Source organism: Leuciscus leuciscus (assembly GCF_965113295.1).
Source record: "Leuciscus leuciscus genome assembly, chromosome: 17".
In the NCBI taxonomy this organism is placed as follows: domain Eukaryota; kingdom Metazoa; phylum Chordata; class Actinopteri; order Cypriniformes; family Leuciscidae; genus Leuciscus; species Leuciscus leuciscus.
Genome location: NC_138741.1, coordinates 739,560 through 883,738, shown reverse-complemented (window position 1 = coordinate 883,738; position 144,179 = coordinate 739,560). Strand labels below are relative to the sequence as shown.

The following is a 144,179-nucleotide window of genomic DNA, read 5'->3' as shown; positions in this document are numbered from 1 at the left end:
GGTGAGCTTGCTTTTTGAGCACAAGTCACTGATTTATTATGCACAGGATATGGAAATAAGTTTTTTTTACTGAAAACTGAAAACGTTCTGCTTACAGGAATAGGCGATATTAAATCAATAGAAAAGAGGAGAATTCGCGCTTTAATGGCAACAAACAATGGCTTATACAGAGCGCTGAAGGGAATGGTCGGAGGAAAAGGTCTTGTGAAACTTCTTCGTGACAATACACCGCTGGTCAAAGGTGAGACCAAAAACAAGAACGAAATGGAAATAGCATTGCTTGAAAACATGTAAAGCTCTTACACAAGTGACAGTAAAATTACCTTGATGACAAATAAGCAAAGTGTAAAACACAGCGGATTGACAGTGAATGTTTAGCCATGAATAAATGTTCATGGGCATCAAGAGAATGCCATAGTAACAGCAACATTACCTCACATAAACTACATTTCTCAAAATCAAGCAGGACGATTCAGCTTTCAACTGAACTCTTTTCTTGAATGCCTGAATCTACTTGATCTACTTCGGAAACTTCGTGACAGAAAGTCAGGGATCACCTTACAGAACATTTTAGATCATGACTGGCTTAAAGAAACACCAGAGCCAGATGCGATTGAGTCCGAGCCGACAGAAGGTGAGTCTCTAGTTATTACCTCTCTGATTCATGTCCGCTTCAGCCTGATGTTTCTGATGTTAGGCAACATGCAGAAAGTAAACATCATGCAACTTTCCCCGAAGGAATGGATCACAACTAGGACATGTTCGAATATGAGTATATCCCCGAAGGAATGGATCGCAGCAGCTCATCAGATGCGTCTGCGACAGGTAACATTAATACAAATCAATACTCACCTGTATGAAATAACTGTGGGACACGTGGGGGTGTGCGATATCACAATATTCGATCGTGGATGATTAAAATGTCTCCACGATCTGCTTTTGAAGAAATGTCTTAGTATCGTGTTACTGCGCACATTCTATCAGCTGCAGTTCTGTTACATTCACATCACATGCTGTATATACACTCACGGGACATAATATTTCATTCGCAAAGCCTGTCAAACAGCGCCTGGATACTGGACTAAGATATCTTTCTAGTCTTATTGTGCTAATACTGTCAAATACACACAAGCTTCACATAAACACAGTTGGTTATGTCTAAAGTGAAAGCAAATATTTGAGAGAAAATCGAGTGCGTGTCATATGCATGTATATTAGACGTGTACCGGTCTTAAAGTGACAGTAGCCCAATACTAAACACACTGCCGCTTGAGCAACCTTGCACAAAGAATGAGGAGATTTAAAAAAAGAATGGCTTTTAAATTGTTTGGATTTATTTACAACACAACATAATCCAAAGATACACAACAAATGACAAAAAAGCACATTATTGAAAACAATGATCCAAAGACAGAGACCTTTGTGCCATTCCTAAAAACATTGTACATACCTTTCATTTCCAAGGTGTTTGATTTTCACTTTACCATGTTCATGTACAGACACTCATGTGAATGTTGAAGTCAGCAGGACTCAGTTGCATCAGGGCCCTGTAAAAAAAAAACGATGCACATACTGATATCAAGAGAAACTATAGGGCTGCACGATTTTGGGAATAGATTTTAGATTTTTCTGGTTAAAATTTATTTTTAAAATTCACAGAATACACACACACACAAAAATGTTTCCAACAATATATAATGAACAGGTTTGTTGTGCCTTGTAGGCATAGGCTACGCGCAGTGCTGCATAAAATAATAACAATAAATTAAATCTTCCAAAAGATTTCAGTAACAACTACGCTAGAGAAAAATATATTGATTACAATATAAAAACATGAAGCCTATTGTTTGGTGCGTTTTGCTTTTCAAACGCACAGCGCGCTCCAAAATATGATACATTCAAACGCACAGCGCTCTCCAAAATATGATACATTCAAACGCACAGCGCGCTCCAAAATATGAAACATTATGGTTACCATATTATACATATCTACGTTTGAGCAGATATCCACAGTAACAGTTCAACTGCAATGTGAAGTTTATGCAACAATACCATAAACTAATAATTAAGAATTTCTTACCTTACATCTTTCTTGTCTTTAAATCGCGTTCTTCTTCTTCTGAGGTAAATCCAATGTAAGCTCACGGCATGTCTTCCAAACTCGACGAAAAGCAGAGACTTTGGTGAAGTTTGGTGCTTTGTTTTTGAGGTAACGAGGGTGTTCGCGTTCCATGTGGAGATTTGCATGTCAATCTCTTTTGCGCGCGTGGGCGTGGTCAAATTAAAAATAATGAGCAAGCGCTTGAGAAACTGGACATCTTGTTGGTTTTATACAAATGACTTAAAGAGGCTACATGCGATTTACTGAAATTTAAACTCGCGACTGACACCTGTGGCCAAAAAACGGAACTGCTCTTCCTTTCTGCTCGCTCTCGTACGTGCACACTTCACAAGTCATCCGCTGCAAAGAAGTCAACATTATGTTTACAGAGGTAAGAACACTCAAATACATATATTGTTTGAGAAACTAAGTTTGTTTGCTGACTAGCGGTGGTGGCAGAGTGATCTGAAACGTTTAACATGAACGCGCTTGACGTCACATCCGCAGACAGCGCGGGAAAAATCCGACCGGACAGAAAATAGGAAAAATAGGATACAGGCTTATAGGTGCACCCACTGTGAGCGGACAAGGTGTCAGTATGCTCATCAGGAGATGTTTGAGTCATAAATGGTAAAATAAAAAGGCTATTGTTACGTTTATTTTGGGGAAAAAGTTGCATATAGCCTCTTTAAGCTGAGAATATTTGTTTTCAGTTTGAATCCGATCATTTAAAAGTACACACTTAAATGATTATAAAGATATATGGCTCATAAATGTGTGACAAGTATTCACTGAGTTTTGTTTCAGTTTATAGACGTGCTCAAGAAAAAAAAGTTCAGTGAGACGGAGAGGCAGAACGCACACCCTGTTTATTTTCTTTATTTTAAAAAAGCACAATGTTTTAATTTGATTGTAAGTGGACACATACAAAAGTAGAAATATCACAGATTCTGTTTTTATATTTCTTTTTTATGTATAACCATAAATGACGGAGTAATTTAAGTTTATTGTGCTACAATGTGAAGAAAATCCAGCAAAACGCGGGGGCGTTATTTTCAATAATCACTGCCAACTTCGTTTGCTTGTGTTACTGCTCTTGTTTTCTGACCTGATATTAAGGATGAAAACATATCAAAATAACATTAAAGGTGCTCTAAGTGATGCCGGGAGTGTTGACATTCGAATTGTTGTCAAACAAAACGGAGGCTAGCTAGACCCTCCCTCCTCCTCATCCCGTCTCCTCCCTCCTCCCCTCCCTTCCGGCATAAAGGAAAGTCAAAGTAGTCACTAAAAACAAAGTTAAGTTTTATTCAATGTGTAATGTCACCAAGTTAGATAAATGCTTTTATATATTGCAGAACACAATGCAGAAAAAGAGAAACATTGTCTTAAAATCGTTTCGCCACCTGAGGTTATAACTATAGCTCCCATACAAGGACGCAATAATAGCAAGATAACGTTAGCTTCGCGTTTCCCAGTGAGCATAAACAACGGCGGCGTCGTAAACAAATTTAGTCAATAGCCTATAAATGAACATTCAAATCCATAACAAACAGTGGGTGAAAACAATAATTCACACAAATTGTCACCCTACTGTGAATTTGCTTGACCATTTACAATAGAGAATGATCGCTAGCTGAAACATATATGTTGTATTCACCAAAGCTAACGCTGTCTGCATAGTTCTAGCTAATTACATCCTTGTGTTGGTTTGGCGAACATGAACGTCAATTTAGAAAGAAAAATGGATTTACCTGTTCTGCAAAAACAGAGCAACTGAATGTCTGATTGGAAGCCCTTCTGCCGGCGGAGTTCTCGCCACATTTCGAGGGTTTTTCCGATGTAAATTCGGGACTTCGCGCGTTCCTTATCCTTGTCCCTCTTCTTTACAATTTGTTCATCGGAACGTCGTCTCTTTAGTCGTGTGTCGGCCATAATTCAAACTTCCCTCTTCATGCTTCTCTCTCGTCTCTCCTCCACACCCCCTTCATGTCCACGCGCACTAACCCCCAAACCACACCCCTCAAATACTTCTTGTCGGTGATTGGCTGGAGCACTGTTTGTTGTGTTTCGTGGTGCGGGTGAGCCCAGTTTGTTTTTGTTGCCGTTTGTAGAGCCTGTGGTGTCTAGAGAGACCGCGTTTTTTTACAGTGTGTTCAGGGGACAGGAAGCTAGCGGATAGTGAGGAGATGTTTGCTGTATGTGACAAAAAATGTTTTGGCCTAAAAAACGTGTGACATCACTTAGAGCACCTTTAAGCGAGTGACTACTTGTCGTGTGGCAGAGCAGTGTAGCGAAAGTATAATCATATTATCCTTACTTGTATTAACATACAAAAATAAAAAAAGGGAAAACTGCTCTCAGACGGGAACCGGCTCTCAGCGTTCTCTGAAAGCAGTCGCTCATTGAGTCGAACGACACGCATCACTACTGTTTCGCTGACGGCGTTTCATTTACCGTTGGTTACTAGGTTACCAATACCACGTCGTCCGCTCAAACAACCTGATGGAAATCTACCTAATTCACATTTTTTGTTTGAAAAAGATTTGCTTCACGTTTGGATGGAAACCCAGCTACAGGGAAAGTCTATAACCGATGCTTCTAGGCTTTGGCTGTGTAATTCAGTTATATCTCAATACTATCTACATACCCAATTTAACTTACCTTTCTTGCCAAACGTCTCTCCCATCTTTTTTCTATGACACTATAATCAGAGACAGTATCATCATCTCCCTGTTTCACCCAAGGACACAGCGTTTGGATGCTACGCTTTACAGCAGCCAAACAAGAACGGCCTTCCCTCCCTTGTGTGTGTTTTTCTAAAAGCAAAGAATATTGATTAGAAACATCTTTTTTATTAGCACAGATTACAGCTGAATGATTAACGTAAAACTGTCCTGCAGGTTTAACATTAAAGTTCGCGTGACTAGAAGAGGCACAGAGCTGATGCTGGGCTGCACAGAAGCCACAGTAATCGTGTCCCTAGCGGTGGGCCATATGGCAAAAATATCATATCACCATTTTTTTCAAGAAAATCATGATTCACGATTTAATCACGATTCTATTTTGCATGTTGGTTTTATTATTTTGCCAGTGACTGAGCAGCCAAACTAATGTCCCTATTTTAAAAACAGAGTCTTAAAAAGGTAACAACATATAAAATAAAGAACAGACTCAGACCTGCCAACCTGTACGCATTTTGAGCTCAAAGTACACTGGTATGATTTGTCACTCTAAACTACGCAAAAACCTGGTGCACGCACTGTACTCAAATCAGCTCGACCGATCATAGCGCTTACTCATTCCCCGAATAGCAAGCCAGGATGATTGACAAATGCGTAAGGCTCATGACTGAAAAGAGACAGCAATACAGAATCCGTCTCGATCCGCTTCCACTCCCGCCGTCTGACGGATTTCTGAAGCGAGGACAGGACCGTAGTCTTGGTGCTTCTGACTCCTTACGGTAAACAGGCTGAGGGAGATTTGTTGAAATATTGAATCGAGTTTACTTAATCCTCTGCTTGATCGCATGGATTGACTCCAAATTACGCTCTGTCATTCATAGTCACTTTGAACAATATAATCTAAATAAACTTGAAATTTGCTGTGGCTTTATGAAAGTGCTCTGACTTGTGGATGACTGACAACTGCAAGTCTGGAGAAACAAGCATTTATTTAAACATTCTCAGTGTTGAGAAATGTAGCATGAATGTGTAACGTCATGGTGATAAAAATAACTAAAGTACCTAATTTCATTACATATTCATTTAGTATGAAAACTAGCGTGTGTCACAGAGAGTGATGAAGCAGACAGGCGAGTATAAAGTAACTGAAGTTTATTATGAACAGAAGCACGGAAACCAGCAGATGTAAATGAGTTGAACACAATGAAGATAGTTGAATGGAACTTAGCTGATGAATAACAGTATTGTCCTTCACAGGTAGAGAACGGAACGAGGCTGATGGCAGACGTGGATGAGAGTCACTGACGATGATAGCAGGTTCGTGGAACGGGATCGGAAGACGAGGATAACAGGTAAGTATCGAGGTAGAGTCTGTGTGTCTATGGAAAGACGAGATCAGACAATGAAGAGTGGTGCAAGTGAATGTATATAGTGAACAGGTGACGAGGTACAGGTGTGGTGATTAGTAATCAGGGGAGAGTGAACAAGTGGGTGGAGTCTGTAGATCTGGGGTTAGGGTTAGGCCGTGACAGCGTGTTAATTACTTATGGATTTAAAAGTACCATTGTCTCAGTGCTGCGCAAGCTCTCTCTCACAAACGCGCACACAGAGAGAGAAGACGGGCAACTGGAAGTCTAAATTTTGTTCTTGCTTGTGTTTTTTTTCTGTCAAAATATTAGAAAGCATTTTGTATTATCCATCATTATCCATTTTTAAAAATCGTTAAAATACTGTTAACAAAACCCCTCATTATATAGGCCTACTAGATATTCTTTTTAGAATAAGTGATTCGTTTTGCTACTATTGGTCCTGTCTATTCATTGTCAACAGTTTTCTATAATATGCAACCCTCAACAAACCACCTGTCTGGTCTTAATTTTCACCGCTTCCGCATAGCCACGCGAACCGGAATTATCCCTACAATGTTTTATCTGTAGGGAGGTAAAGGGAAGGAGGCCTTCTCAGGGGAGAGACTAGTGACACTTCAGGACTGCGCTGTCGTCACGTCCAAGCGCAGGTCCTTCATCAGATCTGGATTGCGGTAAACCTCGGGATAAACAGAGAGACTAATATTAGCGTAGATGCCATTCTTCTTATGATGTAACGAGTACATCAGGATTTATGGGAAGTGTTCCCGGTTCCGGCTGACCTGATCTATGCAGCCTAACATTGAATTATAGAAGTCTATAATGTGTTATGTGTATGCTAGGTCAAAGAGATGTGTCTTTAATCTGGCTTTGAACTGACAGAGTGTGTCTGCTTCCCGGACAATGGTAGGAAGACTGTTCCAAAGTTTTGGCGCTAAATAGGAAAAGGATCTACCGCCAGCAGTCGATTTTTGATATTCTAGGTATTATCAACTAGCCGGAATTTTGAGATCGCAATAGACGTGAAGGACTATAATGCGTTAAGAGCTCGCTCAAGTACTGCGGAGCTAAACCATTTAGTGTTTTGTAAGTAATCAGCAATATTTTAAAATAAAAAATTTAAATTTAAAAATACGATGTTTAATAGGAAACCAATGCAGTGTTGACAGAACTGGGCTAATATGGTCATACTTCCTGGTTCTGGTAAGAACTCGAGCTGCTGCGTTTTGAACCAGCTGTAGTTTGTTTATTAAGCGTGCAGGGCAACCACCCAGTAGAGCATTACAATAATCTAGCCTTGAGGTCATGAACGCATGAACTAATTGTTCCGCATTTGTCAATGAGAGCATATGACGTAATTTAGATATATTTTTAAGATGGAAAAATGCGGTTTTACAGATACTAGACATGTGACTTTCAAATGAAAGATTGGTATCAAAGAGCACACCCAGGTTCCTAACCGACGACGACGACTTGACAGAGCAGCCATCAAGTGTTAGACAGTATTCTGGATTATTACTTGAGGACGTTTTTTTGTCCAATAATTAGAATCTCAGTTTTTTTCAGAGTAGACTAGACGGATTTCAGAAAAATGGCCTTCTATAAGAAGTGAGGAGCATTTATGGGTACAAGTCGGGAACCGGCCTACCTTACATATTTCAAGGGTGCTGAGTCCCAAAAAAATGGTACCCAAGCGAAATTTTGAGTTTTTTACCTTCTAATTTGCATATCAAAATGGCCGCCAAATTGCCTATCTTGCTCAGTCGTTGGACCATTTTCCCCTAGTTTTTTTGTAAGTAGGCAATCAAGATGAGGAAATTAAGTTTCTAGATCGATAGTCAAGGGTCAGAGCAAAGATATAATGGAGGCTCACTGCCTTTATGTATATTTATGCAAAATACCAACTTTTAAGGTGAAATTAAGCATTATTTGTGTCATTTTTTAAGGCCGACATACATATTCAATCAATATCACTCTTAAATGTTCCCAGTGTATATATGATATGTGATGTATTCCATATTACATAATAACTAAGAAAAACACCATTGCAAGTTGTCTGAGATTTCATTTTTTTATGCAAATTAAGCATTTGTTCTCTAAATTCTAAGACGGGAAAAACCCAGGTGAATAGGGGAAAAAACACCATGAAACTTCCCTTGAACAAATCTACAGATCACATCTTGTTTCTGTATATTTTCTTTCATGTTTGTAGCTTAATTGCTTTGCTTTTTTCTGTTAGATTTTTAGTTCTGTAGTTCACTCCCTCTGTAAATAGTTTTTGGTAAATTGTTTTTATACCTTTCTAGTTTGCTTGTGTGCCATTTGTCTTTGGAATTTCATTTTGATTAGTATTTCTTTCTGCAGTCCTTTTCCAAGTTCTTTGGTTACCCCTTGCTTTGGTATACTTGAGGACTACAACTCCACATTTAAACAAGGACATTGGTCATCACTCTGACATGCACACATTGCAGTGCATAACAGCCCTGATTTTCGGCATTTGCACTGGCGTGTTGTGCATTGTTTTTTACAGGTACACAGGATAATTTCCAGGCAACTTTCAGGTATTGGATTCTGTGACATAAGAATGGGCTGTAGTCCTGAACCGCCATGTTTCCATCCCATGTCCAAGGGTGAAGGAAGCTCAGGTGTGGCATAGTGAGCATTTCTCCAAACCATTGCCTGGTAGTGTACTCTCAGCAGATGGAAGTGGAGCGCATCGCTTGTCGCCGGCATTGCTTCTGGTTTACCTGTCCTTGTGAAAAGTATATGCCTTGCTGCATCAACAGAGTCTGTTTTATGCACATCATATATTCTGCAGACAAAAGCCTCTGAAGATCTTTGAGTCTCCTCCGTGAGATCACCAATTCCGAGGTTGCTGAGCAATTGATGGTGCATTTTCCAGACTTTCCACAATGTACTTTTGGTGTGACTTGCAATGTATGATGTGGTATCACAACCAGTTAGTGCATGAAATGCTACAAGGCTTGGTGCTGAATCCTTTGGCAGTTTGTTAAAAACAGCATCAATGGGTATATATTGTGGCTTCCTTGTGGTACCAGACAACAGCCAGAGTTTTTTACATGCTAGGTGCGGGAAATGGGAAACCAGAATCACATGCACATCAGTGTCTCTAGATGACACGACTACTGTGTCTGACTGGCAGTGCACTGCATGTAATACCAATCGGGTATCTGCCTCTTCGTGTGTGGCTCTCAGATGAGTCAGGTTGGTTGTTGCTTTCGATGACCTAACCTCCGTTTCTTTGTCTCTGAACCCACCAGCAACAACTATCTCTTTATCATCTGGTGTCTGAGCACCTAGTTCTTCAGAGAGTAGATTGGCAAGATCAGCTTTGTTGTCAGGGAGGGACAGGAAGTTGGTCCAGTTTTTCGGAAGATGCACATCACGACCCTCAACAAGTCGTCTGATTGGTTGAGCTGCTTTTGTGCGTCGTGTCCTGGTAGCACCCTTGATGGTCTCTTCTCTGTATCTGTCAAATACAACGTCTATCCGTTTATAGGAACATCCTGCTTTCAATACTGCTCTGACAAATGTGTCAGCCAAATCTCCAAATGTTACTGCTTTGTCTGGCTTTCCTAGGGCAACCACCAGTGCCTGTCCATCTATGATGAGGCAAGATGACATGTCGGGAAGTTCAATAGCCTCAGGACAGACTATGTCTTCTGTTAACTTATTTACCAATACAGACTTGTTTCCAGTGCGAAGGGTCCCATTCATTTCAGCAAGGGATATGGGAACTGGCTGAAGCTCGTATTTTAGGACAGCTGGTAAGTCAACTGGACGACCTGCCTCATAGGCCGTAACAAGGCGTTTGAGGACGTTTCGGTCAGCCTTTACGACGGTTCTGTTGTCTTTGATTTTAGGATTTTTGCCCACTTCATACAGAGATGCAAATGTTTTTGCTTTGCTCTTATGTAGGGTTGCATGGATTGGGACCTCTGGTTTATCTTTGTCCTCGGAACAATCATCCTTTTCTCAATGAATGAATTCACTTTTTCTTGTCCTTGGTCTTTGGCAGAAAGTAATGAGCTTTGGATAGCCTCTGTGGCAACGTCTTTCGTGGCGAGATTTGGCAATGAGCCTGGTGAGACTGAACCAAACACTTTGAATCCATTGAAGACTAAAACCAATGCCATTTCGTCTCTGTTGTCTCTCTTTTCACGGGATTTGGTAGCTTCATTGTGGACGTAAGCTCATTACTTAAGAGCAAAGCTAAAACATTTGCATCTCTGTATGAAGTGGCCAAAAATCCTAAAATCAAAGACAACACAACCGTCGTAAAGGCTGACCGAAACGTCCTCAAACGCCTTGTTACAGCCTATGAGGCAGGTCGTCCAGTTGACTTACCAGCTGTCCTAAAATACGAGCTTCTGCCAGTTCCCATATCCCTTGCTGAAATGAATGGGACCCTTCGCACTGGAAACAAGTCTGTATTGGTAAATAAGTTAACAGAAGACATAGTCTGTCCTGAGGCTATTGAACTTCCCGACATGTCATCTTACCTCATCATAGATGGACAGGCACTGGTGGTTGCCCTAGGAAAGCCAGACAAAGCAGTAACATTTGGAGATTTGGCTAACACATTTGTCAGAGCAGTATTGAAAGCAGGATGTTCCTATAAACGGATATACGTTGTGTTTGACAGATGCAGAGAAGAGACCATCAAGGGTGCTACCAGGACACGACGCACAAAAGCAGCTCAACCAATCAGACGACTTGTTGAGGGTCATGATGTGCATCTTCCGAAAAACTGGACCAACTTCCTGCCCCTCCCTGACAACAAAGCTGATCTCGCCAATCTACTCTCTGAAGAACTAGGTGCTCAGACACCAGATGATAAAGAGATAGTTGTTGCTGGTGGGTTCAGAGACAAAGAAACGGAGGTTAGGTCATCGAAAGCAACAACCAACCTGACTCATCTGAGAGCCACACACGAAGAGGCAGATACCCGATTGGTATTACATGCAGTGCACTGCCAGTCAGACACAGTAGTCGTGTCATCTAGAGACACTGATGTGCTTGTGATTCTGGTTTCCCATTTCCCGCACGTAGCATGTAAAAAACTCTGGCTGTTGTCTGGTACCACAAGGAAGCCACAATACATACCCATTGATGCTGTTTTTAACAAACTGCCAAATGATTCAGCACCAAGCCTTGTAGCATTTCATGCACTAACTGGTTGTGATACCACATCATACATTGCAAGTCACACCAAAAGTACATCGTGGAAAGTCTGGAAAATGCACCATCAATTGCTCAGCAACCTCGAAATTGGTGATCTCACGGAGGAGACTCAAAGATCTTCAGAGGCTTTTGTCTGCAGAATATATGATGTGCATAAAACAGACTCTGTTGATGCAGCAAGGCATATACTTTTCTCCAGGACAGGTAAACCAGAAGCAATGCCGGCGACAAGCGATGCGCTCCACTTCCATCTGCTGAGAGTACACTACCAGGCAATGGTTTGGAGAAATGCTCACTATGCCACACCTGAGCTTCCTTCACCCTTGGACATGGGATGGAAACATTGCGGTTCAGGACTACAGCCCATTCTTATGTCACAGAATCCAATACCTGAAAGTTGCCTGGAAATTATCCTGTGTACCTGTAAAAAACAATGCACAACACGCCAGTGCAAATGCCGAAAATCAGGGCTGTTATGCACTGCAATGTGTGCATGTCAGAGTGATGACCAATGTCCTTGTTTAAATGTGGAGTTGTAGTCCTCAAGTATACCAAGGCAAGGGGTATCCAAAGAACTTGGAAAAGGACTGCAGAAAGAAATACTAATCAAAATGAAATTCCAAAGACAAATGGCACACAAGCAAACTAGAAAGGTATAAAAACAATTTACCAAAAACAATTTACAGAGGGAGTGAACTACAGAACTAAAAATCTAACAGAAAAAAAGCAAAGCAATTAAGCTACAAACATGAAAGAAAATATACAGAAACAAGATGTGATCTGTAGATCTGTTCAAGGGAAGTTTCATGGTGTTTTTTTTTCCCTATTCACCTGGGTTTTTCCCGTCTTAGAATTTAGAGAACAAATGCTTAATTTGCATAAAAAAATGAAATCTCAGACAACTTGCAATGGTGTTTTTCTTAGTTATTATGTAATATGGAATACAACACATCATATATACACTGGGAACATTTAAGAGTGATATTGATTGAATATGTATGTCGGCCTTAAAAAATGACACAAATAATGCTTAATTTCACCTTAAAAGTTGGTATTTTGCGTATATATATATATATATATATACATAAAAAAGGCAGTGAGCCTCCATTATATCTTTGCTCTGACCCTTGACTATCGATCTAGAAACTTATTTTCCTCATCTTGATTGCCTACTTACAAAAAAAACTAGGGGAAAATGGTCCAACGACTGAGCAAGATAGGCAATTTGGCGGCCATTTTGATATGCAAATTAGAAGGTCAAAAACTCACAATTTCGCTTGGGTACCATTTTTTTGGGATTCAGCACCCTTGAAATATGTAAAGTAGGCCGGTTCCCGACTTGTACCCATAAATGCTCCTCACTTTCACTTTTTGGGTACATCCCATCTAGACTAGAGTTAAGTAGAAATTACTAGTCATCTAATTTTTTATATCAGCTATACATTCCGTTCATTTTGTGAATTGGTAAGTTTCGTCAGGGCGTAAAGAAATATAGAGCTGAGTATCATCAGCATAACAGTGAAAGCTAATTCCATGCTTCCTAATGATATCTCCCAAGGGTAGCATGTACAGAGTGAACAGCAATGGTCCTAGTACTGAGCCTTGTGGTACTCCATACTGAACTTGCAATCGATAAGACATCTCTTCATTTACTGCTACAAACTGATAACGGTCAGATAAGTATGATTTAAACCATGCTAATGCAATTCCACTAATGCCAACATAATTTTCGAGTCTATTTAAAAGAATGTTGTGGTCAATAGTATGAAATGCAGCACTAAGATCGAGTAACACTAATAGAGAGATACAACCACGATCGGATGATAAGAGCAAATCATTTGTAACTCTAATGAGAGCAGTCTCAGTACTATGGTACGGTCTAAATCCTGACTGGAAATCCTCGCAGATATCATTTCTTTCTAAAAGTTGGTATTACCTAGGCCAATTACCTTCCGGCCAGTTGATAATACCTAGAATATCAAAATCGACTGCTGGCGGTAGATCCTTTTCCTATTTAGCACCAAAACTTTGGAACAGTCTTCCTACCATTGTCCGGGAAGCAGACACACTCTGTCAGTTCAAAGCCAGATTAAAGACACATCTCTTTGACCTAGCATACACATACACATAACACATTATAGACTTCTATAATTCAATGTTAGACTGCATAGATCAGGTCAGCCGGAACCGGGAACACTTCCCATAAATCCTGATGTACTCGTTACATCATAAGAAGAATGGCATCTACGCTAATTTTAGTGTCTTTGTTTATCCCGAGGTCTTCCCGCAGCCTGCCGGATCCAGGCCGTATCCAGGTCTGATGAAGAGGACCTGCGCCTGGACCCGATGTCATAGCGGGGTGCTAAAGTGCCAACTAGTTTCTCCTTATGGAGGATCCCTTTACCACTCTACTGATAAAGCGTTGTCGGGAAAATTTGGTTCGCTTATCTACCCGGAAGTTATACAATTCTGTATCAGAATGTTAAGGCCAGACAAGTAGTTTTTAAGGCTTGGTTTGTAGGGAATTACAAACCTGCGCACATATATTCAAACGCGCATACCAATAGACTGAACACGTAATACGCATGTGCACGCCATCAGCGTTCTCACAGGTTTCGCGTTTAAAGTCTGTGTAGAGTTTCCTGTTAAAACAGTGTTGTGTTAGCGCCCCCCAAGTTAATAACTAATGATCGTTGCGGCCGAAGTGAATCAATCAAATTAACTTTAGCTGGAAAATAACTTTATTCAAGAACTGCTATAAAGCCAAAACAATCTCTGTTACTTTAAACTATCCTTGTATCTCTGTAAAGCCGCTTTGAACCAATCTACATTGTTAAAAGCGCTATATAAATGAAGATGACTTGACTTGACTGGACTAAAAAGGAACATAGTTGTGAGGATACTGCCTTTTCTAGTATCTTTGACAGAAAAGGAAGATTCGAGATCGGCCTGTAATTGACTAATTCTGTACAATCAAGTTGCGTTTTTTAACAAACGGTTTAATCATAGCCAACTAAAAAAGTTTTTGGTACGTATCCTAATGACAAAGATGAATTAATGATATTGAGAAGAGGATCTATGACCTCTGGATGCATCTCTTTCAGTAGCTTAGTCGGTATAGGGTCTAACATGCATGTTGTCGATTTAGATGATTTAACGAGTTTAACGAATTCTTCCTCTCCTATAGCAATGAATGAATCAAATTTTTCCTTAGGGACACTACAATGACGGTTGCATGGTTATAATTTTCTCCCTTATATTATCAATCTTATAAGTGAAGAAGTTCATAAAGTCATTACTGCTGTGCTGGTTGGAAACTTCTGGGCCTGAAGCTTTCTTTTTCGTTAGTTTAGCCACTGTTTCAAATAAATACCTAGGGTTGTGTTTATTTTCTTCTAATAGGTTTGAAAAATAAGCAGATCTAGCAGCTTTTAAGGCCTTTCTGTATGCAATCGGCCAGTTGATAATACCTAGAATATCAAAATCGACTGCTGGCGGTAGTTCCTTCTCCTATTTAGCACCAAAACTTTGGAACAGTCTTCCTACCATTGTCCGGGAAGCAGACACACTCTGTCAGTTCAAAGCCAGATTAACCCCCTGAGGTCTACGGTATCGCCGGCGATACCAGCTCGCTTTTTTTTTTTATCAATGTAAAAGAAACTCATAAATACTCTGTTGACTTTGATTTTCCATAGGAGTTTCATACATCAATCGATTCTGTTAAATGTGTATTATTTTTGTGTATACTCACAATAAAAACAAAGTGTTGTGCTTTTTGCCAAATAAAGAAAAATAAACACGAAGCGAGTTCTGCCTTCTCTCTGCCAGTGAAGTCCATTCTGAAACGCGTCCGAAAATGAACAATAACTGAGCGAATACTCAGTCAAAAAGGCATACAGACACACAGGCATGAAGCTTGAATTCTCTTCTTTTAAATGAAGTAATTTATATAAAAAACAAATATTCTCATCTTGTGAAATCTGTATTAAAAGAGAGCGATTCCAGTCGAGCTCATCTCATCTCATTACGTTATAATCGGCCCCGCCCACGGAGAGCGCGCGCTATTCAAACGCAAATGACTGAGACGATCCCATACAAACTGTGAACGCCCACATATCAGCTCGAGAAAACACATCAAGTTTATTCAGATAAGTGTAGTTGTCTACACTGTCTCGCAGCGCTGTGAGGAATAATAATAATGGAAAACTTACCTCAGAAGTGCTGGTATTTCGAGGAGCAACGGATGGAATAATGTAGTAAGTTTTTTTTTTCATTCTCAAGTAAATCGCGTTTCTGTGTGATTGAATAAACGCAGAGATGCGCTGTTTACCACAACTCGCAAAAAGACGGTTTAAATTTGAATTTCGTTTCTGTGTGTGAATAAATGATCTGCTTTTAGCAAACTATTTTGCTATACTGAGTAAAATCGATTGAAATATGTTGAAATAAAATGTATTTGTATAAGCAACGTATTAAACTGCAAATTAACATAAATATTCCTTATAATAAAAACGAAAGACCTATGTTACAGACATGATTAGTTTTGGATAGATTACACATTTTTACTGTAAAATATCTGCCACCTCAAATAAGCTTTTGTTTGCCAATTTTTGCTAATATGTTAAATATAGTATGTTTTGTCAATGTAGGCTATATTCGAAGTTTGAAATATGTATGATAAAATGTATACTTTAGTTTTTACAAAGAAAGATTACACTTCAATTGTTGTTGTAATTGTAACCTTTTTAATAAAAAAATATATATTTACAAGGTAGATGTAAACACATTTTAAAAGGTAAATATAAGCATTTTCTTTAAATAATTTTTATTGTGTTTTATTATTGACAAATTTGGGGAGAGGATACATATTCCAAAACTGAAAATACAGTATGAGAATTAACTGCACAATTAATAGACATGTTTTCCTTGGATATTATACAATTTGCAAGCAAAAAAAAAAAAAAAAAAAAAAAATTGACATGCTTCCAACTGTGAACCAATTTGGTAGAATATATATATATATATATATATTAGGGCTGGGGGAATTAACGCGTTAATCTTTGCGATTAATTTGAAATGTTTAACGCGTAAAAAAAAAATAATGCAATTGACGCAGCACTTTTTTTTTTTGCCTCGTTTTAATGATTTCCTGTTGCGTCTGCTATTAAAAAGGCCGAAATATGCCGTCCCGCCCCTCCATGTTCGGCGGTCAGGTTTCATTCTCGGGCAGCTTTCATGAGCGGGACTTTTCCGCTCGGTATGTGCGTCGCGCTCTTTAACGTGTGTGTGTGTGTGTGTGTGTGTGTGTGTGTGTGTGTGTGTGTGTCGGCGGCTCTGTCGTTAACGGCCCAAAGGCTTCAATCATGTACTAAGCACTGGAAAAGTAAAGTCCACTCAAGTAACGTGAAATTTCTCTGTTGACTTCTGTTTGCTGAGCTGGTATAGCCATGCTGGGCAACAATGGTAAAATGACCTGCTCTGATCACATGCTCTGGTAATAATAGCTTTGTAGGACTATATTTTGTTTTAATAATTAATAAAATAATAATAATAATAATAATCTGTTAAATTGATTATGTTGATTGATTATTGAAAAAGAATAATATATTGATATATTGATGTTTAATATTTTAATATAGGGCTATTTTCTGTTCCCTTTTTTTCCTGTGTTGTTTAATTAGGTGATTCTAAGTTTAAATATTGATGATTACAAGCTTGGGGGAAGCGCAATTAATTGCAATTAATTACAGAAATTGTGCAATTAATTAGTTAATTTTTTTTAATCGATTCCCAGCCCTAATATATATATATACTGTATATATATTGCTCTTGCATTCTTTCTTGTGGCTATAGGTGACACACCTGAATGAATGGCTCATTAAGTATGCGGGCCCCATTGTCTCCTCAGGTGTGAACCACTACATATGCATGATGCTGTTGAATCGTTGACGCCCCTTGCGCATATTGCCTTTACAAACAAAAAGTGTTTTACAAGATTTAAATCAATGTATTGTGTTATGTGAATGATAAGGGCAGGATGATTTTCACATCATTTTGAAGAAAAAACTCTAGGCAAAGACATCAATTAGTCAAAAGTCTTATTGACACGTATTTAGTATGTGTTTTGTGGCCTTATTTCAGAAACTTTAGTTTTTAGTTTTTTCAATAACCATGCATAAACATTATTCTCTCAAAAATACAAACATGTACATGCATGTTGCTCACATATTATGGTAGCCCTGTTTGTGCTAAATAGAGTGTAATTATACCTTTGCCATTAATATGTTTATAAGCAACTGAAAAAAGCACAAATGTCAGGGCATGTCAGAACATCTCAAGGACCCCAAAAACCCCTCAGACCTCAGAGGGTTAAAGACACATCTCTTTGACCTAGCATACACATAACACATTATAGACTTCTATAATTCAATGTTAGACTGCATAGATCAGGTCAGCCGGAACCGGGAACACTTCCCATAAATCCTGATGTACTCGTTACATCATAAGAATAGATAGATAGATGCGTCACGAATAAGCGTGTTGTTTGTGTTTGGAGCTCCGTCGAAATTGATTCATAATCCTTGATTTTATTCTTTCACATTTATTTACAAATGAAAATGTTCTATTTTTACAGCGTGAGGACATATCTCCGATACTATTCTTTATAAAAAACAATCCGATTGCTTTGATATCGCTACTTATATCCAATTTTCCGAACTTCCGCTACTAGCCTTAGCCCGCTAGCATTGCACGCGTGGTCTCGCCTATCGATCGTCTTATTTACACCCGTATCACTGAAAGGATACGGGTTCTATCCAGGATTTCAGTCATAAATTAGTAGTGATATTGGTAGTATTACTGCTAATTTATTGTTCATCTGCTATAATGGCGAATATATCGGATATGTGTCTAACGTTACCTTTGAGTGCAGGTGAGGACACGTTCGAGCTGCATTCGGTGCAGTTAGAGCTGGAGTCCGTGGAGAAGCAGATCCGTGACCTACTAGAGAGGCAAGCCGAGCTGCGAGATCGGCGATCAGCACTTGAAACATCACGCGCAGATGCTCACAAGTCAGTGGTTAGTAACTTTTTGACTCACCCAGAACGCGATCATCCCTGGTTTCATTCACTCCATCACCGACACAACACCACGGACCCTGGGTGATTCCACAGCGGAAGACGCAAGCCAGGACCAGAGCAAGGACCTCTCCGCCCCTCCCGGCCTTCGAGATCTCCACCTGGAACCGCTTCTCCCCTCTACGCGAGACGGAACGCGGCGCTGTGATCATCGGCACTTCCATTGTCCGGCATGTCCACGCTACCTCAGGCAAAGGTAAGGTGTGCACTCACTGCTTTCCTGGTGCTCGTGTTCTCGATGTAACTGCGCAGGTCCCCGAGATCCTAAACGGTGACGAGCGCGTTGGAGCTGTCGTGCTGCACGCGGGAACGAATGACATCAGGCTGCAGCAGACGGAGGTTCTGAAGAAGGACTACAGGAGCCTGATCGAGACGGTACGCAGCACATTGTCTTAAACAACGATCATCGTGTCCGGACCGCTTCCCACATACCGACTAGGACAAGAAAGGTTCAGTAGATTATTTGCTCTAAATGAATGGTTAATGTTATGGTGTAATGAACAGAGACTGCTCTTTGTAAACAATTGGAATCTGTTCTGGGAGCGACCTAGGCTCTTCCGTGCTGATGGCCTTCACCCCAGCAGAATCGGAGCGGCTCTTCTGTCGGACAACATCTCCAAGGCGTTACACACCATATGACTTGTAAGTCAAAGTCCAAATCACAGTCTTTGCTGTCCCAACTCAATTGATATAAGTACCAATGTAGAACATTATATTGAAACTGTGTCTATTCCTCGTTTAGTGAGGTCAAACATTAAATCTACTGTAGGATCTAGGAAAAATCTAATTGTGATTAAACCAGAAAATCTCAATATTAGTAAACAAAAACAATTTATAAAGCTAGGTCTTCTAAACATTAGATCGCTCACACCTAAGGCAGTTATTGTAAATGAAATGGTCTCTGTAGACTTTAAATTTAGTCTTTCCCCTTATTATTAGATTCACAGGACCGGACACCAGTTATCTTGCCAAGAAGAATCTTTTATTCTTATATGTCAGGAGAGAAACTCTGAGAAGATGTTACATTCATGCCAGGTCTATACGTTCTCGTATTTCTCTTCCCTCACATCTCTTAGTTTCTCTCTCCTCTCTTAGTTTCTCTGATGTGTACAGTAAGATTGAGCTTATATACATCACTGAGAGGCTTCCTTTTATGGTAACAAACTATATTGCTTGAGCTTTAAAAATGGAACGTATATGTCATGCGAACACATGGCACAATTCACTTCCATATTAAGAACATATCTTTGTTGCTTACATCTGCATCAGTTGGAAACATGTTACATTGTACACACCCTCTACAAAATATAGCTCATCCACCTGTCTCATGTGACATGACATGGTTCCATGCTATCTATAGTCTCCTCATGCACTCAACACAGACACATAACTCTGGCTTGACAAAATACATTATGAAATTATTATGAAAATGAATAAAGAAAAATAATACAAATACATAACATTAAACAGTACATTTTTAGTCTTCAGTCCCTCCACTGGAACTACGACAGTAAGTTCCACACGTCACTCCACCAGTGGCCATCTAATGAAGCAATAGTGAGAAAAGGAAAAGTAGACCAAAGAAAGACATGATAACAAAACAAAATAAAAATAAAATAGAAACATAAGGAAAACAAAAAAAAGGAAAACACAAAACAAACAAATAACCCCACCATGTTATGTCCCCGCATATGTGTATTTTAACGTCTATGTGTAAGCATTTAAAATGAACCCCAATCATCTAAGAAAAGGAAAAACTAATAATTCTTCTGCCGGTGCCTTGACTCGTTAAGTATTTAACTCCTCAAGTTCCCGGCCAAAACAACAAACCAAAACAAACGTTGATGTTAAAAAGATCCTATCCCTTGGGGTTGAAAATCAGTAAACGAGTGTTCATTGTTTGTGGAGTTGTGTTTTGTAAGTAATGTATAAAATCTCTTATTTCACTCCTTATGTCCTATTCTCAGTTATATCCATTTGTCATCAAAGGAGCATTTCTAAAGTTATCTTTAGTTTACTTAATCTTTAGCTTTATTAATTTATTTATTTATTCCCTGTTACCCAGACTTCTTTTGAATTAGCAAAACAAAGTCTTCATCTTTAAACACCACCATGTCTTGTAATTGTCCAATGCCATGTCTAATGATCTGAATTAGATAGAAATTAATTCAACATCATACAGCCATCACATATTCAAGATCTAAAACTTTTAGACAATTGTTATAAGGCAACTAACACCATATTTAAAAATAAATTGACAATCTTTGTTGTACTCTCCACATCATTAATGTCAATTACCCTCATGGTCTCAGCTAGTTCTTGAAAACTCTTCCCATCAGCTCTTTCGTATATATAATTTCCTTTCCTCTGGGTGTTGTCCCCTGGCATAGATATATCAAGTTATGACACTTGTCACAATGAAATACAAACCATTCAAGGAATGCGGTCTCTGGTGATCAGGCATTGGAGAGCTCACTTTTCTTGGAGGGCAGACTGCTGTAACCCTCAGTGATGCTGTTGGCCTAACAAACATCTGCTCAACCATACCCATCTCACATCTAACACCTCCCTTCAGAGCAGGTGCCCAGTGGCGGTGACCCCCTGCCTTAGGTTGTCCTCCGTTGGCCAAAAGAGGATCTTACCTGTCTTTGAGAAATCACCCCATTTACACTGGTAACCGCTCCTTCCCATTAGGACATTTTTAACAGGTATTTTCCAAAGCTCAGGAAAGTGCATTCAAGAGCCATCAGAGCCATTTGGAATGCCTAATAGTGCAAACATGGAGACAAATGAATGATATTATTTAATCACTAGAATCCATCAGACATCTTCAAACATCAACATAGCAATGCTGAGTTCATACTGAGTGAATTTAGTTATTACAACCGTTAATTCAGTGTAATGTTATGTTACATCAATAACCGGAACCAATCAATAACTGGAACCATCAGTCCTGTACATGGTGAAGACAAAGATGAGACAAAGAAGTTACTGGTCATGGAATAAAAATAGTCACTTCTATCATTCAAGGTAGAATATCATTAAAACATTTAACTCCCAATTGCATATATTATTATTTATTAAAAATCTTTGTCTATAATTTCCAACTGAGACGCTGTGCTCATTGTAAGTAGCTTGTTACTTATGACACAGGCTCAAATAACAAAATCTAAATGACTTTGAATAAGAGAACAACTCTGAGAGAATGTCAAGACTGCCTCAGAGTAATTCTGCATTTACAATACTTTTATAATTTCATTCTACTCACTTTTTACTCTGACTTAGTCAGAAATAATATGTATTCCAAATAAACATCTTTGTTTATATTTGTCATTTTTCCTTATATATTTTCCAACTCACATTCTTATGGAGTCATTATCTATAATTTTCATCAGCTTGTACTTGTCAATGTCACGGTTGGTAGATCCGCTGTCTCATTCTAGTCTGTGTGTTCATGTGTGTGTGTGAGTGTGTGGGTGTGTCTCAGTTCATTCATTGTTTCATGTGGGCGCTGTCACTGATCATCCTGATCAGCGGCAGCTGATTGTAATATTCACAGCCTATTTAATGCCCTGTCTTTCGTCTTATGTTTGTCAGATCGTTGTTTGATGAATCCCTGTCTGCGTGCCTGCTCCTGTTTATTCCCTCGTGTTTCGCCTGCACTGCACTGCACTGGACTGGATTCTTCACCGCCGATCTCACCACGGATTCTTCGCCTGCATTCTCACTGTGGATCGCCTGTCTCAGCCCCTGTGTCACGCTCTCCTGTTTGCTGTGTTCCTGGCGATCGCATCAAGAAGAATACGTTGTCTGTCATTAACCTTGAGTATTTGTTACCCAATAAATACATTGTGCACTCGCACTTGTTTCCTATCAGTTTGTCGTTACAGAACGATCTGACCCAACATGGAAGCAGCGAGTGCGGAGTCCTTCAAGGATTTTGTGGACCACAGTATCGCCAGGATGGATCAGCAGCAGGAGAGTATCTCTAACACCGGACGCGCGGTTCAAGCGCTCGTGACACAGGTGTCCGGGCTCACTCAGCAAATCCAACTGCTGAGCCCTCCCACTGTGCCGCCCACACCGCCTGTTCCCCCCGTCGTGCCAGACGTCAGAGATCGTCCAGAACCACGCCTACCTGTTCCTGAGAGCTATGCTGGTGAGCCGAACTTTTGCAGAGCATTTCTCACAAAGTGTTCTATGCATTTTGCTCTACAGCCGAAGACGTTTGAGACCGAGAAGTCCAAGGTGGCCTTCGTCCTTACATTGCTGAAGGGGAGAGCGGCGTTGTGGGGAACAGCGGTGTGGGAGAACCAAGACCAATGCTGCGCCTCGTTCCACGCACTCTCCGCGGAGATGAAGAGGGTCTTTGACCGTGCGGTGGCCGGCCGGGAGGCGGCCAGAAAACTAGCCGACCTGAAGCAGGGAAGCTCCTCGGTGGTGGATTACTCGATTGAGTTTCGGACCCTGGCGGCGGAGTGCAAGTGGAACGAGGAGGCACAGTGGGATATGTTCCTGCATGGGCTGTCCGACCGTGTGCAACGCGAGATCTACCTGCTGGACCTGCCTCCTCAGCTCAACGGGCTCATCGACCTGGCTCTGCGGGTGGATGCTCGCATCAACCAGCGGGACCAACACCTCCATCCCATCCGCATCCACGGCGGCGTTGGGCCGAGGGACAGCCTGGAGCAGAGCACGGTCGGACCCACCAACGATCCCGAGCCCATGCAGGTAGGGAGAGCCCGGCTTTCCCGGGAGGAGAGAGAAAGGCGGAGGTCCCAAGGACTCTGCCTTTACTGCGGCGGCCGTGGACACTTCCTACACTCGTGCCCGGTAAAAGAGCAAGCCCGATAGTAAGGTTGAGGCTACTATCGGGTGGGATCTCCGCCGGGAAGTCCTCATCATCCACTCTCCTTCCGGTAAGGCTGAGATGGGCCAACAGCACGCACACCTGCCAGGCACTTGTGGACTCCGGGGCCGAGGGAAACTTCATGGACATTCACTTAGCACACAAACTTCACCTTCCCATCTCGTCTCTTCCTCATCAGATCTCGGTCAGTGCTCTCAATGGTCAACAGCTCCCCAACATCTCCCTCTCCACTGGTCCCATAACCCTCATCACCTCTGGTCACCCTTGGCTCGTCAAACACAATCCTCGTGTGGACTGGGGCTCCAACACTATTTCCATGTGGAGCGTGTCCTGTCACGAGTCCTGTCTTGTTTCTGCCTGTCCGTCTGTGTCTGTTTCTGTGTTACAGGAGAAGGCGGCGGATGTATCAAACGTGCCTGCGGAGTATCTGGACCTGAAGGAAGTGTTCAGTAAGTCTCGGGCTGCTTCTCTCATCCGACCTTCCTCTTCTCCCACGGGGGCGGGATTCTTTTTTGTGGGTAAGAAGGATGGTTCTCTGCGACCTTGTATTGATTACCGGGAGCTGAACAACATCACGGTAAAGAACACCTACCCTTTGCCGTTGATGTCTTCAGCTTTCGAGAGGTTGCAGGGAGCATCCATTTTCACAAAACTGGATTTACGTAATGCCTATCATTTGGTTCGCATCAGGAAGGGGGATGAATGGAAAACCGCTTTCAATACCCCCAGGGGGCACTTTGAATATTTGGTTATGCCTTTTGGGCTTTCCAACTCCCCAGCGGTTTTTCAGGCACTCGTCAATGACGTGTTGAGAGACATGGTTGATCAGTTCATATATGTCTACCTGGATGACATATTGATTTTTTCTTCGTCTCTCCAGGAACACGTTCAGCACGTCAGACGAGTGCTTCAGAGGCTGCTAGAGAATGGGCTTTTTGTCAAGGCGGAGAAATGCGAATTTCATGCACAGTCTGTCTCTTTTTTAGGATACATCGTCTCTTCTGAGGGAATGCGCATGGATCCTGACAAGGTTAAGGCTGTGATGGATTGGCCAAGTCCAGATTCCCGTAAGGCCCTACAGCGGTTTCTGGGGTTCGCCAATTTCTATCGGCGGTTCATTCGCAATTTCAGCCAGCTAGCCGCACCTCTGACTGCCTTGACCTCCCCCAGAACGACGTTCAGGTGGTCGGACACAGCTGAGGCTGTGTTCTCCAACCTCAAGAGTCGCTTCGTTTCGGCTCCCATCCTTGTCGCCCCTGATTCCACACGTCAGTTCGTGGTGGAGGTCGACGCGTCAGAGGTGGGGGTAGGAGCAGTTCTATCCCAGCGCGCGTCCTCAGATGACAAGATGCATCCTTGCGCGTTTTTCTCCCATCGTTTATCACCTGCCGAACGAAACTATGACATTGGTAACAGAGAGTTGTTGGCCGTCAAGTTAGCGTTGGAGGAGTGGCGTCATTGGTTAGAAGGGTCGGGGGTACCTTTTATCGTTTGGACCGATCACAAGAACCTTGAATATATTAGATCTGCCAAAAGACTCAACTCCAGACAGGCTCGGTGGGCACTTTTTTTCGGACGTTTTGACTTTACTCTCTCGTACCGCCCGGGTTCCAAGAACATCAAACCCGATTCATTATCTCGTATTTTTGATCCATCCGAACGCCCGGTTACTCCCGAGTGTATTTTACCCGAGAAAGTAGTTATCTCTACACTCGTATGGGAGGTTGAGTCGAAGGTCAAGACGGCCTTAGAAGGGGTAACGCCTCCGCCCGGTTGCCCACCGAATCGTTTGTTTGTGCCGGAGGGGTCACGGTCCGACGTTATTCGATGGGGTCATTGCTCCAACGTGGCTTGTCATCCAGGAGTAAGTCGCACTAGCTACTTAATTAAGCAACGATTCTGGTGGCCATTAATGGCTCGCGACATTCACGATTTTGTTTTGGCTTGCTCAGTTTGTGCCACCGCTAAGACGTCTAACCGACCTCCTGATGGGTTACTTCGACCGCTGTCTGTCCCTTCAAGACCCTGGTCCCATATAGCGCTAGATTTTGTCACCGCCCTCCCGCCCTCTAATGGCATGACGGTTGTTTTAACCGTAGTGGACCGGTTCTCGAAGGCGGCACATTTCATCCCCTTGCCCAAACTACCCTCAGCCAAGGAGACAGCGGTCACGGTCATTGATCACGTCTTTCGGTTACATGGCCTCCCGATGGACGTGGTTTCTGACAGAGGTTCCCAGTTTGTGTCCAAATTCTGGAAAGAGTTTTGTAGATTATTAGGGGCCACAGTCAGTCTGTCTTCGGGTTATCATCCCCAGAGCAATGGTCAATCTGAGCGAGCCAACCAAGACCTGGAGAGAATGTTGCGATGTTTGGTCTATAAGAATCCTTCGTCCTGGAGTCAACAACTCTCTATGGTTGAGTACGCACATAACTCGTTGCCAGTGTCATCCACGGGCCTCTCTCCGTTTAAGTGTAGCTTAGGATACCAGCCTCCTATCTTTCCGAGTCTGGAACCCGAAGTCGCGGTCCCCTCCGCTCACGCCTTCGTCCAGAGGTGTCACCGCACATGGACTAGAGCCCGTGAGACTCTGCTCCAAGTGGGGGCGCGCACCAAGGCTAAAGCCGATCGCCACCGGTCTAGGCCACCCGTATACGTCGCTGGTCAAAAAGTGTGGCTTTCTACTAAGAACATTCCTCTCCGCTCCGTGTCTAATAAGCTTGCCCCTAAATTCATCGGCCCGTTCACTATCACCAAGATTATTAGTCCGGTGACAGTCCGCCTCAACCTTCCTCCAGCGTACAGGAGAATTCATCCCGCCTTTCATGTGTCCAAAATAAAACCCGTGTTTCATTCTCATCTTAATCCGCCTGCCCCGGTTCCTCCCCCGCCGCGACTCGTAGATGGGGAACCTACGTATTCGGTACATCGTATCCTGGACTCGAGACGGAGGGGACGCGGGTTCCAGTACTTGGTGGACTGGGAGGGTTACGGTCCGGAGGAGAGGAGTTGGGTACCTGCTCGAGACATCCTGGATCACTCGTTGATTCTCGTTGATTTCGCTGATCGATTGCTCCTGTCTGCCTCGTTGCCTTGCCTGCTGTGAGTGTGTTTGTTTGCTTCGGTGCTGTAAGCTCCGTCTTAGCCTTGTATTTCTTTGTTTTGAACCATCATTTACTACCATTTCTAGTTGTTTATACTACTACATTTTACCCAACATCTCAGATTAAACTGACATCGCTAGCTTTTGTTATTAGTACTACTAGCACAAAACGCTAGTAATTCGCTAGCCTGTTAACGCGCCACCCGTGCGCTCAGGTATTTTTATTTATTTATTTTTCTCTCGCGCGCCCGCGCCTTTGAGTTCATAAAAGCTCAGGTGAGTAAGAATCACTCAACAAACACGGTGAGTAATGTCTTGTCCTGTTATTGTCACCTGCACTTCATGTCACATGTTTAGCATAGCCTTCTCTGTCGACAATATAGGATTTATATGTGATAAATGTAAGGAGACAGTTAGGTTGACAGAGAAGATTTCAGAATTAGAAACACGCATCCAAACTTTAATTGAGGATAGTAAGAGTGCTAGAGCTTCAGATGTTTTGGATGTGCATAGCATAGTGAACACTTTACATGAGTCGGTTCCGGCTGAAGTAGAGCCTGTGCAGCCGGGCAAATGGGTGACAGTGAGGGATCGCTCTAGTCGCGGATCTAAAAACCACTCTTCCGTTCCGATTACCATAACAAATCGATTTGCCCCGCTCAGTGAAACACCCACTGAGAATGATTGTGCCCTAGTTATTGGCGATTCTATTACACGGAACGTGAAAATAGAGACACCAACCACCATAGTCACATGTTTGCCGGGAGCCAGAGCGCCTGACATCAAAGCAAATTTAAAAGTGCTGGCTAATGCTAATCGTAAATTCTCTAAGATCATTATTCATGTCGGCACTAATGATGTTCGACTCCGCCAGTCGGAGATCACCAAAATTAATATTAAAGAGGTGTGTGAACTTGCAAGTACGATGTCAAGGACTGTAATTTGCTCTGGCCCCCTTCCTGTTCGCAGGAGTGATGAGATAGTTAGTAGATTGTGTTCGCTTAACGGTTGGTTGTCTCGGTGGTGTCCGCAACATAATATAGAATTCATAGACAATTGGAAAAGCTTTTGGGGCAAACCTGACCTGTTGAAAAGAGATGGTATTCATCCCTCCTGGGATGGTGCTGCTCTTCTCTCTAGTAATATGGCTCATAGTCTTAGAGCTCAAACATGACAATCTGGGGCTCAGGTCAGGAAGCAGACAGACTGGCTAAACCGACCGTCTGCTAGCGGCCTCGCGTCACCCAGGTCAGATAAATCACATCACATAGAGCCTCTTTCACCTAGCTATCATCATATAGAGACTGTGTCTGTTCCCCGAATTTGGAAATCCAAAAAACGTTTTAACCCATCTAAGGTTAAAAATTTAATTGATGTTCAACAAATAAAAAACAGCTATAATACAGATGAGCAAATGCTAAAGCTTGGGTTGCTGAATATTCGATCGCTTACTTCAAAAGCACTCATTGTTAATGATATGATTTCAGATAATAACCTAGATGTGCTGTGTTTGACAGAAACCTGGCTAAAACCAAACGATTACATTACTTTAAATGAATCAACCCCGCAAGATTACTGTTATAAACATGAGCCTCGTCTGAAATGCAAAGGAGGAGGTGTTGCTGTAATTTATAGTAATAGCTTCAAAACCACTAAGAAATCAAGTTTTAAATATAATTCTTTTGAAGCATTGGTGCTTAATGTAAAAATATATAGTGTAAACGATAAATCACGTTTGAGATTTGTGCTGGCTACTGTATACAGGCCACCAGGGCACCATACAGACTTTATCAAAGAATTTGCTGACTTTCTATCAGAATTAATATTGACTGCAGATAAAGTACTAATTGTTGGTGATTTTAATATACACATCGATAATGAAAAAAATGGATTGGGATTGGCATTTAAAGACATTGTAAATTCAATTGGAGTTAGACAACACGTGTCAGGACCTACTCATCGTCGTAATCATACTCTAGATCTAATATTATCACACGGAATAAATGTTGATGCCGTTGAAATTCTGCAGCAGAGCGATGACATCTCAGATCATTATCTAGTCTCGTGTAAATTACATTTAGCCAAGGCTTCAAAGCCGACTCCGTGTTTCAAATATGTGAGACCTATCACTTCTGCTACTAAAGATTGCTTTATTAATAATCTTCCTGATCAGTTTCATCATCTCAGCATCCCGGATAGCTTAGAAGAACTTGATATTGCAACAGAAACTTTTAACTCTCTCTTTTCCAGCACTTTAGACACAGTTGCTCCGTTGCGCTTAAAGAAGATTAAAGAAAATAGTCCAACGCCGTGGTACAACGAGCACACTCGGGCCCTTAAGAGAGCAGCCAGAAAAATGGAGCGCAACTGGAAGAAAACGAAACTAGAGGTATTTCGCATTTCATGGAAAGAGAGCTCGATTACTTACAGAGAGGCTTTAAAAGCTGCTAGATCTGCTTATTTTTCAACCCTATTAGAAGAAAATAAACATAATCCTAGGTATTTATTTGAAACGGTGGCTAAACTAACGAAAAATAAATCTTCAAGCCCAGAAGTTTCCAAGCAACACAGCAGTAATGACTTTATGAACTTCTTCACTTATAAGATTGATAATATCAGGGACAAAATTATAACTATGCAACCGTCTACTACAGTATCGCATCAGGCAGTGCATTGTAGCCTCCCTGAGGAAAAATTTGATTCGTTCGTTGCTATAGGAGAGGAAGAATTTACTAAACTCATTAAATCATCTAAATCGACAACATGTATGTTAGACCCTATACCGACTAAGCTACTGAAAGAGATGCTTCCAGAGGTCATAGATCCTCTTCTTAATATCATTAATTCATCTTTGTCTCTAGGATACGTACCAAAAAACTTTAAGCTGGCTATGATTAAACCGCTTGTTAAAAAAACGCAACTTGATCCTACAGAATTAGTCAATTACAGGCCGATCTCTAATCTACCTTTTCTGTCAAAGATATTAGAAAAGGCAGTATCCTCACAACTGTGTTCCTTTCTTGAAAGAAATGATATCTGCGAGGATTTCCAGTCAGGATTTAGACCTTACCATAGTACCGAGACTGCTCTCGTTAGAGTCACAAATGATTTGCTCTTATCATCCGATCGTGGTTGTATCTCGCTATTAGTGTTACTCGATCTTAGTGCTGCATTTGACACCATTGACCACAACGTTCTTTTAAATAGATTAGAACATTATGTTGGCATTACGGGAAATGCACTAGCATGGTTTAAATCATACTTATCTGACCGTTATCAGTTTGTAGCAGTAAATGATGAGATGTCTCATCGATCACAAGTTCAGTATGGCGTACCACAAGGCTCAGTACTAGGACCGCTGCTGTTCACTCTGTACATGCTACCCTTAGGAGATATCATTAGGAAACATGGAATTAGTTTTCACTGTTATGCTGATGATACTCAGCTGTATATTTCTTCAAAACCTAACGAAACTAATCAATTCACAAAATTAACGGAATGCATAGCAGATATAAAAAATTGGATGACTCGTAATTTCCTACTTCTAAATTCTGAAAAAACAGAGTTTCTAATTATTGGACAAAAAACGTCCTCACGTAATAACCTAGAATACTGTCTAACACTCGATGGCTGCTCTGTTAAGTCTTCGTCGTCGGTTAGGAACCTGGGTGTGCTCTTTGATACCAATCTTTCATTTGAAAGTCACGTGTCTAGTATCTGTAAAACTGCATTTTTCCATCTTAAAAATATATCTAAATTACGCTATATGCTCTCATTGACAAATGCGGAACAATTAGTTCATGCGTTCATGACCTCAAGGCTAGATTATTGTAATGCTCTACTGGGTGGTTGCCCTGCACGTTTAATAAACAAACTACAGCTGGTTCAAAACGCAGCAGCTCGAGTTCTTACCAGAACCAGGAAGTATGACCATATTAGCCCAGTTCTGTCAAAACTGCATTGGCTCCCTATTAAACATCGCATAAATTTTAAAATATTGCTGATTACTTACAAAGCACTAAATGGTTTAGCTCCGCAGTACTTGAGCGAGCTCTTAACGCATTATAGTCCTTCACGTCTATTGCGATCTCAAAATTCCGGCCAGTTGATAATACCTAGAATATCAAAATCGACTGCTGGCGGTAGATCCTTTTCCTATTTAGCACCAAAACTCTGGAACAGTCTTCCTACCATTGTCAGGGAAGCAGACACACTCTGTCAGTTCAAAGCCAGATTAAAGACACATCTCTTTGACCTAGCATTCACATAATACATTATAGACTTCTATAATTTAATGTTAGGCTGCATAGATTAGGTCAGCCGGAACCGGGAACACTTCCCATAAATCCTGATGTACTCGTTACATCATGAGAAGAATGGCATCTACGCTAATTTTAGTGTCTGTGTTTATCCCGAGGTTTTCCTGCAGCCTGCCGGATCCGGGCCGTATCCAGATCTGACGATGGACCTTCGCCTGGACCCGATGACAACGCAGTGCTGAAGTTTCAACTAGTCTGTCCCTATGGAGGATCCCTCTACCACTCTACAGATAAGGCGTTGTCGGGAAAATTCGTTTCGCGTTCCTACCCCTAAGCGACAAAATAAAATAAAATTCTTTATCAAAATTTATAAGGAAAGACAAGTACTTTTACTTTGGCTTTTAGGCTTGGCTTGTAGGGAAAATCCAAACCTGCGTAATTTCAAATGCACATAACTATAGAACCCATTCTAAATGCGCATGTGAACGCCATCAGCGTTTCTCACAGGTTCGCGTTTAAAGTCTGTGTAGAGGGAATGGTGTCGTCTTAGCGGCCCCTAATTTAAAAACAAATGATCGTTGCGACGGAAGCAAATCAATCAAAACTAACTTTAGATGGAAAATAACTTAACTCTGCTATAAAGCCAAAACAATCTCTGTTACCTTAAATTATACGCTTATCTCTGTGAAGCTGCTTTGAAACAATCTACGTTGTTAAAAGCGCTATATAAATGAAGATGACTTGACTTGACTTGACTTGACTCCCTCATCGATGATTTCAATCGACAGGTAGGGTCGTCTGGGAACGCCAGGAGGCGTTCCTAGGGGGGAGGGTACTGTCACGGTTGGTAGATCCGCTGTCTCATTCTAGTCTGTGTGTTCATGTGTGTGTGAGAGTGTGTGGGTGTGTCTCAGTTCATCCATTGTTTCATGTGGGCGTTGTCACTGATCATCCTGATCAGCGGCAGCTGATTGTAATATTCACAGCCTATTTAATGCCCTGTCTTTCGTCTTATGTTTGTCAGATCGTTGTTTGATGAATCCCTGTCTGCGTGACTGCTCCTGTTTATTCCCTCGTGTTTCGCCTGCACTGCACTGCACTGGACTGGATTATTCACCGCCGATCTCACCACGGATTCTTCACCGCCGATCTCACCACGGATTCTTCGCCTGCATTCTCACTGTGGATCACCTGTCTCAGCCCCTGTGTCACGCTCTCCTGTTTGCTGTGTTCCTGGCGATCGCATCAAGAAGAATACGTTGTCTGTCATTAACCTTGAGTATTTGTTACCCAATAAATACATTGTGCACTCGCACTTGTTTCCTATCAGTTTGTCGTTACAGTCAATTAACTATAAAACTATTATCATAGATCTTTCCTCAAAGTAATTCCTTAACTTCAATCTTATGATGTTGTTTATCTCTTGTTCTTGTTAAATTTTCTAATGTTGAACAATGATCAACTTTCAAACTCACATTAACACCAGAAATCTGTTAAAAAGCTTTGCTTGTTTCTATGTTTCTCTTCAAATACCCAGAAGATAATGTTTTGCTATACAATTACCCTTTGTGTATTCTAGAGAAGCAACAGGCTTTCTATTTATATCTCTCTGTGTGTGTGTGTCTAAAGGAGGGTATAGATTCCAAAGGAAGGGCTGCTTCACTCTCCCTTTTCACTCGATGAACAAAATTAACCCTTATATTTTCATTTATCTTTTTTCTTCTTTTTTCAGTTTAACTCAGATCAGTTTCTTTTATTTTTTTAATTTTTTTTTTTTTATCTCAGATTAATTTCTTTGAATTTTCTTTATTTTTTTCCTTTAAGCTTGCTCAGAATAGTATCCTCAAATATTTGACCAGCTTTACGGTCAAAATCAGAAATGCCTGCGATCCTAACTAGTTACAACGGCACCTTCATACCTGTATGACTCCAGTGTGTTAATGCTTTAGAGCTTATTTTTTTTACCCCTTTCTCTGGGAACTCGCCACACTTAACCACTCCTGTCAATCAAGTATCGCTGCCTTTTTATACTTGTATTACTCCAGCGTTAATGTTTTAGAGTCTATTTTTTACCCCTTTCTCTGGGAACTCGCCACACTTAACCGCTCCTGTCTAACAAGTATCCTATCAAATGTCCTAGCTTAACCGTCTTACAGCTAATTTCCTGAATTTTTGACTAGATAGTCTTCTTTCTAAAAAAGATCTATCTCTATCCCAGCATATCAAATACTTTAGAGGTTTACTCTTCAGAGGAACTTAAATTAGCCAAATTAAATTGAATTACTTAACTGAATTCCATTTTTCCCTTTTATTATTATGTCTGACATATATTCATTGGCAACACAACTGGTAATTAAAATAGCACAGTTCTTTTAAGCAGTTTCAGTCTATGTTTAATCATCAGGCAGACTTATAATTATTTAGACTAAAATAAGGTCTTACCTGGAATGATCAAACAAAGGCCTGAAGACATCAATCCTGTTCGTGACGCCAATTGTAGACTTGGAATTTAGTCTTTCCCCTTATTATTAGATTCACAGGACCGGACACCAGTTATCTTGCCAAGAAGAATCTTTTATTCTTATATGTCAGGAGAGAAACTCTGAGAAGATGTTACATTCATGCCAGGTCTATACGTTCTCGTATTTCTCTTCCCTCACATCTCTTAGTTTCTCTCTCCTCTCTTAGTTTCTCTGATGTGTACAGTAAGATTGAGCTTATATACATCACTGAGAGGCTTCCTTTTATGGTAACAAACTATATTGCTTGAGCTTTAAAAATGGAACGTATATGTCATGCGAACACATGGCACAATTCACTTCCATATTAAGAACATATCTTTGTTGCTTACATCTGCATCAGTTGGAAACATGTTACATTGTACACACCCTCTACAAAATATAGCTCATCCACCTGTCTCATGTGACATGACATGGTTCCATGCTATCTATAGTCTCCTCATGCACTCAACACAGACACATAACTCTGGCTTGACAAAATACATTATGAAATTATTATGAAAATGAATAAAGAAAAATAATACAAATACATAACATTAAACAGTACATTTTTAGTCTTCAGTCTCAGATAATAGTTTCGATGTACTTTGCCTTACTGAAACCTGGCTTAAGGATTAAAAGAAGCTGTCATTCAGTGTTATTGCTTCCAACAATTTATATGTTGAGGTGAACTAACCCTTTCACCCACCAAATAGAAATTGTAGTAAATGTATGCATGCATTTTGTATTATAGTAATACCTTGATGAAATAAGCAGCTTTGAGTGTTTATGCCCGAGACCGTTTCAAAAAAAGCTTTACAAAAATCAATCACATTTATGCATTTGGCAGATGTTTTTATCCAAAGTGACAATGCATTTATTACAGGGATAATGACCCTGGACCAGCCTGGAGTAAAGAGCCTTGCTGATCGACCAGCAATCTTTCTGCTAACCAGTTCAGTGGTTTAGCCCACTACACCACAGAGGTAGTAAAGCTCTAACAAATATTTGCATGTAATTGTAAACCTATAAAATTACATTTGGCAAGAAATGGAATGCTGACAACATGAATTGTAAAACATTTGAATCTTCTTAAATGTTTTAAAGGTAGTCGTGCTCATGGAGAGCAGGCACAGGGATGTTTGGAGCAGACACAGTGGCAGCCAGATTGTCCCGCACATGTTCTCCCACTCTTGCTTCAAGGTTGTGGGGATCAGGGAGGCCGTCATCAAGGTCTTCCTCATCCTCTGGCTCAATGATGTCCCCATTGACTAGAGCGAGATTGTGAAGCACAGCGCAGCACGCAACAACCTCAGGCACGAAGGCAGGGCTCACCTCCAAGGCCTTGAAGAAAATACAGCGCCAGCGTGTCTTCAGCATCCCAAAAGCTCTCTCCACAATGTTGCGGGAACGGGAGTGGTTGCTGTTGAGACGAGCCTGCACAGGGTTCTGCACCGGCTCTCTGTACGGGGTGATGAGGCAGATGGGGGCACTCAGGCAAGGATAGCCTCCATCCCCGAGGATGCACTTGCCTGCAGGTGGATAAAGGCTGCCAGCATACACAGGGCTGTTCCTCAGCACCCTGGCATCGTGCACAGACCCAGGATATCCCACAAAGACATCAAAGAATTTCCCCCGGTGATCAGTGATGGCCTGGAGTTGGATGGAGTGAAACAGCTTCCTGTTGAAGTAACAGTGGGAGTTATTTGCTGGAGGTTTGATACGGATATGACAGCCGTCTATGGCACCAACTGCTCTGCTGAAAGCAGGTGACCCAGACAGCTGTGCAAATCCTGCTCCCACTGCCTCCAGGTCATCTCCGGTCGGAAAGCACATCACCCTCCTCAAAATTCCCATGATGGCCTTGCTCACTCTGTGCACAATGTCATGCACAGAGGTCTTTGGGATGTCGAAGGCCTGCGACACCACCCTGTAAGATGCTGCATGGGCCAGCCAGTGGAGGAACACAAGCACCTCAATCTCCCGTTCCCATCCATGGACAGATCCCAGTCTGACTGCAGCAATGAGGGACATGATGGACGGCAGAGACAGGAGAAGGTGGGCACGGTGGTCAGCCGCTTCATCAGAATAGAGCCGCAGAATGGGAACAGCTCTGTTGAGATGGCAGTATGATGTGGGGTTCACTGCCTGGAAATACATGATAGTTTGTTAGAACAAAAAGCTTGAATAAAGCGATGTTTCATGTGGTAATTGACTTGTATATTTATTTATTGTGATGATTTCTTTTCATTCATTTACTTTTTTATTAATGTTTCATATTGTTGTCAGTAAATACAATATATTTATTTCATGAATTCATGCATTAATCATTGCTTGAATAAAATTGTATGTATTCACATCAGCTGCATTTGTCTAGTGTGTATTCATGCACAGCTTTGTCAATACAACAGTTTGCTTGTTTTACCAAAATATATAATTTTCATTAAGAAAATGTTATATAATTAAGTGTTAGTCAGCATTTGTCATTATTATTGTGCATAAGTGTTGGGGTGGGCTAGTAATGCAATTCATTCTGGGGTAATCTTAATTTTTTAAGTAGTAATACTTGCTTTGTTTGAGTATGAAATCATCAGTCCTCTCCAAAGGCGAGATCTCCGAGCAGCTGCCCGACGTCTCCTTTCTGCACACATTCGTCTAACTATTGCAGACATGACAACCATTTCAGACGCTGATGAAAACCGTTCTAGTTAGGTTGTACTGATGCAGTCAGATGTCGGTGCACCTGTTGCTCATAACTTTTAAATTTTTGCGCTTGTGATAACGTCATAGGTCACATGATAACGTCAATATGGCGGATGATGTCCGGATCGCATCCATACTCAACGAGATTTGGCTATAAAGTACCTACTCTTTTAGCGCTCGTTAAGTAAGTAGCCTACTTATTGAAATTAAGTACCTACTCATTGAGTATGCGGTTTCGAACGCAGCTATTGGAGGAATCCTTGAGGTGTTGGAAAGTTTGGAATTGGATGTTGGAAATGCATGGACGCCAGCAGGAATATGGTTTTCAATTTATTTACTTTTCGGTTTATTTATCAGTTTAGTGACAGTTTATCGCATTGGAAGTATTGGATGGATTACGTCGTTCGTCATCCATATTTATGTTTTCGTTTTTACAAGTTTATTTATAGAGAGTAGGGATGGGGCCGATCCGATCCAGTATCGGTATCGGGACCGATACCAACGTAATTCACGTATCGGATTTTCCCGATCCAACCTGCGGAGATATCCGATATCCTTGAGTCATGTCTGCGCTTTAACGTTGTCTGCTGAAATGACTCCAAAAGTGATTCCCGCCGGCGAGTCTGCTAGCTGGCTGCAAACTGCGGAATGGATTTCCTGAACGGAGGCGCGGCTCAATGAGACACAGAGTTATGAGACACGCCACCGCTCAGGAAATCCATTCCGCAGTTTGCGGCCGCTGTGTGGAAATTCTTCACACTGGAAACACCGCAGAGCAAGACAGCAAAATGCAATGTTTGCAAAGCCGTAATTCAGAGCTCGTTGAAGCTCCCACGCGTCGTACAACACAACGAATGCAATCAAACATTTAAAAAAGCACCACGTTACTGTGCGTTCACACCAAACGCGAATAGCGCGTCAAATTCGCGTCTGCCGCGTCTAGTTGGACGCTTGAATATTTTGAATCCATTCGCGCGCCCAGAGCGAAATTGACGCTCGTAAAAAGCAAAAGTTTGAAGCAAATGTTTGAAGCGAAATTGACGCGCGTCTGAGGCGAAATCCGCTTGTCTGTTTGCACATGGCTGATGTTGATCGAGCATTCATCGAGAGAGTTACAGCATCGGAGCGAGGACCACCCTTTGTGTGTGTGTGTGTAAGATGTTTACACTTGCACTTTTCTTATATTTCAAGACTCAAGTATTTGACATTTTGGGAATGTAATAAATATTGACATGACCTACAGTTGCATATTTGTTTTCAGAATGGGATTTTTCCTGTTAACAGGATTTACTGTTTTTCTGACTTCCTTTTCTGACCTTATACTTACCATACATGCATAAATATGTAGGCCTACATATCATACTTGCCTGTTGAGAGGAGTTTATTTCAGCATCATATAAAATAAACAATAATGATAATAATATTAAAGCAAACACAGCTCTGGTATCGGAATAGTATCGGTATCGGCCGATATCCAAATTCAGGTATCGGGATCGGATCGGAAGTGAAAAAATGTGGATCGGTGCATCCCTAATAGAGAGAATCAAATGCTATACTGGAATAAAATACTATACTTTCTATTGAAACCCCTGAGGCGTCCAAAGTGACTTACTGGAAGGCACTACATCACGTTTTACATTTGGATGATTGAAATTGACAAACTTCCACAATATTCTAATTTGGTGAGACCTACCTGTATTTACTTCGTGCATGTTATGGTTTATGAGTTAGGAGATGCTTTTGTCCAAGTGGCTTACAAATAAAAACAATACAAAGGTTCGCAATTAATAGCCTAATGAAAATACAATAATATACAATCCATAACTCATAACTATTTTATTTATGCTGAAAAGATGTCTTTAGGCCCCTTTTGAAAGACCCAAAACATCTTATGTTGTAGTGTATGCGTGAAACGGATCGTGCAGGTGGGACGGATCGTGCAGGTGGGACGGATCGTGCATGGGACGAATCGTGTAGGTGGGACGGATCGTGCAGGTGGGACGGATCGTGCGTGGGACGGATCGTGCAGGTGGGACGGATCGTGCAGGTGGGACGGATCGTGCAGGTGGGACGGATCGTGCGTGGGACGGATCGTGCAGGTGGGACGGATCGTGCGTGGGACGGATCGTGCAGGTGGGACGGATCGTGCAGGTGGGACGGATCGTGCAGGTGGGACGGATCGTGCATGGGACGAATCGTGTAGGTGGGACGGATCGTGCAGGTGGGACGGATCGTGCAGGTGGGACGGATCGTGCATGGGACGGATCGTGCAGGTGGGACGGATCGTGCAGGTGGGACGGATCGTGCATGGGACGGATCGTGCAGGTGGGACGGATCGTGCATGGGACGGATCGTGCAGGTGGGACGGATCGTGCAGGTGGGACGGATCGTGCATGGGACGAATCGTGTAGGTGGGACGGATCGTGCAGGTGGGACGGATCGTGCATGGGACGGATCGTGCAGGTGGGACGGATCGTGCAGGTGGGACGGATCGTGCAGGTGGGACGGATCGTGCATGGGACGAATCGTGTAGGTGGGACGGATCGTGCAGGTGGGACGGATCGTGCAGGTGGGACGGATCGTGCAGGTGGGACGGATCGTGCAGGTGGGACGGATCGTGCAGGTGGGACGGATCGTGCATGGGACGAATCGTGTAGGTGGGACGGATCGTGCAGGTGGGACGGATCGTGCATGGGACGAATCGTGCAGGTGGGACGGATCGTGCAGGTGGGACGGATCGTGCATGGGACGAATCGTGCAGGTGGGACGGATCGTGCAGGTGGGACGGATCGTGCATGGGACGGATCGTGCAGGTGGGACGGATCGTGCATGGGACGGATCGTGCAGGTGGGACGGATCGTGTACGGACAACGTGGATACATTTATGTATTTACACATGGTCATGTAGCTGGTTTAAAAAAATTGTAAAATGTAATGAAGATTGTTAGTGAACTTCATCAAAACTTAATTATAATTTTTTTGTGTTTTTATATTCGTGTGCTGAGTTGTAATCCGGCACAATGTACATAATTCTAGTGGAAACCATTCATGCAGAATATTGTTTTATATGAGGCACATATTGGTGACGCAAATGATACCTCGTGCGATCAGGCGGGTAATCCATAGACATAATAAATACATAGACGCCCTATTGGCCGCTGGATCGTACGTCAACGGCGCCGCCATACTGCAGAGGGCAACTTTCCCATACCTCTCATAACGAGAATTGAGAAAAATGCCTCTTTCGTGCTGCTTGGGGCTTTACAGATCGCCACACAATTGAAAACAGGTCTCAGGGAATTACCTTTCACAAGCAAAACTGAAAATTTGTTTCTGGTCGTATTTCATTTACTATTTTTATTTTCAGAGGAGAAAGGCCGCGAAATTTAAAAATACTACTGTTATTGTGTCACGAAATGTAGTTTTAAGATTTTTTCAGTCGACAATGTAGTTGTTTAAAGCTCAAATCTGTGGTTTATTTATAAAGATAGCGCCTATTTTATTTTATATAGCCTATGTAAGAATATTTTAAAATATATAAATTTACATTATTTATTATTGTTATTATAATAATATACCACTTGCGATTATCAATCTACAGTATTGTAGTTGCTGTTAAATTATTGTACTATTCATAATAACTATTTAACTTTTTATTTTTTATTGTCTATATTCTGTAATTGATATTTCATATTCTATTGCTATTATTATAGTATTATACATAAACTATATGCTATTATCAATATATTATTATTATTATTATATTATAGTACTTATGATATTATATAATTATACTTTTCATTACTATTTTATTTGCTGTATACTGTTTGTTTATTTTATTGACTAAACTATTTACTATTAGCCTACTTCTCACTTTATCTTATATTTACTATTTGCATTGCACTGTAGTTGTACCATATCATATGTATTACCATAAAGGATCTCCGTTATCTTTGTTATTGCTAAAATCGGGTCAATGACAGAATATGTATTTAATTTAATGTGAAAATTTAATTATATCTCAGTATGGGGGTGTTCACGATTCTTATCCAAGAATAAAAAGCCAAATACATGACAAGCCTGAGCTTTGGCCATTCCTTATTAAAAAAAAATATTTAATAAGTCTAACTATCGAGATTTTAAATAACTAGAGATGGAACTTTTTTGTACACCACATACAAACCACTGAAATCGGTTGATAAATGTAATTTTTGGGGGTTTTTATCCAGAAAAACCGCAGCTCACCTGTTTACTTGCATTTGATTACAGCGCAGTCTTGCCCTCCGCAAAATGGCGGACGCGTTGACGTATCGCAGCAACGTTCCAAAGCGGCCAATAGGGCGTCTATGTATTTATTATGTCTATGGGGTAATCAATCGACCGGAAGTTGAAGCCGGCCGCGTGCCCGCCATCTTGTAGCAGAACTTCACTTGCGTCAGCATTCCATTGACTCCCATTCATTTTGGCGTCACTTTGACAGCAAATAACTTTACATCTGAGGCGTTAAAGACTCCATTTGTCCATTATTTATTTCTAAAGAAACACGACAATGTATAAAGGGAGAGAGAGTATAGAGGTATACTATGTGTCACGTTTGATTGATTTATGACCCCTAAGCCCCGCCCCCTTTTGACCGTGGGAATATTCCCATGCTAGCTCCTCCCACTTATGGGCTGTTCCGTGGGAAAATCGGACTTGTGCCACGCCTCCTTGGGGGTTGAACATCTGAACCGTGGGAAAATTTCCCACGCTCAGTAGTTCTAAACGGTGTATTAAAACTTTTTAAGAAATGTACAATAAAGACAGAGTGTGAGATCAGTGTTTTTATTTATTAAAGAAGACAGATTTACATTCATCACTTTTAAAACAAATGAAATAAGTTAAAATTACATTTTTCTCTAAAAAGAGTTATTAAAAATGAGTTAGTGTTATTTTAAGATGTTAAGACATTTTTTAAAATGTTGATTTGTAAAACTGTAACATAAAACACAAACTAGTTTAAAAAGCCTTACGTTTTACATACCCAATTGTTAAAGACTCGGAGTTTAAAAGATATATAGGCCTAAGTGTTTCCTAGTGCTGGAACAGTGTTAAAGAACGTCCATTCAATCCGGAGATTTGTCAGGATTGACACTCTGTGAGGCCTGTGCAGAGACCCACGCAAACCCCGCCCCCTATCCCACCCACAACAGGTGTTCCGTGGGAAAAACAACAGTGCCTTTCAGCTCCCAAATAGAAAAAGAGACCGGTCACTTCGCTGTCCGAACTCTAATGACGACTGAAACAGTGTGTAGTGAGTGGCTCAGACCACACCCCCTAACACACCCCTCTCAAAGCTGAGAGGGAAGTCACATGAGCTGTTTAAAAAGGAGCGCAAACTTAGAGTGAAATACTACTTGTGGTTTTTTGCAAATCAGATTATCTGCGATGGCTATGTCAGACCCCAAAACACCTGAAAGAAACATTGATGAAGCTATGGAGTAGTGTTGTCAAAAGACCCGGTACTTCGGTACCAAGTCGGTACTAGAAAAATGTAAACGTCACGGTACCAAGTTTTCTTAAGTACCGGTGGTACCGAGGACCCGTTTAAACCCGGTTCCTTGATGCGCATGCATGCACGTATGCACTGAGCGCGTGCAGTTGCGCGTCCTATTAAAGCGCTGAGACATGGCGACCGTGGTGGCTGTAAATCCACTTGTTGATAAGAAAGGAGGAAAGAGACACATATGGAAATATTTTGGATTTGGCTAATGTCACGTTGCCATAAGTGGCCGTTCACATAGCGCGTTTTTTGCACGTGCAGATTCGTTATTCCAAATGTAGGCGCGCGGCAAGCACGCTCATAATAGAAGCGACGCGGCGCGCTCGGTTTTCCAGGTACGCCTATGTTCATGGTTGCATAGCAACGACAGACGCCACAGGAGAGCAAGCGCTTGTGGAAAGGAGAAACTTGTCGATCTCCGAATGCAACGTTACATGAGGAGAGTAAAGATGGAAAGCTTTTAAAGATTAGTTCCATATAAATTCACGGATAATTTGTTGTTTTGTCATTAGTGAAAATCAATATTGACCTTGTATTTGAAAAAGGATCCTCATATAAAAACAAAACTAAAATCAGAGTAAGTTCATTCGCATTCGGAGATCGACTATTTTTGAAACGGTGCGAACTGCGCTCTCCATGATGACGAGGAAGTATCAGCAAATAATTTATTGATTTATAGCCCTTTGGTACCGAAATTGGTACCGAGAACCGTGGATTTTCACTGGTATTGGTACCGAATACTGAAATTTTGGTACCGTGACAACACTACTATGGAGGATTTGACCTTAGTGCCGCAGAATAAACATGGACCCTGTTTAACGCGATTTCTCCATGAGCCGGCGGAGCGCAAGTGAAATAGCCTACTTTTCACTTGTCTGGAGGACGTGCGTGTAGGCTACATATGATTTTGACAAAAACAATCGTGAAGTCAGATTGGTTAAAGGATAACGATGAGCGATTCACAACGAATACAACAGAGGATCCCGATTTATTTTTTTGCGGAAAGGGATTGGATTTTATACAGGAGTATGGAGATATTTGAAAAGATGATGGAAGTGAACCGGTTTTGATAGCAGAGGGGGCTGGATTAACCACGGCTACAAGAACCCGATTTCTCGCAGATTATATCAATAAACACCCAGAGGATTACGTTTACATACTTTGCAGTGATTTTGGAATGGATGTAGGCTAGGCTACATGAATGCTCGTGGCCTATTTCTGAGGCTGGCCCGTGTGAATTCCCACGTCCCCTTCCCTACAAACGCCCACTCCACCCCACTTTTGGACGGACTGAGCCCTCCAACGTGGAAAATTCCCCACGGCCCACGTTTGAAGTTAAAATACAACGGCTGGAAAACACACTTTTGTAAAATGTTAAAAAAGTTTGAATTGCAAACATGTTTAAGAATGAAAACATCTAACAACATGTATTAAAATGAGATCAAGCAAATAGTTATATTTTCTAACATACATTTGAAGAAAAGTTGTACTTTCACAATTACATAATGTTTAAAGGCATTAAAACGTTGTATACATTTAAAATACACATGTCTTTAGCGTTCATACATTTGTAAAATGTTAAAACCGATGTGCTTTGAACTTTTAAAACGTGAAGCAATGCATTGGGTAACAGCTCACTGAGTAAAAATACATAAAGTGAATACTTTTTAAGCAAAACTTTTTAACAATACGATTTGCTACTAAGTTTTGTTTAGTTTCTAGCTAAAATATCTCTTAGCCGACACGGTTCCGTATAGGCATCCTTGCGCTCCGAAAGCACAACACGAATGAGAAATAGCCTGATCTGTGAAGCGAGTCTCCGCCCACCTAACACTCACCCCAACGCACGAGAATACACACCTGCAGAGGTAGCTACATATTTAAATGGTGGTAAATGATTGAACATAATAACTCTAGGCACACGCGCCGTCACTCGTCAACATGCGTGGGGATTTATTCGTATAAAAGTACACAAATAAACATCCAACTCGGTTCACAAAGTGAAAGAGGCAAATAATAGGAAGAGAACAAAAGTCGGTAGAGCGTTATCTCTTCTCCTGCACAGCTCTCGGAATTACACACCGTTCTGTTTAGGGAAATATGAGCAGTATCGCCGCGGTGTGACGTCACCTCAACACTCACGTTGACCTCGGGGAGTCATTCACAAATGGGGAAATCCCACCGTAAGTCCGTTTCAAAAGGGCGAAGTCCAGCCGGGCTCTTGTGATTCAATTGTATCGGCATTCAGAATCAGCACAGCAGCGAGGACGGCACTCCTAACCTCCCATGACATCTATATAATCTTTCCCCGCACCCGCTCTCTGTCTATCTTCATCGCCGGCGGCCCTAACCGACCACGAACGACCCCCCCCCCCGACACTGTCCGGAACCGAGCCCCCTGCACTGTCTTTATCACTCCATATAAACCTTCTTCCACTCCCAGTCTCCCAATACACAGCTCCCGCCCCAGTGTTTCTCATTTCTCAATCAGTCTCATTAATTAGTTACCAAGACAATATCCCCAAACCGCAAAACACATTACAATATGTTTGATATGTTGCTCACGTTTGAAACATTGTTTAAAAAACATAATTTACCATTTTTCTGGTATCTTTAAAAGTCGTTCGTGAAAGACATTCTATAACTTGTTTTAAATGATTTAAAGTTGACTTTTTTGGTTTTAACAGGTTTTCAAATCTGTAGGCTATGTGAACGAAAACAGCCTGGTTCACACGGCAGGATAATTAGGCCGATTTTAGCCCCGATTCACCCCTTCCGACAATTTTAAGGATGCTCCGATTATCGTAAAATAATCTGATCAGATATTCCTGCCGTGTGTGGTGTGTTAAGGCTGCTCTCGTCTGCTCGGAAGGACGTCGGGACCGCTCCGATCTCAAATCGGGGATATCCAACATGTTGGATTTATTTGGCCCGATTTCTCCTCGTGTGTGGTGTCCCCTGAGCACGCAGCCTGTGGACTGTGGAGTGTAGCCAATCAGAAAGCGAGGTGACGAAACGGCGAGGAAACACCGGGAAACATAATCAAAACAGCCGGTGGCATTGCGCACCAGAAAGTCCGGTGGACGTCGGAGATCACCGCCTTTCTTTTGATAACGGTTTTTTTTCGGTTAAAAACAAACTACAAACTATTGCCACTGCATCCTCTTCGTCCGCCATGATTATTTACTCTGAAGTCACGTTTGATCTCGAGGTATTTTGCGAGATTTCCCGTCTGACCTGGGAATGCTCGGGAGTCAAATCGGTTCGTGTGTGATGTGTTGATTTTGCCGTGTGGCTGCGCACCACACACTGTACGACCAAAACTGTTAGACCCGTGATTTTTTTATCCCCGTGTGTGGGGTCTCTCAGGTTTGGAAAATCGGCCGACAATTTTAAAATCGTCCCGTGTGAACCAGCCTTAACATGTTTAACATTTTTCTGATAGGCCTAACGTATTCGATAGAAGGATTGGACTGTAATAGGTGATGATTTATTATTTCTAGCTTTCCTCATGGGGTGTCGATCAGAACACATTGGATTCGATCAGTTCCATGCAAAGGAGGTTTATTGTTGACAGTTTTGGCTATGCACAAAACAGCAGTACACAGGTTGCTTAAAGTATTTAGATGTGTGTGTTTGTGGTCTACAAAGGGAAAGAAATAAAGATATATATTAACAAATGTCTCTAGTATTATTATACAAACATTACTTCCAAATCTACATTTCTCAAATAAAGAATTATCAGGTTCGATTCTATATTAAATAAAGAAATCAATATACAAGCAACGAAAATATGCAACACCGCCACCCGGTGGTCAGAAATGGCATGACATTCAAAACCGTAACCAAATCTGAGGTAATTTAAATGAACGGCACATAATCATAAAGATCGCGTCCTTAAACTCGAAATAACAAGAGTTTCAAATACTAATGTAACGATCACACATACATATGTACAAATCAAACACTGGGTGCAATATTATAAATTGCAAGTAATAGGCTATCGAACATAAACGGCACATTCACGAGCCCTCAACCTCACGCGATTAACGGATTCATCTCTCTTAAACATGCATCACTTTATGAAAGTATTACATAAAGGCTTTACAACTCCTTAACAAGTATTGATCACCAAACTAGGTGAACAGTCAACTTACATATTGACGCACTTTGCACACACAGTCCCGCTCATACAGTCCCGCTCTCTGCTGATGACTGACAGTAAGTTGCGCATGCGCACATGACTCGGCCTTTCCAACATAACGATTTAAATACTATACACCTTTGTATTTTAAAGGTCTGTATCATTTTAAAAAGTTGTAGGCCTATGTGAAAGTGTTACATGTCTGTGAAAAAAACTGTTTTGCTACCGCTTACGTTTCACGGTTTTAAAGTTTAAAGCACATAGTTTTGAACAGATTCATTATTTTTTACTCCAAAACGCATTCTCAAACAATGATCAGATTTCTCCATTGGGTGAGGTGGATTATCCTATCGAAGAGTGAATAAATCAGTAAGTTAGTGAATATTTGTTAACTTCACTAAAAGTAAAAAATGTAGCCTACTAAAACATGAGTTTTTATTTTTATTTTAAAACAACTATTATTTTTATAAATGTTATTTAGTGTAATTATAAATAAATCTAGTGTTAGGTGGACGGAGACTCGGCTTCACACACTACTCATTCATGTTTTGTATTTGTAATTCATACTCATATTCAAATTCATAAATGTATTTGGAAAACGAAACTTTTCTTTAATTAAAAACAACTCACTGAGCTGTTACCCAATGCATTGCTTCACGTTTAACAGTTTTTCTGAATTGCTAAAACACATTTCTTGAAACCATCACTCACTTTCTCAAAACCTTAAACACAAAACCAAATTTTCAAACCACATTCACAGAACCTCTGACTCTTCTGGCAAAATCAAACAATTGCCTCAAAACCATTTTATCTGTGCTCAAAATCAAACAATGCTATCAGATCATACACACAGCGAGTCAAAATCATAAACACTACAGATCATTCGTTAGACACTACATAAAAAAATGTAGAACACAGAATCCAAAGCATGCAGTTACAGAAAAAAAGTATATTGTAACAAAGTAAACAAATTTTGCAATTACGTATAAAAATATAGTAATGACATCTTACAGTAGTAAGGTGAATAAATTGTATAGTATCCACTGCAAGTTTGTACTGAATATTGAATAGTAGGCCTTATCGCATGTTTGTATATTCACCACTTGAATACTGTGAAAATACAGTGACCCAACTGCAAAAGCCAAAGAGGTTACAGTAAAAAAAAACTCTAAATGAAAAGCATGTTACAGTAAAGTAGCCTACACTCAGAAGAGTTGTGCAACTGCAAAATCAAGGTCCGTGAGAGAGATTTTATTCTGCTTCTGCATCATGTCTTCATGTTGGGTCTGGCCGGAGGAGTTTCTCCAAATCTCAGACAATGTCGTCTCTGCAGGCAAAGGGGAAAACCTTAAAGCCAGATCCAGCCTTGACAACATTCTCCACACCTGGGGCCTGTACCATGAAGGTAGCTGAACAAACTCGGGGTTACAGGATTAGTTTTGAGTTGACAAAACCAAACCGATGCAATCAGGCTTTATTGGTACCATGATGCAGCTCATCAACTTTCTCTGTCAACTCAGGCTTTGATCCTTAAGCTATGATTACTCCACGCGCGCGTGCACATAAAAGAGTGACGTCGACGCTGAACAACCAATCGCGGGTAGAGCGAGAGCGATATATTTTCCCGCGGAGGAGCAAGAGATAATCATTCAGAATTACGATGAATTTAAATATGTATTTCAAGCTCGAAACAATACGGTCTCTGCTGCCAAAGCAAGATAAGACTGTTGGAGAAAGATTGCTGATTGTTAATGTGTAAGTTAAACAAATACGTTCTATATTTATGTAAAATTATGTATGTATGTGTAGCCTATATGTGTAATATAGCCTATAGCCTATTTTTATAATATATAAAAAAATGATACATGCACATTTTTTATATATTATAAAAATAGGCTATAGGCTATATTACACATAGGCTACACATACATAATTTTACATAAATATAGAACGTATTTGTACTACTAAGAAAGCTAGGGAATCCTATCATAAGATTAACAGAATAATAATAAAGATTTAAAATAATTCTTAACATGTATTATATTGTATAGTACATTTGTGCAATTTGCTTTTTTTTTTAAATAAAAAAAAAGTGCTCATGTGATGTCACCCTATCAATATATCTTACCGGCAATTTTATAAAAGCCCTCTTTTATGGACATGGCCGATAAATGTCCGGGGAACACTATTAATGAAACTATTCATGTACTCCTGCAGAGGTTACGTCACCTATATGTTTCTTTGCTCTCAGCTGATTGGTCAAACTTCAGTCTGAGATCTTGAATCCAGAACATAACCTGTCCCGGAGCAGGTTAGCCGTGCAGCGTAAGATACCATGGCGATGAACACCGATTAAAGCCAAGCTACTTTCATAGTACCTAAAACCCAGGGTTGGCAGAAACTAAACTGAAACATAGCTGGCTAGCCACCTAATCCGGCTTCATGGTACAGGCCCCTGCTCTTCCTCGTCCTCATCCTCTTCCTGCTTGTTCACCTCCTCTTACTCATCCTCTTCATTCTCTCACTCTTATATTGTTTCCATCCATTATTGGTATCAACATTCAGTGCAACATTTTGAGTAAATGTTGGGACTCTGAACTGACCTGTATTATGTACAGTTGGTTTGGTCATATCATTAGAAATAAATGTGAACAATTTTGAGTCGTTGTGTGTAAACGATGACCACTGTGTTGCAGTTGTGCTTAACTTTCCCCTACCTGTGTTTAGCATTTTGAAACATAAGTGCATCACAGTGCAAAATGTGTTTCAGTGAGTGAGAATGTGTTTAGAGTTTTAGCAATTCAGAAAAACTGTAAAAGTTCAAAGCACATCGGTTTTAACATTTTACAAATGTATGAACGCTAAAGACATGTGTATTTTAAATGTATACAACGTTTTAATGCCTTTAAACATTATGTAATTGTGAAAGTACAACTTTTCTTCAAATGTATGTTAGAAAATAGAACTATTTGCTTGATATCATTTTACAGTTTTTCTGAATTGCTAAAACACTAAATCCCATTGTAAGAACTAAACTGGCAACTTCCAAAACTCTTTTATCAAATCAATCACACTGTTGTCAAAATCTTAAACACTATTCATCTGTTTAGGACACAATTTGTGAATCTGAATCGCCCATTTAGCAAAACTCTAAACACATTCTCAAACACAGAACACAACTTTGCAGTGTCATACACTTGTACCCAGAATGGTGCACACAGGCTACAGAAGTTAAACACAACTAACACACTGTTCTCAGCCTTTACACACTACCACTCAAAACTGAAAACACATGTGTCCAATCAGTGCACACAATTAGAAAACACTATTTAAGCCTAGTCAGATGCATATGGCATGAGTTGATCCAACAATGGAGCAGAACATCGGAGTCGGAGTTGGAGTCGGAGTCGGAGGGAGAGGACAAAGACCAAGCAGATCAATCATTTCAAATGACATTCGAGCAACTGTTATAGATCATGTTCTGGTGCATGGCATGATTATGAGGGAGGCAGGGCAACGTGTGCAACCAAACCTAAGCAGGTTCTCAGTGGCTTCTATAATCCGGACCTTCAGAGAAGAAAACAGGTAAAGTATACTTGTCTCAGAAAGGGACAAGGTCAGGGACATTATGAGACATAACTTTTCCATGGTACAGTGTTTTGAAAACCTTTACTGAATAAAATGTGTGTGTATGTGTATACTTCTAACTAAATGGGGTTCTTTTTACAGAATTGAAGTTTATCAGGTACCATTTGAGCGAAACATTTGAGAGAGTGAAAGAGCTACGATGTCAATATGTGCAAGTAAACTCCGTACTAGAAAGTACTGTGTAGTTTGGGAAGCAGCACATGTATACATCTTACTGTGTCATTTATGGAACTAAATGTAGTTTTCACTGTGTACAGAGAATCTTTGAGCTTGACTCAATGGCTATGCCTCATGAATACATTTTCATGGATGAAGCTGGATTCAATCTAGCCAAAAGGAGAAGAGGAGGTCGCAACATGATAGGTCAACGTGCCATTATTGAACTGCCTGGCCAGCGTGGTGGAAATATAACCATCTGTGGTGCCATCAGCAGCTATGGGGTTCTCAACAGTCATGTTACTGTTGGGTCATACAACACCGAACTGCTACTAACATTCCTGGATGGTCTACGGGGTGCTCTACTCGAGCAGAGGGAGCGCGAGCAGGCGGAGCGTCCCATGTATGTTGTCATTTGGGACAATGTGAGCTTTCACCGTGGTCCGAGAATACGCGACTGGTTTCAAAATGAGCAGCATTTTATTAATGTCTTTCTTCCACCATACTCTCCCTTCTTAAACCCTATCGAGGAGTTTTTCTCGGCATGGAGATGGAAAGTGTATGACCATAACCCTTACACACAGGAGAACCTAATTCAAGCAATGACTGGAGCATGTGGCGACATCAGCGTGGAATCTTGCCAGGGCTGGATTCGGCATGCTAAAGGATTCTTTCCCCGTTGCCTTGTAAGGGAGAACCTAGCATGTGACGTGGATGAAGTCCTGTGGCCTCACCCAGCAGAGAGGTGTGATCCTGAGGCAGAATAAATGCTGTAAACATGTCTTTTTTTTTTTTTTTTTTACATAACTTTTGTTTCTCTTTTTTGCTGCAGTTTTTTTAAAAGCTTTATTTTATTTCTTTTTGTTTAAATCTGAGTACAAGAATAAAAATGTTCCCGCTATCCCACAGTGTTTTGCATTTATTTATGTAGTGTGTAATGGTTGCTAAGTTGTGTTTGAACATTAGCTGGTTTTGAGTTTTTTTTTTATAAATCCATTATGTTCATCAATCATGCATTTATATATATTTTTATTATGAGACTCTTATAATCATTAAGCCTGCATTTACTTGATCAGAAATACAGCATTCTATTAAAAAAGGATGATTTTTTATTTTTATTTTTTAGCTTTTTGGGCAAACAGATAGTTTTGAAGTATATTTGGTTACCCAAATATCTATTTTATGTTTGTTCCATGTGGATATTTTATAGTGATATATTTAAACTAAGTTCCATTTTTATTTATGTATGTAACTATTGTAAACTAATGTGAGGGTCTACTGTTGGGTGAAACATGCAATTGATTCTATTATGATTCATATAAACAGGCTTATATTGATTATAGCAATGCTTGTATGTAAAGGAAAACACTGTAAAAGGTTTTTATAAGAAACCTTAATGTATGGAAACAATGTAAGAGGTTTTTATAAGAAACTGTATTAAGAAAAACACTGTAAAGAGTTTTTATAAGAAACCCTTGAATCTGGTTCATTAGAAATGACACTGAGACATGTTTAATTTGAAATTGTTTAATTGGTTCATAGAAAAGACACTGAGACTTGTTTTTATAAACATGTTTATTAAGAAATTGTCATTAAGAAAAGACACCACAACTGTTGTTTGTAAAGTCATTTATTGAGAAAATGGTTTATATAGAAAAACAGACCACACTGAATGTTGTAAACATGTATTAAGCATATGGCAGAGTAGAGAGACATTGAAAATGTATTAGAAAGAGCTTTACCAAAGAAAGAAGAAAAATGCAATCATTACCGTCTATGTGTTGTGGACGAGACACAGAAGATACAGCGATGAAGAAAAGGTCCAGAAGAAGGAGGACGGAGAGACAAAGGCTTTATAACCAAGTCCTAGGGGGTTTCCAGGAGAGGATGACCAATGAACAAGTTTTAGGGAGTTTCCAGGAGGAGATTTCTGAAGATGTCCAAAAGTTTTCTTAATGTCTAGAGACATATCAGGGCCATTTTATGATTAATTGAAATACATTTCTTACATACGGTTAAGTCCGATACCTTTAAGTCCGAATCTCGCGATAATTAGTACGTCACCCAGGTAATTCTCGCCTACTCTTTTGGATTCGTACATACTTTTTCGCTCGCCTACTCTTTTTCCCATACTAAATAGTGGGGAAGTATGCGGTTTCGAACGAAGCCAAAGTCTCTCTCCTCGCTGGCAGTAGCATGTTCCTTAAGTAGGGATTATCCAGGTGTCAAGCATCAGAATGATGAGGATCCCGCCTCACATGGCACACCCACTCAACTCATTACGAATGACTGACAGGCAAGACAGCCAATCAGCGATGCCTGAGAAGGTGAAAGAGAGAGAGAGAGAGACAAGAGACCAAAAAGAAAAACACAAAACATACCAAAAACACTATAAACGTACCTAAGGACGTAACAGTCATTTTAAATTGTCAAAATATTTCACAATATTACTGTTTTTTAAAAACATTAAAAATCTTACTGACCCCAAACTTTTGAACGGTAGTGCATATATATATATATATATCAGTGGCAGCTGTTGGTCTTTCAAAGAGAGGAAGCTCATTTTCGGCCTACATCATAAAAATTGTCCATTTATTTATACGTAAATTCTACATTCCTTATCAAGAAAATGCTCTGTTTCGACAAGCAAATACCAAGAGATAGTTTGCAGCAGTTTATCTTTGGGCTACAGTTGAGAAGTCCACGATGGGACTGAGCACGATGGTACTGACAAGGGCGTAGCACAAGATCCCGGGCCCTATGCATAGGCAGTCCTGATGGGCCCCCATGTTCCTCAATTTGTATATATAACTCCCAATGTAGGCTATAAAATTGCTAATTAAGTTGGCTTGAGAAAGCCAACTTACTGAAATCCTATTTAAACTTATTAAGTTGGCTTTCCCAAGCCAACTTACTGATATTGTACTTAAACTTATTATTAAGTTGGCTTGGGAAAGCCAACTTACTGAAATCCTATTTAAACTTATTAGTGGTGCTTGCTGAAAGCAAGGCATCACTATTGTTATCCTCCATACTTATTATTATTAGTGGTGCTTGCCAAAGGCGAAGCAACACTATTGTTATTGCTCATACTTATTATTAGTGGTGCTTGCTGAAAGCAAGGCATCACTATTGTTATTGCTCATACTTATTAAGTTGGCTTGAGAAAGCCAACTTACTGAAATCCTATTTAAACGTATTATTATTATTATTCTTTTTCTGACCGCAAATTTCAAGCTACAAACTCGTTCAAGCTACAAACTCCAAACTCGGGTCAGACCTTCATACTGTTCTGACTTGAGTTGCTATATCTTTTCAGACTGATTTGACTTTCAGTTTTCTTAAAAATTAATATTAAAAATCATAAAAATCCCATTGACTTTCATTGCAGACTGTTCGAATTGAGCCAAGACTACGGTGGCCCATTAGTGCACAACCCAAAAACTCAAATCTAAATTCTCTGAAGCCCTAGACTCAATTAAACTACCATTCTATGGACTAATAAACTTATCTATCTATCTATCTATCTATCTATCTATCTAATCTTTCTTTCTTTCTTTCTTTCTAACTAGGGGTGTAAATCGGACAGTTCATCACGATACGATACGATATCGATTCTCTCAGCCAGCGATACGATATTTGCCGATACTTAAAAAAAATTCTACGATACGATTCGATTCGATTCAGGGCTATATCGATCGATTAATCGATATTTAGATATTATGTTCACACAACCAGTTACGTTTTTATTAACTCACAAATGCAACCAAAATATATAACATGAATGTTTAATTAAACTCTTTGAAAATTGCACACCCTCTCCCAATTGGGACATTTACAACAGAAGAGGTCATTTGCAAGTACTCCGTTCTTGTTCATTTTCATAAATCATGTTTTTTATTATTATTATTATTATTGTGCATTCCAAGTAATATCAATCAAACTGCAGCTGGGTTGTTTTGATTAATAATAATAATAACTTAAATACAGGTAAATTACAAAATCAAAGTTAATTGAAAGTATGCTTTAATATGTTAAGCCAGCTCCTCTTAGCCAGCGCGTCTTTTCAAAGTGACATCTGACCTGAATACTGCGCGCTGAGTAGCTAAAACGGACTCGCGTTCACCAACAAGGGTGCGAGTGCTTGTCTCTGCTCTGTAAAACATGAACTCGCGATGCCTTGACAGCGGACATTCGGCTTTTGTGAAAAAACTTAGGGTTTAGTCAGTCTTGTCAGGCGTCTATTTCAGATGAGGAGATTAACGTTATAAAGACACACCGGCAGGCGGTTGGTGAGTAAACGAAAATGTGCGCTTTGGCGGAAGGATTTACGTGAGAATGTGGAGTGTCAAAATAAAGGTGTATATCGATATTTTAAGAGTGGAATCGATGCATCGTATCGTTAGACGTTATATCGATGCATCGATCCATATCGATGTATCGTTACACCCCTATTTATAACTAATCTATCTTTCTAACTAATCTATTTATTTATCATTCTATCAAATCTATCTTTCTTTCTAACTAATATATCTTTCTAACTAATCCATCTTTTTTTCTAACTAATCCATCTTTTTTTTCTTTTTTCTAACTAATCCATCTTTTTTCTTTCTTTCTAACTAATCCATCTTTTTTCTTTCTTTCTAACTAATCCATCTTTTTTCTTTCTTTCTAACTAATCCATCTTTTTTCTTTCACCGTACCCCCGATCGCTTATAAAAGTCATAGCACACCATTCCCGAATAATCCGCACGATTTGATGCCTCATTCGTGGGTCTGTGACAAAAGCTGCGGGAGGAGTTACGCGCCGAAATTTGGATTTGGTTGCTAGGGTACTCTATTTGGTTGCTAGGGAGTGGCTTGGCAGCTGCCAATAATGAAACTACAAAGGTTGCTTGTCAGTATGAATGATATAAACAAACTCCCATGCCTGTGTGACATTCAGAATGGAAGATATGCCTCTTTGGATTTTGGTTGCTAGGGCACTCTGTTTGGTTGCTATGGAGTTGCTTGGCAGCTGCTAATGATGAAAATGCAAAGGCTTCTTGTCAGTATGAATGGTATAAACCAACTCCCATCTCTATACGATGTTCTGATGCAGAGATATAGGTCTTCCTAAACGGTTGCTAGGGTACTCTGTTTGGTTGCTAGGGAGTGGCTTGGCAGCTGCCAATGATGACACTGCAAAGGCTTCTTGTAACTATGAATGATATAAACCAACTCCCATGCCTCTGTGACATTCAGAATGGAAGATATCCCTCTCTGGATTTTGGTTGCTAGGGTACTCTATTTGGTTGCTATGGAGTGGCTTGGCAGCTGCCAATCATGAAACTCCACAGGCTGCTTTTCAGTATGAATTATATAAATCAACTCCCATGCCTCTGTGACATTCAGAATGGAAGATATCCCTCTTTGGATTTTGGTTGCTAAGGTGCTCGACAATGGTTGCTAGGGAGGGGCTAGGAAGTGTTGAGGTGATTCATGATTGGCTGTTTGCTGCCCCGAGTCAAATGAGACCACCCTCATGTTTCTATGACAATTCAGTCCCGAGATATTCCTTTGATCTCTTTCAATGGAAGACTATGGAACTTGTTGCTAAGGTGCTCTAAATGGTTGCTAGGGCGTGGCTTGATAGCTTCACAATGATCCTGATAGACTGATTGGTCGTCTGAGTAAAATGAGCCCGCCCCCTTGTCTCTATGACACTGTGATCCAGAGCTATGTTCAATACAAAAACCTTATGCAATTTACCATAGTAGGAAAAGCATGTGTTTCACGGGACGTTCCTTCCCCATAGTAAGTCAATGGGGCAACTTTGGGACGCTCCTGCCCCCCAGAGGTGCAACTTTTACCCCATTGTGCGGTATGTTCTTACAGAGCCTGTCAGCCTCTTCAAATGTGGCAAATCACATGTTTCTGCGAAATCCTCGCTCAGAGCTATGAGTGCTCAAAGTTCGTCGCAATGTAAAGTCAATGGGACTTTTTGGGCCGCTTTTTTGCCCCTGGGGTGAACACCGCACCCCTGATCGCTTATAAAAGTCATAGCACACCTCTCCTCAATGAGCCGGTCGATTTGACACCTCATTCATGGGTCTGTGACAAACGGTGCGGGACGAGTTACGCGCCAAACTTTGTGTGGAATAATAATAAAAAGAACTAGAATGTACATTTCCTGAAGAAAATGTGAAGTGGTGCTTGCAGTGGCAAAACTCACCACTCGGTTGCTAGGGTGTTGTACATGAATGCATTCGAGCCAACGACCATGTCTGTACGATGTTGTGGAGCTGAAATATGGCTTCTATATGTTGCAATATGGTTGCTAGGTGGCTCTAAACGGTTGCTAGGGTGTGAATACACAGTTACCATGGTGATATTTACAGACTGTTTCCCAAACGAAACAAAAGAGCCAAACCCCATCTCTATACGATGTTCTGATGAAAAGACAAGGGTCTTGATAAACGGTTGCTAGGGTACTCTGTTTGGTTGCTAGGGAGTGGTTTGGCAGCTGCCAATCATGAAACTCCAAAGGCTGCTTGTCAGTATGAATGATATAAACCAACTCCCATGCCTCTGTGACATTCAGAATGGAAGATATCCCTCTTTGGATTTTGGTTGCTAGGGTACTCTGTTTGGTTGCTATGGAGTTGCTTGGCAGCTGCCAATGATGAAACTGCAAAGTCTTCTTGTCAGTATGAATGATACAAACCAACTCCCATGCCTCTGTGACATACAGAATGGAAGATATACCTCTTTGGATTTTGGTTGCTAGGGTACTCTGTTTTGTTGCTAGGGAGTGGCTTGGCAGCTGCCAATCATGAAACTCCAAAGGCTGATTGTCAGTATGAATTATATAAACCAACTCCCATGCCTCTGTGACATTCAGAATGGAAGATATACCTCTTTGGATTTTGGTTGCTAGCGTACTCTGTTTGGTTGCTAGGGAGTGGCTTGGCAGCTGCCAATCATGAAACTCCAAAGGCTGCTTGTCAGTATGAATGATATAAACCAACTCCCATGCCTCTGTGACATTCAGAATGGAAGAAATGCCTCTTTGGATTTTGGTTGCTAGGGTACTCTGTTTGGTTGCTATGGAGTTGCTTGACAGCTGCCAATGATGAAACTGCAAAGGCTCCTTGTCACTATGAATTATATAAACCAACTCCCATTCCTCTGTGACATTCAGAATGGAAGATATCCCTCTATGGATTTTGGATATCCCTCTATGGATTTCTGGAGATATCCCTTTGATCTCTTTCAATCGAAGTCTATGGGACTTGTTGCTAAGGTGCTCTAAATGGTTGCTAGGGCGTGGCTTGATAGCTTCACAATGATCCTGAGAGACTGATTGGTCGTCTGAGTAAAATGAGCCCGCCCCCTTGTCTCTATGACACTGTGATCCAGAGCTACGTTCAATACAAAATCCCTATGCAATGTGTAGGACGGCCCATCCAATGATGAAACTCCAAAGGCTGCTTGTCATTATGAATGATATAAACCAACTCCCATGCCTCTGTGACATTCAGAAAAGAAGATATCCCTCTAGGATTTTGGTTGCTAAGGTGCTCGACAATGGTTGCAAGGGAGGGGCTAGGAAGTGTTGAGGTGATTCATGATTGGTTGTTTGCTGCCCCGAGTCAAATGAGACCACCCTCATGTTTCTATGACAATTCAGTCCGGAGATATCCCTTTGATCTCTTTGAATGGAAGTCTATGGAACTTGTTGCTAAGGTGCTCTAAATGGTTGCTAAGGCGTGGCTTGATAGCTTCACGATGATCCTGAGAGAATGATTGGTCGTCTGAGTAAAATGAGCCCGCCCCCTTGTCTCTATGACACTGTGATCCAGAGCTATGTTCAATACAATATCCCTATGCAATTTACCATAGTAGGAAAAACACATGCTATGGTGTCCTACTTTGTTATGATTTAAGTATCATAATGATTAATAAATGCACGCACAATAATGGGTTGTTTTCCGTTTTCCTATTTACTAACGGTAATTGGGAAACCGGCCGTTTTTCGTGTTTGTTTTTTTCCTTTCAAAACGAAAATCCGTTGGCCGCCAAGTACACGGACCCGCATCACATAGCATGTGTTTTTCCTACTATGGTAAATTGCATAAGGTTTTTGTATTGAACATAGCTCTGGATCACAGTGTCATAGAGACAAGGGGGCGGGCTCATTTTACTGAGACGACCAATCAGTCTCTCAGGATCATTGTGAAGCTATCAAGCCATTCATACTGACAAGAAGCCTTTGGAATTTCATCATTGGCAGCTGCCAAGCAACTCCATAGTAACCAAACAGAGTACCCTAGCAACCGTTTTGCAAGACCTATATCTCTGCATCAGAACATCGTATAGAGATGGGAGCTGGTTTATATCATTCATACTGTCAAGAAGCCTTTGCTGTTTCATCATTAGCAGCTGCCAAGCAACTCCATAGCAACCGAACAGAATACCCTAGCAACCAAAATCCAAAGAGGGATATCTTCCATTCTGAATGTCACACAGGCATGGGAGTTGGTTTAAATCATTCATACTGACAAGCAGCCTTTGGAGTTGTATTATTGGCAGCTGCCAAGCCACTCCCTAGCAACCAAATAAAGTATCATAGCAACCAAAATACAAAGAGCGATATATTCCATTCTGTATGTCACAGAGGCATGGGAGTTGGATTATAGCATTCATACTGACAAGAAGCCTTTGAAGTTTCATCATTGGCAGCTATCAAGCCACTCCCTAGCAACCAAATAGAGTACCCTAGCAACCAAAATCCAAAGAAGAATATCTTCCATTCTGAATGTCACAGAGGCATGGGAGTTGGATTATATCATTCATACTGACAAGAAGCCTTTGGAATTTCATCATTTGCAGCTGCCAAGCCACTCCCTAGCAACCATTGTCGAGCACCTTAGCAACCAAAATCCAAAGAGGGATATCTTCAATCATGAATATCACAGAGGCATGGGAGTTGGTTTATATCATTCATAGTCACAAGAAGCCTTTGCAGTTTCATCATTGGCAGCTGCCAAGCCACTCCCTAGCAACCAAATAGAGTATCATAGCAACCAAAATACAAAGAGCGATATATTCCATTCTGTATGTCACAGAGGCATGGGAGTTGGATTATAGCATTCATACTGACAAGAAGCCTTTGGAGTTTCATGATTGCCAGCAGCCAAGCCACTCCCTAGCAACCAAATAGAGTAACCTAGCAACCAAAATCCAAAGAGGGATATCTTCCACTCTGAATGTCACAGAGGCATGGGAGTTGGTTTGAATCATTCATACTGACAAGCAGCCTTTGGAATTTCATGATTGGCACCTGCCAAGTCACTCCCTAGCAACCAAACAGAGGACCCATCAACCGTTTATCAAGACCCATGTCTCTGCATCAGAACATCGTATAGAGATGGGGGTTGGCTCTTTTGTTTTAGTTGGGAAACAGTCTGTAAATATAACAGTGTATTCACACCCTAGCAACCGTTTAGAGCCACCTAGCAACCATATTGCAACATATAGAAGGCATATTTCAGCTCCACAACATCATACAGACGTGGTTGTTGGCTCGTATGCAATCATGTACAACACCCTAGCAACCGAGTGGTGAGTTTTGCCACTGCAAGCACCACTTCACATTTTCTTCAGGAAATGTACATTCTAGTTCTTTTTATTATTATTCCACACAAAGTTTGGCGCGTAACTCGTCCCGTACCGTTTGGCACAGACCCCTTAGTGAGGTGTCAAATCGACCGGCTCATTGAGGAGAGGTGTGCTATGACTTTTATAAGCGATCGGGGGTGCGGTGTTCGCCCCAGGGGCGAAAAAACTGCCAAAAAAGTCCCATTGACTTAACATTGCGACGAACTTTGACCACTCGTAGCTCTGAACGAGGATTTCACAGAAACGTGTGATTTGCCACATTTGAAGAGGCTGACAGGCTCTGTAAGAACATACCTCACAATGGGGTAAAAGCTGTACCCCTGGGGGGCAGGAGCGTCACAAAGTTTCCCATTGACTTACAATGGTGTCCTACACATTGCATAGGGATTTTGTATTGAACGTAGCTCTGGATCAGAGTGTCATAGAGACAAGGGGACGGGCTCATTTTACTCAGACGACCAATCAGTCTCTCAGGATCATTGTGAAGCTATCAAGCCACGCCCTAGCAACCATTTAGAGCACCTTAGCAACAAGTCCCATAGTCTTTTTTTCTTTCTTTCTTTCTAACTAATTTTTCTTTTTTTCTAACTAATCCATCTTTCTTTCTAACTAATATTTTTTCTTTCTTTCTAACTAACCTTTATTTTTATTTCTTTCTAACTAATCTTTTTTTCTAACTAATCTATATTGCTTTCTTTCTAACTAATCCATCTTTCTTTCTTTCTAATCTATCTTTCTTTCTAACCAACCCATCTTTCTTGCTTACTAATCTTTCTTTCTTTCTTTCTTTCTTTCTCAACTAATCCATCTTTCTTTCTTACTAATCTATCTTTCTTTCTTTCTTTCTTTCTTTCTAACCAACTAGGGATGGCCCGATACCGATACTGGCATCGGGGATCGGGCCGATACTGTCCTCATATACTCGTACACGTACTCATAAAAATTTGCCGATACCACGTACATTTTGCGAAACGAAACTGGTTGCCGCGAGTGCTTTGACAAGGTGAACTGAGGCATATAGGCATACGCGCGAGCTGGTCGAGCACATCCCTTAGTTTACACAGACATCAGTGGAAAGTTTGTTCAGTCGGATGTCAATGTCAAAGAAATTAAACGAGGCATGTAGCTTATTATTAACGTTAACTGACGAGAGAGAGAGAGAGAGAGAGAGAGAGAGAGAGAGAGAGAGAGAGACACAGGGAGAGAGACAGAGAGCGAGCGCACTTCTGATTGCTGATCGTTCACTCAGCACATGTTATTTGGATGAAAACTAAATCGTATATGTAAGTAAAGTAAAACATGAACTGTTACCTGACTGAAGTATAACGAGTGGTTCCCTACATTATTACAGGACGTGTGCAGGTCAAGAAGTTTCATGGACGCAAACATCCGAAGCGCGCGCCCCGCAAACCAGTGTCTCAGCGCGCGAATGCTGAATAAAATTGTCTTTCACGTCTTGCGCTTGTACGGACGAATTCACACAAAACTATGTAATAACGCCCGTCTTGGTGAGTATCCTATAGTAAACAAAGTCGGTTCAATGCAAAAAATGCTTTTCTTACTAAGTATTTTTGTCTTGTTTCCAGTCCAAATATCTAAAAATTCTTAAATCAAGATGTATTTACTAGATGAGTAAAATTACATAAGATATTATGTCCTGTTTTAAGGGGGATTTAATCAAAATTAAGTGAGTTTTTGCTTAAAACAAGCAGAATTATCTGCCAGTGGGGTAAGGAAAATAATCTTGTTTCAAGTTTTTTATTATTTTAGTAATCTTAAAACAAGATTATTTTCCTTACCCCACTGGCAGATAATTCTGCTTGTTTTAAGCAAAAACTCACTTAATTTTGATTAAATCCCCCTTAAAACAGGACATAATATCTTATGTCATTTTACTCATCTAGTAAATAAATCTTGATTTAAGAATTTTTAGATATTTGGACTGGAAACAAGACAAAAAATACTTCGTAAGAAAAGCAATTTTTGCAGTGTTATATCTCAAATGAACATGGCATGTTCAAATGCGGTCCGTGCCTTCGGTTTTAAAGGGGCAGCAGTTTGATAAACCTGCTTCTGTGTTTTAATGTTAATCAAACAAAGGACAAAGAAATACTCACTGCTCTTGACTAAATAGGCTACCCTTTTCAACTTTAGAAAAATATTCATCTACACTGCAAAAAATGCTTTTCTTACTAAGTATTTTTGTCTTGTTTCCAGTCCAAATATCAAAAAATTCTTAAATCAAGATGTATTTACTAGATGAGTAAAATGACATAAGATATTATGTCCTGTTTTAAGGGGGATTTAATCAAAATTAAGTGAGTTTTTGCTTAAAACAAGCAGAATTATCTGCCAGTGGGGTAAGGAAAATAATCTTGTTTCAAGTTTTTTATTATTTTAGTAATCTTAAAACAAGATTATTTTCCTTACCCCACTGGCAGATAATTCTGCTTGTTTTAAGCAAAAACTCACTTAATTTTGATTAAATCCCCCTTAAAACAGGACATAATATCTTATGTCATTTTACTCATCTAATAAATACATCTTGATTTAAGAATTTTTTGATATTTGGACTGGAAACAAGACAAAAAATACTTCGTAAGAAAAGCAATTTTTGCAGTGTTATATCTCAAATGAACGTGGCATGTTCAAATGCGGTCCGTGCCTTCGGTTTTAAAGGGGCAGCAGTCTAATAATCCTGCTTCTGTGTTTTAATGTTAATCAAACAAAGGACAAAGAAATACTCACTGCTCTTGACTAAATAGGCTACCCTTTTCAACTTTAGAAAAATATTCATCTATATATAATTTATACAGTAATGAATATGCTTTTTTCACATTTGATTACTTTATTCAAATTTATGTACCTGTTAGATGATGATCTACCTGAAAAACTCTAAAAAAACACTGTTTATTTCATTTGTAGCCTTTCTTTGTTCTATTGTATTTATTTGTCCTTTTTGTAATTCGATTGTTTGTTCTTATTTTGTTACTGACTGCTTACTTGTTTTAAATTCACATTAATTAGGCTGCTAGTTTTTGTTGTAGTATCAAAATTGGATTAAATAATTGATATCGAGGGCTTGGAACCAGAGGGGCGTAAGTGGCATTTTGGGCGAAAATGAGTTCTATATATCAAATTAAAGGTCTTGATGAGCTCTATCTAGTTGTGCCAAAAAGACGCATCAGAAATCAACTTGTATTGAATAAAGCAACAAAACAACAAAGACCTAACACAAAAGTTTGAGCATTGTTTAGAGCCAGAGGGGCGTATGTGGCATTTGACAAACTTTACAGGAGAGCCAAAACAAAATTTTGACCACGCTTCAATCAACTGTATTTATTAACCTTCAACCACAACATTGCAACCACATACATACTTATAGGAGTAAGTTCTTAAGTGAACATATTATGGCATATTAACATGATGAACATATTCTAAAACCTTACAAAATCTTGAAAATATGGTAAAAACATCAAATACGCCTTTTTGGCACCACACATTTCCAATTCTTCTAAAGAAAAATAGGGCGTATCTGCTGATCAATGCTCGAAATGATTGGTCAAAACATTGGTTAAAAACACTCTAACTTCATAACTTTTCATTTTATTTAAAATACTGTATACATAGTCATTTAATTTCATTTCAAACTGTTTAACATTTCATTTCTAACCGTTTAATTTCAATTCTCATTTATGAGTTCACATTCATGTCAAACAGTTTAACATTTAATTTCAAACAGTTTAACATTTAAGTTCACACAGTTTAATTTCTCTTGTTTATTGCACATTTCACTTTTTAGTTCACTTTAGTTGAACTAAAAAGTTCACTCACTGCCCACTGTCAGAGTGTTATAGAACTCTGCATAACAGTGAGGAATACTCCCATTGGTGCACAGGGTGAGTAGGTCTTTTTTCTTTAAGGCACTGATCCCTGGAAGATTTCCATACAATGAGCTGGGGTGTGTGGTTCTGGTGCCTCTGGTGCCTCTTGTTGCCTGTTGTGCCACCGTCAGTTTTCGGAAGGTTGGGGCGGTGAAATCATACTTGAAGAAGATTGTTTTTGGTTCATCTTTCGTGTAGCGGAACCATTTAATCTTCTGCCAATGAACTGATTGTCCCTCCTCATCTTTTGTTCTGTTTTTGAGTATGTGGTTGGAGAGGGACTTGAAGTCCAGAAAGTCCTTGTGTTCAAGTTCATGTACACTGTATGGGTCGTTCCTTCTTTCCATTCTCACAAGTGTGTAGTAGCCATCAGTAAATAGAAGTATGGGAATAAATAGAAATGGGAGTAAATAGAAACTTTTCTTCTTGCAGTTTCCACTGCAGCATGCACACTATCACACTCCATGTCTAGTAGCCATCCATGATGGCTACTACACACTTGTGAGAATGGAAAGAAGGAACGACCCATACAGTGTACATGAACTTGAACACAAGGACTTTCTGGACTTCAAGTCCCTCTCCAACCACATACTCAAAAACAGAACAAAAGATGAGGAGGGACAATCAGTTCATTGGCAGAAGATTAAATGGTTCCGCTACACGAAAGATGAACCAAAAACAATCTTCTTCAAGTATGATTTCACCGCCCCAACCTTCCGAAAACTGACGGTGGCACAACAGGCAACAAGAGGCACCAGAACCACACACCCCAGCTCATTGTATGAATCTTCCAGGGATCAGTGCCTTAAAGAAAAAAGACCTACTCACCCTGTGCACCAATGGGAGTATTCCTCACTGTTATGCAGAGTTCTATAACACTCTGACAGTGGGCAGTGAGTGAACTTTTTAGTTCAACTAAAGTGAACTAAAAAGTGAAATGTGTAATAAACAAGAGAAATTAAACTGTGTGAACTTAAATGTTAAACTGTTTGAAATTAAATGTTAAACTGTTTGACATGAATGTGAACTCATAAATGAGAATTGAAATTAAACGGTTAGAAATGAAATGTTAAACAGTTTGAAATGATGAAATTAAATGACTATGTATACAGTATTTTAAATAAAATGAAAAGTTATGAAGTTAGAGTGTTTTTAACCAATGTTTTGACCAATCATTTCTGCATTGATCAGCAGATACGCCCTATTTTTCTTTAGAGGAATTGGAAATGTTTGGTGCCAAAAAGGCGTATTTGATGTTTTTGCCATATTTTCAAGATTTTGCAAGGTTTTAAAATATGTTCATCGTGTTAATATGCCATAATATGTTCACTTAAGAACTTACTCCTATAAGTATGTATGTGGTTGCAATGTTGTGGTTGAAGGTTAATAAATACAGTTGATTGAAGCGTGGTCAAAATTTTGTTTTGGCTCTCCTGTAAAGTTTGTCAAATGCCACATACGCCCCTCTGGCTCTAAACAATGCTCAAACTTTTGTGTTAGGTCTTTGTTGTTTTGTTGTTTTATTCAATACAAGTTGATTTCTGATGCGTCTTTTTGGCACAACTAGATAGAGCTCATCAAGACCTTTAATTTGATATATAGAACTCATTTTCGCCCAAAATGCCACTTACGCCCCTCTGGTTCCAAGCCCTCGATATCAATTATTTAATCCAATTTTGATACTACAACAAAAACTAGCAGCCTAATTAATGTGAATTTAAAACAAGTAAGCAGTCAGTAACAAAATAAGAACAAACAATCGAATTACAAATAGGACAAATAAATACAATAGAACAAAGAAAGGCTACAAATGAAATAAACAGTTTTTAGAGTTTTTCAGGTAGATCATCATCTAACAGGTACAGAAATTTGAATAAAGTAATCTAATGTGAAAAAAGCATATTCATTACTGTATAAATTATATATAGATGGATATTTTTATAAAGTTGAAAAGGGTAGCCTATTTAGTCAAGAGCAGTGAGTATTTCTTTGTCCTTTGTTTGATTAACATTAAAACACAGAAGCAGGATTATTAGACTGCTGCCCCTTTAAGACCGAACGCATTTGAACATGCTACGTTCATTTGAGATATACCGACTTTGTTTACTATAGGATACTCGCCAAGACGGGCGTTTTTAACCTAATTTTGTGTGAATTCGTCAGTACAAGCGCAAGACGTGAAAGACAATTTAATTCAGTATTCGCGCGCTGAGACACTGGTTTGTGGGGCGCGCGCTTCGGATGTTTGCGTTCATGGAACTTCTTGACCTGCACACGTCCTGTAATAATGTACGGAACCATGCGTTATACATAAATCAGGTAACAGTTCATGTTTTTTTTTACTTACATATATGATTTAGTTTAAATCCAAATAACATGTGCTGAGTGAACGATCAGCAATCAAGAGCATTCAACAGATGTGTGCTCGCTCTCTCTCTCTCTCTCTCTCGTCAGTTAACGTTAATAATAAGCTACATGGCTCGTTTTATTTTCTTTGCCATTGACATCCGACTGAACAAACTTTCCACTGACGTCTGTTTAAAGGGATGTGCTCGACCAGCTCGCGCTTCTGTGCCGTTGTGCACTTAATCCACTGCGCGTTTTCCTCTTATCAGCTCGCGCACCACAGCTATGTTACTATACACACGCACCTTGTACGAACCCCAAACCGCCGACATTATACTTTCCTATGCCTCAGTTCACCTCCACAAAGCACTCGCGGCGGGCAGTTTCGTTTCGTTTCGCAAAATGTGCGTGGTATCGGCGAATTTTTACGAGTACGAGTATATGAGGACAGTATCGGCCCGATCCCCTATGCCAGTATCGGTATCGAGACATCCCTAGCTCCTACTCTCATCTTCTCCAACAGTCAGAACCAGAGATGCTGTCGCTGCAGCTGGCCGAAGAGTCTTCAGGGTCTCGGTGTCCTCTGGGTGTTGGGGCTGCTCTCAGGCATGGGTGACAGGACCTACAGGCAGACAATCACATAAACACAAAAAGAGAGATGAGAGAACATCCTAGAAAAATGTCAGTTCTGCAGCTTTCAGCCTGAGACCAATTAACACTTTCCACTATTGAAAGAATGTAAGGGCGGCAGTGATGCATGCCTGGTGAACCCTGTCTTGATTTTCTTGAAGTCTTGATTAATGTCACAGCAGAAACATGTTCATTTGGTCTGAAACACATGTACTGTATGTCAGGTGAACTAATCTATTATGTCCTTCAAGTCAAATTGAATATCTGTCCAACACTTGGGATGCACTGACTATTAGCTTTCTGAATGCACTAATTTCACCTTTTCAACTTCAATTTGGCTCAAAGGTCTGTCTAAATTAACACTTTGAATGTAATCTCCAACAGAGTTTTGAAAGAAAGCAGAGAGTTCGTGCTTTTTAAGAGAAAATGCTTGGGACTATTTAAATTTCTTAATTTCTGCCTTGTCCGATTATTCCAAATGGCCCTGTAATGGCACTGTTAAGAGTGTTCCAATCCATCAGAGCGGATACTGCCAAAACGAAACCTACATTCTGCTAGTCAAAAGTGAACCAACTCCAAATCATGCCAAACAGTGTATGTAACTGTCTGTAACATCTCTATTAGCAAATGTCATGAAAACTATTTCAACCCAAACTAAAAAAGGGGGGAATTATATTTTGCATTGTGACATTTTGATTTTGATTTCCACAAGTAATAACCCCATACATTTTCTCCATCTATATATAGAATTGTAAAGAAAACTTTCAAGACAGACTTATCATGAGCTCTGAGATAGCAATAGCATAGGCTGCCGTACAAATTCAAAAGCAGTAACTACTCATTTTGTGAAGTTATGAATTGGTTGCTTAGACTATGATCTGTCTAGTGACAGACAGTGCTCAACTGCAGTCAGATTAAGAGAAAACTGAGCATGAAAACTCAATCAAAACATTCAATTTACAGTTCCAGTGTTGATGTAGTCATTGCCTTTGCTGGGCGGTGCACTTTTGTAAAAATCAGAAGCCAGTGTGATTTCACCAATCAGAGAACCATAAGAGTAATAAGAACTTTGGTAAAAGAGATCAGTGGGGATCACCGACTCATTGCGAATGACATAATCGAAGTCTCCCAAAATTCTCAAACTACCTTGAATGCAATGCAACTTGCTTAGGATAAAAGTATTTGCCATGTAAAAAAAGAAATAAAACGTACATAGTAAATATAGTTGGCAAACGTAATTACTTTAAATTTCTTTAGATTAAAAAAAAGTGAGTTTATCTACATTTGTGACTACGTACCTTACAACCTTTCTGTTCAGCGATTTTTTCCCAACAGTTTCTTCATTTCCAGTTCAGACTGCTTCAGCTGCTCTCGGATTTCTGCCTCCTGCAGAACAAATCACAAACAAATGCATAAGATTGTCTTTGTTTTTCACATAATATAAATTGTATATTACTTTGTGTTGATTTATTGGTTGTATATTGATTATATATTGGTGATTACTTTTAGCAATCAAAATCAATCCATTTGCACATTGATCATATATTGTTTATTTGTAACCAAATATTTACTATGAAATATATAATTTTAAATCAAATTATTTGGATGAAATAATGGATGCTCTAACTGACCCTTATGAAGCGATACTATATTAAATACATAAAGATCAAGATCAAATACCAATCTAAAACAATCAAAATACAACAGTTTTGGATATATATGCCAACTCATATATATATATACACACACACAACTGCATATTTCTATCTTGTAATTACAACTTTATACTTTACAATGTGACTATTTTAAACTTTATTTCATGATTAGCTTTCTTCTTTTTCTTTTCTTTGCTGTTTTTGTAGAAAATTCAGCTTGTAATTTGCTGTGTTTAGTATAATTTGCTACAATTTTAGTAGCTTGTAGTGTCGCCAACTGCTAGCTTGACTAGTTAAACTACAATATGAATACCTGGTAGTTTTACAAGCAACAGTTTCAAATAGCTTTCCCAACACTGTCTATATGTTGGTCTCAAGATTCTGAATGGCTCAGAATACAGTGTCAGTCAATGGGCCAGATTTATTATGTGCCAGGTATGCATAAATAAATAAATAAACCATAAGTCTCATCACTTAGAAAAGTATTAGCACACCTCTCCTCAACTAGCCACATGATTTGAGGATTCAGTCATGTCTGTAGCACAAATGGATTGTTTAAATCCCTGACTATATGAATGAGCAATAGTAATACTGATGGTTTCCTTAAACTCCAATAATGAAAAACAGATGGCCACAAAAAGAGTTAGGGAGTAAAATACTTTTCCTCATCTTATTTTAAATGCAAAAGGCTGAGTAGTAGGAAGAAGTAGTTGTAGGGGGGAAGAGAAAGAAAAGAGCAAAAGACTGTTGGGTTGCGTCTCAGGTACATACCTTCATTAGTTTCTGTGGATTATTCTTCACTTCGAATGTTTCAAAGGCAGCTGAAAGGAGACTATCATATTTCTCCAAGAGCAGTTTGTCATCTGGGGGGTAAATACATCTGTGCAGAGAGAGGGAGAGAAAAAGCTTTATCTGATTATCTGATTTAACAGCCTGGTCTGCCTGCTTTTCTAATCACTTAAACAAACCTCAATTGTTCTTTTCACACATGCATTTTTCCATTAATGATGTGTATACTAATGATGAATAAACTTGTCTTTATCAAAAGCCAGAGACGTGTAAACCTTTGTCTATATCTGTGTGATGGATCTTCAGATCAGCGCCATATTGGGTTGTGTATATAATCAAAACCAGCAACTGGATTTGCTTCGGGACCCAGATTTTAAATTAGACATCAGAGACGTCAACACTCTACAGTACCAAAACTGTGCAAAAATAAATAAATAAAATACAGTGTATATATATAAAAACCTAAATGCGTTTAAAAAACCTTTAAATGCATTTACTGTATATTACTCGTAACACTTTACAAGTAGTACATGTAAAGTAAGTTCATTCAGTATTTATTGATCTTTTAAACTTTGTTAATGTTAGATGATAAAAATACAACTGTCTATTGTTAGGTCATATTAATAAATGTTTAAATTAACATGAACTAAGATGAATAAATAAAGATTAATAAAGTATTTTTCATTGTTAGTTCATGTTAACTAATGTAGTGAAACAACACATTACATACTAATCTAATTAAACTTTATTGGAAAGCGTTACCATATAACCATGAATTAGACCAATAGAAATTAGAAAACAATTTAAATTCTATAGTAAAGTCAAGTCATCCTCATTTATATTGTGCTTTTAACTATGTAGATTGTTTCAAAGCAGCTTTTTACTTTGATTTACATTTATTAAATTTGGGGCCGCTAAGACGACACCATTCTCTCTACACAGACTTTAAACGCGAACCTGTGAGAAACAATGATGGCGTTCACATGCGCATTAAGAATTGGTTCTATAGTTATGTGCGTTTGAATATATGTGCGCAGGTTTGGAATTCCCTACAAACCAAGCCTAAACAAAGTACTGGTCTTTCCTTATACATTTTGATACAGAATTTAATTTTATTTTGTTACTTCGGGCTAGGTACGTGAAACGAATTTCCCCAAAACGCTTTATCTGTAGAGTGGTAAAGGGATCCTCCATAGGGAGAGACTAAAATTAGCGTAGATGCCATTCTTCTTATGATGTAATGAGTACATCAGGATTTATGGGAAGTGTTCCCGGTTCCGGTTGACCTGATCTATGCAGTTGAATTAAAGAAGTCTATAATGTGTTGTGTGTATGCTAGGTCAAAGAGATGTGTCTTTAATCTAGCTTATAACTGACAGAGTGTGTCTGCTTCCCGGACAATGGTAGGAAGACTGTTCCAAAGTTTTGGTGCTAAATAGGAGAAGGATCTACCGCCAGCAGTCGATTTTGATATTCTAGGTATTATCAACTGGCCGGAATTTTGAGATCGCAATAGACGTGAAGGACTATAATGCGTTAAGAGCTCGCTCAAGTACTGCAGAGCTAAACCATTTAGTGCTTTGTAAGTAATCAGCAATATTTTAAAATGTATGCGATGTTTAATAGGAAGCCAATGCAGTGTTGACAGAACCGGGTTAATATGGTCATATGTTAGACAGTATTCTGGATTATTACTTGAGGAAGTTTTTTTGTCCAATAATTAGAATCTCAGTTTTTTTCAGAGTTTAGTAGTAGGAAATTACTAGTCATCCAATTTTTTATATCAGCTATACATTCCGTTAATTTTGTGAATTGGTAAGTTTCGTCAGAGCGTGAAGAAATATAGAGCTGAGTATCATCAGCATAACAGTGAAAGCTAATTCCATGCTTCCTAATGATATCTCCCAAGGGTAGCATGTACAGAGTGAACAGCAACGGTCCTAGTACTGAGCCTTGTGGTACTCCATACTGAACTTGCAATCGATAAGACATCTCTTCATTTACTGCTACAAACTGATAACGGTCAGATAAGTATGATTTAAACCATGTTAATGCAATTCCACTAATGCCAACATAATTTTCGAGTCTATTTAAAAGAACGTTGTGGTCAATAGTATGAAATGCAGCACTAAGATCGAGTAACACTAATAGAGAGATACAACCACGATCGGATGATAAGAGCAAATCATGTGTGACTCTAATGAGAGCAGTCTCAGTACTATGGTACGGTCTAAATCCTGACTGGAAATCCTCACAGATATCATTTCTTTCAAAAAAGGAACATAGTTGTGAGGATACTGCCTTTTCTAGTATCTTTGACAGAAAAGGTAGATTCGAGATCGGCCTGCAATTGACTAATTCTGTACAATCAAGTTGCGTTTTTTAACAAACGGTTTAATCATAGCCAGCTAAAAAAGTTTTTGGTACGTATCCTAATGACAAAGATGAATTAATGATATTGAGAAGAGGATCTATGACCTCTGGAAGCATCTCTTTCAGTAGCTTAGTCGGTATGGGGTCTGACATGCATGTTGTCGATTTAGATGATTTAACGAGTTTAACGAATTCTTCCTCTCCTATAGCAATGAATGAATCGAATTTTTCCTTAGGGACACTACAATGCACTGCCTGATGCGATACTGTAGTAGACGGTTGCATGGTTATAATTTTCTCCCTGATATTATCAATCTAATAAGTGAAGAAGTTCATAAAGTCATTACTGCTGTGCTTCTTGGAAACTTCTGGGTCTGAAGCTTTATTTTTCGTTAGTTTAGCCACTGTTTCAAATAAATACCTAGGGTTGTGTTTATTTTCTTCTAATAGGTTTGAAAAATAAGCAGATCTAGCAGCTTTTAAGGCCTCTCTATGCAATCGAGCTCTCTTTCCATGAAATGCGAAATACCTCTAGTTTTGTTTTCTTCCAGTTGCGCTCCATTTTTCTGGCTGCTCTCTTAAGGGCCTGAGTGTGTTTGTTGTAACACGGCGTTGGACTATTTTATTTAAACTTCTTTAAGCGCAACGGAGCAACTGTGTCTAAAGTGCTGGAAAAGAGAGAGTTAAAAGTTTCTGTCGCAATATCGAGTTCTTCTAAGCCAATTCGAGTGTAATGTCCCGTTTCCACCGTAATGCACATCTTAAATGTTGCAGCTTCAACACCTAAATGTGTTTATGTGTAAAACATGTTTTTGAAAAGTTCAAAACTGCTATTGTGGCTTAAATCTGGCAAGAGAAGTTTGGATCAGGAGGAGAATGTTTCAAATACAAGAACTGAAGAGGATGAGAGTGAACCGAGCACAAGTGCTAACAACAGTGTACTTTTAAGTACAATGCATTTTCATTTAATCTGTACAGTTTTTATTTCACTTTCAGGTGCAATACATTTTCATTTAATCATTAAAAAAATGACTTGTATGTAAGCAGCACACAGTGCAGTGTTGATGTTAAAACTGTGTTGTTACAATGTTTAAAGTGGCTGACAACAATAAATATTCTTATTATAAATAAAACTGCCTGGTTTTTGAGCTGTGCATAACTGTAGCTGAATAGTTAGGCCTACTACGCTACTGTATTTTAATATTGGTCATTATGGTGGTACTTGGAGAGCCAAATATTTTTCTGAGGTGGTACTTGGTGTAAAAAGTTTGAGAACCACTGGTGTAGTTCAATGTTCCACATTTATTGTATGTCATTATGTCAGTATCAGTATTTGCTTTCTACCATGCACAAATAAAAATGTCACTGAACTTTTGCTGTGTAATTGTAACAATGAGCGCTCAAACACACCAAACCAACAATTACTAAAAACACACACAAAAACTTTGCACGGGCACTTTGCACTGCTCCCTGAATCGACGCGCTTATTCATTTGTGGATGTAAACTGAATCTATAAGTCAGCTATGCTGTTTACTTCTGAATATTATATTTCATTCTGGTGTGCTTAACGTTATCGCTACTGTGTAATAGTAGCCTATGCTGTTCACCAACTAAACATATCCTATTCAATGCGTTCACAGTCTCTTTCACGGGCATCATTTGTAGTAGCCTATTCACAAACTGTTTGCTCAAGCACAGCGTTTTCTCTGAGTTCACTGTGTGCTTTCTACCATGCACAAATAAAAAAAGTCACTGAACTTTTGCTGTGCAATTGTAACAATGAGCACTCAAACACACCAAACCAACAATTACTAAAAACATACTCAAAAACTGATTTTGCACGGGCATTTTGCACTAGTTACTATAAATTACAGAAACACCTCCCCCTTTGCCCTTCAGACGAGGTTCATGACTATAACAGTAATCTTGCGGGACTCATTTAAAGTAATGTAATCGTTTGGTTTTAGCCAGGTTTCTGTCAAACACAGCACATCTAGATTATAGTCTGAAATAATATCATTAACAATGAGTGCTTTTGAAGTAAGCGATCGAATATTCAGCAGCCCAAGCTTTATCATTTGTTCATCCGCATTATAACTGTTTTTTATTTGTTGAACATCAATTAAGTTTTTACCCTTAGATGGGTTTGGAAGTTTAATGTCCTAATTCCGGGAACAGACACAGTCTATATGATGATATCTAGGTGAAAGAGGCTCTATGTGATGGGATTTATCTGACCTTGGTGACGTGAGACAGCTAGCAGACGGTCGGTTTAGCCAGTCTGTCTGCTTCCTGACCTGAGCCCCAGATTGTCATGTTTGAGCTCTAAGACTATGTGCCATATTACTAGAGAGAAGAGCAGCACCATCCCAGGAGGGATGAATACCATCTCTTTTCAACAGGTCAGGTCTGCCCCAAAAACTCTTCCAATTGTCTATGAATTCTATATTATTTTGCGGACACCACTTAGACAACCAAATAACCCTAAACAAAATGTTCCCTAACGAAGGCAGAATTGTTTAAGTCTTAGAAACAACCTTTGTTCTTGCTTTGTCCTCACATGATAGCCCAAGAAATTGTTTCACACCGTGGCATATCACAAACCAAGCCACAAGAGACCCCACAGGAGTAAGCGGGCATTCTTACAGGATAACAATCATCAAAGCGGCTTCCCTACCTGTAGTTCCCCAGGTGGCTCTTTGCGTACTCGTCCCTGGATTCCAGCTTGTGTAATTGGGCCAGATTTTTTGTCTGAAAGCACAACACAAGTGAATAAGTGGTGAGAAGTAGGAAGAATGACAAAGACATAATGCCCTGTTTCTGCTGGTGCTATCCTGCAGTGTAATTTAGCCACCCAAAACCGAATAACAATGTCACTGAATGACTCGTTTCCCATATTACGAGGCACCTTAATGAAGTCTGAGAGTTAGCAGGCGCATATAACAGTCTCTCCTATACACTTGTTAATACAGGGGCTTATTCATAATTCATATAGATTTAACTCCCACTGTACCATTTTAATACATCAAAAACTATAATTGCGGAAAGGTCAGCTGGTCAATTTGAGTTGGCGCAGCAGGGTGTCTTCTATAATAGTGTCTTCAGCCTCCAATCCCCAAATCTCACTCCTCTTTTGCATCTAGCTTTGCCCTTTGAAAATACCACCTACCTGCAGTCATCTCAATCTCATTCATCTCTTCATTTAATAAAAAAGTTGATCGAAAGACCAATCAAGAACTGGTGCACAAAGCTCCATACATACTCCATACAAGAACTTACTCTGAAAACATGCTTTGTCTGTACATCTGCATTTTGAAATATGAATACTTATAAGAATAGTTTACTTACAATCATTTACTCACCTTCAAGTTACTTCAAACCTGTATGAATTTCTCTCTTCTGCTGAACACAAAAGAAGATATTTTGAAGAATGTCGGTAACTAGACAGTTGACTGTCCCCATTGACTTATAAAATACCATGGAAGTCAATGGGGTCCATCAACTGTTTGGTTACCGACATTCTTCAAAATATCTTCTTTTGTGTTCAGCAGAAGAGAGAAATTCATACAGCTTTGAAGTAACTTGATGGTGAGTAAACAATGACAGAATTTTCATTTTGAAGTGAACTATTCTTTAAAATACCTTTTTTTCGTTTTGGAGGTTTTTAGACAAAACACGGGCTAGATTTCAACTTGCATTTTCCACATAAGCACAAAGACTCAAGTCTGGAGCCATAGTTTTGACATCAAAACATTATTTTGCTTCTTAACTTAAACATGACCTAATAAAATGTTGCTCTCTAACAGCTGAATGGGTCATACCAGTTGCTGTATCCTGCGCTCGAGTAGTTGAATTTGTTTCTGGCAGTCCAATGTTTTGGCCACCCGTTTCCGTATGTTTCCGCGTCCATACAGCCGTCGCTGGGCTTCCGCTCTCTGCTCGGCCAGATACTGTCGTTCATCACTCGCTCTGGGTAAAAGCAATAAAAAACAGGAAATGCTCAAGTAATAGCACTCAAAGTAGCCTAAACTCCCAGCCGAAATCCTGACAGACTCTGAGACTCCATACATCACTCGACTTGACAGCATTCAGCACGTCAAGATTTTAAGATAGAAAATCAAAATATACTGTCCATAGCTTTAAAAAATCGATTTTTGCCATATTTTTTTAAATTAAAATGTCACATAAATCAGGCCAGGAATGATTTATTAACAAATCCCTCTGAAAATATCTTCAGAATACTGCTAAGTATATAACTGGAGAGTGTGGTGTACACAGGTGCTACATAGGCTGAGATGTTTGTACTGGAGAATGACAGAAAACTCATTTTGAGAAAACGGCAGTTAAAGAGTTAAAGAGTTAAATAGCTCTAAATGAGATTTTGTCGTTTGCTTTAAATCCCGCTTTGGACATTCACGATTGGTTACTGATAGAAAGGAAATGTCCATATTTGGGTTCCATAGCATTGTGCAGGAGACTCAGAGCTTTACAACGATCCCGGTCATGACAGACTTCAGTAAACAGACGGATCTCGGCGTGTCCCGTGGGAATGCTAACTTCTTGGTAAATTGGGGAGAAACTTACTGCCGCAAGTAAACAAAATGTAATAAAATAAACATCTTAATGTATATTTTCAACGTTTTCTTTATAGCAGCTTGAAAGAACACATATTGAAGGAGTAAACTAGCCCAAAATCTCAAAACTGACCACTGCATGAAAAATCTATGTTTTTGCCTGCCGTGTCTCGCCTTAAAATAAAAATACACAATTACTGTAATTATTTAAAAATTCTAACTATAAAAATATGTCTGAGATGAGTGGGATAAAATAATTTGCTCACCTTGATATATCCATTCCACTTTGTATAACTTATTTCATAACCATTTAAATTCAGTAAACCTGGTAATTCACATTATATCAATTCTGATGGCAAAAGATATCTTGTTCAAAATGAAGACAAGAAATATTGTGACATTTTGTGGTTATCAATCTTGAGTTTGTCTTTAAACCTACATGAACTCTTTCCTGTAGCTCAAACAGTAGAGCGTTGGAGCTAGCAATGCCAAGGTCATGGGTTCGATTCCCAGGGAAAGCAAGAACTGACAAAATGTAAAAATGTGTACCTTGAATGCAATGTAAGTCGCTTTGGATAAAAGCGTCTGCCAAATGCATAAATGTAAATGTAAATGTAAACTCCACACATCTACTAAATATCATCTTGATTTCAGTTGCATAAGGGTCACGGCAAAATGGCTCAGTTAGTTCAGTGAAAAAAGATAGATAGCCCTGAAAAATGGTTGGCCTATCACCATTTGTTTGCAAATGCCACTTGTTTAAATATTTTGTTATGCAAAGCAGTGACTTTCAGATATTTTTAAGTATATTTCAAGTGTCCAAATACTTTTTGGGGCCTTCACACTGCAACAGAACATCCTGTAAAAACCACAGGTACACGTACTGTGCTCACAATAAGCTAAAACTCCAAAATAATTTTTCATTCTTACTGTATCTTAAATCAAACAGTAGCTATAACAAATGCATGAGGACCCATCAAAGAGTTTCAGACAACTTTTTAGTTGAGATCAAGGAATCAATATTTTTGAAAACAAAAAAGACTGTGGACAGCCGACAATTGAGAATGAGTTTCCTGATGAACTCATTCGCTTCTCTTTCTAATGGGACTCTGGAGAGAGTAATGCTTCATACCTGATGTTGAGCAGTTTCAGGGCATCGAGTAAAGCCCCCTTCTTCACATCGACATCAATCTTGTCATCTGTCCCAAAACTCGGAGCACGATTGATCTGTAGAGGGGAAAAAGAGAGAGAGAGAGAGAGAGATGTTATCTTCTTTCATATTGTTTTCTTCAATTTCAAAATCAAAACCTGAAGCAATCACCAACTTTTAAAGGGGACTGAGAAGCCACAGTAGAAACGGTCACTATTACCCATTAGTGAAATCAGAGGAGGAACACACAAATTGTATTAACCATGTTTATGATATTTTTATTTATCATAAAAAATTCAAATAAAATAAAAAGCACCTCTGGGTATGAAACCCGGTTCTGAGTCTCCTACGAAAGAGACAACTTAATTGTCCGCTCATTGAGCATGGAAAACAAATCTTAACATTTTTATGCCTGGGAGAAAGAAAATCACATGGGTTTGGGACAACATGAGGGCGAGTGAATGATGACCTCTATGGAGTGAAGCGCTACACGCAGGTCATGTGACGTTCAAAGTTCAAACAATTGCTACTTTGATCTTGTTTGCTACTGAGCTTTCAAAGCACAGCCAGTGATTACTAGACCTAGACTGAATTTGTAGGCGTCAGCATGCAACCATTGTGAAACAAAGTTCCAAAAGATAAGCAGAAACATTGCACTTCTAAGATATCTCATTCTAAAATAGCTTTGCATGAATTAGGCAATCTGTGAATGCAATTCTACGTCACTACAAATAGAACGCCGCCATATTTACGACCGACTCGCCCGGGATGGCCGCCCAAACTGCCCATTTGAAGGAGAGAGAGAGACAGAGATACAGAGAGAAAGTTTCAATTTTAGGCTCCGATCCTTATTTGTTACCCCCAGTTTTCTTCTGTCCATTATTATCTGCCCCAGACTTGCCCCAATTGTCAAAGAGTACCGATGCATATCAATATTCTGTGAGAAATACTTAGGTCATAGAGCTTCATGGCACGCGTTCATGAGAGTCGAGACGATGTCATGAATGAAGCTATGAATCTGCTGCTGTTCGGCATGAATGAATCTATCTAATCCGAACAGCAGCACTGGCAGAGACCAGCTGAGACACCAGCATCAGCACAGCCAGACACATCAGCTAAAGAGCATACAAGATGGCCATATCTGTCCGAAAGAACAGATGTTCAATTATAGAGAAGGTTTAATACACACAAATATCGAAATGAATGAATCTTTCGAGTCGAATCTTTTTTGAATGATTCACTCATGATTCGGCTGCGATTAAAAGCTATCAAGAGGTAAAGCTCATTAGTGATTATAATATAACGACTTAAATTGCAGTTTGTTCGGCACATAAAGCTATCATATGAATAAATAATGATGTTAATATAACGGACGAGTCGTATTAGTTCACTTTTATGATACTTTTGTGATGTTTTTGTCTTTTATTATTATTATTTTTTGCGTGACAGCCCCCAGTAGGCTAACGTTACTCATTCACTTCACTCATCGACAAGAAGAGTCTCCATTACATATTCAAAAATGTCCCTTTGTCTTCCACGGAAAGCAACCTTAAGGATTTGCACATGAAGGTGAGTAAATGACGTTAATATGCATTTCAGGGCTGAGATTATGCATCGTCTGCAGAGCTAACGTTAACTTACACAAAATAACATCTAAAGCGCATGTGACGAAGACAATATCTTTATGAACTTCAGAAAACTATTTATTAGATTTAGGTTGGTATTAACTAACTTAATTTAAAGACTCCATTTGTCCATTATTTAGAAACACGAAAATGTATAAAAGGCTTTGTTATGGCCCCGTAGAAGCTGTTTTTATAAAAATAGGCTAACGATTGCGTCATAACCACGCGACTCTCTGTCGCACAGTAGAGAAATTACCCTTATTTTTTTTTATTTTTTTTTTGGTAAATTGCAGTTCTAAACTATACAATTTACAGGTTGTTCATTAAACATGTTTACATTTTTACAGTATTTTAACTGAATTATTCAGGCAACCACAGCTGGCAGTTTTGTTTTGTTTGTTTGTGTTTTTCTTTTCAGTAAAAACAACAGATTTTTTATTTATTTTTTTACAGTGTATTAATAATACGTTTTGGGCCAGATTTAGTAAAAGCTGGCACCAGCGCAAACTCTCTTTTGATGTTAAAAAACTACTGTCAGGATTTACTAAAGACACGATGTGAAAAATTACAGCACTGTTAGATAACCCTATAAATGTAAGTAATAATAAGAATCAAATAAGAATCAAATTTAAAAAAGCCTTTACATGGTCAAAAAAGTCTTATGGTGGTGTTTTCTCCATCATGTTGGCTTCTAACAGGTAAGGGGACTCAAACGTGGAGTGTGTACTGTATATCAGCATAATTGGGATCAAAAAGTGTACTGATTGAGAAGAGAAGGTGAGAACAGACCTCTAGCAGCCAGGGCTTGAGATCGTGGTCGAGAATGACGTCAAAACCCAGCAGCTCGAAGCAGACGCTGGCGCTCCCTGGTGGCTCACTGGGACGGTGCTCACGGTAGGCCTGGAGGACGTGTGACTGGGCCACTATCAGGGTCTTCGCCACCAGCTCCTGCGAACACATGCACAAAACACACTTTCTTTATAAAAGACAACACACAACAAACTTAAACAACTCCAAACAGTACATTCAAAGGTGGACGTTTGTGAATTGAACTGCACTAAATTGTGACATCTTTCGGTGAGGACATGCTTGTGAAATCTCATTGCATGTGCAAACAGCCCGTATGAGGGACTCATTAACATCCCAGCTCCCTGAAGAGACGTGATAGGTCAAAGACTGACAGCACGCTACGGGAAGACAGGGAGGGGCAGATCGTAAAAAGACAGGAACAGACGGCCTGTATCAGCTCCATGATTAAACAGAGCTTGTGTTGAAGTATGAGGGGCAGATAACCGGCGGGACGTTAACTGAGCATCCCGCGGGGACCCCAAACATGAAGTTCCGGAGAAGCAGGTTAGATCCCAGCGTGCATCCTCCACAGAGAACAGCATGTGTGTCTCATGTTGATTCCTGCCCTGCTTCCTCCATGGTCGCTGATTCTCCCGGCCTGGCAGCTAGTCCTGGTGCTACTGTACATCAATTCTCATCACCAAGTGTCAAGCCTCCGGTTCTCTCAGCCGCTGCCACTGGTCATCGTGTCTGGTTTAGTCTCACCCCTGACCAGCCTGTTTCCCCAGTGTGTGCGCTGTCCCGAACTGTTTGGACTGTTTCATTCCTCAGTTACATCTTGTGCCTTGTCTACCGTAATGTGTCAATAAATCTTGTCATCGCTCATTTCTGCATTTGGGTCCTCTCTCACTAACAACCATGCTACTAATATGCATCCTTTTAGAGATAGAGGAGGTAGACCTTTGAGGTTACTGTCCCACTGAGAAGCTAAAACTACAATTCTAGAACATTTTATTTCTGACAGTGTAAACAAAAGCATAATCTAATAAACGGAGCAATTCCAATAGGGTCCTCAGTCCTCACACCATCGGTGCACAGGCCCTAATAATTCACAGTTGGATGTTAAAACCCTCATACTTTCAAATATAATGTTAACTGGGTATAAATTCCCATTTTATTCTTAAAATAATTTAAGAGTTTAGTTTAGAAGTATTGGTATCGATACTGGCCTTGAAAGTATCAGATTAAAGGGTTAGTTCTGTCAGTAATTACTCTCCCTCATGTTGTTCCAACCCCGTAAGACCATCGTTCATATTCGGAACACAAATTAACATATTTTTTATTAAATCTGAGAGCAGTCTCACTCCTTCACAGGCTTATGGACACTATAACTTGCTGGCCCAGAAAATGCATTAAAGACATTGTTAATATAGTCCAAGTGACTCCAGTGGCTCAATCTTAAGTTTATAAAGCGACGAGAATACTTTTTGTGCGCAAAAAAACCACAAAATAACGACTTTATTCCACTATTCATTTCTTTCTCTCTGGGCCTCGAGTTTTTTCACGTAGTGTAATAGCGTAGTGTTGTACATCACACGCATCACACACATGACCAGCGTCGGCCAATAGTTAGCCTACGTGTGACGTACAACACAGACGCGCTACGCAGTTACACTACGTGAAAAAACTCGAGGCCCAGAGAGAAGGAAATGAATAGTGGAATAAAGTCGTTATTTTGGGGGTTTTTTGCGCACAAAAAGTATTCTCGTCGCTTTATAAACTTAAAGCCACACTAAGTAGAAATTGTGTTTTTGTCAAACAGCGACCCCTAGAGTCACTGTGGAATACTTGCACTGTCGTAAATTATATTATAACATTATTACATGATTGCAGCTAAATCACAAGTAAATAGTCTATAGTCTAGGCCTACTGTATAATTTAATTTGTGTTGTTTTTATTGGAATGTAAACATTACAAAATGCCAGATAACATCAATTAAGTTAAATGTACGTCGCATTATTTCATAACATTGGCCGTTATGATGTCATTAGACATGATTATTGCAATTTATCATAATAGTTTGCAAATTGTGCTCGTTTACACTATTTACAAACTCTACGTTAGGCTTATTTATGATAATTATGTGAGATATTGAAAGTTGTTCTCATGATAATCGCAGGAATCAACGTCAACAGCGTCTGATATCCCTCAGGACTACGTGATACACCTCACAACACCTGAGTTCAGCTGGCAAACTAATTCATGAGGCATAGCTATCTGATTTATCAAAACGATTCCATTTACACCTGGTCACATAAATGTATTTTTGCGAAACGGATTTAAATTCGATCTTCAATTCTCGCGCTATATGCAGATTTAATGGAGTGCACGTCACCGAGATATGAGCTGCATTTTATAGATCATCAGCTAAAATTTCTAAATCAAAGACCGCAATAAGAGAGAGCAGTAACAGCCCTGGTAAGATCATTTCGTTTCTTTACTTTTAATGATGAAGATTGTGTGTTAAGCGTCTGTGACTTACTTTCACTTTGATTTGCGATAGTTTGCACGTTGGCTTGATGCAGTTGCTCATCTGCGGTGATGCGTGTTCCAGCGCGTCGTCATATCTGTATATAACATAATAGAGCCCTATACAACGCTCTCACACGTTTTTGAATTTTTTTTTTAGCATTTTTGGGAGGAGTACAATTTACATATGTGGTTTCAAAAACCATATGCATTTACACTTGTCCAGTTTCGTCTGGAATGCGTCTCAGATCTCCTCCTGAAGTGGTTTGAGCGGTCGGATTCAAATCCGTCTCAAATGCGTTTCGGAGGGCATTTAAACCTGGACTTTTCATGATCGGATAGCTGTCCGATCTGAGAAAATGCATGAAGTGGCCAGGTGTAAACAACCCCCATGACAAAAACATACGCACGAAAGCTGAAAACAAACGCTGGTTGGCCTCTCACGTCCAAATTTGACGAAGTGATGGGGGAAGTGACGTATGCCGTAAAGCAGTCGAATTTTGTAGTTCTTTTTGTGCTCTTGTTACTACCCGAACCCTGAAGTTACATAGTGCCAGTAAAAGCGATACAGACCCTGTCAGGCTATGGCAGACGTGTCATTCAACCTATTGTAAGTTGATGTACCATCACAAGGATCTTGGAAATATATTATGAAGGTTGAAAAGTTACATAGTGTTGCTTTAAGATTGAGCCACTGGAATCACTTGGACTATTTCTGGGCCAGAAAGTTATAATGTCTTAGAAGCCTATGGAGGCGTGATCCAGCTCTCAGATTTAATCAAAAATATCTTAATTTGTGTTCCGAAGATGAACGAAGGTCTTACGGGGTTGGAACAACATGAGGGTGAGTAATTACTGACAGAATTTTCATTTTGGGGTGAACTAACCCTTTAAAAATAACAAATGGTATAGCCCATTTCTAGTAATGGTTAAACGTACTGTACTTAAAAATCAATTCAATTGAATAATCTTTCACCGTGTCATATACTGTAGAGTGGTGCAGGTATGACGTCAGAACCTGGAAGACTAATTCACCGCTGGTTCCTTCAAGATTTTCCTATGGGGTTTTATAATGGGGTTTTCTTTTTTTCGATTTATACGTCAAATAAAGCCTTTGATAAACATAACCTGATGATGATTTTATGTTTTATTCAACAACGTAAATGACACACACACCCATAGTGAAAACACAAATTTTGTTCATTTCTGAAAATGTACGTTTTTAACAAGCAACTAGATTAAACAGCTTGGGGTGAGAGTGTGTACAGTGTATGTTGTAGAACAAAACGTCAAAGTATAGTCAAGACAAATTATATTTACCACAGGCTTTATTTTACTCATTAATTGAAAAACCCCATTATAAAACCCAATAAGAAAATCTCGAAATAACCAGCGGCGAATTAGACATCCGGGTTCTGACGTCATTCCTGCACCACCACTCTATTATCAAACAAGCTATATTGTACATCACATTTCCAGTGGCGGAGCCAGGATTTTTTCATAGGGGTGGCCAGGCAAGGGCCAGCAACCAGTCTGGGGTGGCACAGAAATCTTAATTATTTTATCATAAAAAAGAATTTGATAAAGTATTGGACTGTTTTAGTGCCTACACAACTGAATAAAGTTAATTTGTACTTAATTGTAATTGAGATAGTAGTGAATTGGGAATCATGGAATACTGAGTGAATTTTATATTTTTTAATTATTACCCACCACCTCATATTAAAATTAATTAAATAGTAATAAAAGGGCACACACTATAGCTAAAGTTCAGCTTGCTCAGTTAGCTTGGTTCTGGTTCTCAAAATCTCCAATAGCTTGTTCTACATTGTTGCATCTTCATGGATGAGATAACATGCAGATAAATACTGTAGTCCAAAGATTATTCAACCTTCAATGTGTTTTATATAATCAATGAACTCTTCAACCAATTCTGAGTTTGTCAAAAAAAAAGTTTAACTTTCTATATTAGTTGTCATAATAAATAATTGCAACAGTTCTATCATACATAAATTAAAAAGGAAAACAAAAGTTCTCTTTTGAATCCCCATGTGCAAGAATGTGAACAAGGCGGAAGTCAACAGCACATACTGTAAAATGTTATGTTTTTCATAATGTAATGTAGCCAGAATGTAAAATTTGTTATTTTATGGATTTAAAATTTGTTGTTTGTCCTTTACAAATGAACGCAAAATGAATGCCTATCGTCTAGTACAAATGCACAGTGCTCACATTTATTTGGAAATTAAAACATTACATATCAGTTTGTGCCTTATATTGTGATCTCACATAGCAGAATATTTTAATATTTAATATTTAATATTTTAATTTTTGTGGTCTTAAAGAGACGGTTCAGCGTTTTAAAAAACGCCATTTTTGTCAATAAAAAAAGAGACATAAACAGCAGTTGTGAGAGGGGTGGCCAAAGGGGTGGCCAAGCTTAGACCCCTGGCCACCCCCTAGCTCCGCCAGTGCACATTTATCCATTGTATCATGCAGCCCTAAATTTAAAAGATAACAAAGAAAAGCAATAAAATAAAAACAACTCACTGATACATCGTCCCAGAATTTGTCCACGTCGTAACCGCTGGTTCGAAGGTACTCTCTGAACCAGTCAATAGACCGCTTGCTGCCTTTGTCCTCCGTTTCGTCTCGGCCAAAGTTCTCACTATGTTTGTTAACAGAGTAGTTGGTCAAGTGCATGTACTGCTGGTCCTGAGGGTATTAAAAAATAAAAGTCCATCAGAGCATAGATGCCTTTTTTTTTTACATTTGTGAAAAAGGCATAATGTCAGTTTTGGCAGCTGAAAGAAGTACATCTATGTCAATAAAGCCAATATTATACTATAAATTGTCACATTTATTCTCTTACAACAATTTACAGAATGGTTTTAAAAAAAATATTGGCAATACAATAATATTTTATTCATATATGTAATGCCACATTTTTTAATGCAACATGTTTTAATGAAGATCCTACAATATGAGAGTAAAAAAAAAAGGAAGATTTTAGGAAGATTTTCAATATGTCATTTGCACATACTTTACAATGTGTGAACTTGTTTAAAAATGACTGCAAGAATAGCAGAAATCTCATTGTCATCACATTAAATATGGTGTTTACTCTAATGAATCTGTTACCTTTATGTATAAGAGTGTTAAAGTCAACATGAAACGGCATTTGCAGCATACTGTACACTTAGCTTAGCTATGAAGAATTGCTTTTATCTATCAGGATTGGCCTGATTGTGAAAAGTGTCTATTTGAGTATGGAGTAGAGGGTTTTGACCAATAATGAAGTACATTTTGATGACTTTTTATTAGTTCATTTACTACATAGAATTAAAATGTTCACATCGCTTTAATGATGTCATAAGCCAACTTACCAGGTTGGAGTTGTTTGGCGGTTGGTACTTCTCTGTAGACATTCGAACCAGGCCGTCGTTGTAGAGGAAGAAACGAGGTGGATCACAGGAAATAACAAGAGCGTATATTCTCAGGTCAAACTTGTAGCCCTCCATGAGGAAAGGATTGTCCAAGTATTCCTGCACAACGAAGTTGCCACTGACCGGGATCTTTTTGGGGTCTTGAATCAGAAATATTCTGGGAGAAAATGGATAAGATTCTATCAGAGCACATCCCTAAAATGTGGTGCATATTTTATTGTTGGTTAAGAATCCAAACCTCTGAAGCGTATCAGAGTAACAAGAGTAGCAAGTTTAATAAGGCGTTGTCTCTATCGCTGGTCCCTGGACCCTGACTAGGCCCAGGTTAATAAGACCAGACGTCTTGGTCTGTTTTAAGCCCTGCCATCATTTATTTCCTTTGATTTTGATGTTGAACAGATCTCCAGCTCTTGGCTGTTCTCGAATACAGACAACAAATACTGGCCAAAATAATCTATATATATTTTTTTTTTTTTTATACTCCACAGGATGCAAAACTTCCAGTCTGTTGTAACTTACCCACGGCCCATGGCTCCATTTGCAGGCTTAACGATATATGTTTTCTGAATGTTTTTTTTTTCCAACTTCTTTACATAGCTCTGGAACTGTTCGCGCTCGTCTGGCAATTTCCAGGTTTGGGGGATGAAGCTAAATTCATCAGGCTGACTTTTAATCATTCTAAGGAAAAGAAGAGGGTATTAAAATGAATAAAAACGAAGAGTAAAGTCAATGTTCCTTGGCTGGAAGGCAGATGTAATCAGTCATGTATCTGATATGGTATCATATTTTCAACTCACTTGGCCATGTTCTCTGACAAGAGGTCTTTCTGACAGATCTCATTCATTCCAGGGAAATGGTTTATCCTCTGCGGAAAATAATCACACTGTTAGAGGACACTCGGTTATTCACCTCTTAGAGGAAAAACACAACATTAGAGCCCAAGTCTTGAACTGAGACTATAATATTTTGACATTTATGTCCAATTACAGACTTTAAATTTAATTTAAAACTAAAAAAGACGATCAATTTTGACTCTAAGGACCAAGGTAATTGGTTCTGCATCAGAGCCCATGTAGTTGTAGGTACTGACAGATGAATGAATTGCTTTGAATGCAAAGAGGAAGGGATGGGGGCTGGTGAGTTTTTCTGTATGAGCAAATGAGGCTGAACAAGGCCATTCATTTGACTCATATGACCTGTAGCTTGGCAGCTAAGCCAATCACAGGAAAGTGTGTGTGTGTGTGTGTGTGTGTGGGTGTGTGTGGGTGTGTGTGTGTGGGGGGGGGGGGGGGGGACTAAAGAACAAACCTTTTAGTAAGTATGAAAGCACAAAAAAGAAAATAACACAGAACACAACTGTATGAAGTGTTTCATGGATCAAAGCATCAAAGCCAATTATTTATATTGTGTATATATAATATTAGACCGACAAGCAGAGTTGATTTTTTCACACTAACACAATACACTATTGTTTCATACAGACCATTTATGCCATATGAATTGGGTGTAAAAGTCATTTGTTTCAATATGAAAGTCAAGAAAACATTCCCTATTACTTTCTTTCTCCAGAAAACAAAAAGAGAAATTTTGAAGCTGCTCTTTTCCAAGTAAATGCAGTTGGTTTTGATATGTAACCAAATGTGTAACTCCAGTGGTTTAATTAGGGGGAGTAAATTATGATTTATTTTTTATGTTTGGGTGATGCACAGGTGATGCCTACTAAGAAAGATACCTTATTTTTGCAAAAATTTAAGACGGAAAGCATATATTCTTTACACAGAAGACAATTCCAGAATGCAATGTAAGTTCAGTGAGAAACTAAATAAAAAATGTTGGACGATGTGAGAGAATGACTGAGGGCCCTATCTTGCACCCAGCGCAATTGACTTTGTACAGCGACGCATGTATCATTCCTATTTTGCACCCGCGCACAGCGGACTTTTCCCTCCACAGAAGCACGTCGGTAAACTAGGAAATACACTTGTGCTCCCGGGGGCGGTTCAGCGAAAAGAAGAGGCGTGTTCCGGCGCAAACGTTCCCTCATGCTATTTTGCAGGTTTAGAAAACAATTCCGCCACTGACCGAAAAAACCTAGTTTAAAGTCAGTGACGTGTTGCGCATGTTATTCAGATGCTATTTTAAGGGCGCATGCTTGGCCATAATCAATGTAGCGTGTGCACAACACACACACACACACTTTGCTTCTCTCATCTACACAGAAGCAGCAGTTTTCATTTTTGCAAATCATCCATTATTACGATTGATAGATAGATAGATAGACAAACAATTTATTTATTATAAAAGCATACTTCTAGCTTACACATTTACCCAAATTATCATACGCCTGTTTAACCGAAGCTAATCTGGGTGTGTTTCTCCATCCCCAATGTCACTTCTCTGTGTTTTACGGCCCTGACGAGAACGTCGGTCTCCTCGGCTGTGAACCGCTCCTGGCGTGCGTCTGGCAAATCCGCCGTTATAATAGCAAACCGCCATGGAACAAGCGCGCCTGCTCTTAAAGGGAATGTGAGATGATGCTCTGATTGGTTTATTTCACGTTACGCCCCAAACCACACCTATGAGTAATGAAGCTTCTTCAGACCAACACATTTTAGATTTGTGAGACCCGCCCACAAAGTTACTTGTGTTTCGCGCTTGATACTTGCGTTTCAGATCGTTAAAATAGGGCCCTGATTGTTAACATGTTTCACTTCTGAAATGGATTAGTACAAATATTCAGACATTAGACATCGGCTGTGGCTGTATGTAACTGATCGGCGACAGTTGCCGTGTGCAGAGGGGGAAATGGAGACGTGACGACGGACACTTTCTGCATCCCGTAGTGACCGCTCACACTGTGTTTGCATACTTTACCACAGCTGGAGTGAAATAAATGCAACATTTGTCAAATACACAGACGTTTCAGATACGTTTCCATTTAATATTTTATGTACTGCTAAATACAGCGTCTGTTTGTACAAGAATAAAGTTCAACATAATACCATTATACTATATATACTGTATATACTATTTAAATACCAATGAAGTGGGGTCTACGTTTTTTCAGTTTTATTTTGATAAACATGACACAGAATAACATCGCGACTACATGAAAAGAGCTTTTACTGTTATAAAAATGCAGATTTGTGAGCATTAGTTGAAGTGAAGGTGTTATGAATAAACACGAAACGTCTCGATTACATATGGTCGGACCAACGAATAGGAATCTCGCTAGAGAGGCCAATCTACTTCAAGTGAAACTAAACAAGCCAATGCACATTGACGTGCAGTCATTTGCATCAGCTGTTCAGCCACGCAGCGCGGGTATATAATGAGCAGAGGGTGCGATTGCACTTTAGTTTTTTGCTGAGGAGCCAAGCCCGGCGGGAAACCCTACCAAAGCGCCACAGCTGCTGCACCAAGAGGGTATGGAGGGGGGTCGAGGAGGGTTTAACCGTCTCGCCCCCCTAAGGAACCTGACGACCAGGTCGTGCTTTCCTGATTTGCCATCTATGTGGTTGTGATATGCTGAAATAGCGGCACATTTCTCCCGAGTTTACCTTGTGGATTATGATAAAGACTGTTATTGTCAGTGCTTTAAGTGGGCCGGTACGCGCCGGTACTCAGTACCGCCACTTCCAAATATAGCTCTTGAGCGTACCGCCACCTGTCCGTGCGCCCAGAACGTGCTTTTAGCGTACCGGTACGCTCGTTTGCACATATGTTTTAATCCTTTGTCTGCGCTGCCGCTTTACTTCACAATGCACGCTTCCTCCTTGTTTATACTTTCGCCTGGCTCCGCAGCGCAAGTCTCCGCAGACTGCGCCCGCAATCCGCGCACCTCCCCAAACGGACGAGGTGTTTATGACGCGCTCGCCGTTGTACTATTCTTTGAAACGACAGGGGGAGACTCGAGTAATTGCCCTCTAAACCATCAGGAATCAGCGGTGAGAAGATGAAAGCTATACACACGTGACAATGTTTATTTTAGTACACCACCACCAATAACACACTACAAACAGAATCGTGTAAAACCCAGTAAACCCTGAGATTATTACTCGTGACAATAAAACAAAATATATGGATATGAGAATGTGTATACAAAATAAATTAACAATATCTTATATTTTCTAATTTCACTAAATATTTCATTAAGTTTCGTGAAGATTTTTACTAAATATGGAACTTTATGTTCATTAAAAATACTTTTTATGCTATTGTATGCTCATTTTTTAAATGTAGGCTAAGCAACTAATTTAGACTTGCAAACTGGGTGCCGGTGTGGTGAGAAGTTCAAGCTCGTTATTTATGTTCAGTAGCTCTTTCTACAGTAGCTCTTTCTAAGGGTATTTTTTCAATACCATTTTGCACATTTTATTTATGTTCAGTAGCTCTTTCTAGCTCAAACAAATCCACAAACTAATAAAAGGATTTATTATTTTTTATAAGGTCGTCTGTTGACTGCTGTATATAAAACCCCTTCAGTTGTTGTTACCTCAGGGGAGGAGGGGAGTCAGCAAAAAAAAAAAAAAAAAATAAAAAAAAAAAATTTTATAGAGTACCGGCACCTCTTTTGGGCCACTTAAAGCACTGGTTATTGTTATCTCTTTCGTCTTCATCGTGCACAGTTCGTATAGCTGCGCCGTAACAGATAGTAGTATTGTCAGCTTTTTGTTTACTCTACAACATATATGCGCATAAGATGGACAGCCTGAATTTATCTATTTTTGGCCTGATTTAAGCTAAGTTTATGTTGCCAGATTTTATTTCTGGTTTGACATGTATTATTGAAACACAGGCTGCATTCAAATTGTAAAAAATTCTTCTTCTGCAGGCGGAGGTAGGAAGCCAACAAGGAATGTCCGAATCCAAAGACTGACACATCCAGTCAACCTTCATCCAATCGATTTTTGAAGGCAGCAACATATATGTATCCTTCACTGCCTATGTTATTCTACTATCCTGGGGTGCGTTTCCCAAACGTATCGTTAGCCAACTCTGGTCGCAAGTTCCATTGAACTCTATTGCTAACGACAGAACTTGCGACCAGAGTTGGCTTTGGGAAAAGCACCCCTGTGTGTTTGATCCCTTGAGTTGAGCTAAAAAATAAATGGCACCTGATTTTATCTCAAGCAAGAAATTAATATTGTCTTAAGTAAATATTCGCTTGGTTATCACAATAGTCTCTCTATTTTGTTGTAGATCATTAGACCTTTATGCCGCCTTTATGAAGCCTGTCTGAAATCAGTTTAGGGTATGCCTTCAGCAAGGGAACAAGTTGAACGATTGCTAATCTTTTGAACACAGCGCAGCCACAGTTCAATGGCTGCTGAATGAACTGACTTGCCCTAAAACGGACTTTGGTTCAAATCTGTTCCTGACAAATTTGCCATGGTAAAGGTCACATCTCTTAATCAAGGGAAAATAAGAGGAAACCTTAACAGCGTGTTTGTTTGTTTTTAGTTTTCATTCTTTGAACTGAAAGGAAAATCAAGAGTACCTGGTAGTTCTTGAGCCCAGCGATTTTCTTCATTTGCACGGCCGAGTCATTCCAAATCAGATTAGGCATCGTATCCGGGTTTTCGGCTTCACAAATCTTCAACTCCTCAATGACGGTACGAACTGCAAATAAATCAAATTAGATTCCTTTGATATGCATTGACTCTGACAATACTGGATCATCTTTCTTTTTCAATGGGAACAAACAACTGACTTTATTAGTAGAATTCATCCACAGAAATATTGTTCTTTACTTTAAATAAAATAATGATTAATTATGCATGACTTATGCTTTTGCATAAACCCAAGTGCTTTAAGAATGTTTTGTCTGCATTTCATTATCTTTGCAAAAAAACATTACATGGCCGTAGCAATTGGCAATATTATAACCATGATGTTGTTTTTCCATAAATATCAGCATTACTGGATAAAACCAAATTGGTGTGGCTTAGACTGAAATCTTTTGCCCCTTTCCACATTACAAAGTCTTGAGATGGACCTCGTCAATCTGACGGAAGCTCATCCACACTCAGCTCTGCCTATCTTTGATCTCTACCAATCAACTCCTCACTTCACAACACGTCATGCCTGTATGACCACAGTGTATTTTCTTTAGGAACTCTCATCCCTAAGGCTGTGTGTAAGGACAGCACCTTTAAGGACTGCCCACTGAATGCCTATAAGATACCATGTAAAGTTATGGTAGCTAGACTTGATGACTACACTCAAATAGTAGTATTGAAACTCGTATTTTTAAACACCAAAACGCTTTGTGTGAATGTCCCCTTTCATCAACAAGTTTGACATAATGGACAAATCCTTTTTCCTACCGATCTCAAATTTTGTTCCTGTAACAGCTGTAACGACACCCTTTCTCTCCGTCTCTACTCCATTCCGTGCCGGTGACATCGTTCCTTGATCGTCTGTGGAACATGAAGAAAAACATTAAGAACGGCCGCCACGGCTAGTCATAGTGTATAACGTTATATCTATGGCGGCTAGTGTCCCACAAGAGGAGTCAGAATCTGGATTTGGGCCATCGTTGTCCCACATATTTTTGGCTACCTGAGACAGTTATTTCTGCATATATGTGAGAAATGCAGAGCTGCATTCACTGTGAGAAACACGCAATTGACACTTTTCACACACTCTCCACAGCACACATCCATTTTCTCACGCACAGAAAAATCGCGAAGTAAAGAGGACATGGAGACCGACAGACTCGACAGAGCAGTTACTTACCCCAGACAGAAAGCCAACATTGAATAAACATTGTTTTTCCATCTGAATCATCATTATCGTTGATATTGAAATTTCAATGCAAAATAAATGTTGAATCACTATTACCATATCGATGAAAACCTGATGTTATTAATGTTGATGGCAACAATATTGGAACAACATTGATCTATAGTCATCTTTATGATTGATTAAGCATATTTGGTTTACCGGGCGACCACTGAATATGTTGAAAAGTCATTGATTTATAGTTGACCGGGAAACGACGCTGTTGTTGAAAAGTCATCGACATATAGTTGACCGGGAAATATGATTGAACGATTTTTGGTTGACCGGGAGATCAACACCAACATACTGCACCGGACACAGCTCATTTCTGGACCCTTGGCACAAGCGTACAGGTAAGATATATGAATGAATTGTACCAAATCAAATACTGTTAGGCTGATCATTAACATGATGGTTAGTGTAGTAAGTTACTACTAGTAACTGACGCAGTGCTGCAGTCACTGAAATAGATTTTTGTTTTACCAACGTGTCAAAATCTGCCAAAAGTACTTCGTGGTTCTCTTCTAGGTTATAAAATTAGCAAAACCTCCGAGTCCAGTCCAGGTAATTTTATATGTGTTTTGTGTGTATAAAAGTGGCTGTGTTATACATGAACGCGTTAACAATTCCGTTTTTGTGACGCATGCGCATTATTAACAGCTTGTTTACGTTCAGTGTCTTATAGCGCGCGGTGCAAACCAACAAATGCTGTCTTTTTGTAGACCGAGGTGGGGAAGCGTTTAAAAACTTTTTATTCGCCCTTTGTGAATTACATCATCTCTATTTTGTTCTTAGCACTGAATATCATGTCGTCATATCAGCGTCAAGAGTCAAGACACAAACATAGCCTACTAACGTTACGATCAAGTTTTTTTATGACTGTTAAATTCAAACATTGTGAAAGTGAGTTAAAGCTAATCTGTAAATCCGTCTGTCTTCATTCAGTTTACAGGTAATTGTGCAAGCACTGGCAGAGCAAACAGGTACTTTAGCTTGAAATCATTCTTTGTCAATTCATACTGCATGCTATTTTGGGATAAATTATGTCCTAACTATTTATCTGTCTGTTTTTTATTATTATGAATCTGTATTTTCTGTTCACATTATAAATATCATTAATAAGTTATGGGTAAAATAAATTCTAAACATGTCTTAAAATCTAATGTAGTACACCAAGTTCAATTTAAGATGCCTTATTACTACTCATTTAAATTATATAAATGTATTTAATAATCAGATTAAATGCATATTTAAACTGTTTCAGGCCTCCATGTGAACAATGCTCAAGGTTTTGTGGCTATTAACTTGAATATGTGAATAAGAAGTGTACATCTACAAGTGTAGATGTGTGAATATAAATCATTTTACATTTTGACACCCATGCTTTATAGAAAGCTCTCAGCATTATCAAAGTTAAGGGTAATCACAATTATTTTACCATATTTACAGCCCTAATTCAAATTGTATTACATTACTGAATTTTGGAAATATTAGCCTAAACTGACTTTTTTTTCTTTTTTTTCAATAGATTTGGCCTCGACTAGTCAAGTGAAGAAAGCTCCTCTCATGAGATTGCAACAGAAAGCAAGCAAGAGAAATGAAGAAGAAAGCAACAGAATGCTGAAGATGAATCCAGAATTGTGAGTGTCATTATATATATATATTTTTTATTTTTTATTTTTTTTATTACATGACGAATGAACATGAAAAATTTTAACCTAACTGGGCAACCACACAATGCCTTTGTTCAGACCTGGAATTTGCATGTGTCTTCGGTGATTTATGTGTCTTTATTGCCATAATTCATGATGACACATCAATCACTATAACAACAAGTGAAAGGGTTATTTGACCCAAAAGTGTAAAATTGTTGTCATTTCTCACCCTCATGTCATGGAAAGACTTTCGTTTATCTTCGAAACTCAAATGAAGATATTTTAAATCCGAGCAATTTCTGTCCCTCCACTGACAATCCACACAATTACCATTTTGATGCTTCAAAAAGTTGATAAAGAGATCCTAAAAATAACCCGTATGAATTGAGCGGTTTAGTCCAAAATTTCGGAAAAGACTCGCTCGCTTTGTGATGAGATTGAATTTAGACTTTTATTCACGTATAAACATTAATCAACAAACAGAAACAGAAGAAAAAGCAAATGTGGACTAAACTGCTTGGTTCATATGGAATAATTTTAAGATGAACTTTTTGAAGCTTCAAAGTGGTAGTTGCGTAGAAAGCTCTCAGATTTCATCAAAAAGATCTTCATTTGTGTTTCAAAGATGAAAGAAAGTCTTGCAGGTTTTGGAACGACATGAGGGTGAGTAAATTACAGAATCTTTTTTTTTTTGGAGTGAAACTAACCCTTTAATAAAATAACGTGGCCTAGACCTCATCAGAACAATCGAATCTCAATGTGTCTTGGGTGCGTTTACACCTGTACTTCGAGTTGTTCACTTGTGCGTCACCCAAGATGAATGTTAATGCCAGGCACTACTCTGTGACTACACAATCATCTGAACAGAATGGATCATCTGAGAGAGATATGGTTGTCATTATGCTATGTAACTGTTTGATGGTGGTTTTGTTTTGTTTGTTTTGATTTTTTTGGTTAGAAGACCTCAGCTAAGTTCCTGGAAACGCTTCTCCCAAGACCTTCAAGGACCTGATCGACTCTGCAGAATCTGCTATGAAAGGTGATGAAACTGATGATTCAGGTTAGACTATATTTCAGAATAAGATTATCTATACGCGTTCATGCATTTTTTGCTGAAGTTGTCACATCTGTTATTTAGAGTGGGGCAGCGATCTTGCATTGATTCGTCTCCTCCTTGATTTGATTCTACCATCACCACAAGGCTGAAAGAGACCTGGATAGATGTCCTCATATCAAGCTGAAAAACACCTTGTCTTCAAAAAGGTAAATTTGGACCTATTGTCTGCCTAAAAATATTGCCATTTGGGTTGATTGTATTGTGGAAAACTAATATAAAGACGGCCTTAAAGATTGCATTAAAGAGACCACACAGCGTACCTGCTCACTGCCGGTGATGCTGATATGACAATAAACTCAATGACTACTACTACTACTACCTGCTCACTGATGGGACAAAGAGGAACTGCATTCATGGATGATACACAACTGTCAAGTAGTTTTCTGCAATCTTGTTCAAATCTACCGGTCATATTTGTTCATGTCTAGGCAAATTTGATTATTTTTTGCATTTAATTTTTTCCTTCTGTGCAACACCTCGTGAATGTGATAATTTGACCTTTACACATCTGGCATATGTTTTAAAGGAGCCATTTTGCCCATTTGTTAATAAACTTTGGATTTATACATCTGTCTGAAGACTCTTAATATATAATTGTGTAATTTTTTTTTGCACTGAACAGAATACTTTTTCACCTAATCCTATTAATAACACTTATAGTGTAATGCAATGGAATTAAATCAACACCAGGGGTGTTAATGTGGTGTGTTCAGTGTTACAAGATTTTAAATGTTCCATTACTTTTTAACATCCTGGCTGTAGATAAAGCAGGCTATTTAATTTATGGCATTACATTTAAAATGAACATTTAAAAACGATTGAAATTCCATTGAAATCACGTTGATCCTTAGTTCAGTTGAAATTTCAACATTGTTTCAATATTCCTGATAATTGAAATGCCATTGAAATTCCGTTGATCTATGGACAGGATTTCAACGTTGTTTCAATATTAAAACAGGGTGCAAAATGATGTAGAATCAACATCAGAGTTCGATGTTGATTCAATGACTTAATGTTGAAAACGGAATATTGATTTAACGTAGTTTCAATGACTGTTTGCTATCTGGGTATGATATAAAAAAAAATCTCAGCTCTCAAATTCTGTCACTTTTATTACGAAATTCAAACAAAATACCGTTTTGGCGCTTGTAAATGTGCGATCATCTCTAACGTTACTGGCTAATAGTAAATAAACACGAATGAACAATGTTAAAAGAAACAGTACAACTTACCGAAATGTAAATTCATCATACATAATATCGATCAATCAGTGTTTTTCAACCGCGAGAAAAAAAAGGCATTAGCAGCTATATTTAATTTGAGTTATTTTTAACCAGCTTATCAGATAGGCTCTCTGTATGTTTACGTTACAGCATTAAGGTTAGGTGAGATTTTTTTTTCTTGAGAAGAATTAATGCCTATCTTGTGTACCTAATATTTATCCAAATTAGTCAATATTAAATCAAATCACAAGAATTGAACTGAATTCGGCGTTTTGCTTTGAATAACGTTAACTTACCTGTGGTATCCTGTGCAGGAGCTTCTGTTAGGGTGCCGCTGGCGTTTTCCTCAGAGACCGTTAAAATATTAGCGTTGGCTGATTGTTCAGGGGATAATTCTTCCATGTTTCCTATTGTTTGTAAGGTTATGTCGATAACGCGCGTAAAATCTATTAAACTGTTTGTTTGTTTTTGTTTGTTTGTTTGTTGCTTAGCGACTTCTGTCTGTGGAACGTCGTGACGTAACCACTCTCCGAGAATACTGTGTCCGGGTCCGATAGAGACAGAGCGCATCGCGTCATAATCTGAAGACCACGCCCACCAAGGGGAAAAAACAAATCAACTGTCTCCATTGACTTTGCATTGCGAGAGGCTGCCTCCTTGTCGTTTCTTGCTTCTAACAAAAGACAGAATAATGCCTAAAAGCTGCTATGTGACAAGGTGTACAGCAAACAAGCTAAGAAAACCAGAAATAATTTTTCATAAGCTGTCGACCCCAAAAAACGAGCGTTTGAGGACATAAAAGTGGATACAGGCTGGAACGAATGGGTAAATTGTGGGATCCTGACACTCAGTATGCACTAAAAATACACCACGTGTGCAGTAAGTTAAACATTTGGTCACTGGTGAGTCAAATATCCAAATGTCAGTTTTATATATTATATTTCTGTAAGATAAACTATCCTGTGTTGCCGATTACAGTCTCCTCCGGCGGGCGTACGTTAGTTCTCAGAGTAATGAGACACGTGACCCAGACAGCACGTTCGGTCTTACCAACGTTGGCAATTGGAGGGCACCAGCGGCAAAGTATCGGAAGGGGTTTTTCCCCCTGCACACCAAAAAACTTAGGTGGGTAAACCATCGGCGGATGAGCCTACCACCAATCCAATTCATGCACACTCCGGAGATCGGCGGAGAAACCGTGAGGAACCATTTTGCCGATCCCGCTTCTTTTTTTTCCATTTTTTTTCCCACAAATGCTGCTGCCTAGATCTACGCAACCGTTGGTATGTTGAGCCTTTGTAAAATCCGTATGCCACAATTTATGATGATAATATCCCAACAAACACGAGACGTCCAAAACAGGTTCAGAAAAAAAGATATAAAAACTTATGCAATTAAAACGACAAAATGAGTTCTGATTCAAAAAACGTAAACATATCACGTATTTTTTGTGAGAAATTTTGTTTAAAGATGTAATGTTATCTTTTTATAAATGAATTTTCAAGCGCGGGCCAAAATCTATACTGCATCTCTTTTGAGTAGAATTTTCAAGTGTGATTTACAAAAGTAAATAATGCTTCTTTTTTTTTTTAAACCAAGGTTTAGGTGGCGTGCGCGCGCACGTTTTTATGCGCGTGATCAAGTCTACACAGAACAGAAGCATCGCCTCGGTAGTAATAACGGACTCTCTTGTGTTCAGGTATGTTTATCCATTTCAAACACAGAATTTTCAGGCCTGTATGTGTTTATTTTGTTTTGTGTACTTATTTTTTCATTGAAAAATATTCTTTTGTTAGAAAAATGTCGAGTTTTCTGAGAAATGTTTTCGATAAACGGATGACAGAATTTGGCGCCGGAGGATTAGCCTAACCAGAGAGTTGCGACAACGGAAGTTCAAAATGCTTAGTTATCACGTGATTCGCGTAGACCTCAGATAGTTCCAGGAAGTGCTTCAGCGCCAATTCAAATCGATGGAGTTAGAGAGCAGAACTTTGATTTTTGGTAGTTTGTAGTCAATAAATTAATTGATTTACAATATGTATATAATACACTGATATGTGAATGTAGTATGTGTTTGTAGTTACAGTAATTTTATTTTTAAAAGATAAAAATCTGCTAGTATTTAATGTTTATAGTGGTCAACCAGTGTTGCCTGCCGTTTGTTAACATATTTATGTCTACGTACGTTAACTGTTACCTTGGTTAAAGACCGTGTTGCAGTTGTTTTGAAGTATTTGAAGTATTTAATTTAGTTTCGCGTTTAAAGTCTGTGTAGAGAGAATGTCGTCTTAGCGGCCCCTAATTTAATAACAAATGATCGTTGCGACGGAAGCGAATCAATCAAAACTAACTTTAGCTGGAAAATAACTTTATTAAAGAACCGCTATAAAGCCAAAACAATCCCTGTTACCATAAATTATACGTGTAAAGCTGTTTTGAAACAATCTACATTGTTAAAAGTGCTATATAAATGAAGATGACGACTATTTTTTTGTTCTTAAACTAGAATATTTAAAGGTATCACGTAATGTTCACTATGGTTTCACAAGGACAGAGACTTGCAGGTAACAGGTGTGTGTCTTAAAAAAATCCATTGCAAACAAGTAAAATGTATAATTTAATTAAGTGAAATTTCATTCATCTTAATGTTTACAATGCTTATGCACCCCATGCACTCATTACTGTATAAATTAATACATAATATATTAATGTATAATATTCCATTTTCAAACAAAACATGATTATACACACACACACATTATTTCATTAGTGTCCATGTGCATTTACTTTTAACATAATATGATAAATTCATGACCTACATCACTTTAATCTATAAAACCTATTTATTTGGTTATTTTATTATAGTAATTAAAGTATACATGATAATGCATCGTCCAGAGGAGCCTTAATGATGAGTGAAAAGGGTTGTAGATCTCTCAAATACTGGTAAAAACTGCTTTCAAGTATGGGTAGGTTGGTACACTTTCCATGTCAGGTGAATTTAAACATTTAGAAATGTTTACAGCTGAAACTTGTTTAAATTTCAAAAAGTCAAAGTTCACTACTCAAAAATATACATTACATCAGTTTTAATATACAGGGTGGGCCATTTATATGGATACACCGTGGTGGCATGGGAGTGGTTGGTGATATTGAGGTCCTGTTTGTGGCACATTAGTATATGTCATGGTCACCACCCATCTTGAGGAGTTTGCCCCCTCACATGTACTGGTGTGCCACAAACGGGACTTTGGTGTCACCAGCCATTCCCATGTTGTTGCGGTGTATCCATATAAATGGCCCACCCTGTATATATATATATATTTTGCATTGATTTAGCACAATGGGATTTATAAATGTCTAATAAACTGCACGTCAAGCATGTTGTCTGTCATTTCCTCTATGTTGTTCTTGTGGTGTCTGACACAGAGAGGAGAAGATATGCTGAAACTGAAGCATCAGTGCAGGGAGTCTTCATGATCCACTGAATCCCTTTGAGCTTCTTGTGTTGAGAGAGATAAAGGAGACAAAAACGGGACAAATTATATACAGTAGTAGTATATATTACATGTTGTGGTATTTAGTATTATTCCCCATTAAGTCTAGTGTGATTTGTTTTTTAAAATGGCTTGCTGCTTTTAAGCATTGTTTTTAATCTCACAAATAAACTTCCATTTCCCTTTCCCATCAATCCAAAAATCAGCTGAGCTGAAACATAATATAGACAGCCTAATAGTCAACAGAAACACAATGTCTAAAAAACTCCACCCATACGTTTTTGTTACTCAAAAATGCAATCTAAAATAATGTTTTGTTATTGCACATTTAATGAGGAATGAAACGGATATTCTCATTTTATCACTTCCACATATCACACTCCCCAATGTTATATTTAACCCCTGTTTAGAAGCCTTTCCCTCTTATTACACAACAAAGGATAAAACTGCATTAATAGAACGGGTTTAACCATTAATAGGCTGTTCGTGGTTTGTTATGCGCTACTAACTTTATCCAATGACCTATCTTTTATCTGATAACGTCCCCTAAAACTACTAATTTATAGAGCAATAATCAACTAGCATGCTTTAATACAAGTTAATTTGATTCAGATGTACTGATAATATACAATCGTATTCTTTAAACGTCTTACCTTTTATAAAAGTCCATCACAAACGGTCTGTTCTACCGCGCTGCTGCCACTTCCGGGAACTATTGAGGGGCTCCACGAGCCGCCATTGCTGTAAAAAAGCGTTCCATTGTTGTCAATGGAGTTGTCGCAACTCTCTCTCTATATGGCTCTGAGCCTAACTAACGTTATTAGCAGCTAACGTTACGTGTTTTTAGACTTGGTTAGTTGTTTTAACTAACTGTTGACTTGGTTTGTTATTATTAACTGACTGTTAATATGTTCGCGTATTAAATATTTTCAGTGAGTTATTTTAGACAGTATTTTTAGACATGAGACGAGGAACTCGTTTTTCTCTTTCAGTCTGAGGAGAATCGTTCGGGAAACAGCCAGGTTAAACTAATAAACGGTCATACAATTGACAGACTGTCTTTTTTCCACACATCTGTCCTTTTATGATATTAACCCCTTACACTCTGAAGGCATTTTTTAATGATTTTGTCTGTGACATACTTAAAATTAAAGGCAGCTCTTTTTTTGTGCGTTTCTATGGAAACCTTAAAAGTAGACCTGTCAATCAAAGAGCTCAGTTTAGTACAAGCGCGCAGCCACTCTAGTCAGACAAAGAAGTGGTTATGAAGTAGTAAAGTGATAGTTAAATGAAGTAAAGTAAGTGTTTTTTTGGACACACACCTATTCATAAAATAGAGACTTTATTCACCTTTGTAATTTAAACAAAATAGAATAATTGTCTTTTCTGTTTTTTTCAGTGATCGATTTTCATCTGATTTTTGTAAGTGATCAATCTAGAAGTCATCCTACAGTTCTGATTTGCCATGTTCTTAACATACTGTTTTAGTCAATAAAGATAAATTAAAACTGAGTGCATATTAATTCACAAAGGCATTTGCAATATATTTGTCTCCTTTTCATGTTTCTTCTTCTCAACAGGAGCTACATACACCCCAAAGGCTCTTTTCAGAGCCATTTTACACATCTTTGCATTTGTACAGTAAGTATGTGTTTTAATTAACCTCAAAGACAACTAAAAACTTCTCAAAGACTTCTTTTAATGATGTAAATTCCCAATTGTCGACTTTTGAGCACTATATCAGACATTTTTCAATCGTTATTGATAAAGATGTATCATTGATAGATATCGTTATCGTTGTATCGACCCAGCCCTAAATGGGAAACACTATCTTGAATTAATCTAGTTAAAGTTATTTTGCACATATATCGATAGACACGTATGTAATAACTTTCCCCTGTTTGCTTGTTTTGATTATTGGCATCCTAAGAAGACGGGGCTGAAAAACATGCGTATGCCACTTCCCACACAAAGGTTGTGATCTATAAAAAAAACTAGATTGTGCGCACCTGTAAGTAGACTCTGACCCATGCGTACGCACATTCTGGAGATAATTAAGGGGAATTGGTGACACAGATGGTGAGGTAGTGAACTGAAATCAGATTGAAGAAAGTAAATGTGACAAGAACGATAATAAGTATTGATGCCACACACACATTTAATTTCACTCCATATCAACGTTAGATCCACGTTATCATGACGATGAAATCAGCAGTGTTATTTGTGCTTGTACTGAGTGATAATTGTTTCATTTAGGCTACATCTTGTAAAATCCAATCTTAAATCAAAATCCATTTAAAATATTTAATCAGCGCTATCTCACCATTAGGGTTGGGTATCGTTTCATTTTTATCTCGCAGAGGCGTAGGCGCGCCTGCACAAACGAGCGCTGTATTAAATAGTCCTTTAATACATTGTCTACATTAATAATATAATACAATTCAATATGTATATCCCACATTTCATGGTGCAGTTAATATTACTAGGCTATCGTTACAGTAAATCCATGGTAAATGATGGGAATTTGTAGACGGAAAAGCCTTCTGACTGTATCGTTGCGCACAGTGTTTCTCCTGTTTGTCAGCGCTGTTTCATCTGCCTTTAAACTGGTTTAAATCACTGAGACATTTGTGTTCTTCGCTGAACTCAAGCACTTCTCACTGGATCTCGTGACCGAGACCGATCAGAGTAAACGCCTCTGCTCTAGTGAGCTCGCGCTCGCGCTGCCGTTTGGACTTTCAGCCGAGCAGATAAATGGTCCGTGTGGCGCGCGGTTCAAATGAGTTTCGTTCTGCTTTTGGCGCATAAACATTATTGAACATTTATCGAACTCTTGATATCGTTTTATCGAGAAAAATTATATCGCGATAATTATCGTTATCTGTTGTGGGAAAAATTAATCTTTTCTTTGAATTTATTTTCAATGATTTAACAAATGAATGCCATATCATAGCATATGCCAGCTTCAGGGTGTGTGTGTGTGACCCAGAGGTGAGAAGATTAGGGGGTTAGGGGAGCCACAGGGGTTCCTCTGTGTCTTTTGTTTAGTGGGGGCTGTAAGAGATAACTTTTGAAAGAGATAACACTATAAAAATGCTGGCCAACCTCTGCTCTGGGTCTCACTCCGCCTGCAGCTGGTCTGTGGATGGACTGGGAACATTTCTTGCAAGAAATAAATATCTTTTAAGGACAATTTGATCTTGATGTCTCTTATGCCTGATGCTGTTTTGTTAGTTATTTGTTTTTGCCTCAACAAGTTGGTGTCAGAACGTGGGACCCATGAGGTTTCTTCTGGCCCTGAGAAAGCGGATTGACGGACTGATCACCCTAAAGCACAAAAGGCTTTAGTCTTACCTCGCCGAATTGAGAGAGAAGAGCCAAAACTGCTATCAGGGCCAGGAGGAACCCACTGGATTCAGAAAGAACTCGGAGGCAGTAAAAGCATCTCGGGTAAGAGACAGTTAAATTATTTTATTTTGTGTGGTGTAATCTGATATGACTGTAAGTGAACCATAGTGGCTGGAACTATCTCTTTGGTACGGGCAGAGAAGGTTTTTGATGGGGAGATTGTAACCTGAGGAAGTCAAGTCAATTTTCTGAAAACTAGCTCGTAAGTGGACGGAAGAGCCACACGTGGACGGAAGAGCCACACCTGATTAATTAGGTTTACTCAAAATCTCTGTAACCTGAGGAAGTCTTGTACAAGTGGACGGAAGAGCCACACCTGATTAATTAGGTGAACCAGAATTAATCGAGAGCTAGAAAGTGCTCACAGAAAGATTTTGAGTAAACCGTAATTACAGGAAGCATATTTGCTAAAACCTGGCCGATTTTGGGTGAAAAAGTCGGATCTGTGAAGAGACGTCTCACAGATTATTAGACGCGTGTCGAAGGAAAATCCAGGAGAGATAGAAATCAGCCAATATGGGGTCACCTCAAAGCAAGCTTGAACAAAATTTTATAGGCTACACCAGTTTTTCTGTAAAATGGGAAAAAATTACAGCCAGAAATGCATGCATGAAATTGGGAAACGGATGATTGTTAAACAAAGGGTTGTTGTAGTCGTGTTCAGCATGTAAAACTGTGAACAGACAGTAGTTTGTTGAACTGAAGAAGATTGTTGGATGGAAAAGAGAACAGAGTCGATACAGAAGGAACTGGCATGTAGGGAAGAGAGAATGTTTTTCCTGATGGAAATTACAAACAGTGAATTGTTGGATTGCAGATAGAACAGAACAGATACAGAAGGAACTGTGTAGGGAACGATAGAGTTCATGGAACTATTTATGAACGCCTGATTAAGTCAAATCAAGTTGAAATGGTATGAAAAGTGAGTTTTAGATAAAAATAAGGCATTGAGTATGATTAACAGGGATTAACATGATATAAAGATAAGGACATTGTCTGTTATATAAAGGAAATTATGGGTTGGAGATAATTTCCCTAGACACGTGTGACTAAAGTTAATCAGAAACTTTGTGAAACCTGCTTAGAATATTTCGATTTTCCATGTCGCTTATGAAAATTAATGTTCTGCCAATAATAATGATGTGAATGTGCTTTATTGTATTAATGTTATGAAAACAAGGTTATTTAAGAATAGATTGCCATATTTTTATAACAAGAGTTGAAGGTGCAAGCGGTTAGGATAGCTGTCTGTGTAATTTAGAGACTGAGAACAAGATTTGAGGAATCTTGTGATTTCTGTGAAACAGTAGAGATAAGTGGGACTGAATAATGATAATATTAAGTTGAATCTGCATACTAACCATTTGAATAAGCTATCAAACCAGTGTTAATGAAATTAATGACATGCTAAATTTCTTTATACTGTATGAAGAGTAACTGAATAGTCCTGATACAAAAGAGAGCAAATGCTGTAAGCAGCTCTGGTCTGCTCTGAAGCTCTCAGTTTAAAGAGATTTGCAGATTATGTTTTTGTAAAAGTTTGATTCTGATTGGAAAGATAAACTTTGACTGGCTCCAAACAAAGAAAGTGCCAAAATAACACAAATTTAAAGAAAAGTCTGTGTTAATATGGGTTAGAAAGTAGATCAGTGTTAATATGATGAAGATTATGATTCGGCTATTGTAATTGAATTTGCAGCTGGGACAGTGGGGGAAAATGCAGAGAACTTATCAGTGGCTCTGTTTGCATTTCCTGAATAAGAACACACTGCTTCAGGGGTGTAAAGTAGGGTGGAGATGTTAGAAAGATCACAGTGATAAGGTAGAATAATGATGATGAAAGAATGATGTAGATAGAATAACAGAGAGTGTTTTACTGCGGTCAGCGAGGTCATTCAGTGACTGTAAAATGCCCACTGTATGACTGTAAAAGTAAATGAGGGAGAAAAGAAAGTTGATAGATAAACTTTTGAAAGTTGTAAGAAGATTGAAAGATTTAAGTGTAAGGAATTCCTTTTGAAAGGAAAGAACTACAAAAAATACCGGTTGACGTAAAATTACAGATAAGACTAAATGAGTTGCAAAATATTTTAAAAGTACCGGTCACTAAAAGGATGATTGTGTTTTGAATGAAACGCTTTGATAAGGTTTTAGATGATATAGAGAGACAAATCTAACGAATGATTTATAGTGATAATCATAAAATGTATGACAAGCAGAGAGCGCAGCCTCAAAAGTTAGTATGAATCCTAGAAGCAGATTGATAAACTCCTAGAGAAAACATTGAAGTCAGGTATTAAATTACGGTAATTGAAAACCTGACAACTAAAATTGAAATGAAATTTTAAACGTTATTAAGAACTAGAATAATTATTATTATTTCTTTAAGATAAAATAAGCAGAAGCAGTGTTACAGGATTAACAGTTGCTAAATGTAAAATGTGTAAAAGGCATTTGATTAAACAAAAGCTTGTTGTTGACTATGAAAAGAGCTAACAGCCGATGTTTTGGGTTCAAAAGAAGATTGTGAATTGGCCAAAACAGGTTTGCTTATCTGAATCTGGCATGTGCTGTGACTGAAACTGCCACAGTTTCAGTGCAACAGAGACTCATTCTGGGTGGAAATTTGCAATGTCTAAATTACAATACATGTAATTTATGGAAAAGATGCCTTAAGATGTAATGGGCTAGAGTAGATAAAAGATGGTAGATAAAGTCTGAAGTTAAAAGTTTATGAGAATGCAGTGTATCAGTCCTGAATGCCTCAAGAGTCTCTCTCTCATTCAATGTCAGCTGAAAGCTGTTGTCTGAGCCTGTGTAAAGCACAGTGTTTCAGTTGAAAATCATAGACACAGAGATGTTAAAGGAAATCATTGCCATTCAAAGGGCAATTTGTACTTAAAACGTTTTAAAAGTAAAACTGAAAGACTTTAAAGAAGTCTTTAAAATAATACTGTTTTGAACTTGTTTATTTTGGGACCAGTGACTGTCTCATTTTAGCCTCCACCATAAAACAGGGCTGATGGCTCCGGCTACAGAAGTAACAGTACACTGAATGTACGATTGTGATCTAAATTCACTGAGTATAATCTAAGCAGCTAGGTTGCTGCCTTTAAAATGATTAATGAATTTAAGTGATTAAATACTGCTGTTATTAATCTGTCTCCCTATGTTTAACACTAGTAGGCAGTCCGAATGGCTCTGATGACTCTTGAATGTGCCTTTTCCTAAGCTCCAGAAAACAACAGATTATGTTGAAGAAAACGGTCACAGATTCTGTAATGGGAAAGAGCGGTAACCAGTGTGTACAAGTGATTACTTCAAAGACGGGTAAGATCTTTTAGGCCAAAAAAGGACAACCTAAGACAGAAGGATCACGCAAAAACACTGGGCATCTCCTGATGGAGGTGTTTTTATGTGAGATGGATATGAGAGTGGCGCTGATTGACTGAGTGGCGATCAGCTTCAGCAGATCATTGAGAGGCGAGATGAGCTGTAAGAAGTTCAGTCTGCCCCAGAAAATGTGAGCCCCTATACCACTCACAAGAAACCGCGTTGATTGTATGGCTTGTCTTCCATTGTGACATGTGTCTGCATCTATGCCAGGGAGACAACACCCTGAAGAAAAGAAAATTATTGCTTAAGAGCTAATGGAAATGGGCTTTCAAGAGCCAACTGAGACCGTGAGGTGATTGTCATTATTTGTTGTGGAGACCGTAACAAGACGTATTAATTTATATAAGGAACATGATGTTGGTTGCCTTATGGGCAAGGAAAAATGTTTGATATTGAACTAGTTTTAACTTCTGAAGGTCGTTAGACATGGTGGTGGCTAAAGATGAGAACAGCTTGTGATGAGTCAAGAGAAATTTCTGAAAAACGAAGGTTAGGTGAATTGAGTATTTAAACTAAAAATAACCTTAGAAAAAAGATCATAGCATAATGTATTTTAGATTATTGTAATGGTTCTAATTTGAGTCAAACATTTGTATTTTGACATTTGTGAACTATTAAGGGTTGACTATGACTATGATTATTTTAGTTACAGTCCTAGGAGGCTGTTGAAAAGATTATTTGCTTATAATGAGAGAGAAAGAGACTGCTTGAGTGGAGGAAGGGATGGTACTCTGTCTGTCTTTCTGTTATCAGTCAGCCAAAGAAAGCTGAAGCAAAGTAAGATAATGAACCAAAACAATCCAGCTGACTTTTCTAAAATCAAATGAATAATGAACAGACATGCTTTGAAACTGGTTAAGAGGCCATAAATAAAAACATTAGATAAAAGATACAGGAACATGTAAGGTTAAACTGTCATTTAAAATTTAAATATTTTTAGAGAAAATATATAAATAAGAAATATGAGCGGTTCATAGTCAGGGATGAGTGTGAGTGTTAATTCATGTTTTGAACAGTATGTGTTAGTTAAGGACAACTATTCTGTCTGAATAGTGTGTATAAATGTGTCATTAACCTCTGGAAAGAGTGTTTTAGTATTATAGATGGGTTCAGGCAAATGACAAATTTGAAAGTAAGCTGAGGATTGTGAGTCAATCTGATGAGAAGGCAACACAGAACATAGGACGAGCCTTAAGTTGACTGATCATCGAGCTCTGTCTGTTAATTGTTATTTTGGTCATTTATGATGTGCAGTAGATTTGAATTACTTTCTGGACAGGTTTAAGTATTGATGTGTAAATTAGAATTGTGAAGTCGTAGATAGCCGTCAGTCATGTGTTGAGAAAATGTTATAGATTTGACAGTTACAAACACGTAGGCTAAGTAAATATCAGATTATCCAGAGAGCCCTTAACAGTTATGTATTGTAAAAAGGGGGAGATTGTTATTCGACTGACGTTGACGAAGTGTGGAAACCACAACCTGACCTGACCAATTGATGACCTGGAGAATGTTTGTAGATGACTGAATTGCGAGACCAACAATAGGCTGAAAAGCAGGATACGCTGTGAGACTCGGGGCCGCTGCCCTTTAAAACAATTTGATAAGAAGATGAAATTGTGGCTTTAAGTAATATTTTTGTCTAAGAGGCAAAGAAAGATGTCTAAAATAAATTTGGCTGAAGGACAACGTTTGGGTTAACAAACTTTATCCAAACAAATGTTACCAAATAAATATTAACAAATATTGCAGTTTTCCTGTAGCTCAAACATTAGAGTGTGACACCTGTAACGCCAAGGTCATGGGTTTGATTTCCGAGGGAAAGCAAGAACTGATAAGAATGTAAATGTGTATCTTGAAATGTAAGTTGCTTTGGATAAAAGCGTCTGATAAATGTAAGAGAATAGATCTCGTGCATCAAGAGGAGGATGATAACAGTTGGGGTCACATTTGCTGAAAGCCATCGCACAGGTTGGAAGATAAATGTTGGAAGGACACTGGGTTTAATTGGGTAAAAGCCCTGCAAGAAGCCATTCTTCCCCCGAACAAAATTGCTGTGTGCATTGTTTGCATCTGTAAGTGTGCTAATAACAAGAATTGTTTCGACAGGAAACGCCAGGGCAGATGAGGCAGCACAGCAGACAAAAGAAAACTATGTGACAATAACCTCAACATTTGTTTTTCTTTACAGAAGATGCAGACTTTTGCACACATGGCATGAGCAAACACACACACACACACACACACACACACACACACACACACACACACACACACTTGTTTTTCTACCATTAGGGGGTCCACCGTTTTTTGCCCAATTGTGGGGTCCACCACTTCCAGTGGTTCTACAGGCTTGTAAAAAATCAAGCAAGATAACAAAAAATTCCTGATAAGAAATATCACTTCAATATACCAAAATTCAAACAAAATTGTTTGCACATGCGTTTTTGTGTCACTTGTGGGGCCCGGATCTAACATTTAGGAGTTGTGGGGTCCACTTTCACAGATACACACACATTTCTAATCTTTATATCTTAAAAGGGACCAAAGTCACTATATGTAAAACATCAACTACTTCTATTATTTGCCCTTGATTACCATCTAAACTTTCTTATATTATAATGTATATCCTCTAAATTAATCTGCACACATCTATATTGGCAAGGCAAGTTTATTTATATAGCATAGAAGTGCTTTACATAGAAGAAATTAAAATAAGAATAGAATAAAGAAATAAGAATAATTAAAACAGTTTAGAAAAATAAAATACAGTACAAACAATCGGACGAACAGCGGCACAGTGCTCATTCAGTAAATGCACAGCTAAACAGAAGTGTTTTGAGTCTGGATTTGAAAGTGACCACTGTAGGAGCACATCTGCGGCTGGCATAATAGCTAAAAGCAGATTCGCCATGCTTAGAGTGAACCCTTGGTATATATTAGTTTAGCCATTAACATGGCATAAAAAAAGCCAATCCAGAGACTTTTCTAAATCAATGAGCCCTCAAATGTTGGTCACAGCCTGACCTGCTTCAGTCTGCAGGACACCAACTCTACTTTGTCTGCATGTATTGGTCATTGAATGAACTGTGCAGTTTTGCTGAAGGGGATCTTATTTGTCCCATGGTTATTTATCCTCTATTTCTAATGAAGTTTTGTTCCTAGCCAGTCGTGTTCACTGCAGCCTAAGATAATATTCTCCTAAATTGAGGACTTCACATGAAAACTCCCTATTCATCTAATGAATAAAGACTTTAAGACCCTGTGGAATTATAGCACTAATACCGCGAGTAATTTTTACAATAAACACTGGATTAAAAAACAACTTTACAACATGATTTGTCCTCAATGAAAATGTATTTGGTAAAACACAATGGCTAGTTCCATACAAAAAGAGATTAAACAACATTTTACATTTCAAATGGGTAAAAAAATAAAGCTTTTGGACAATGTAACAGTAATAAACATGCTATAAGCAACTCATGGCATTACAACGCAAGAGTCAACAGTCTGATTTTTGGACATTTGACTGGATCTACCCCAGTCTACTTTATAATATAAGACAACAAAGAACTTCAAAGGGTTAGTTCCCCCAAAAATGAACATTCTGCCTTTATTCACTCACCATCAAGGCCTTCTAAACCGATAAGAAACTTGTTCATCTTCAGACCACAACTGAAGATATTTGAATGAAACCTGAGAGATTTCCATCTTTCCATCTAAAAACTGTTCATCCTAAACTTTAAACATTCATAAAGAAAAAGTTATCCATGTGAATCCAGAGGTTTAATCCCAATTTTATGGGGCAATGTCAATGTTTCGTGTGCCAAAAAAAAAAATTATTCTGTCTTCACTTCCACAGATCAACACATGAATCTTACCTCATGAACACAAATCTATATGAAAGTAAAGATATTTTGTCAAACTTTTTTTTTGGCACATACAAATTATTAATATTAATAACAATAATAATAATTTGTCATTGCAATGATACAACGAGATTACATTAGAGGGTTTCAAAACCCTGGTCCTCGAGGGCCACTGTCCTACGGAGTTTAGCTCCAACCTTGATTAAACTCACCTGCCTGTAATCCTGAAGAGCTTAATTAGCTGGTTCAGGTGAGTTTGATTAGGGTTGGAGCTAAACTCTGCAGGACGGTGGCCCTCGAGGACCAGGGTTGAGAACAATCAACACTGCAATTTCATGTTGTGCGAGAGATCAGCAAAAGAAGTAATACAACATCATTAGAGGCTGATGGGATTTGTCTTACGAGACCAAAAGAGATTGCTAATTATTTGAGCCATTTTTTTAAGCATAAAATACAAAAAATTAGACAAGCCATGGATTTGGGACAAGATGAAAATATCTCATATGATCTAATATCAAATAGGATAATGAAAACAAAAGATTGCACATTTAAATTTAACACTGTAACAGAGGACAATGTGAAGAAAATATTACAAGCAAGTAAAGATAAACCCTGTGGAATAGATCACGTAGATGTTAAATTGTTGAAGATGGTGGTAGATGTCATTGCTTTGCCCATTTCTCATATTATTAATCTGAGTTTAACAGCAGGTGTTTTTCCCTCACAATGGAAAAAAGCAAAAATTTTACCTTTAATAAAAAATAATAAAGAACAGTTTTCAGGTCAGAATAGCAGACCAATAAGTTTATTACCGGCAGTAAGCAAAGTGATGGAAAAAGTTGTGTATGATCAAATACAGGAGTATTTGGAAGTAAATGGGTTAAACACAATGTATCAGCATGCTTATAAAATGGGTCATTCCACAACAACAGCACTCACTCAGTTAACTGACTATTGGCTACAGGAAATTGATAATAAGAATTTAGTGGGCACAGTATTTTTAGATCTAAGCGCAGCCTTTGATGTTCTATCTAGACCATAATATCTCAAGGACAAGCACTAAGCTGGTTCAAATCATACCTATCTGACCGCTACCATTTTGTCTATTTAACATCATAGGATGTCCTGTTACTTTATCCTCTACAGTAAAAGACCTGGGTGTCATACTCGATTGTAACCTGTCTTTTGAAAATCATATTTCATATGTTACAAAAACAGCATTTTTCCACCTTAGAAACATTGCTAAGCTACGTAATATGCTATCAGTTTCTGATGCAAAAAAGTTAGTTCATGCATTCATGACCTCGAGACTGGATTACTGTAATGCTTTATTAGCTGGTTGTCCTGCATCCTCAATAAACAAGCTACAGTTAGTCCAAAATGCCGCCGCTAGAGTTCTTACTAGATCAAGAAAATATGATCATATAACACCGATTTTATCATCACTGCATTGGTTACCTATAAAGTTCCGTATTAATTACAAGGTATTGCTACTGACCTATAAAGCCCTAAACGGCTTAGCTCCAGTCTATTTAACGGATCTTCTATCGCCCTATAATCCATCGCGCTCTTTAAGATCACTAAATTCAAGGCTTTTGGTCATACCTAGGATATCCAGAACCACCAAAGGAGGGAGAGCATTCTCACATTTGGCTCCAAAACTCTGGAATAGTCTTCCTGATACTGTTCGTTGCTCAGACTCGCTCTCCCAGTTTAAAACTAGATTAAAGTCGCATCTCTTCAGCCAGGCATTCATATAATCCTACAGTTCAAACTACAATCCGGCCTCTAGCTCATAAATGCCAGAGGAGAACTGGCCCCCGACTGAGCCTGGGTTCTCCCAAGGTTTTTTTTTCTCCATTAGGTCACCTGATGGAGTTTTAGGACACCATTAGGTCACTTGTACCCCTTTTCCACCAAGGCAGAACTGGTGCTGGTTCGGAGCCAGAGCCTAGTTTCAAATCGGTTCTTTGTTTTTCCACCGCCAAAGCACCAGCTCCGAACCAGTAAAAGTGGTTCTTAAGTAGCACCAAATCATTGCAGGGTCTAGAACGGAGCCAAGAAAGAACCGCTTGCGTCAGAGGCTGGGGGCGGGGTTACCGTGGCCAACAAGACTGAAGAGAAACTTGTGACCGCCATTTTTAAATAGCAGCTAGTCGAGCTAATAGCAGCTCGATTATAATATCCGTCTATGTAAGTTACGGCGAGCTGCACGGACGCGTTGGATTCGCCGTGTTTGGATGCCGATTTATTTTCGCAAACCCATGAGCATCCATAGTAACGCAACGTCTATTATTGTTGATGCCTTGTTCGAGATGCATCGGAGCAGCGTGGACCGATCAGAGCTGCGGGAGTGTTTGGAGATCATAAGACTCCTTGTGCTTTTTGATCGCTTTCGCAGTGCTTTGATTTCATGTACTGATCGTTCTGCGAGAAGCCGATGCATCTCGAACAAGTCTGGTGTGTTTGTGTTTGGCGCTGCCGGACTAGCGTTGCTGGGCAACATGATACGTATGCAGTGACGTAAGATATAGCTCTGTTGTGGCTCTCTGGCCGGTGGAAACGCAAACCGGTTCTTAGTAAGCTCGTCAGTCGAACCAACTCCGAACTGGCAATAGCTCTAGCTCTGAACCAGCACCCGGTTCTTGTTGGTGGAAAAGGGGTATTGATGAAGTTTTTCGGTTCCTTGCCACTGTTGCCTTTGGCTTGCTCAGTTGGGGATATTTTGGGGATATTTAATTTAATTTTATCAATCAATAAATTACTCTTGAAACAAACTTTGTTGTATTATTTTAATTTAATACTGTGAAGCTGCTTTGATACAATCTGTATTGTGAAAAGCGCTATACAAATAAACTTGACTTGACTTGACTTAATATTTTATTTAAAAAGTTAGTTTGTTATGGATTTGAACCAACTGCTGTTAGATGGATTTACATTTTACATTTTACATTTATTCATTTAGCTGACGCTTTTAATCCAAAGCGACTTACAATTGCTATATATCTCAGAGGTCGCACGCCTCTGGAGCAACTAGGGGTTAAGTGTCTTGCTCAGGGACACATTGGTGTCTCACAGTGGATTCGAACCCGGGTCTCTCACACCAAAGGCATGTGTCTTATCCATTGCGCCACCACCACCCCATCCTACAGTTCAAACTACAATCCGGCCTCTAGCTCATAAATGCCAGAGGAGAACTGGCCCCCGACTGAGCCTGGGTTCTCCCAAGGTTTTTTTTTCTCCATTAGGTCACCTGATGGAGTTTTAGGACACCATTAGGTCACTTGTACCCCTTTTCCACCAAGGCAGAACTGGTGCTGGTTCGGAGCCAGAGCCTAGTTTCAAATCGGTTCTTTGTTTTTCCACCGCCAAAGCACCAGCTCCGAACCAGTAAAAGTGGTTCTTAAGTAGCACCAAATCATTGCAGGGTCTAGAACGGAGCCAAGAAAGAACCGCTTGCGTCAGAGGCTGGGGGCGGGGTTACCGTGGCCAACAAGACTGAAGAGAAACTTGTGACCGCCATTTTTAAATAGCAGCTAGTCGAGCTAATAGCAGCTCGATTATAATATCCGTCTATGTAAGTTACGGCGAGCTGCACGGACGCGTTGGATTCGCCGTGTTTGGATGCCGATTTATTTTCGCAAACCCATGAGCATCCATAGTAACGCAACGTCTATTATTGTTGATGCCTTGTTCGAGATGCATCGGAGCAGCGTGGATTGAAAGTTATCTTAGAAAACGTGAGTACACAGTTTACTTTAATGGTAGCTACTCTGAGGTGGAAGAAATGAGTTGTGGGGTGCCCCAAGGCAGTTGTTTAGGACCCCTTTTATTTTCTGTTTTCACAAATGATTTTCCACTTGTAATTAAACATGTAACCATGGCAATGTATGCAGATGACACAATATTGTGTCAATCAGCAAGAGATATAGATCAACTGAATATTATGTTAAATGTGGAGTTAGACTTGGTTATACAATGGATTACTGACAATAAATTACTTATTAATGCAGGTAAAACAAAATGTATGATACTTGGGTCAAAATATTTTCTTAAGCCATCATTAACATTGCACTTAGATATAGGAGGAAATGTGATTCAGCAAGTAGAAGAAATTCATCTATTGGGTGTAATTGTGGATAGCTCACTGTCTTGGAATAGCCAAATAAATAAAATATTGCAAAGAATGGGTCGCAGTATGGGAATGATTAGATACTGTAAGAAATTTATTCCCAAATGGCTGACTAAACGATTAGCCCAATCTTTAGTATTAGCTCATTTAGACTACGCATCAGTTGTTTGGTCAAATACCAATGAAAATAATTTATATAAATTGCAAGTCGCACAGAATAAAGTGGCACGTATCGTTTTGGGTTGTCCATATACAACTAATATAATCACAATGCACAATAATTTGGCATGGTTAACTGTAAAATATAGATTAAAATATTTTCTTTTATCATTTATTTATAATATCATTGAAACAAAAATTCCTGAAATAATTTACAGAAAATTGACATTTTTTGCTGATCAACATAATTACTGCACAAGACAAACCACTGGAATGAGATGTGTTCTGCCTCAAGCAAGAACTAATCAGTTTCAGAGAGCAGTTATTTATCGGGCCATGGTTGCATGGAATGGATTACCAGGATTTTTGTTGTTGGAAAATAATAGAAATTGTTTTAAAAAGAAATTAAAATTGTTTCTGTTCACACAAGAGTCATGATGTGGGAAGAGTATGGTAATATGGAAAGATGTTTTATAGTTTGTATTGGAGAGCTATTTATGGATTATATGTTCAAATGTATAGCATTTATTTTTTATTTTTTTATTTTATTTTTTTATTTAATTGCATTGGGCTACTGTAGATGATGTCCAGTTTGTGTGTGTGTGTGTGTGTGTGTGTGTGTGTGTGTGTGTGTGTGTGTGTGTGTGTGTGTGTGTGTGTGTGTGTGTGTGTGTGTGTGTGTGTGTGTATAATGTACAAAATGATGAATTATGTAAATTTGTGATGTAATGAAGAGGAGACCCCAGGAAGAATAGCAACTGATATTTCAGGCGCTAATGGGGATCTTAATAAATGAAATGAAAGTTATTGCATTGGTGGATAATATGAATAATAGATGGATTAAGTGAGATCAACAACAGCACAAAAACAGGGCAAAACGATATACAACAAACAAGGAAAAGGGCATATGAGGCAAAGAATCCCTTTTAACCAGAAAATGTGTATAATTGTGTGTGCTGCATCAATGCAAAGTCCAGTTCACAGTTATTGCAATTGTTGGATCAAAGAACTCATAAAGCCTGAAAAGTAGTCATGTCTCGGCTGCAAGATGCCTAGCTGGATTCAATGATGAAACTGGCAAATATCAACGTCCATCTCTTGCTCGCAAAGTTGGACATGGCTTGCACGCTTTAGCCATGCTTATCAAATCTGAAGGATTGAAGATGAAAGATCAACAGACTGCCAAAGATGCTGAGGAATGTGCACTGCTATACCAAGAAAGTAGGAAATTTGACATAGCAAGTCAAGCGCTAACTCAGCTTAACCAGACCAAGTGGAATTCTCCTCAGATTCTACCATTCACACAGGATGTCCACAGACTGCATTGCTATTTGTCTCGGAAACAGCAGAAGCAATTGAATGCCCTGCAAGAAGAGCCTTCTCCCTTGAACTGGAAGGATGTTGCTAAAGTGACCCTGGCGCAAGTTATCCTCTTCAACTGACGAAGAGCAGAAGGATACATCAGAAACACACAAAGATGTTAACCTAGCCCTTACAGCACTGGAGCAGAAGCTTTGCAAACATTTTGTTCGGATTGCCATAGTAGGAAAGAGAGGGAGGAAAGTCCCTGTTCTCCTTACCCCAGTCATGAGAGAATCGCTCGATACTCTGACTGAAAAGCGAGGAGAATGTTGAGTACTGAGTGAAAACGGATATTTGTTTGCATTGCCGCTCTCTGTCCATTACTTGAGGGGTTCCGATTGCATTAGGCAGTTTGGGAATGAATGTGATGACATCAAACATCCCAAAGCGCTAACCTCAATGAAACTTATGAAACACATTGCTACTCTGTCGACTGTTCTAAATCTCAAGACTACAGAACTCGACCAATTGGCAGATTTCCTTGGGCATAACATCGGGGTCCACAGAAAGCACTACCGCCTTCCAGAGGGCACCCTCCAGCTAGCTAAAATAAGCAAAGTTCTTCTAGCACTGGAACAGGGACGGCTAGGAGAATACAAGGGGAAGAATCTGGATGAAATTCAGCTTTATGTGACTGGTATTGATATACAAGTCTTTTTTATTAAGGAAAGTTAAAAAGCACAGCATTGTCCATTTATAAATCGATCACTTTTAGAACAGTAGATAGTATTTGATAAGTAATAGAATTGAATAGAACAGAGTAGAAGTATTTGACCTCAACATACTGAAGAAGAGGGCAGGTTTTATTGTTATAATGTGACTAACTAGACAATTTTAGTCTATTCAGCTATTTATGTAGTCATTTTGTATAATCTTGACAGATTGCAGTTTCACAACTCATTGAATCATTGAACAGAATCCCTATTAATCAGAAAATGTGTATAATTGTGTGTGCTGCATCAATGCAAAGTCCAGTTCACTGTTATTGTAATTGTTGTATAATGTTAAGTTAGTGGATTAAGTGAGTGCATTCACATAACTTCATCAAATTGGTATTAGACCACATGGATTACTACTACTTTATAAATGTTCTGAAGCTTGAAAGTTTAGGGTGAGGTTGAAGTTTAGGATGAACAATGGAGGGACAGAAATATCTCAGGTTTCATTCACAATATTTTCATCTGTGTTCCAAAGATGAACAAATTTCTTATGGGTTTGGAATAACAAAGTAGAGTAAATGACAACTAACCCTTTAAAAGGATAATACAATGGAAAACTAAATGTCAACTTTGTTGAAAACACTTAGAACACATGTCCCGATGTGAATGCTAGTGGGAAGGCATCCAATACGTTGAGATACCTGTATTTCCCCGTACTTTCCTTCTTATGGCAGAAATACGATTTTTGATGAAGTATTTGACCGCCTTCCAGTCTCGATTTCCTAAAGCTTGAGCTTCTGCATCAACGCAGCGCTGACAGTCCTCTTTCCCTGGAAAGAGCTCCTCACAATGAATTTCCTTAGGTGCCTTTCTACTGCCGCACATTCATCTGTTGTCCAGCTTCTTTTGGCAGCAGTTTCTTTACCCAAGTATACATAAAAAGAACATGTTATTAAGTTTAGGTTAATGTCTTAAGTTTAGAATTTTTAAACCTTAATCTGAACTGAAAGACTATTGGATTGATCACACAGGCCATTCATTGCCATATTGACTTGGTTCAGAGACTAAAAATAAAATTTTAGTTTGTTTCTGAATAAAACTTTTGAATAATAATAATAATAATAATAAATCAGGGCAATCCAGTAAAAGGTGTGGTAGCACTTTATTTTGATGGTCCCCTTTAGACATTCTAACAATGTAACAATGCACCTACACGTCAACTACCTCTCATTCCGCATTAGTAGACCGTCTACTTAAAGTACATTTGCCAAAATTGTATAAAGTACTTTGTTTTATGGACATTTTTATTTAAAAAACAAGACAAGGATTATTAGCAATGACTTTTACAGTCCGTATCTCATATTTTACGCATTGTCCTGTTAAACATGGCAGTCCCACATCGATGGGAATATGCATATGGAAATTATATGCAGATGAATGTATTAAAACTTTTGTGCGAACGCAAAATCTTCCCTTTGTGCATCCCACACTTTTAGAATGAAATCTAAGCAAAGTGTTTTACATTTACATAGTACAATTTTCCTTTTGATCATATAATGAAAATGTTTAACCCAAAAATTCTGTCATCATTTACTCACCCACATGTTGTTCCAAACCTGTATGAGTTTCTTTCTTCTGCTGAACACAAGACATTTTAAAGAATGGGGGTAACCAGAGAGTTGACGGCACCACTGACGTTCAAATTAGGAAAAAAATACTACAGAAGTCAGTGGTGCCATCAACTGTCTGGTTACCCCCATTCTTTAAAATGTCTTGTGTTCAGCAGAAGAAAAACTCATACAGGTTTGGAACAACATGAAGGTGAGTAAATGACAATTAAAATTTTGGGGTAAACTATCCCTTTAAACCTTATGCTCAATAATTCTGTTTGAGGTTGTAAACCAAATATAATCAGAATATTAGACTGTGTAAACATACCTATTGTGACAGCTATCAATGTGCAGTGATCAAGAGTAAAGATTTGATAAAATAATATAATTCAGAATAAAGCTTGTGTCTTCAAGACGAACGGGACAATCAATCTACTTAACATTTCTAGGCTCACCTCTCTTTTTTGCCTACTTCCTCTGGTATTGGGAATGCAGCGTGGATGTAGGTTCTTGTGTGAATGTCACACTGTCCTCAACTTCAGTCTCCTGTGCTTCTGGAATAAAGTCATCTGAGTGCAAAGAAAAAAGTTTATTAAAGAAAGATAAATCAAAATATAAACTAACTGTAAGCAACACTGACTGGATTAGGATCTATCATGCATAACATTTGTGTCATGGTGACCAAAAGCAATGATCAACAGTACAAGTTTATAAATATTCAGTATACGGCACGAGTCTTGCAGATGATATGGATTGTGTAAAGCGCTATACAAATAAACAAATCGAATTGAACAAATTTCACATGGTTCCATAATTCTACAATACAGTGGTAGAGAGAGCCAGGTTTAATCAGACTTGCACTCACACTGGGAGCACAATTTAAATGTATGCCCTTGGCAGATACTTTTTTCCCCAAAGCAACTTACAGAACACATTACAGTGGCAATAGCCCTGGAGCAATGGGATGAGAACGTTGAGGAGATCGTGTAGCTTACTGTACCACACAATTAATTGGAAACAATGTCAAACATTCCCCACATGCAACAGGCATGTCTAAAACATGTCAACTATAAATTAACTAAAAGGTTATATTAATTCAACAACCAAATATGTGGAATTCCATAAAGATTGTGCAATAACATCTACATTTAATTGTCTAATTTAATTGAGAGATCTTTCATAACAAGACTTAATACTAGTCACATCGCGATCAGAGTATTCAAGAGTCCATCCCTACCACGCACACATACCTATTACGCAATCGCCATGGACCAATGGTAGTACGATGGTGTTTACCAGCCCGAGCAAACTTTTCTGGAAAGATCGCTTTGAAATCCCAAAACAAACTTTATGGCCTGATTTTGTTCGAAATGACGTCACAGTTCGTTATTCGATTTCGCTTGAAGTATACCGGGCCTTAAGGAGAAATGACTGATATAAGACGATGACGAAGTAGCTGGTACGCAACAGATCCTAAGCATCATTGACATATCTTATCTTGCCGATGCTCCATATAGACAGTACGAGCATACACTCGTCTTTTCTAGAGGTAACAGCAAGTGTCACAGCAACAAATAAGATGTTGCAATGCATTCCATCCAAAATACTCATTCTGAACATGCAGCAGCTTGATCAGTGTTGAATTACACCTGCAATTACACTAGTTTAAATATTGACAGGTGTTGTCCCAATGATGTAAAATCACTAAGAGTGAGATCCATACGGGAGGGCCCCATAAGGCCTAGACTGGAAATGTGTGTGTATGAGCTTAACTGTGAATTCATTTGTTTGAGGGGAGGGCCCCATAAGGCCTAGACTGGAAACGTGTGTGTGTGTGAGGGCCCCATAACGCCTAGACTGGAAACGTGTGTGTGTGTGAGCGCTTGACATGCAGCATGAGGGCAAGACTAGAATAGATTGTGATGACAGTCAACATTACTCCTTTACCTGCGTGACGACAGCATCTTTGTTGGAGGCATCATGGGAAGAGTGATCTGTTAGGGATATTTTGGTCTCTAGAACAGAAATCTTTTGCTTTGGCTCCTGGAAATCAGACAAAAAGTTCTAAGAAACAGATCATGCATATGAGATCACATAGCTATGCATAGATAATCAGGTTAATATACGATTTATAATGAACTACAAATTGTAGAAAACAGATGTAGCTGTGCTATTCAGCACTTTAAAATCAGTATAGCTAATATAAGCAACTCACCTTTTTACGCCACGGCCATTGTGAATCACCATAGTTGTATTCGATTTCACTTCCTATTTCAATTTTCTTCACAGCAAATAGACACAAATGTGGCGTGTCGTTTACTATGATTTTTTTCATGGTGCAGTTTGGAGATTTGTGGTTGTCATTATTCAATCTTCCAAGAGAACAGTCTTCTTTGGATGCATCAATACTAAAATAAATAAGAAAACCACCCTTTAATTGTTTAACTACAATACCAAATTTCACCACCCATGTTGTATGGGCCGTTTGGACGACGACGCACATGCATTATATAATTGCATTGCATATAATGTGTGCTGGTCAACTAGTCTAATATAAAGAAACCCCTAGAACACAGTAAATAAAGATAAAAACATAGGAACATTGTGTACAATTAAGCTAATTTATTTATTTTCCAATATCCAAATATGATACTAAATACCACAGGGAAAAGAGCTTCTATTAGTGACGCGCTGTCTTTGCATTTGAACATTGCACATTTTAAACAGGACACGCATTAGCTGAATAAATGTTAGCCAATACAAACATTTATAGAAAACCGTTGACAATGAATAGACAGGAGTCCAATAATAGCATAACGAATCACTTATTCTAAAAATAATATGAAGTATAAGTTCAAAATCCGACATATGAGGGCTGTGTTGTTAACAGTAAAACGTCCGTCATTTTACGAATTTTAAAAGCAGGGATGGATAATACAAAATGCTTTTTGATAGGAAAAAAAACCAAGCAAGAACAAAATTTAAACTTAGCCCGTCAATTTTAATTTTACAATGATCTTCTCTCTCTGTGTGTGCGCGCGTCCGTGTTTGTGAGAGAGCTCGAGCAGCACTGATATGGTACTTTTTAATCCAGAAGTAGCGAACACGCAAGTTTTCATACAAAATAAATAGCATAATTAGGTACTTTAGTTGTAATTAACACAATAACGTAACACGTTTCTCAACACTGACAATGAATGAATAAATAAACGCTTGTTTCTCCAGACTCGCGCTTCTCAGTAGGCTAACGTTAATCCACAAATCACAGCAATTTCATAATCACTAAGCCATAGCGATTTCAAGATATATAGTTCATCATTACTTGAGCATTTTATTATTTGATGAGTATTTTAAGATAATCCATGCGATCTGTGTGATCATCGAATCCATAAGATTAAGTTAACTCAATCAACTTTCCACATCGAGGCCAGGCCGTTTACCTTCAGAATCAGGAGTCAGAAGTACTGTACTGTCCTCGCTTATGACATCAGTCAGACGGCGGCCGCGGGAGTGGAAGGGGGATCGAGCGGGAATCTTTATTGGTGTCGATTTTTAGTCTCTCTTTAATGATAGGCCTACGCATCTGTCAATCATCCCCGCTTGCTATTTGGGGAATGAACCCAGCGCTATGATTGGTTGAACTCTTCTTCTTTTGCATTAGCTTGATTTGAGGACAGCGCGTGCACAGATGCGTCACCAGGTTTTTGCCATAGCAGTGTTTCCCACACATAGACTAATTCGTGGCGGTGCGCCACAGAATAAACACCGGCTGCCCACATATTGCGTTTCGTTATAAAAAAAATGTTTTACGCAATTTAAAACACACAGCGTACATTCATTCAGCTGCATTTCCTTTCCCTGCACTCCCTCCGTCTCTCTGTCACTCACGCGTCTCTCTCACAGGCAATTTTTTGTCTCACCAAAGCCTTATTTGATTGGTGAGTGATGTACATGACTGCTGCGCTTGCGATAGGCGCATATACTGAAAGAACGAGCAGAGAGAGAGGCCCGGTCGCGCTCGCGCACCCTCGCTGTCTTCAAACTGTCTTGATCTCTCTCGCTCCCTCGCGCATATTAATCAAAATCAATTGAGAATTGACACGATGGTAAAAGATGGGAAGACCGAAGTTTCACGTGGAGCATTCGGGTATTTTTTTCCTGAATTACTGCTGGGTGTTGTGCTAAAAAAAAAAAACCTTTTACGTTGCCTTATCTTCTCTGAAAAGCGTTCCGCACATTCAGCTGACATAAACACTTTAAATAAACAAAACAAAACCTACCCAATGATGAAATGTTCTCTGTGTTGACAAATCTTGTGCGATGTCCTAACTGCCGGGATAATCACACGCGTTGTACAGGTCCGCTAATGACACGTCCGATTCGCGAACTAATGACTCATTTGAACCGATTCAACCAAAACAAATTTGTACTGTTTGCAGTAAATGCAGTTGGGTTGTCGAGGTCAAAACTCTAAATAAGATGTGAATCAAATAAACTTACTATAAATAATGTTGTCATTTTTTTACTCTAACACGTGAAGGTGTGAATCATTTTTGATTAATATTTAATATAAATTCTGTTTAACAGATTATTAACGCAGATTATCACCATCCCCACCCCACCCGCCACAAATTAATTTAAAATCTGTGGGAAACACTGCATAGACAGTATATAAACGTTTTTTTTGCGTAGTTTAGAGTGACAAATCGTACCAGCGTACTTTAAAGTCAAAATGCGTATCTTCTAATATAGATTCACTAAGAGCTCAAATGAATACCCGTTTAAAAGCATTATACATAGGAATACGTGTCTTATATTAATTTAAAAGCAAAGTTTAATATTGTCAATAGTCTATAATGATTATAACATATGAATTAAAAGTAATTATAATATATAATAAATTAGCGGCAAAAGATGAGCAATTTTGTCTCTTAAGTTTATTATAAACTGATTTAATTTGGAGCAAGAGCTACAGGGGGCGTGGCTTCACTTCACTCACAGCTGATTGGTCCAGTTTGGTTTACAATCTCTAACCCAGAATAATCCTGCTCCTGAGGTTAGCCGTAGCGCACGTTACCATGGCGATGAACACCGCTAAACACCAATCCACCTTCTAGAGCCTAAAATAAAAAGGTTGCTCAAACTAATCTCACACTTACCTAGCGACAGGCCACAAGTCTATTAGCATTCAGCAGTGCGGGAAACTAGCAGAACTCAAGACTGAATTCAGTCATTTATCCTCATCATCCGATTCTCAAACCACTAACCCAACAGTTGTCAGTTGCTCGAGCACGTCCCACTGGTGTTTGCAGAATGGGTTAGACGAGGCGCACTGGCCAGACTGGTCAAGATTGATAGAAGAATTACAACTCAAGATTTGTTTATCAAAAACCAACCTCACATATAATGCTTGATGTCCTTGAACTGTATAAGAACACACACTCACTTTAAGTCGAAGACTGAAACATGTTACTAATATGACAGGGTTCTGCAAAACATAATTAAAGAAACAGACTTGCAGCAAAAATGAGCATCAGTTTTCATTTTTAAAATCAACAAACCATCAATAACATGTGGAGTTAATGTCACTATCACTGAACATCAATTAAATCAATTCCAGGAGACTCAAGTTGATGGTGAAACCTTTATTAACACACAAAACAGTGAAACATGAGTTTAGCGCTTGCCACCGACGCGAGGAGCGTTAACCTTCATGGGCTTGGCGATCTTCTGTTTCGGCGCGTTCTTGGCCGGGGCCTGAACACAAGACCAACACGTTACTGACTACATGAAGGGCTTCAAGAGGACTCAGTCATTACTGTAGAGTGTAATAAAGTGTAGGACTATAAATGACACTGAGCACCCATTCAGAGAGCGCTAGGTGTAGACATAGCCCTTCTGCTCTATGCCACCTTACGACACAGACGCGACAGAATCAGTCACACTGCAACGCCTCAAGGGGCAAAACATGATCACATGACCAGGTGTCTCTGAGCTGAAGCCTGGAGGATGAAGATCTCACCTTGGTGCTCTGAGCCGACGGCTTCTTCGTCGCTTGCTTAGGGTATAGGAATAGGATAGGGAATAGGGTAAAATTTTTAACTAGCAGATATCACCATGAAACTTTCCCAGTTAATTGTCTACATTAAGATGAGAAAAAAATGTATTACAAGTTTTCTGTAATTTAATGTTTAAATATGCAAATTAGGCATTTTCTAATTAAATATGCACTTATTTGCATATATAAAAATTAAAAAAACGAAATCTGAGTATTGGATAAAGCCAAGTTCAAAATAATTAGTTCATTGTGTTCACATATTAGATGGGAAAAAAATTACGGTGTATGTGATGACGGGTGCAGGGTGCTCCAGCAATCGCGGAGCAGCGGGATGATTTAGAACGCCAACTTTTGTTGAATTTATGAGAAATCTACAGACACAAAACAAAGTGTAGTAAAATAAAGACCTAAATGTGTATTTCAGACTCTTTTTCGCCACAAGTCTGAAAGAAGACATGTTATTGAAGACAAATATCCCAAAATAAAAAAATAAAATAAAAAAACGATGCTTTTGCCTGCTGTGTCTCGCCTTAAGTAATTACATATTTCTCCTTTCTCATATCGTTTTGCCTAGTATTGGTGGTTTCTGTGGTTCATAACCATTCTTTTGATTCCAATAAAGAATAAATTCATTAGAACTGTGTGGTACTGTCAAATTAGTCAAAACAGGGCTGCCACGTGAAGGCATGTGCTAATTATCTGAACCCGTATAGAATCACACCAATTCATTGGCTGATGGCGCGGGCGCCTCCTCAGTGGCGCAACTTGAGAGCGGAATGACGTGGACAAAACTTTGGTGACATAACCAGGTCTAGGCCATAGAAACACCTTCACAAGACCTGGGGCAAACTCCATACAAGGCTCACTCACAGAAAGAGCCTGCAGATCCCCCACGCGCTTGAGAGAGGCCAACGCTAACAAAAGTGCCACCTTGAGCGCAAGAATCCGGTCCGGAGCTGACTCCAAGGGTTCAAAGCAAGGCTCTAATAGCCCCTCCAGAACAACTGATAAATCCCAGGTGGGGACACTAATAGGACGTGCAGGCCTCAAGTGTCTAACCCGATAGGCAGCGATAGCTGACATAAACTCTCAAGAAGAGCAGCAGTGCAGGGCCACTGGGGGACACTGGGAGACTGTATACACCAGAAGAGCAGCAGTGCAGGGACACTGGGAGACTGTATACACCAGCACTGGGAGACTGTATACACCAGAAGAGCAGCAGTGCAGGGCCACTGGGGGACACTGTGTTGTACAGTATAGACGTGGTAAGTTTGGCCAGTCTCAGTACGGGTTAGGGTTAGGGGAATGAAAAATCCAAGATCTGGGACCCTGAGGCCCCAGAAATGGTTGTGCACTGGCCCACTTTCTACTGACCACTAAAGGTCACCCCAGGACAAGAAAAGAAATCAATGCTGTGTCTCAACGTCCCCACAACAGTGCCAACTTGATGATACATAGATATGTATATAACAATAATAGTAGTAGTAATAATCCTCATAATGATGATAATAATAATAATAACACCAAACCGTCTCAATGTATATGTAAGCAATAAGGTACAAGAGGCTGTGCTGTATCGTGAATAAATAACGGCTGAAGGGCGTTGTTAGGCACGACGCGAAGCGGAGTAACCCCTGCCTGCAACCCCTTCAGCCGTTACTTATTCACGATACAGCACTTGCCTCAAGTACCTTATTGCTTTTATAAAATGTTTGCCACACAATACAAATATTAAAGCCGAAATCTCATTCAGAGTCAGTCGGTAGAGAAGACTTTTATATTGAAAAGACTCAAACTTGTTTTCACGGAGAAGGAAGACGCAACTGACAGAAGACTAACCCTTAACGTTTAACTGTTAAAAGGACAAGATATCGCAGCGGACATTCAAACGGAATATTTTATTATGAAAATAGGACTGACCTGAAGGAAAATGCAATGTCTACTGTGAATGCAGGTAACTTTACACTCGCTTTCTCTCACAATACTCCACTATAGCTTCAATGAACAATATCAATGAGATCACACTAGGGTTATGCCGATAGATGATAGTATCGTGTATCGACGACAGTCAGAGATATTGCCGATGGCAGATGCCTTTGACGATATCAGTACGATAATTGGCTCGTTTTCCCATTAATTGATTAAATTATTATTACTATTATTATTATTATTATTATAAAGCTAGTATTGTTATTAAATTAATATTAGGAACTACAAAATGTTTTTAAAACAGACTAAAAAACTACATCCCCACATCAAAATTGAATTGGAAGGTGATCCATTGTCAAGAGTGTTTGTTTTAACAGACGCATCATTCTTACCCTTACGAAAATTAACCATGGTTGTACTATAGTAAAACGGTAGTTAACTACGACCGTAGTAACCGTGGTATTTTGGCGGAAACCATGGTTTTACTACAGTTTTATTGTAGTAATGCTACAGTAAAACCATAGTAACCATGACTGTAGTTTTCTCCAAAAACCACGGTTACCACAGTCATGGTTACTATGGTTTTACTGTAGTATTACCATAGTTTTACTCTCTCCTACCATTCATTGCGAAGACACTTGAAAGAGCTGTCTTCAACCAACTAACATCCTTCTTGTCTCTAAACAACCAGCTGGATGTCAACCAATCTGGCTTCAAGAAAGGGCATTCAACTGAGACTGCATTACTGTCAGTCACAGAAGCCCTACGGATCGCAAAAGCTGCTTCCAAATCTTCAGTCCTCATTCTCCTGGATCTGTCTGCTGCCTTCGACACTGTGAATCATCAGATCCTTCTGTCCACCCTCTCATCACTGGGCATCACAGGAACTTCACTCCACTGGTTTGAGTCCTATCTCACAGGTAGGTCCTTCAAGGTCGCATGGAGAGGTGAGGTATCCAGAGCACATCAGCTGACCACAGGTGTTCCCCAGGGTTCAGTTCTTGGTCCCCTCCTCTTCTCCATCTACACCACATCACTGGGACACATCATACAGGCACACGGTTTTTCCTACCACTGCTATGCTGATGACACGCAGCTCTTCCTCTCCTTTCAACCAGATGATCCCACAGTAGCTGCACGGGTCTCAAGCTGTCTGGCGGACATCTCCACATGGATGAAGGAACATCACCTGCAGCTCAACCTGGCAAAGACTGAGCTTCTCGTCCTCCCTGCCAATCCGTCTCTACAGCACGACTTCACCATCCAGCTAGAGTCATCATTAATCACCCCATCAAGATCGGTCAGAAATCTTGGAGTAACGTTTGATGACCAGCTGACCTTCACAGATCACATTTCAAAGACAGCTCGATCATGCAGGTTTGCACTGCACAACATCAGGAAAATCAGGCCTTTCCTAACTGAGCATGCAACACAACTTATCGTCCAGGCCCTGGTCATCTCTAGGCTTGACTACTGCAATGCTCTTCTGGCTGGACTCCCAGCATGTGCAACCAAACCCCTACAGATGATCCAGAATGCTGCAGCTCGTCTTGTCTTCAACGAGCCCAAGAGGGCCCACGTCACTCCTCTGTTCATCTCTCTGCACTGGCTACCTCTCGCTGCTCGCATCAAGTTCAAGGCACTGACGCTTGCTTACAGAACTATCACAGGCTCAGCTCCCTCCTACTTTCACTCACTCCTACGAGTCTACATCCCTACCAGACACCTACGATCGGTCAACGAGCGACGTCTCGTGGTTCCATCACAGAAAGCCACAAAATCACTTTCCAGAACATTCTCATTCACAGTTCCATGCTGGTGGAACGCTCTCCCCACCCTCATCCGGAATGCAGAATCCCTGACAACATTCAAAAGACAGCTGAAAACCCATCTCTTCCGTGAGCACTTAACCTTATAACATTTTTTTTTTAAATCCTTTCCCTTTGAAACATCACTTATCAGGCTTATGCTACTCTGAATAATACCTGAACTTCGTATTTTGAGCACTTCTTGCGTTATTGTTGCTTTTGCCTCTTTATGATGACTCGCTGAATTTTTGTCCTAATTTGTAAGTCGCTTTGGATAAAAGCGTCTGCTAAATCAGTGGTTCCCAACCTTTTTTTGTCTGAGACCCCCTTTTTCCCAAGAAAATATATTAGGGCCCCCCTTCACATTTAATGATATTTTCGCTCTTGTAAGCTTGCAGCAAGGATGACAAAATATGTTGTTTTCAAACAAACGGTATGTTTACTATAACCAGATATGTTTATGCACAAATAATAGCCTATAATATTGAAAATACAATAACAAAAACATTAGTAGGCCCTTTGTAATTTAAAAATGTAAGCCTAGGAGTAGCCCTAAATTTGCCCTATTTTAAATGCAATAACAAAAAAATCAGTATTCACACTTGTGTGTAGGTAAAAAAAGAATGAATATAGGCTATTACTAAATGACTTCTGTCTGGGGCCTCAATACTTGCATGTTATTTGTGAGGCTTTATCAATGTGAGGCTTTATTTTTTAGGCTTTTGACGCTATAGCGAGCGATAATAAACTTGCGTTTATTAACAGAATAATGCGTCTTTCGGAAGAACATTGTAGCCGGAACTACTTCTCTCTCTGTGTGCATCTATGACGAGTCACGCAGGTACTGGGCTACTCCGCAGCGGCAGCGATCCGAACCAGGGTAAAATAGTCCCAATGTAATCACTTATTATAGGTGTACCATAGTGATTCAGGATAAGACAAAAACACGGTTTGGAAAATGGATTCATGATGAACTCGCTCATAATATAAATTTTGAACAGAAAAAAGTTAAGGACTTTTATTTAATACAAATTGCTCAAAACTTTTCAAAATATGACGCGACCCCCCACAGAGCTCGCTGAGGCCCCCTTGTGGGCCGCGACCCCCCTGTTGGGAACCAATGCGCTAAATGACTAAATGTAAATGTCTAAATGTACAGTGTAGCCACGGTTTTACAAAATTCTTGAATTACATTTAAGCCATTTACTTACAACAAACATCTACAAAATAACAACAGAAAGAAGTTATCATTCTATGATACAGACTTTATTACAGAAATGACATAATCTGAAAAAATATAAACTTGCATTTGTTCTCACATGTGACATAAAACAATAAACTACAAAGTTATACAAAATTATTGGTGATAAAGTGGTGCTGTGCAATGGTTAAAAAATTCAGTTACTAGTTTACAAAAAAAAAACACACAAATAAACATGACTTAGAGCACCTTTAAATACACAGCATCTACCTCCTCTAAACATGTCTATAACCTGTAAACATTATAACCTGTATTATGTGTCCAACACAAGCATGTTTGCAATTTAAACTGTACATACATTAACAAGATGACAACAACATTACTTAATTACTTCATTACTTCAAAACATTACTAAAAGTTTAATGGAAAATTCTTACATATACTACTAAACAAATTCAGAAGAAATTAGCAGTTCTTTGAAGAATGTTTAAAGGGATAGTGTGAAACCGTAGCCAATGCGACATCTAGTGTATCTATACCCGCCCGCGCCCTCAGATCACTTGGACAAGGCTGTGTATAAGTGGTAAAAACGATATAAATACTGTTCTTTTTCTCACACAAACCGCTCGTTTCGTGTCTTAGGCCATCAATGTGTACTTACGATGGGGAATTGTTTAATTTGGACGACGGGGAATTGTTTTAATTTGGACTCTGTGCTTGTGTTTTGAGACCGTGACCATAGACCTGCATTATATGACTGACAGACAAGAACGGTTTGACCTAAAAATATCAAAATTGAAACTACTGCGGAAAAAAAGACACCTACATCTTGGATGCCCTTGAGGTAAGCTAAAACATACCAAAAATTTATTTCAAAGTGAACTATCCCTTTAAAATGAGGACATCAATGTCCAAGTGGATAAAAAGAGATTGGTAAGCTTAAAATATAATTTGTATCACTGTAGGCCTAAGTCTTGAAGTTAATCAACATTTTTAGTTACCAGTAAATACTCCCCGTTGCTCAATAAATTAAAAAAAGCCGTTGGGTATGTTTGTGAATGGGCGTTATTTGATTTAAATTCCAGAAAAAGGAGGACACTGTCAAAAATGCTAGCTGAGCCTCTCATCACCAAGCACAACCTAGTTAGTGGGCTTTTTGTCTCATCCTCTGTTAATGCGGATGCACGGCTTTCTATGGGCTAAAGCTGCACAATAATAAAACATAAAATCGACAAAGCCCTGCTGGAACCGGACTGGACAACCAGGCTGTAACGTCATATGAACCACTCTTCGGTTCGGTAACTTTTAGATCCAACCAGTCTTCCGCCGGAGCTGTTTTCGTGAGTTGCTCCGCTGTCACTCAGGCATTAAAGCTGTGTCTGTTCATTTGATTTTGAACTTTCTCCTCGACTTTTGACTATTAGATGCGGTGTGTGAGTAAATTACCTCATCCAGATCTATTTTAATAAAAACATGCTTGTGATGGTCAGAGAGGGGTGCTTATTTGGAACAATTAAACTTTTTTTTTTTTTTTTTGCTTTTGTTTCTTTTGAAAATAACGGTGTATAAAATTACATCTGTAATTTACTGATTAGGAAATAAAATCATGAACATGGCTGTTCATTTAAAAAATATCTTAAAGACCTGATTTATCATATGGTGGGGTGGGGGCGCAATGGATAAGACACATGCCTTTGGTGTGAGAGACCCGGGTTCGAATCCACTGTGAGACACCAATGTGTCCCTGAGCAAGACACTTAACCCCTAGTTGCTCCAGAGGCGTGCGACCTCTGACATATATAGCAATTGTAAGTCGCTTTGGATAAAAGCGTCAGATAAATGAATAAATGTAAATGTAAATCATATAATTTAGTTTTTAATACTTTAATGTTTTAATCACAAAAATATATGTTTGGTAGTTTTTAACCACTAGCCTATTTCATTGTGTATATATATGCAAGTAGTTTCATAGGCTACTGAAAGTTGACATTGTAGTATATAACAGTAACATAATGGTACATTTACTCCAGGAAGATGGAGAGGACAATGAAGAGCAGGTGAAAGAGAATAAAGCAGGTCAAGAGAACAGGTAGGAATGGACCATAGGATTTTATGACTTATCAATGACAATATCAAGAATCATTGCAGATTAAGGTATTGCAGAGTTATACATTTTGTGAAACATTGGTTTTGTTTTCTCAGTCGTGAAGATAAAGAGCACAGAGAGAAAGTAAATGTCTCGAAAGCAGGTCAAGAGAACAGGTAGGACTGGCCACGCAGGATATTATGACTTACAGAACATTACTTATTAGGGTTGCAGACTTAGTTATTGGTTTGTCTTGTAAAAATCTAGTGCATGGAAAGATGGAGAGCCACACCCTCAAAATGACATCAGAGGAGAAGAGATAGATATAACAGGAGAATGCAGAGATGCAACAGAGGAGATAACAGAGGAAAGACCTTACTCAGAGGACCCATCAGACTGGCCTGCACCCCATCACATTATTGACACTTTTAGGCAAAAATTGACTGAGAAAGGGCCTTTGAAATGTCCTGATGGGCCATATCCTAGATCAGAGAAGAGTAACAGGCACTTTTCTAAAGCTTATTGTTATCGCTTATTATCAAATGGGGAGAGAATTGAGTGAGACTGGTTGTTGTATTCCAAGAAATCAAATAAAGTGTATTGCTTTGCATGTAAATTATTCGGTGGAGTCAAAGCATGTGACAAACGGCTTGTGTTGGGATACAACAACTGGCAATGTCTATCAAAAACCCTACAGCATCATGAAACAAGTAACCATCATATAGATGCTTACCTTTCATGGAAAGAATTGGCAACTCGTTTGCAGTTAGGAAGAACAATTGATAGTGAATTGCAAAAGGTGATTGCAGCAGAAAAGTCCCGCAGGAAAAATGTATTGACAAGAGTGATTGACTGCATTCTTTTTTTAGCTGAAAGAAACTTGCCCCTGAGAGGGAAGAAAGAACAATTGGGGAACGCTAAAAATGGCAATTTCCTTGGCTTAATTGAGCTGCTAGCACGTTATGATGTTACAATGGCAGAGCATCTAAGAGAAACATCTTCCAAAAAAGTAATATCTTACCTGTCATGGTGTACTCAAAATGAGTTTTTGCAGTCTATATCTGCATGCATTGTCAGCAAAATCTGTACACGCATTAAAACAGCAAAATATTTTGCTGTTGAATTTGACTGCACTCCTGACATTTCAAAACAGGAGCAGGCCTCTGTTATAATAAGATATGTCCACACAGATGAAGGTAAAAAAGCAAGTGTGCAGGAATCATTTGTTGGTTTCACTGCTGTGAAGGACACAACTGGTCAGGGCCTAGCAGAGAAACTGATTGAAGTGACTGAGAAGAATTTAGGATTGGAGTTAAGGAATTGACAGTTATGACAATGGATCCAATATGAGCGGGATTAGGAAAGGGGTCCAAGCTTTGATTCTAGACAAAAACCCAGAGGCATTATTCATTCCTTGTTGTAGCCACAGCCTTAATCTGCTTTTGTGTGATGCAGCATCCTCTAACAGAGAATGTTTAACTTTCTTTGGCACTCTTCAGAGATTATATACAATCTTCTCTTCATCAGCCAAGAGATGGGACATTCTAAAAGAATTTGTGGAAATTACACTGAAGCCACTGAGTGACACCAGGTGGGAGGCAAAACTGGATTCTGTTAAAGCCTTGCGCTTTCAGCTTGGGGGAGCTCTTGATGCCTTGGAAAAGCTTGAAAAAGTGTCTAAAGATGGTAAAATTGCATCAGAGGCTAAATCACTCTCTGAAGAAATTGTGCGCATGGAATTTCTTGTGTGTTTGTCAATTTGGTATGACATTTTGGCTGAGATCACACATGTAAGCAAGGCACTACAAGCAGCAGATGTGTCTTTGGACACAGCCATTATGCTGGTCAATTCTCTGAAAGAGTTCTTGGTTCAGTACAGAGTAGGGCTGAACGATATGGACAACATTTAATATCTCGATTTTCATGCCAGATATCTCGATATCGATACAATACGATATGACTACGGGTTCGGTGAAAACCAAGCATTTCTCCGAAAAATAAAAAGATCATAATACAAAAAAATGTGGAAAGTATAGTTTATTTTAGGTTTCAAACATATAAATTCACATAAGTACTAAAAAAAACAATACATTTAGAGTTTGTAAAATACACACTGATGTCTATGGAAGAGGTAATAATAATCCTTTCCATTATAATTCGACACGTTTTATTCATATCAGATACACATTGTGTAAGTAACTTCAATGTTTACTCTATTCTATTCCCAGTTCACCTGCCACTTACTTTTAAGTATTTCGGGAGAAGTGGATGAATTCACGTGTTGTAAACATAGAGGTTGAATATGGAGGTATTTTTGGTGCAAAACTACTGAACGCCTGTGACAGTGGAATGTGTAGTTGTAGAGAATAGCCACACATGTGTATCAGTAAATTTGAAGTCACAGAGAGAAATGTTTTAAGAGTTGCAAACTTGTAGACTTTTTTTTATCTTCCACAAACACAACACAACAGTTACACCTTCTCAAATTCTTCATTGCAGGTGCACAAATCCTATTCTACAAATCACAAATTAAGAAACTCATACACTCACATTTTTGCTACAGTTGCTGCAGTGAATATGGTGCAAAACGCATTTACACACCTGCATCAAAAAATGTGAAGTCACGGAGAAATTTTGCTCATCTGCAAATCAGTATATGAATTCATCCAATGAGAGTTGCACACTTGTAGAATATTTTCTCACAAATGTCTTGTATATTTTTCTAGCACAAACACAAGTACATAACTACAGCTGCTTGAATCTGCTGCGACCAATCTCAAACACTGTTTTTCGCTTTCAAGTGACAAGTTTCGCGCGCTCTCCCTTTTGCACCAAGTGCACCGTGAAATGTGGGGCAAAAGTGAGTTGTGCATCTGTAGAGGCAGTGGGCGGAGCCTACATGAATATTCATGAGTTTCCCGGGCATGTGCGTGGAACTGCTCATTCTAGTTCACGCTCCTCGTTTCTCAGCAGGTTTAATGGATTATTTCAAAAAAGGTAAATATAGTTTCAGCGCGAACTTAAACTACAATTGTGTATCGTTTTGTTAAACTCATAATGTTTTTTATTAATTCGTCACTAACTGAATGATTGCTGGCATTCACTTCGTGTAGGCCTATATACAGTAGCTACAGCAAACTTCAACTCGTTCATTTCGTTGTGCTTTTCCTCTGTACATTGCAATGCTTTAAACTGTCTTTTGTTATAATTTGTTGAATGTCACTGCAAAAAATTTTTTTTATAATAATACGTCCCACTTTTACCATAAAACCAAAAATTCCAGAACACCTGAATGATTACAGCACTTATTTCCAACAGAAGAGCAGAATATTTCTAAATACATGAACCATTACCATTTAATTTATTTATTGCTAAGCTCTTCTGATACCTTACCTTATGAAGCTTTACAACTGTGTCATCTCTGGCAATAATCTCTGGGAAATAACTCCACAACCATATCCATGTCCAAATAAACATTTAAGATTTGCATGACAAAAGTTTGGAATCACTATGATTTAAGAAATGTTATACTTTTATAGCAGGCAAGGTCAATTTCCACACTTCATTAAGCAGCACAACCATTTTCAACTGTGATAATAATCAGAAATGTTTCTTGAGCAGCAAATCAGTATTAGAATGACTGAAGGGTCATGTGACACTGAAATCTAGAGTAAAATTAGCTCTGCCATCACAACATTAAAATAGAAAACAGTTGATAAAAATATTTCACAATATTACTGTTAAATGATAAACTCAGATAAATGTAGTCTTGGTACCTTAGAGGTACCTTACCTTAGAACCTTACTAATACCAAACTTTTAAACAGTATATATATTATCAAAACCAGCACAAGCACACCTTGCAATCAAAACATAAAAAAATAATATTGTTACATTATTTTTCCAGTATGTTTGTAAATATTTTTTTAGAACATCAAATTGGTGGCTTATTATATTCCGTAAAATAATTCTAAGTGTTTTTTTTTATTTCTCATTTACAGTAACCTAGTTGTATCAAATGTAATTTATCCACTTTTGTCCATACAATTTTGTTTAATCCAAATTGTACGTATGTATTAAAGCAACACATTCATGCTTGAGTTTATTTGGCTTATTTAAACGAACAAGAATTTAAGAACAATCACACCAGGATATATTATATATATTTTAAAAAGTGTTAGCCCACAGATACATTTATGAGTTTTTTTTTTGTTTATTGCAATCAACAAATGATAATAATTAGTAAAAGCCACAGTTTTAAAGCTTTGCAAGGTGCAATTTATACGGCGAGTTGAAGTTTGCTGTAGCTACTGTATATAGGCCTACACGAAGTGAATGCCAGCAATCATTCAGTTAGTGACGAATTAATAAAAACATTATGAGTTTAACAAAACGATACACAATTGTAGTTTAAGTTCGCGCTGAAACTATATTTACCTTTTTTGAAATAATCCATTAAACCTGCTGAGAAACGAGGAGCGTGAACTAGAATGAGCAGTTCCACGCACATGCCCGGGAAACTCATGAATATTCATGTAGGCTCCGCCCACTGCCTCTACAGATGCACAACTCACTTTTGCCCCACATTTCACGGTGCACTTGGTGCAAAAGGGAGAGCGCGCGAAACTTGTCACTTGAAAGCGAAAAACAGTGTTTGAGATTGGTCGCAGCAGATTCAAGCAGCTGTAGTTATGTACTTGTGTTTGTGCTAGAAAAATATACAAGACATTTGTGAGAAAATATTCTACAAGTGTGCAACTCTCATTGGATGAATTCATATACTGATTTGCAGATGAGCAAAATTTCTCCGTGACTTCACATTTTTTGATGCAGGTGTGTAAATGCGTTTTGCACCATATTCACTGCAGCAACTGTAGCAAAAATGTGAGTGTATGAGTTTCTTAATTTGTGATTTGTAGAATAGGATTTGTGCACCTGCAATGAAGAATTTGAGAAGGTGTAACTGTTGTGTTGTGTTTGTGGAAGATAAAAAAAAGTCTACAAGTTTGCAACTCTTAAAACATTTCTCTCTGTGACTTCAAATTTACTGATACACATGTGTGGCTATTCTCTACAACTACACATTCCACTGTCACAGGCGTTCAGTAGTTTTGCACCAAAAATACCTCCATAGAAGTCAGCCCAAATAATCCTACCACTTAATAAAACTAGAATCAAGAAAAGGAGAAAAAGGAAAATGAAAAAATAAACTCCAGCTCAACAACACCTCTCAACCACGCCAACTCCGTTCACTCGCTCCCAGCATGCAACACACAGAGAGAGAGAGAGAGACAGAGACAGAGAGAGAGAGACAGAGGGAATTACAAACCTGCGCACATATATTCAAACGCGCATACCAATAGACTGAACACGTAATACGCATGTGCACGCCATCAGCGTTCTCACGGGTTTCGCGTTTAAAGTCTGTGCAGAGTTTCCTGTTAAAACAGTGTTGTGTTAGCGGCCCCCAAGTTAATAACTAATGATCGTTGCGGCCGAAGTGAATCAATCAAATGAACTTTAGCTGGAAAATAACTTTATTCAAGAACTGCTATAAAGCCAAAACAATCTCTGTTACTTTAAACTATCCTTGTATCTCTGTAAAGCCGCTTTGAACCAATCTACATTGTTAAAAGCGCTATATAAATGAAGATGACTTGACTGGACTGGACTAAAAAGGAACATAGTTGTGAGGATACTGCCTTTTCTAGTATCTTTGAGAGAAAAGGAAGATTCGAGATCGGCCTGTAATTGACTAATTCTGTACAATCAAGTTGCGTTTTTTAACAAACGGTTTAATCATAGCCAGCTAAAAAAGTTTTTGGTACGTAACCTAATGACAAACATGAATTAATGATATTGAGAAGAGGATCTATGACCTCTGGAAGCATCTCTTTCAGTAGCTTAGTCGGTATGGGGTCTGACATGCATGTTGTCGATTTAGATGATTTAACGAGTTTAACGAATTCTTCCTCTCCTATAGCAATGAATGAATCGAATTTTTCCTCAGGGACACTACAATGCACTGCCTGATGCGATACTGTAGTAGACGGTTGCATGGTTATAATTTTCTCCCTTATATTATCAATCTTATAAGCAGGGTTGGGGAGTAACGGAATACATGTAACGGCGTTATGTAATCAGGATACAAAAATCCAGTAACTGTAATCCGTTACAGTTACGTCAAAAAACGTTGTAATCAGATTATAGTTACATTTTGAAGAAAAGGGGGAATACTTTCAGGATTACAATGGTTTCATTTAAAACTAAATAAATCCGTATTTTGGCATAATAACACTATATTAAGCGCTGCTTGATTATACAGTAGTTCCTGGTTCTGTTGCCAGTAATGACTCACGTGTGCCACCCGCTGGTGCATGTGCAAATAACAGCTGTCTACAATCTCCTCAGACGCAGAATGAATCACTGCTGCTAGTAGAAACGATGCTGCCTGCGGGTAAAATCGCTTTTAATTCATGGAAATTCCGCTGCTATTTTGTAGAAATTAGGAGAGTAGCTTTTTTAGTACCCAAAATGTCCTTTCTTAATCTTTTCTCGCGTAACGGGATGTTCGCTGTCTAGGTAACGTAGGGGAACTCCCACTGCCAACGCCCCTAAATTCAGTCAGGCAAATTAAGAAAGATCACGGCTTTAGTCAACATGTAGGCCTATTTTAAAATAAACTAATATGTAGATTGTGTAAAAAATTTAAATGTTGTGTTTTTATTTTTTTGTTAAAAATTTGTTTAAAATAAAACAAAATAATCTGTAATACCATACATTAGCCACTAGATGTCTGTATAGCCCTTTACATAAATATATATTCAGGCCTGTGTGTATATTTTGCAAATATTGTACACTGGACCAAATTATTAATAAATAAAAGTTTATTTTATTTTATTTTTTATAATATTTCTTCTTGCTTGACTTTATTTATATATGTGACCTTGAAGTAATCCAAAAGTAATCAGTTACATTACTTTCATATTATAGTACTTGGATTACGTTACTGAATACTTTTTTTATGAAGTAATTTGTAACTGTAACGGAATACATTTTTAAAGTAACCCTCCCAAGCCTGCTTATAAGTGAAGAAGTTCATAAAGTCATTACTGCTGTGCTGGTTGGAAACTTCTGGGCTTGAAGCTTTATTTTTCGTTAGTTTAGCCACTGTTTCAAATAAATACCTAGGCTTTTGTTTATTTTCTGTCGCAATATCGAGTTCTTCTAAGCTATCTGGGATGCTGAGATGATGAAACTGATTAGGAAGATTATTGATAAAGCAATCTTAAGTGGCAGAAGTGATAGGTCTAACATATTTGTAACACGGAGTCGGCTTTGCAGCTTTGGCTAAATGTAATTTACATGAGACTAGATAATGATCTGAGATGTCATCGCTCTGCTGCAGAATTTCAACGGCATCAACATCTATTCCGTGTGATAATATTAGATCTAGAGTATGATTACGACAATGAGTAGGTCCTGACACGTGTTGTCTAACTCCAATTGAGTTTACAATATCTTTAAATGCCAATCCCAATGCATCTTTTTCATTATCTATGTGTATATTAAAATCACCAACAATTAGTACTTTATCTGCAGTCAATATTAATTCTGATAGAAAGTCCGCAAAGTCTTTGATAAAATCTTTATGGTGCCCTGGTGGCCTGTATACAGTAGCCAGCACAAATCTCAAACGTGATTTATCATTTACACTATATATTGCTCTATTAAGCAACAACACTTCAAAAGAAGTATATTTAAAACTTGATTTCTTAGTGGTTTTGAAAATATTACTATAGATTACAGCAACACCACCCCCTTTGCCTTTCAGATGAGGCTCATGTTTATAACAGTAATCTTGCGTGACTCATTTAAAGTAATATAATTGTCTGGTTTTAGCCAGGTTTCTGTCAAACACAGCACATCTAGATTATAGTCTGTAATATCATTAACAATAAGTGCTGTGGAAGTAAGGGATCGAATATTCAGCAACCCAAGCTTTATCATTTGTTCATCCGCATTATAACAGTTTTTTATTTGTTGAACATCAATTACATTTTTACCCATAGATGGGTTTGGACGTTTTTTGGATTTCCAAATTCCGGGAACAGACACAGTCTCTATATGATGATATCTAGGTGAAAGAGGCTCTATGTGATGGGATTTATCTGACCTTGGTGACGTGAGACAGCTAGCAGACGGTCGGTTTAGCCAGTCTGTCTGCTTCCTGACCTGAGCCCCAGATTGTCATGTTTGAGCTCTAAGACTATGTGCCATATTACTAGAGAGAAGAGCAGCACCATCCCAGGAGGGATGAATACCATCTCTTTTCTGAAGAAAGACAGAAGACAGGATATCGAAAAAGCCCAAGCAGGCGACACAAAACCGATGGGTGTCGGGCGGTTCAATAGGGCCCGAACAGATCTGACAAGTAGAAGCCATCGGATGCTGAGAAGGTGGTAAGGATCTTCTAATTGCACCTTCTACGATGACTAGAATTCGTGATAGAGTTGTAGCTCTATGATTTAAGCATGAAGAAAGAGATTCTGACGTAATTGTCGCGCCCATGCATTTTATACAGCCCGCGGTCCTGCCAGTATTTGCATATTCGCGTCAATTGGCCAGCTGGCGTTAGCCTACAAGATTTCAGCAAAAGTGGGGAAGGGGAGGAGTTCCCATATACGTCACATGACGTAATGTCGAAGTAACCGCCTCGAAAGGGAACTGTAGCCTTAACGCACAGTAAATCCACATTTGATAAGCATCACGTTCAAGATCTCGAGCCATGAAATTGTGCAATGTCGAAACAAACTTTAGTGTAAATTAAATTAATTAGACATTACATATGATTCGGTAGCAAAACGTAAAGTGTTGCACATTTTATTTGGTAGAGATGAGTATGTATATTTTGTAAAATGTTTGCAATTGCTTTTTATCACTTAATTAGAAGCAGCACAATTAAATGGTCTGCTGTTACATAGGGGCTACTGAACTGACATTTAGATGTTTATTTTAAAGTGCAAAGTATTGGAAGTCAAAATGTGTAAATAACGCTCTGTAAAAACGTTACTTGCAACACTATGATGTTGTACATGTCCCATATGGTAATCAAAAGTTCAACACACACTTGGACCAATACAGGAAATGTGTCATGAAAGTAGACAAGTGTTCAGGTGCAAAGAGCACATGTGTGATTATTGGGACAGGCCCTTTGAAACTTTTCCCGATCCTATCAAGGGAGAGACTCAGCACTGAGAACCACAGGGTAAATTACAGTTGTAGTGCATTAACCAAAACTCACACCTCTTATCACACCTGATTAGAAAAAAAAAAGAGAGAGATGTCCAAACATTCAAATCCAAACATAACTAGTCACTGCTATGCACTGGTCAATCTTAACTGGTCCAAGAGTTTTTAAACGTCCTCGCTACACAGCACAGATGCTGACAATAAGTGCTGAGACGCTGGATGACAGAGCAATCAACTGATTCTAGTGTGATTGCAGTTTTACATTGCATTACAAGTTTCTTTTTCAAATCACAATTGCTAAGACACTTAACCCCATCCTCTGAACCAAATTCTCAATAGCCCAAGTCAATTTGTCGAATAAATCACTCTTTCTTTAAAACCTTAAACAAGTTCAGGCAGTTACAGTGTTTGCAAATCTCATGCACTGTTTGCAAAACTGTATTACTGAACATAATACAAGCCAGTTCAGAGCACAGGTGACACGGATGCAGAATGATGATACCAACAATCTGAGAGGAAGAGGATGAGGAAGAGCAAAGTGTGGACAGTGTTGTCATGGCTAGATCGTGCCAGAGGGTTTTTCCCATTGCCTGGCAAGAGACGACCTGTGATGTGGACAAAGTCCTGCACAGTATTCAAGAATATTCAGCAATATTATTGATCTGAGCTGGACGACGACATATCTGTTTTCTCCAGAGAAATGGAATAATAAATAATAATTTGTATAGATGAAAGGAACTAATTTAATAACTGATGATCATTACACAGGAACTGAATCAACACTGAACTGACTTCAGCTGAACAATCACTCTATTGTCTTTAGAGCTGAATTGAACTCTGTGTGCATCATTGAATCATTTTCCTGTTATCACTGTAAAGCTGCTTTAAAACAATGTACTGTATAAAGCGCTGTAGAAACGAAGCTGGCTTGACTCGGGCTGGACCAACGTGAAGACGTGATGCTGAGGCAGAAGGAATCTCTCATTGACTCTGATTCTGCTTTTCTTTTAGTTTTCTTTGAGCTTTTGCAGTTGGACTGCTGTATCTTTACGATGTGAAAGTGCTGAATATACAGACATCCAATACTATACAATACTGTACTTGCGGTACACAGTATAAGATATATTCCCCATACTTAGTTGTGATTTCTATACTTTTTTTTTTAACGTAATTGCAAAATTTGTTTAATGTTTAAATGCTCCCAAGACTTCATCTATACTAGATACTGAATATGTGATTATGAACAAACTTAGACATGATCCACATGTGCATAGATAATCTTTATCCATGTTGAAGAAACAAGCCTGTAATGAATCCCACAACTACATTTTGTCTATATTTATTTACTAGTGCATCAACACAATCAAATCAAACAATAACCATATGAAATTGTTGTAACACAGTCTAAAAAGAAATCTACATTTTAAAGAGTGCAATGGAAATAACTAAATTAAAAACAAGAAGCACATCTGAGTGATATTCCATGGTTTCTTCTGGTTTAAAGCCCTTGCAATTTGCTGTGAAGGGAACAATGAGAAATAAGAGGGTTTATTTTCAAAGCACACAGTCTTTTTAAAAGAGGAAATGTTAATGGAGAGGGTGTTGATGGCTTTATCAATAATCATACCTGTCCTCCACTGTTCTATTGGACGGATAGTAAACTTTAAAGGAGAATCCACTTTTCGGAAAAGAACCCTGAAAGAGTAAGACATCAACAGATTTTACAACAGAGTCACCATCAGTCCAGCCATACTAAACATCTCACACACACTCACTCTCTCACTCTCACACACACACTCGGTGTCAGCGTAGGTTAGAGTACCGGGTTGATGCACATGCAGTCTGTGTTGGAGACGTTGAAAGGGTCGTATTTATCAGCGAAGACGATGACATCGGGCACGGGATAAACGTGTAAGGCGTAATCATACGCCCAGTACACCGGACACACGTAGAGCGGGAGCGGCGTCAGGTGACCTTGTGACAGGATGGTTTTCACAAACTGTTGAACAAATGCAAAATTAAATCAAACAGGAGAAACTCACTGCAAGTCGTCAAGCACTTTAGAGTACAGTAATCTTTAAAAAGGGTTAATAACTCAAAGGTTAGATTGAATGAAACTAGATTGAAAAAATACTGTCATCATTACTCTCCCTCATGTCGTTCCAAACCCGTGGAACATCTTCGGAACAAATATAAATGTAGATATTTTTGAGATCCATTGACAGCTACGCAACAACCACTGTGTCGCTTCAAAAAGTTCATAAAAAGATTGTAAAAGTAATCCATATGAATCGAGTGGTTTGGTCCAAATTTTCTGAAGAGAAACGATCACTTTATATGATGAACTGACTGAATTAGGGCGTCACACGGACACGCATGTAAAGCTCAGGCTCACATGGGAAGGGATATCCAGGCTGCTGCTTGGGAGTCGAACACAGTTTCGGCACATCTTGTTGACGAGGTCTTCTCGAATCACCACCATCTCTTGACTGCAGTACTGTATCCTGAAACAGAAGAGAAGCACGATCACCGAGCGATGATAAAGCAGAATAACGCTAGGTAATGCAGCACACATCCGCTGTTCACCTGCAGGGGTTAGTGGTGAAGACGGAGAACGGCACGCGCTCTCTGAACTCTTCTGTGAGATGCTCAGCCAGCGGAGGTCTGTACGCACAAGCACATTTTACACTTCAAGTGCATTCATTCACAGACGGTGACTGACCCAAACACAAATGAAGAAGGTTCAGCATGTGATGATGAAACACTGGTCCTAACATTATACCTGGGCAAGACCGCGCCGGGCCCCGGGTCTTCTGGGCCGGGAACAAACACAAAACGACTGCTGCAAAAACACATTGAAAGGGAGTCAGTGAAGTCTAGAACATAACTAAACTCATACTTCACACTCCACTGTGTCATCAGAAAAACTAAACCTTTGTCTTAAGCTTTCATGCGTCACAGTTTCAGGTTTAATTAAAATATCTAACCTGTTGTGAATGCTGGGAAATTCACAAATCAGATCAGCAAGTGCTTTAAAAGAATCTGAAGAAGAAAAAAAACTGTTAAACTGAGAACAATTCATGTTCCTTTAAAACATAATTGTGCAAAAGCTCTTAAGAGACGTGGAACCTTTGAGTGTTTGGAGCTGGTTCCTGCCGTAAGGAGCGGAAGAGAAATTCCCACAGAATATGAAGCAGGTCGGCGGCATGGCGGAGTATCCTGAACAATCACACATCAAGAGATCATGGGTTCGCTTACTCAAAGAAAAGCCCATCACTGCTCGTCACCTTTAATCATTGTCATAATACACTGAAACTGAAGCAGCATTTTTGTTTTGCAGTAAAACACAGATACAGTACAGATACAGGTCTGAGGGTTAGGGTTAGGGTTAACCCTAATACTGATACAGTACAGATACAGGTCTAACATCTCGGCTGATATTAGTAAGAGAAACCACCTCTGATAACAGAATCATTAAATATAATTACTGTCCATGTTAACATCAATGTAAATACAGGCTAATGGGGAAATTTAGCTGGAAAGAGCAATTATAGCTGACAAGACACAGCCAATGAGAGCAAGGATCAGTTTGAAGCTTAGAAACTTGGTCAAAATTCAATCACAATCGCAGATTCAGTTTACATTTGCTTTATCAGAGTGACAATCGCAGTTCACATCACTAATATTCATGCCATGTGTGCATGAGTCATGGGATTCCTATTCATGTTCAGGAAGCTCAACTAGTCAGTTAGTGATGCTGACTCGTGGTTTTAATATTTTTAGCAGTGGCCAAACAATACGGCCAATGCTGATATCAATATCTGGAAAGCAGGATGATATAATGCTCATATTTACATAGGGTAGTAAAATTCAAAGATTTTGTTGGAAATAAAAGACAACAGAATGATTATTTAAATGAGAAACATAAGCACTGTCGTGCACATCCCACTGCACATGATTCTGAGTTAGTAACTGAAGACATCTCAGGTTATTGGTTATTAACTGTAGTGATTTCACCTTCTGTAAATACAGGGACAAATACATCCCAACCATCAGGTTTGTACACAAGGCTAGTTGTACTTCATCTGGAAGTGTGTTTAGAG

The 144,179-nt window shown here is 39.0% G+C and overlaps 4 protein-coding genes and 3 long non-coding RNA genes across 10 annotated transcripts in view; 2 read left to right on the top strand and 5 right to left on the bottom strand.

The window, feature by feature from the left end:
* The window catches only part of LOC309478741 (uncharacterized protein), a 19,695-nt gene extending 13,552 nt beyond the window's left edge, over window positions 1-6,143 (top strand). The window contains exons 12-16 of one of the 3 annotated variants that reach the window (XR_014199085.1): window position 1; window positions 98-241; window positions 464-634; window positions 739-825; window positions 6,043-6,129. The exon at window position 1 is cut by the window's left edge and continues 357 nt beyond it. Coding sequence is in view for 2 of the 3 variants with exons in the window: in XM_082142440.1 (XP_081998566.1) it covers window position 1; window positions 98-241; window positions 464-634; window positions 6,043-6,080 (354 nt within the window). In the remaining variant the exon portion in view is untranslated. Of the gene's footprint in view, window positions 2-97; window positions 242-463; window positions 635-738; window positions 826-6,042 lie in introns of all 3 variants that reach the window. The other 2 variants (XM_082142441.1, XM_082142440.1) reach the window with 2 other exon arrangements.
* Window positions 6,144-27,789: 21,646 nt separating this feature from the next.
* LOC309478763 lies at window positions 27,790-64,402 on the bottom strand. Its single transcript, XR_014199092.1, has 2 exons — window positions 64,121-64,402; window positions 27,790-31,485 (listed from the first exon to the last, which is right to left on the bottom strand). It is a non-coding gene; the product is annotated as an uncharacterized lncRNA (long non-coding RNA).
* On the bottom strand, window positions 34,325-35,410 carry LOC309478754 (putative nuclease HARBI1; the record flags this gene model as incomplete). Its single annotated transcript, XM_082142468.1, has 2 exons — window positions 34,535-35,410; window positions 34,325-34,474 (listed from the first exon to the last, which is right to left on the bottom strand). The coding sequence occupies exons 1-2, from the start codon at window positions 35,381-35,383 to the stop codon at window positions 34,325-34,327; spliced, it is 999 nt and encodes a 332-aa protein (XP_081998594.1). The 5' UTR covers window positions 35,384-35,410.
* A 2,851-nt stretch (window positions 64,403-67,253) lies between the features above and the next one.
* Window positions 67,254-90,439, bottom strand: LOC309478997 (tubulin polyglutamylase TTLL7-like; the record flags this gene model as incomplete). The annotated part of the gene is made up of 11 exons (XM_082142843.1): window positions 67,254-67,325; window positions 68,366-68,474; window positions 73,435-73,508; window positions 74,579-74,726; window positions 76,464-76,558; window positions 78,896-79,054; window positions 83,975-84,139; window positions 84,811-85,027; window positions 85,390-85,548; window positions 85,668-85,735; window positions 90,371-90,439. 11 exons carry the CDS (start codon window positions 90,437-90,439, stop codon window positions 67,254-67,256), a joined length of 1,335 nt encoding a protein of 444 aa, XP_081998969.1.
* A 1,580-nt stretch (window positions 90,440-92,019) lies between these two features.
* On the top strand, window positions 92,020-94,665 carry LOC309478764. 2 transcript variants are annotated; one of them, XR_014199093.1, is made up of 4 exons: window positions 92,020-92,639; window positions 93,185-93,296; window positions 94,270-94,350; window positions 94,450-94,665. It is a non-coding gene; the product is annotated as an uncharacterized lncRNA (long non-coding RNA). The 2 variants fall into 2 exon arrangements; XR_014199094.1 differs by having other exon boundaries at window positions 94,270-94,371.
* A 28,708-nt stretch (window positions 94,666-123,373) lies between these two features.
* LOC309478580 lies at window positions 123,374-123,819 on the bottom strand. The gene is made up of 2 exons (XR_014199045.1): window positions 123,766-123,819; window positions 123,374-123,500 (listed from the first exon to the last, which is right to left on the bottom strand). It is a non-coding gene; the product is annotated as an uncharacterized lncRNA (long non-coding RNA).
* A 17,580-nt stretch (window positions 123,820-141,399) lies between these two features.
* Window positions 141,400-144,179, bottom strand: part of pole2 (polymerase (DNA directed), epsilon 2) — an 11,321-nt gene continuing 8,541 nt past the window's right edge. Inside the window, exons 12-19 of the mRNA XM_082142478.1 lie at window positions 143,206-143,295; window positions 143,064-143,118; window positions 142,859-142,918; window positions 142,663-142,740; window positions 142,472-142,580; window positions 141,899-142,075; window positions 141,704-141,771; window positions 141,400-141,593 (exon numbers count right to left, since the gene is read on the bottom strand). Coding sequence (XP_081998604.1) covers window positions 141,575-141,593; window positions 141,704-141,771; window positions 141,899-142,075; window positions 142,472-142,580; window positions 142,663-142,740; window positions 142,859-142,918; window positions 143,064-143,118; window positions 143,206-143,295 — 656 coding nt within the window. The 3' untranslated portion in view covers window positions 141,400-141,574. The remainder of the gene's footprint in view (window positions 141,594-141,703; window positions 141,772-141,898; window positions 142,076-142,471; window positions 142,581-142,662; window positions 142,741-142,858; window positions 142,919-143,063; window positions 143,119-143,205; window positions 143,296-144,179) is intronic.